The following is a 143,615-nucleotide window of genomic DNA, read 5'->3' on the forward strand; positions in this document are numbered from 1 at the left end:
TTCAGTGTGGCTGGATTTATGTTGAGGTCTTTGATCCATTTGAACCTAAGTTTTGTGCATGTAGATAGACATGTATCTACTTGCTGTCTTCTTCGTGCCTTAGAAGAGAAAGTAGGAGGAATCCTTGAACAAATTGGTACAGGAGACCGCTTCCTGAACATAACACCAGTAGCATAGACACTGAGATCGACAATTAACAAATGGGACCTCCTGAAACTGAAAAGCTTCTGTAAGGCCAAGGACACAGTCAGCAAGACAAAAAGGCAGTCCACAGAATGGGAAAAGATATTCACCAACCCCACATCTGACAGAGGGCTGATCTCCAAAATCTACAAAGAACTCAAGAAGCAAGTCTACAAAACACCAAAGGATCCAATCAAAAAGTGGGGTACAGAACTAAATAGAAAAGTCTCAATATTGGAGTCTAAAATGGCTGATAGACACGTAAGAAAGTGCTCAACATCCTTAGCCATCAGGGAAATGCAAATCAAAACAACTCTGAGATATCATCTCACTCCTGTCAGAATGGCTAAAATCAAAAACACCAATGACAATTCATGCTGGAGAGGATGTGGTGAAAGGGCAACATTCCTCCACTGCTGGTGGGAATGCCAACTTGTACAGCCACTTTGGAGATCAATATGGAGATTCCTCAGGAAAATGGGAATCAGTCTACCACAAGATCCAGCAATTCAACTCTTAGGGATATACCCAAAAGATGCACATTCATACAACAATGACATCTGTTCCACTATGTTCATAGCACCATTATTTGTAATAGCCAGAACCTGGAAGCAACCTAGATCCCCCTCAACTGAAGAGTGGATAGAGAAAATGTGGTACATTTATATAATGGAGTACTATTCAGCAGAAAACAACAATGGAATCTTGAAATTTGCAGGCAAATGGACGTCACTAGAAGAAACTGTCTTGAGTGAGGTAAACCCAGTCACAAAAAGACAAACATGAACCTTCATCCAGTGGCTGATGGAAGCAGAGGCAAACACCCACAGCTAAACACTGAACTGAACTCCTGGAACCCAGTGGCAGAGAGGGAGGTGTGATGAGCAAAGGGGTCAAGACCAGGCTGGTGAAACCCACAGAGACAGCTGACCTGAACAAGGGGGAGCTCTTGAACTCCAGACTGATGGCTGAGAGGCCAGCATGGGACTGATCCAGACCCCCTGAATGTGGGTGTCAGTGAGGAGGCCTAGGCAATCTATGGGGCCTTGGGTACTAGGTCATTATTTATCCCTGGCATCCAAATGGACTTTGGGAGCCCATTCCACATGTAGGGATGCTCTCTCAGCCTGGACACATGGGGGAGGGCTTAGGCATGGCCCTGGATGAAATGATAGACTCTGAGATCCCCCAGGGAGCAGAGTGGTAATTGGTTGGGGGGTTGGGGAGTTAGTGAGGGTGCGGGGGAGGAGGAGAGGGAGAGGGAGCTGGGATTGGCATGTGAAGCAAGCTTCTAATTTAAATAAGAAAGATTAAAAAATAATATGCTTCTATTGGCCTTTAGACCCCCCTTGTGGGACATTTTCTGACCCTGGAGGGCACAGCCCATTGTATATAAGGAGGCAGGCTGAGCAAGCCACAAAGAGCAAGCCAGTAAGCAGCACACCTCCATGGCCTCTATATCAGTTCCTGCCTTGACTTCCCTTCATGATGGACTGTAACAGTAAGCAGAAATAAACTGTATCCTCCTCTAGTGACTTCTGGTTATGGTGTTTATCACAGTAATAGAAACTCTAACTAGAATGGGGGGGTTATTCTTTCCAGCAGATATGTATTTACCATAGATAGAGCGGGGAGCAGTGGAGTAGGAAGGCAGTTCATACAGAGAACTATTATTGCTTTTGGAAAGCTTTTGGAATGGTAGCCTCAATAATTCCTGGATTCAATGGCTTTAATGGCCAGCTATGATGGGATGTAGGGCAAATATTCCAAATGGACAGTCTTTATGTTGATTCCACCTGTATGTATTAGATAGTAACTTCTCTCATTTTCCCCCATCCATCTTCATGTCCTTTTGTTCAAATTTAGGACATCTCTGGAACTGTTGTTTGTTTGCTTTGTCAAAATTGAGTTCTTTTATCTATCAACAGAGATGATTCCTACCTAAAGGACAATAATCTCTAAAGTGAGATGAAAGGGATATTGTAAAATATTTGCTTGTGGGGTGAAATTCTGTCTGGCATCAGGCTGATAGTATCACGAGAACATTTCATAACCTGCTCCAATTCTCAGTCATAGAATTCAGTCTTGTGAATGCAAAACAGGCATATCCATGGGCTCACCAGGTAAATAGGTGTGTCAGCACTGTCTCCATCAGCCTGAGGACTTCCCCACTTAGGGATTTCCACTCACATAAAGCTTGCTCCTCCACTATACCAGCTGAAAGAAAGCATGAGAGTGGAGGAATGCTTATGAAGGAGAGATAAGGGATAGCACCCATTTCACCTTTAGACGTGGTTTTTTAGAGATAGGGATGCCTTTTGAAGTTTTCAGAATGTTCCTTATGAGATTCTGTGGTTTTTCCAGTTACGTTTCTCAAAGGTTCTAGTTTATAAGGTTTAAAGATCAAGAAAAACTTAAAAGTCAAGTCAAGTTTAAAAACGAAAAAGCCAGTTATGGCAATATATAACTATAACCCTCACACTCAGGAGGCAGAGGCAGGCAGATGTCTGTGAGTTCAATGCCAGCCTGTTTACATACATAGTAAGGTACATGTCAGACAGGGCTATATGTAGACACCCTATCTTTAAAAAGTAGGGAGGAAATTAATAAAAAATAAACTAAAAAATGAGTCTGTTTACTTTCTTTTTAATCTTTTTTAATTTAAAACAATCTTCTCATTTTACATACCAATCCCAGTTCCCACTCCCTCCCTCCTCCAGGTCTCCCCACCTTCCCCCCACCCTAACCCCATCCACTCCTCAGAAAGGGTCAGACTTCTCGTGGGGAGTCAACGAAGTCTGGCACATACATCTCTTCGAGGTAGGACCAAGGCCCTCCCCCCTACATCTAGGCTGAGCAAGGTATTCCTCCAAAGAGAACGGACTCTGGAAAGACACAAACAGACAAAGCTACACAACTGTCACCCAGGTTCAGAGGGCCTAGTTCGGTCCTATGTAGGCTCCCCTGCTATCAGTCCAGAGTCAATGGGCTCCCACTAGCTCAGTCAGCAGCTTCTGTGGTTTTCCCAAACTGCTCTTGACACTTTTGTGTCTGAACCCCACCTCTCCAGCAGGGGTCAGCACAGATGCACACAGAATACACATGGCTGCAGTCCTCTGACAGAAGTTAGGTTTCTGAAAGCAGGGATGGGTACTGAGAAACAACAGCCAAGAGTTCTTGTGTTCTATTCAGTGATTCATTTATGAGACATTTACTTATACTCATCCCAGTACTGTTTTTAGCATAGTTCTACTTCCCTAAAGACAAAACTTGAAATCTGAGCTCAGCTCCTTGTACACAAGCCAGTCTGGTCTATTTAGTGAATTTCAGGATGAGCAGGTAAAAAATAATTTATGTGTATTGGTGTTTTGCCTGCATATATGTCTGTGTAACATGTGCATGCCTGGTGCCCACAGAGGCCAGAAGAGGGTGCCAGTTTCCCCTGGAACTGGAGTTACAGACAGATGTGAGTCGCTGCGTGGGTGCTGGGAGTAAAACCCTGGTCCTCTGGAGGAGCAGGCAGCGCTCTGAACTGCTCAGACATCTCTCCAGCCCTGTTGTGCTTTTTTCCCCAAAGTGATTTTTTTAAAGATTTATTTAATCTTGTACTTCAATGTAATTTGCATGTATGATCGCATGACAGAATATAGCATCAGAGAGAAGAGAAAATCAGATCCCACTATAGATGGTTGTGAGCCACGATATGGGTGCTGGGAATTGAACTCAGGACCTCTGGAAGAGCAGCCAGTGCTCTTAACCTCTGAGCCATCTCTCCAGTTCCCCAAAGTTATTTTTATTTATTTTTATGTATATGGGTGGGTTGCCTTCATGAGTGTATGTATATCATATACATGCCTGTGCCTGTGAGGGTCAGAAGAGGATTTCAGATCTACTAGAACTGGATGCTTGTGAGCTACCATGTGGTTTCTGAGAGTTGAATTCGGGTCCTGTGCAAGAACAGTAAGTGCTCTTAACCATTGAACCATCTCTCCAGCCCTTATAAAGAGGTTCAGGGTATTTGTTTGTTTTGAGAGGGAGTGTTGTAGTCCAAGTTGGCATCAAATTAACTGTATAACAAAGGATTACACACATCTACCACCATGACAGGTCTAGGCAGTGCTGGGGATGGAACCTAGGACTTCATGCATGCTAAGCAATAACTGTACCAACTAAGATGCATGCAAATCCTTTCTGTCTTTTTCTTTGAGACAGTATGTCACATAGCCCAACCTGGCCTTGAACTCACTGTGTAGCCTGAACTTCTGATCTTCCTGTCTCTACTTTCCTAATGATGGTAGTATAGCTAGCTGTGCACCACCATATCTGGTTTGTGTAATGCTAGCTTTTTATGTGCTAAACAAGCATTCTATTAACCTTGCTACATCCCCAGGGTGGTATAGGCTTAAATAAAGGATAAGAAGTATGCACAACTAATAGGACCAGGATCTATCCACGGTGCATGGACTAGCTTTTTGGAGCCCATTCTCTATGAGGAGATGTCATACTCAGCAGTGGGGAAGAACTTGGTCTTGCCTCAACTTAATGTGCCAGACTTTGTCAACTCCCCACGGGAGGCCTTACCGTTGATGAGGAGTGGATGAAGATGGGTTGGGAGGGGAGGGGAGGGAGGAGGGAGGGAGAACTTTGATTGGAATGTAAAAGGAAATTTTAAAAAAGGAAAAAAATGAAGAAAAAAGAAGTATGCATAACTAAGCAATTCCGATAAAAGTATGGTTCTACCTATCATGGACATATCACTGTTAACTGCTGGTCTGTCCTGAGAGCTGGTCTGATAAAGTGTGAACTCTCTTTCCTGGAAAATACCATACCTTTTTATCACTCCCCACCCTGGGTACCAGGTTCCCAGGCTTTTCCTTCTGGGGTAATTTCAATTTCTTGAGGTTCATTGACTCAGCTGTCTAATAGTCTCGGAGAGAGGCACAAGTGTGTGAAGTGAAGTCTGCGTTCCATTGGCTTCATCTCTCAAGGGTGGCAAATGCAGCTGAGGCAGCATGATTACAAGCTCGTGCAGTTTTCAATTGCTAGATGTGCTTTAGCAGCTCACTGCTGTTGTTTTTCTTAAAGATACTGAGATTGACAGGCATAACCCTTTCAAGTTCCTCAGTTTTTTTCTTTTCTGAGATGAGGGTCTCACTATGATGCTGTGATTTTTAAAAATTTACTTACAGTGTTCTGCCTGAATGTATGCCTGCACGCCAGAAGAGGGCGCCAGTTCTCATTACAGATGGTTGTGAACTACCACGTCGTTGCCAGGAATCTCAGTGCAGGTTTCACAGGTATGACCTTGCTGGAGGAAGTATGTCACTGATAGTGAGCTTTGAGCTTTCAGATTCACTATAGTCCTAGTTCTCCTTCACTGTTGCCTGTATATGATTTCATGCCTCAACAAATCACTTACATCTACTAAAACCATTTTTTAAATGACATGATTTTTTTCATTCCTATAAATGTGCTCTGTGCTTGAGATATATAATTCAGTGGTAGAGTATTTCCAAATAATTTGTAAGGCCATTATTGATTTGGTCCCTGTCACTACCAGAAAAAACAAACAAACAAACAAACTCCCTATTCAGAATGAATTTGTAGCCAAGTGTGTTGGCTCACACGTATAATCAATCTCAGCATTGCAGAGGATGAGGCAGGAGGACTGCCACAAATTTAAGGCGAGTGTAGGCATAATGAGTTCCAGTTCAGTCTGTGAGACTCTGTCTCAAAGACAACAACCCCGAAAAAAGCATCACAAAGTGGCTTCAATTTCAGTTGGCGTTGGGACACCTGCTTATAATCTCATCACACCGGAGGTGTTGCCTAAAGGATCAGCAACTCAAGACAAGTGCATACAGTGAGTTTGAGGCTAGCCTGGGATATATGTGACCATGTCTCAAAAATGTGTTCCTGGAGCTACTAATTACTACACACTTCCATTCTCGAGAGAATCGGTAGCAGCCATCACTCTGTGCTACAGGAGGGAAGTATTAGTGTCAGCAATGAGATTTGCTCTAGAGGCGTCAGCTGTTACTGATTTCTTTCTGTCCAGTGCCATCAAGGGTTGCTTTCATTTCCTTCAGTCTTTGCTAGCCACCGCTGAGGGTTTTCGTGTTTTTTTTTTTTTTTTTTTTTTTGCCTCTCCTTCCCAAATGCTTGAATTTTCCCTCAAGGCTTATCTATCTTCCTGTTGACATTTGCTTTGGGCTTTCTTTCCAGTTTTGTACCAGTAGGGTTAACCTGCAGGATGTAGATCTCCAGACCTCTTTATTTACTGCCTCTAACGGAATCAGCTTTCTTTGTCAAAATCTTGGTATTGTCCACAGTGGGGAAGGTGGGTTCTTAGGTACTTGTGGGTCTTCACAAAGTTCATCTATCGAGCTACATCCAATCCACACAATGCACAGTCTGAGCTACCGGGGACCTGAATTAAAAAAAATTGTCGTCTTGTCTATCATCTGTCTATCTTCCTATGTATGTATCTATCTATCATCTATTTATCAACCATCTATCTATCATCTATCTACCTATTTATCTATCTATCTACGTTCTACCAATCTTATGTCTTATATGTATGCAACCCCTCTTTTTTCTTAGATAAATAGTAGCATACTTATATTTTTCTCCATCTTGTATTTTTACCTAGCAATATATCAAAAGATCACTTCCATATATATGCCATGCATGATCTTCATTTTTATTGCTTCATAATACCTCATCTAATGAACATACTTCATTAGTCCAAACAGTCCTACTGATGGACATTTTGGTTTGTTTTTGTTTAAACCATCCTGGTATTGCATACAGAGTTGCAAAGAATGACCTCCTACATATGTCATGGTAGATTTTTGCCAGTGCTTCTTTGAAATGGATTTCAAGAAATAGGATTAGTAAGTGAAAGGGGAGCTGAGCAGGCTAGCAACCATCTCCCATCCAATGGGGTCGTGTAGTTTTATATTCCCACCGTCAAAATGACATGAGAGTGCTTGCCCATAGAGTTACCAGAACACTATTCAGACAAAACTTTGGATTTTTGCCAGTCTGATAAGTGAGAAATCATGTCATAGTTCACTTTTTTTGGTTTTATGGGGGTTTCTCTGTATTGTTTTGGAGGCTGTCGGTCCAGCCTGGCCTCGAACTCACAGAGATCCGCCTGCCTCTGCCTCCCGAGTGCTGGGATTAAAGCCGTGCGCCACCACCGTCCGGCTTCATAGTTTGCTTTTAATATATGTCCTTATGATAAATGTTTTTCATATGACTGAATAATTTTTCTGAGCATTGATTTCTTTTTAATTACTTAGAAAAAATTTATGTGTATGGATATCTTGCCAATATCTGTGTCTTTGCACCACACGTGTGCCTGGTGCTTGTAGAAGCCAGAAGTGAGGAGACCGGATCCCCTGGAACTGATGTTACAGATGGTTGTTTGCAACTACATAGGTGCTGGGAATGGAGTCTGGGTTTTCTCTAAGAATACTAATGTTGGTAACTGAGGTACCCCTCCAGCACCCACTGAGTACTGTCTTGACAGTTAAAATAAATATTTAATGTATTTCAGACTATTGTAGGTGTTTTAATTGTTCAATTATTATCTTTTGGAAATGGAGGATATTGCTTAACTGGTAGAGCGTTTGCCTAGCATGTGTGGAACCCTGGGTTTAGTTATCTTAAGTCTGTAATTCCAGTGCTCTGTAGATGGAGGCATGAGGATCAGAAGTTCAAAGTCAAATTCAAAGCTGACCTGGGATACAGGAGACACTTTATTAAAAAAGAAAAGTATTACACAGTCCCACCCTTACATTAAGAATTATAGGTGGTCGATGGCTGGTGAAAGAGAGAGAATACGTTTCCTTCAGGAAGTAGGTTACCCAGGCTCAAGTGGTCATCTCTGGACACATGTGCAGGCAAGCAATGCTAATGGAACTCAGTAGATTGACACGTGTGCATCTATATACGTATGTATACACACACACACACACACACACACCAATAATAACTAAGGACCAGATCATGAATTTTAGAGGAAAGGGTGGGACACAGGAGGATTTGGAGGGGAGGAGGTTGGGATAAGAGAGATGTAGAGAGATTCAGTGTTCATGTGTGAAGTTCACACACAATCAAAAAAAGAAAAGTACTGTCTTTGGTCAGTACAAGCATCTTTAAGTTTTAGTCATGCCCTTTTGCCATGACCTCGATATCCTTTAATTTTTCCTCCAAAGTAGTTTTTAGCAGCTTTTTAAGTAAATTGTGTAACAAGATATTTTAAATTTGTATTGTACAATAAATACCCGACAACTGGCATCAACCATTTTCCTAAAGTGTTGGTAGAACCCCCATATCTGCAGAACCTCATATCCACATTCATGTCTATAACACTTATCATAGTCTGACATTATGTTCATATGGCATTTCATCATTTATGATGCTTTCTCCTTTCATATTCTAAGATTGTAGGACCTTGGTGTATGAGGGGCGAGAACTTTGTTTTCTTTGTTCACATTTCCTCAACACAGAACAGGACTCGGCAAGCTGACAGGCTCAGAACCTGCTTCTTCCAAGTTATCAGCAATTGTGATTATAACTCCCAGCATAAGGGGCGTAGTGTTCCTCCAGAAACTGAGTCCTGGCCATTCACTTATTCATTCCATGTAGTGAGCGATTGGTCAGTTGCAGGTATCATTCTGGTCATATAACAATTAGACTGGGGCTCAGATAGACTAGGACTGCCCTAATCAGCAACCTGACTGGGGATTGTATAGATGACAATGATTCCTCTCCAGTGTCAAGCTATAGCTAACATGACAAGGTCAAGTGAGCCCTTGGAATAGAGGGAAACTGGAGCATTGTCTCCTTTCAGGGAGAAAATATTATGTAACTGTGTGTACATTTCATTTCTTACCTATATTTCCAGAAGCTACAGTTCCGATTACATGCAGTTAATGTCAAAGTCATGTATTTAACATTTTAAAATATATTTTTAGTGTGCACCTGTGTTTATGTGCGTACTCATTGTGCCTACGGAGGTCAGAGGAAAATGCTGCGGAGTGGGATTTCTCTTTCTATTTTCACGTGGGTTCCAGAGACTGAATTTGGGTTGCCAGGCTGCAACAATAGCCTTCCGTACTGAGCCATCTCACTGGCTCCTAGAAGTCACGTCTTTTATGTGTGACAGTAAGCAGGTTGGGTGAGGCGAGGAGTGGTTCATGTCCTGCTGCATGCTAGACGTTCTCTGAAGATTTGCTTTTTGTGATTTCCCCTTACCGCCATGCAGAAGATAAAGGAGGATAAGAGAGCACATCTTAGGAAGAGGAAATCAAACACAGAGTTTTCTATTCTTTCCCTGAAGCCTGGAAGTAATTAATCTCATAGCACTGCATTATCCCTAGATACCATCTGCCCAGGATTTCCTGTTTACTCCTTACACTGTTTCTACAACAGGCCTGTTTGGCTGCCTCACATCATATCAAGCACTCAGATGCTTTCTTTTTTCCAAAACAGAGTTCATAGGACATTCAAGGGTAGAAGAACAGACCTACACTTCTCAAATCTGCCTCGCCAAGGATATGGTCTGGGGACACTAGTGGGGAAAGGGATTGGGGTGATTTAAGGTGTGAGGGAAAATTAATCAGAAATGAAGTCATCAGTGGTCTGAACACTTATAATCGGTCTTCATGATGCTTCACAGAGCATATGTTCAGAAAATGACAGTGTGATCTGAGAGTGGAGTTTTGATGTTCTTGACACCAAAGGTCACCAGTCCAATGCCAGTGCAGGTCCAAGTGAAGTGCCAATAGTTTCTACAAAAGTGGCTTGAGAGGGAGGTAATCTAGGAAACTGTTTCTACCATAGTCAATACTTCAGATCTTCAGAATTAGTGCTATCCTAACATTGACTTAGTCTCTCTCTCTCTCTCTCTCTCTCTCTCTCTCTCTCTCTCTCTCTGTGTGTGTGTGTGTGTATGAGTTCTTTCCTTCTACTGTGTGGTTCTCAGGATCAAACTCAGGCTTGGCAGCAAGCTCCTTTACCAGATGAACCATCTTGCCTGACGGCCAGAATTAGTAATATTTTTCATAAGAAAGTTTTTGGTTTTTGGTTGTGAGCCTAGCTTTTAGTGGCTGAGCCATCTCCCCAGCCCAAGACAGTTTTTAAAGGTTTTATTTGACTTTTAAAAATATTTAATTTATTTTTTTATTCATTTTACATACCAACCACAGCTTCCCCTTCCTCCCCTCCTTCCCCTCTCCCCTGTCTCCCCCTCAACCCAGCCCATCCACCCCTCAGAAAGTGTAAGGCCTCCCATGGGGAGTCAACAAAGCCTGGCACATTCAGTTGAGGCAAGACCAAGCCCCCACCACCTCACCAAGGTTGAACAAGACATCCCACCATAGGGAATGGGGTTCAAAAAGCCAGCTCATATGCTAGGGATGGATCCTGAGCCTACAAACAGACCAGGCCACAAAACTGTGCCCATATGCACAGGGCCTGGTTCAGTCCCATGCAGGCTCCCCAGCTGTTGGTCTAGAGTCTGTGAGCTTCTGCTTAGTTGGGGTCATCTGTCTCTGTGGGTTTCCTAGTCATGTTCTTGACCCCTCCTTGCTCATATAATCCCTCCTTTCTCCCTTCGACTGGACTCCCAGGGTTCAGTCTAGTGTTTAGCTATGGATCTTTGCATCTGCTTTTATCAGCTACTGGATGAAAGTTCTAGCTTCTCTGGAGCTGTAGATTGTGAACTGGTTATCCTTTGTTTTACATCTAGTATCCACTTATGAGTGAGTACATATCGTGTTTGTCTTTTTGAGTCTGGGTTACCTCGCCCAGAAAGATTGTTTTCTAGTTACATCCATTTGCCTGCAAATTTCAAGATTTGATTGTTATTCCTCTGAGTAGTACGCCATTGTGTGAATGCACCACATTTTCTTTATCCACTCTTCAGTTGAGGGGCATCTAGGTTGCTTCCAAGTTCTGGCTATTACAAATAATGCTGCTATGAACATAGTAGACAGATGTCCTTGTATGAATTTGCATCTTTTGGGTATATGCCTAAGAGTGAAATTGCTGGATCTTGTGATAGATTGATTCCCATTTTCCAAAGTGGCTGTATGACTTTGCACTCCCACCAGCAGTGGAGGAGTGTTCCCCTTAACTTAAAAAAATGAGTGTGTTTTGCCTCTATGTTTATATGTGCACCACAGGCTTGAAGTGCCTAAGGAGGCCAGAAGCAGATGTGTGGGATTTCCTGGGTACTGGGGATCTAACTCAGGTCCACTGCAGGAGTAGCCTGTGCTTTTAAAGGCTGAGCCATCCCACCCCAGAATTAGTGATTCCTAAAATCAACAAAAAGCAATTAACTAAAAGAAAACAAAGCCAGAGAATTTATTTAGGTTTTCTCTTCATTTCAAGTCACTTTGGTGAAGAGGGGAGTTTGACAGTTCTACCAAGGAAACTCGAGCTCAGGAGAGTATAACATAGAAAACTCTACCAGTCATGAATGGACTCAATTGGAGGGCTAAAACTTCAGCATAAGTCATTTACAGACACAGAAACACCACTTGCTGGGTTTTATCCTTAGTGCTTCTGATTCAGACCATCCTGGCCAGACCCAAGGGAATGCATATATGTGCAGGACCACAGTTTAAAAATCACTAATGTGGGGGCTGAGGAGATGGCTCAGTGCTTAACACCATCAGCTACTCTTCTGGAGGATCTGAGTTTGACTCCCAGTACCCACATGGTGGCTTACAACCATCTATAACTTCAGTCCCAGGGGACCTCATGCCTTTTATGGGCACTGCATGGACATGGTGCGTAGAGACATACATGCAGGCAAAACATCCATATACATACAACAAAATAAGTAAAGACAATTTAAAAATCACTGACATGGATAATAAACAAACCATAGAAGCCAGGTTTGAATGAGACCCCCCATACACTCACAGATTTGCGTCCTTTGTCACCAGGGAGTGACACTATTAGGAGGTGTGGCCTTGTTGAAGTGTGTCAGTAGGGGTGGACTTTGAGGTTTCAGAAGCTCAAGCCAGGGCCAGTGTCTCTCTCTTCCTGCTGCCTGGCAATCCAGATGTAGAACTCTCAGCCTCTTTTCCAGCACCATGTCTGCTTGCATGCTGCTATGCTTCCCAACTTGATGATAATGGACTAAACCTCTGAAACTATAAGTCAGCCCAAGTTAAATGTTTTCCTTTATTTATCCCTAATTAAACATTGCCGTGGTCATGGTGTCTCATCACAATAATTGAAACCCTAATTACGACACCGAGAAAGTAGAAAGTGACCATTTAGGAGAACAAAAAGAGCTCCGAAGAAGAGGCTAGTAGAACACAAGTGCTATAGTAGGGAAAAAGGGGGAAAACTGGGAGGAGACAAGTAGGGAGGAGGATGACAGGGTTAGGCATAGAGAAAGTGGTGGGAGAAATAAATAACACTAAAGATTATTTAATTTGGAAGCCCACACACAGAGAGAGAATGCTTTCCCCAGAAGCCATTAAAGCCCAGCTCCAGGTGGGACATACTTCCCCTTGAGTTGATGACCAGGAGCTGTCAAGACACTCCCAAAATGATATAGGCTATTGTCAATGCTCTTGGTTGCCTGCCAGAACTTAAGGGCAATATTCTTTTGTGGAAGACACCATATAGTTGGGTCACAGGACTTGGGAAAATCAAGCTGTACTGACTAGGAAGCCTCCTCCTAGGAGGCTAGTTTTCATATTGTCAAAAGGTGCTATACAAGCTGCTTGGGGAGAAAGGTTATCAGCAATTCTACCCAGCTATAAATCCTGTGAACTACAATAATGACTTTCTCAGTGATATATATTCAGTGGTATAATAGTGGTGCTAATATCTTGGGGGTAACCAACAACTGTCTGGTTGGACTTAAGGACCACTCAATAGGAAGTAACTCATGGTGGATACTATAAACCTATCTGATGAGGGATGTCCTTCTGTATGCTGTGAATATATGTTTCTCTTATTGGTTTAATAAAATGCTGATTGGCCAGTAGTGAGGCAGGAAGTACAGATGGGGCTACCAGAGTAGGAGGATGCTGGGAAGAAGAACATGGAGAGGGAGCCGCCAGAGAGACACCATGTAGCTGCTGAGAAAGCAAGTGGCTCCAGCATTCTCCAGTAAGCCAAGACAACTTGGAGATACACAGATTAATAGAAATGGGTTAATAATTAAGAGAGAGCTAGCCAATAAGAATCCCGAGCCATAGGTCAAAAAGTTTATAATTAAACCTCTGTGTGTTAATATGGGACTAAAAGACTGCAGGACCTGGCTGGAAAGAAACTCCATTCTTCACCTATCTAAGAAACTGTGCCTGGAGAAATCATGGATCCTAAAGGAGAACCTACTACTACTTTTTTTGCTACCATTTTTGTTTCCAATCACCTTCCAAATACTTATCCTTAAGGATAAGTGAAGTTCTCGACCATCATCAAAGAAGATTCTTACCATTTCAAATCACAAGGAAGGGAGCACAGTGAAGAAATACTGCACCAAAGCAAGACAGAAAACCAGCTAGGTAAACTCAAACTCTGCATCTCTATTTCTGATGTCTAAATGCTCTTCAGATCTCCAACTCCTTTCAGCTTTGGTGACTGCATCACACGTCTTTCTCTTTAGCTGGTTCCACTCTCCCTGTTAGCAGGCTATGGCTCTGGCATCTCCTACATTTTGGGGTCTCCAAGACAGTTCAGGCTTCACCTTCACAGCTTCCCACAAAGGCCTCTCTAGCTCCATGTAGGGACATCCCTAGACACATTCCTGGCCTTAGTGGCCATGGAGGGAGAATCCATAAACCATTTCTTTTATCCTTGACTCTAAAGGACAGAAACTTCCAAATTCTGTTGCTTCTTGGGGCTGGAACATGCCCCCCCTCATTCAATTACATCTTCACCAGCTTTCTGGTTTTTTTAAATAAAGATTTATTTATTTATTTATTTATTATGTATACAGTGTTCTGCCTATATGTATGCCTGCTGGCCAGGTCTCATTTTTTTTTTACAGTAGTCAATTTCTTTTTCTTTTTTTCCCTCAATATATGTTTTTATTTAAATTAGAAATGTGAATGTTTCACATGTCAGTCCCAGCTCCTTCTCCCATCCCTTCTCCCTTGTCCCTCCAACAGCCCCCAGCCCCCCACCCAATCCACACATCATTCCCCATGGAGGGTTGAGACCCTCCTTGGGGGGGGATCTCTAAAGTTTGTCATTTCATCCTGGGCAGGACCTAGGCCCTTCCCCATGTGTCCAGGCTGAGAGAGCATTCCTCTATTTGGAATGGGCTCCCAAAGCTCATTCATAAACCAGGGTGAACATTCATAAACCAGTGATTTCTGTGGCCTCCTCCCTGGCACCACATTCATGGAGTCTGGATCAGTCCCCTGTTGGCCTCTCAGCCATCAGTCTGGAATTAAAGAGCTCCCCCTTATCTGGTCAGCTGTCTTTGTGGGTTTCATCATCATGGTCTTGACCCCTTTGCTCATCACTCCTCCATCTCTGTCACTAGGTTCCAGGAGTTCAGTTCAGTGCTTAGCTGTGGGTATCTGTCTCTGCTTCCATCAGTCCCTGGATGAAGGTTCTAGGATGGCATATAGGATAGTCATCAACCCTATCATCAAGAAGGGGCTATTAGTGTAGTCTCTCTGCTATTGTTTAGTTTTCCAGTTGGTGTTATCCTTGTAGATCTCTGGAGATCTCACTAGTGTCAGCTCTCTCCTCAAATCTATAATGAATTGATCTATTATGGTATCTCTCATCCTTCTCTCCTCTATTCTTACCTCGACCCAACCTTCCTGATCCCCCATGCCTTCTTCTCCCCTCCTCTTCTCCCCCTCTCTTTTTCTTGGTTCCCTCTCCCCTCCCCCGATGTTCCCAATCTGCTCAAGAGATCTTGCCTCATTCCACTTCTCTGGGGTATCATGCATCTCTCTTGGGAACCTCCTTGTTTCCCAGACTCACTGGCACTGGGATTGTAGGCTGACACTCCCCTGATCCATGTCTAAAGTCCATGTATGAGTGAGTGCATATCATGTTTGTCTTTTTGTGACTGGGTTACCTCACTCAGGATGGTTTCTTCTAGTGTCATCCATTTACCTGCGAATTTCAAAATTCCATTGCTTTTTTTCCACTGAGTAATAATACTCTATTGTGTAAATGTACCACATTTTCTCTATCCAGTCTTCAGTTGTGGGGCATCTAGGTTGCTTCCAGGATCTAGCTATTACATACAATGCTGCTATGAACATAGTGGAACAGACATCCGTGTTGTGTGAATGTGCATCTTTTGGGTATATGCCTAAGAGTTGAATTGCTGGGTCTTGTGGTAGACTCAGACCCATTTCCTGAGGAATCTCCATACTGATTTCCATAGAGGCTATACTAGTTGGCACTCCCACCAGAAATGGAGGAGTGTTCCCCTTTCTCCACATCCTCTCCAGCACAAACTGTCATTGGGCACCAGGTCTCATTACAGATGGTTGTGAGCCACCATGTGGTTGTTGGGAATTGAACTCAGGACCTTTGGAAGAGCAGTCAGTGCTCTTAACCTCTGAGCCATCTCTCCAGCCTCCAGCTTTCTGTTTTTGATGGTTTCCTTCACTGCCTAAGCTTGGCTGTTCTGGAACTCGATCTGTAGACCAGGCTGGCCTCAAACTCAGAGATCTGCCTGCCTCTGCATCTGAAGTGCTGGAATTAAAGTCGTGCACCACCACACCTGGCTTTCAGCTTTTCTTTAATTCCTTTTCACAAGTTGGAAGCTTAGCTGTGTAGGAGGATCTCATTTTGAAATTACCACTCTCTTTATTCCATTTAACATCAGGATTTTCTTTAATTTCTTTATCACCTTGAATATAGGATTTAACTCCATTTCATTTTCTGGTGCCCCTTTCCTATTTGAACTGTACATTTTGTATTTTTATTTCCTTAGCTTACTCCTTTTCATTATAGATCTTCATAAGCGTGAGCACTGATAACTGTACAACAGAGTTAATATTAGGCTGTTTTGAGATTTCCTCTGCCAACTCAATTTAGCCTCAGGCAGATTTTTTTAAGAAAAGGGCAACATGCAGCCACATTCTTAGCCAAAATATCACAAGAACAGTCTCTAGGCCACATACTAAAATTCTCCTCTGAAACCTCTTGATCTGGGGGTTAGGCAGGGGCAGAGTTCAATCACTCTCTGCACCATTGCCTTCGATGCTCTTACTAGGATGGCCAATTAAGCCCCACTTAAAGCATTCAACTGATTTTCTAATCCAAAAATCTAAAGTCCACATCCTTCAAACAAAAGCATGGTCAGGCCTATAATAGCAATATTCGAGTCCTGGTACCAACTTCTGGCTTAGGGTTTTATTGCTGTGAAGAGACACCATGACCACAGCAACTCTTATAAAGGAAAACATTTAATTGGGGTTGACTTACAAGTTTCAGAGGTTTAGTCCATTATCTTCATGGTGGGAAGCATGGCAGTCTGCAAGCATATATATTGCTAGAGAAGGAGCTGAGAGTTCTATATCTTGACTGACAGGCAGCAGGAAGTGAACTAACTTGAGCTTCTCAAAAGCCCAAAGCCCAGCCCCTAGAGACACACTTTCTCCAACAAAGCCACAGTGCTACAACAGGGCCACACCTCCTAATTGTGGCATTTTCTATGTGCCAAGCATTCAAATACATAAATCTCTGGTGCACATTCCTGTTCAAACCACCACACATACTGAAATCTGAGAGTGGACTTTTTAATGACCTGGTAACCTTTTTGTTATCTGTGGAGGCAGATCTCATCCACTTTTTGCTATAGAAGCAGACCTCACTGAAATTCCCCAGAATGATTATCCTAAACTCTTCTCTCCCTAGATCATTACCCATCATTAGAGATGTACGTGTACTTTATGGCCTTCTGACCTCTATGCTATTGGTCAGAAACCAACTAGATTCTAGGCCTTTTAGCTACAGAACACACCCTCATGGTTACATGCACTGTGTAAAAATTTTGATGTAGCCACAGCTTAAGCTTCGTTGCGCACCTGGAATTGGACTGGTTGTTGCCTGGAAACCTTTACCCAAGTTGTACTGTGTTTTAAATGTGCTGACAATGAACCGTCTGGCATTAGACTCCCCGAAGTCTGACCCAGGCTGAGGAAGTCAATCTGCACTGGGTTTTCAACCTATTTATAGATCACCGCCTGTATTGACACCTTGTCTTAGTTAGGGTTTCCTTTGATGTGAAGAGACACCATGACCACACTAATAAAGGAAAACATTTAATTGGGGCTGGCTTACAGCTTCAGAGGTTTAGTCCATTATCATCATGGCGGAGAACATGCGGATGTGCAGGCAGACATGGTGTTGGCTACGTCTTGATATGCAGGAAAAAGGAAATAGACTTAGTGTCACGCTGAGTGAAGATGGAACAAAAGAGACTTTAAGCCCACTCCCCACAGTGACACACTTCCTTCAGCAAGGCCACACCTCCTAATAGTGTCACCCCCATTGGGAGCCATCATTCAAGCTACCACACCAAATGATTTGCCTTGTAGACTGTCCTTCATATGATTGAACAAGCTGTTCTACTGTAATTAAAGTAGAACTAATTGCTATCCTTTTAACAACCTGAGTAGGACCATAATTCCAAGGCATTTAATCCAGACAAGATCAGGGCTTAAACTCTGACCTTGCTAGTTTCTGGCTATACTACCTTTTAAACCTGTTGGGAATAAAATGGGAATTGCCACTCTAACTATACAGGGTTATTGCTCAGAGAGTGACATTTGTTAGATATGACACAAAGCATTTATCATGTTGCTTGATTTATACACAGCATTCATATAAGGGGGTGGCTGTTACCAGTATGGCCACATCGAGAAACAGTGTTTCATTCAATTAACTACAGGGTTTTTATTGTCAGTGTCTTCCCAGTAATTGTCTTATACTCTTTTGGATTTCGTGTGTTTATATGACTGTGCACAAAGAAAGATCTGATTTATTGAAGTCAGAAAAAACATCACTGACATAATGCTGTGGATAATAAACAAACAAAACAACGCTTCCCTTTATAGAGTCCCTGGAAGATCACACTAGCAGGACTGGTGGAAGTACCTAGCATGAGGCCAAAGCAAAGGCTCTGTGGTATTCCCACTCAAGAGGACACAGAGAGCAAGCAGGAGGTGCCTCCCCAGGGCTGGGATTAAAGGTGTATGCCGCCGCCACCTGACTAAATTCTTAAACACATTTTATTTATTATTTTCTATTTTACGTTTCGGGAGGTTATATTTGCATGTACACTACATGCATACATCGTGTGTAGAGGCCAGAAGAGGGCATCAGATTCCCTGGGACTGAAGTGTAGGTGGGTTTTTCTTTGGGCTGCCAGCTCTCAAAAGCATGGCATGGAGACTGCTAATTAATTATGAAAGTTTAGCCTATAGCTTAGGCTTATCCCACTAACTCTTACAACTTAAATCAACCCATTTATATTCATCTATGTTTTGCCTCGTGGCTTTTTACCTCTCTTCCATCTTGTACCTCCTGTTTCCTCTCTACGTTTCCTGGCATCTCCTGTGTACCTAGATTCCTCCTCCTCTTCCTTTCTCTCCCCAGAAATCTGCCTATACCTCGTGCCTAGCTATTTGCTGTTCAGCTTTTTATCACACCAATCACAGAAAAACACCTTCACACAGTGTACAGATACTCCACAACATTGAAGTTAAATTACACAGCTAACAGTCATATAGGTGCTGGAAATAGAAATTGGGTTCTTTGGAAGAGCAGCCCACTTAGTGCTCTTAACTTCAGAGCCATCTAGAGACTAGAGAGAGAGCTCAGTGGTTGGGAGCAGTGGCTGCTCTTCCAGAGGACCTGGGTTCAAGTCCCAGCACCCCCACATGGCAGTTCACAACTGTCACAACATGGGATGCTTCAGTTCCAGGGAAAAAAGACTGCTGAGCCATCTTTCCAGTTCACTTGTTACTAAATTCACAGTGTAGATCAGGGTATAGGAAAGTTAAGGAAATTAGGGAAGCCACTTTGTATGGAGGCTGCTTAGTAGAAAAGTCTGCAATTAATCTAAGCTTTCCCTTTTATGTCAGGAAGTTTCCAGGGTTCTAACTGCTTAACCTCAATGAATAATTGATGCTGGACAGGACATTGCATAATTAAAATCTGCATGTATTATTTTTAATATTTATATTATTGAAAAAATTAAAAGTGGATGTGGTGATACACACCTGTATTCTCAGCACTTGTGAGTTCAAGGCCAGTTTGGTCTACATGAGACACTGTGAAAAAGATACAATAAAATTTAGACATACAGAGTTATAGTCCTGAAAACAGCTTGGTATTGACACAAAAATAGACCAATGGAATCGAACTGAAAACATGATTTTAAACCACACACCTATGAACACTTGATTTTTGACAAAGAAGCTAAAACTATACAATGGAAAAAAGAAAGCATCTTCAACAAATGGTGCTGGCATAACTGGATATTGGCATGTAGAAGACTGCAGATAGACCCATGTCTATTGCCTTGCACAAAACTTAATTCCAAATGGATCAAAGACCTCAACATAAATCCAGCCACACTGAAACTCTTAGAAGAGAAAGTGGGAGATACTCTTCATCAAATTGATTGGTACAGGAGACCATTTCCTGAACATAACACCAGTAGCACAGACACTGAGACCGACAATTAACAAATGGGACCACCTGAAACTAAGAAGCTTCTGTAAGGCAAAGGACACAGTCAACAAGACAAAATGGCAGCCCACAGAATGGGAAAAGATATTCACTAACCCCACATCTGACAGAGGGCTAATCTCCAAAATTTACAAAGAACTCAAGAAGCAAGTGTCCAAAACACCAAAGGATGCAATTAAAAAGTGGGGTACAGAACTAAATAGAGGATTCTCAATAGTGGAGTCTAAAATGGCTGAGAGACACTTGAGAAAATGTCCAATATTAGCCATCAGGGAAATGCAAATCAAAACAACTCTAAATTACCATCTTACTCCTGTCAGAACGTCTAAAATCAAAACCACCAATAACATTTATGTTGGAGAGGATGTGGACAGAGGGGAACACTCCTCCACTGCTGGTGGAAGTGCCAACTCCTACAGCCACTTTGGAAAGCAATATGGAGATTCCTCAGGAAAATGGGAATCAATCTACCACAAGACCCAGCAATTCTATTCTTAGGCATGTATCCAAAAGATGCAAATTCATATAACAAGGACATCTGTTCCACTATGTTCATAGCAGCATTATTTGTAGTAGCCAGAACTTGGAAGCAACCTAGATGCCCCTCAACTGAAGAGTGGATAGACAAAATGTGGTACATTTACACAATGGAGTACTACTCAGTGGAAAAAAACAATGGAATCTTGAAGTTTGTAGGCAAATGGATAGCACTAGAAGAAAACATCCTGAGTGAGGTAACCCAGTCTCAAAAAGACAAACATGGTATGTACTCACTCATATATGGATTTTAGACATGGATCAGGGGAATGCCAGTCTGCAAGTTCCCTGACAGAGAGTCTGGGAAACAGGAAAGAACTTAAGAGAGATATGCATGGTACCACAGAGAAGAGGAATGAAGCAAGATCTCCTGAGCAGATTGGGAACTTGGCAGGGAGTGGGGGGGGATAGTGGGAGCTGGGAAGAGGGGGGAGAAGAGGAAGAGAGAGTAGGTCATGGGGGAACAGGAAAGTTGAGTTGGGGGTCAAATATGGGGAGAACAGGATGAGAAATACCATAATAGAGGGAGTCATAGGTTTGAAGAGAGATCTGGCACCAGTGAGACCTCTAGCCATCTAAAAGGATGACACCAACTGACAAGCTAAGCAATAGTGGAGAGACTACCTTAAATGCCCATTCCTGATAATGAACTTGACGATTACCTTAAATGCCATCCTAGAACCTTCATCCAGTGACTGATGGAAGCAGAGGCAAACACCCACAACTAAACACTGAAATGAACTCCTGGAACCCAGTGACAGAGAGAGTGGAGTGATGAGCAAATGGGCAAAGAATGGGCTGGCAAAGCCAGCAGGTATGACTGACCTGAACAAGAGGGAGCTCTTGGACCCCAGACTGTCTCTGACTCTCTGTCCATGCATTTGTGATGTCCCCATCCTTGAATGTGAGCTGGGAGCAAAAGGAAGCTATGGACAGTCATTGAAGCTGGAATCACTCAACTTTTCCTTTGTGCCTGCTCCCAGGCGAAAGATCAAGTTCTGATACTATGATCAATTTTATTGATTTGTTATTTATGTACTCTAAATACCTTAGAAGTTGGCATTTTACTCATTTCCAGGAGTACCCTTCAATGCCATTGAATGCATTCACGTTTCAATCCACAATATCTCTACATAAATAAGCACATTCACATTGCTGTAAAACTGTCATCTCCATTTTTCTCCAGTGCATACCTTGCATCACTGTAATTCTATACTCATTAAAATAATTTTCTCTTTCCTTCCCACAGACTCTGAAATCCATCATTCTACTTTCCATTTCGTATGAATTTGGCTAAAGAATACATAATAGAAGTGGAATCATAGTGAGTTTGTCTGTTGCTGTCTTTATTCTTTTAGCATGTTTGCAAGGACTTTCCCTGTGTATTGTAGCCTTTAGCAGACATTATTTCATTTTGAAGACCAAATAACAGTCCATTCTGTGGACACACCATATCTTTCATGTCTGTGCATGATCATGGTTGTTTCTATCCTTTGGTTATTATGGATAATACCACTATGATCATGAATGGAAAACTACCCCATTTGGGTCTCTGCTCCCATTTCTTTTCAGCATATGCCTAGAAGGTGAATTACTGGATCATGTGTTAGTTCTATGTCTGATTTTTGAAGGGCTGCTGTGCTGTTTTCTAAAGCAGGGCTGTGCCATTTGTGTTCACATCAACAATACAAGACTGTCCCACTTTCTTCGTATCTCCATCAACCACATTATGTTCTTTTTTTAATAATAGTTGTCTTAATGAATGCTATCCATTATGCATCTTGAAATAGAATTTGTTAGTTATCTTACATATAAAAGTTTAATATTATTGAAAAATTAAAACTAGACATGTTATAGTATGCATGTCTTTTCAGCACTTGTTAGATAGAGGCTGCAGGACCAGGAGTTCAGGGTGGTTCTTGGCTCTGTAGTGAGTTCAAGATCAGTTTGGTCTATATGAGACACTGTGAAAAAGTAGTAATTTTAATTAAAATGTAGAAAATAGTTAAGTAAGTATAATGGGTGGCAGGGAAACAGTCAAAGTTGGGTGAAAAATAGAATATTTGTAAACTATATGGAGTTTCTATCTGCAGTATGTTAGACAAACTGGCTTGCTAAGAGATACTTGAGTTAAAGCAATATTTGGAGCTGGACACAGAGATGCATATTTGTTATCTCAGTACTCAAGACGTGGGGGTAGAAGGATTCTGATTTCAAGGCCATCCTTAACATAATAGCCAGTTCAAAGCCATTCTGGGTTACAAGAGATCCTATATTTAAAACAGAAAGTGATATTTTGTGTCTACTAAGAACTAGTGGCGGTGCAAGCCTTTAATCCCAGCACTTGGGAGGCAGAGGCAGAGGCAGGCAGATCTCTGTGACTTTGAGACCAGCCTGATCTACAAGAGCTAGTTCCTGGACAGCCTCCAAAGCCACAGAGAAACCCTGTGTAGAATCGCCCCCCCCCAAGGAATAGTTATTTAATGTCAGTGAAAATCAGAGCTTTAATGGTTAGCAAAATGGGCAGAATGTAAAAGAGCAAGTATGTATTGATTATGGTTTTGGATAATATATATTTTAGGTAAGTACTTTCCTTTGTAATTCACCTATACTCAGAGAGACACATCTGGAGTGTACACATCTATTTTCAGCGAATATTTTTGAGTCAGGGAGTGAGGGTCAGGCAGATGAGACAGACCCACAGGGTTCAGTTTACATATATATATATATATATATATATATATATATATATATATACATACATACATACATATCCCCTTTGGTCTTTTTGGAAAACTTGTAATTAGGAAAATAGATTAAAATAGAAATGCAGTGCTACGGAGATGGCTAAGCAGGAAAGGAACTTGCTGCCAGGCAGGGTGACATAAGTTTGATCTCTGGAACCTTGAGGTGCGGGTGTTGGGATGTGGGGTAGGGGTGGGGCTATCTCTGAGACCACCACAGCTAGCAGAGTAACAATCTGAGGGAGGCAAGAAGTTGGTTCGGTTCAACACGACGAAGTAGCCAGTGTTGATTCACAAAATAGGTTCTATGGATCGGCTGAGAAAAACAAATTTACAATCAGGGTCTGGGGGAGGATTATGTTCAGTCTTGGCCATACAGACAGTGTAAAGGTCATCAGGCTATTAGCTAAGTCCATTCCCAGCCTTCTGGGCAGGTAACAGGTCAACACCGGGTGGTTAACATTTCAGATTTCCCCAGTGCTTCTCTGTGAGCACACAGACCCCAAGGCGTCCTACAGAACCCATAGGATGAAAGGAGGGAAATGACTCATGCAAATTGTTCTCTGGCCTCTACACTCATACACTGAGGCAAGGCACATCACCATCTACCTACCTACCTACCTGCACACACACACACACACACACACACACACACACACACACACACACACAGAGTAAATAAATAATAAATGTAAAAATGATTTGAAAATGTAAAAACAAAAATGTAACCCAACTGACAAAATTTATGTACATCTATTATATTAGAAGGGTGTACAAACTATATTGACTTGTTGAGCAGAGTATATTTAGATTAAAACAATTATTTTGGTTTTCTGTCTCAAATTTCTTCCAAATTAATCATGCAGTTTTATCTTCAGTTCAGGCAGGAAGTGAATATCTAGTTTGGGGCTTAGAGACTGTAGAAAATCTTGTGTTTAGAGAATCGCTGCCAGTGGGTTGTAAATTCTAGAAAGATCTGGCTTCAGTCAGCAGTCTAAACCCCGCCTTTCCCCTCTTGTATTCCATTTGAAAAGCTTCAGGATCTGAGCCTTTCAGAACTGCAATTTTGTTTTTGACCACCAGGTGGCAGATGTCGGCATTGTCCCTAATTAAACAACATAAGATTGCTTGTGTGTGTGTGTGTGTGTGTGTGTGTGTGTGTGTGTGTGTGTGTGTGTGGTGTGTGTGTGTATGTGTGTTTGATTCAAAAGCAAATGCTTTTTAAAAAAAATCTAATCACATTAGAAAGCATATGGTCAAAACAAACAAAAAACCTCAACACTCCTCCCTAATTAAAAACAAAACAAAAAATGCCTCAAACATATACACATCTTTTGGTAATAGACGATGATACAACAATGAATGCAAGGGAAACAGAAACCCAGTGCTTAGTTTCTAATGTAGGGAGCCGCCGGTGTTTGCGGCTGCAGCGCTACAATGCTTTACAACGATCCGAAGCGAAGGGCTAAGGATGTGAATGAAGACAAAGACAGTGGCTCATTCTTACAAGGAGAATGGCGTTTATTATTACAAGGGTGGAGCCTTATATACCAAAGGCAGGCATGCTGGAAAATCACCAAAGTCAGAAGCCTACGTTCCAAGGGCCCTCCAGCAAAGGGTGGACCAAAAAAGGAATTAGCATTTAGACAATAAGTATGGACTGGACAGAAAACAGGAACTTGCATGCAGGCCTTACTGGGAGGAGGGCACGAGAAGTGTTTTGCTAGAAGGTCCTAGACACAAGCGGTCAACAGACCCCCATGGGGGAAGGGTGCAACAAATCCCCCTTTTTTATATAATTAAAAAAATGAGCATCTGGCTTAGGTTGCCTGGGACGTTAACATCTATCTTACCCGTCAATGAAAAGTCTGTCCAGGACTCACAGACCCTTTGTCTTAGGTTGATATATTCTAACTTCTAAACAAGTACGCCTCACACTTATTTAAAAATATTTTGATAATAAGATGTATTGACAGGATAAATGCTTTACTGTAAATAAAAACTACAAGATTCCAACGACAGCCTTATAGCTAGTTAACGGTGTTCTCAAATATGAACAGTTAGCTATTGTTCTCTAAACATGTATATATGTTACCTTAAAAGATGCCTGCTAAAAACTGAGTGTACTTAAACGGGTCTTAATGAAGAAGGACTTTCATGATATGAACAATATTTTAGTTCATAGTATGTATGATAGGACTATGACGCAATATGGCCATTAACAAAAGTCACAGAAGAGCTTATTGCTCTACCTTCTATGTACAACAAACAGCTGCATTACAGGAAACACGACCATGTGATCCACTGACCTTCACTCACATCTGTAACACTTTTACTCAGCAGAGAATACGTCATGAATCTTTTCTGCAAGAATTCAAGTATTGGATGTGCAGCTTCCCATTATATCACTATGTTTTGCCTTAGTTTCCAAGGACACAGAACAATGTAGTGAAATATGAGGTCCACATTGAAAATAAAGCCCACAGAGAAGTTCCGGAGCTAGAAAAGATTATTCATATAGCACATGGTGATCTCCAGAGTCCAAAATATTGAAACAAAGTCTATGTATGCGTCTTGTTTGTTTTTCAATGCATGCTAACTTGACTGAGGTGAAATCACAATTTTAGTTCTTCAGTCAGTAAGTGGACACAAATGTCTTCCTGCCCAGTTAGTAAAACACAGGAGGCCAGCTGGGCAGTGGTGGCTCACACCTTTAATATCATCACTAGGGAGGCAGAGGCAGTCAGATCTCTGTGCGTTTGAGGCCAGTCTGGTCTCCTGAGTGAGTTCCAGGATAGCCAGGGCTGTTACACTGAGAAACTCTGTCTTGAAAAACCAAATCAAACAAACAAACGAAACAAACAAACACTGTTCCCCAAAAGACAGGAGATGAAGTTGAACATGCCAAAATGGCGTCTCCAGTCGGATATTTTAGCATCTTGAAAATATCAGAGAAGGGATTTCCTTGGTTGGTTTCCATAGCTTGATAAGCAAAAAAAAACAAAAAACAAAACAACAACAACAACAACAACAACAAAAAAACAACAACAAAAAAACAAAAACCAAACAAAAAAACTAAACCAAACAAAACCAAACCAAAAACCACTTCTTCAAACAACAAACAGCAACACTTTAATCTACATGGGAATGGAGTGTCCCTTCTCTGTCTTCTCTGACCGGTTATCTGCCAAGGGAACAGGCTTAGGGACATATTTAGATGAGAATGATCCCCCCATCCTGAAATCATCTGAGTTCTAGTGACTGGCCTGCAGCCTCTTTGGTTGGTCTGCAGTAACTAGCATTAATTCCTGTTGGCACAGATGCTCCATGGGGGAGCAGCTCCCTAAGAATATTCCTTTTTACTCTTCTTTCCTGTTTTGCTTTCTCTCACATCTGCTCTTCTCAATGGTTTCTTTGGTTTTCTTCTGGCTGTCTATGAGAATTCGGGGATTGGCAGAATAGGAGTGCTTGCTCGAAATGTCCTGTTACCCTCCTGACCACTGAGGCTATGTTGCTTGAAGTCAGTATAGATAGTTTCAGTGACGGGAGCGCTCTCTGGAATCACTGCACCATTTACAGGGAAGGGTTAGGAGGTTTCCATCCTTTCCCTTGCAGTTCTTCTGGACCCTCCTGTAGATTCCTTAGGGAGTGTCTGCAGAGGTCCGCCTTTTGAATATCCATTTGTCCATTCAGTATCTACTATGCCAGCCTGAGAATAGCTCTGACCGTGCTCAGTTCTTCTTTGCTCGAAAGTTATCCAAGTCTGCTCTGCCCTTTTGTGGTTCTATCTTCGCAAACTTGGGCTCTATCTTAGAGTCTTTGTTATTGTCACGATACCTATCTGGGTCATAACTTCAGTTCTGCCTCGTAATTTTTGCTTAAGAGGAAAGTTGGTAGAGGATGAGAAGATCTTCATCTTGTTCCTTCAGTTTCAACAACTTTTTGTTTTTCATATAGCTTCCTAGTCATTTTCCATATTAAGACCAGTATTCACCCTGTATTTCACAAGCTAATCCAGAAGGGTTTCATGCAGATCTTTCTGAGTTCAAGGCCTCATAGTAAGTTCTGAAACAGTCAGCGCTCAACAGTGAAAATTCGCCTCAAAATTTTTAAAAAAGGAATGCATAATAAATTTGTATATCATCTTTGCATGGGGGCCTTGCTAATCTTCTGTGTAGTGGTCCAAGTTTAGTACATGTGATGCCAAAGCGAGGACAGGACATAGATCTCTCCCTCTCTCTTTTTTTCAAGATAGGGTTTCTCTGTGTAACAGTTACAGCTGTCCTGGAACTCACTTTACGGATTAGGCTGGCCTCGAACTTAACTGAGATCCATCTGCCTCTGCCTCCCAAGTGCTGGGATTAAAGGCATGTGCCACCACTGCCCAGCTCACTGATCTCTTTTTTAAAGGAACCTAATGCTCTATTTCAAGTTGCTATGATTTTCTTCCTGTTCGGGCCTTCAACAGGTAAAGGTAACTGGTACTTGAGACTAAGATGAAGGGAGAAGTCTTGTAATTTGTAATCAAGATATTCTGCTGGAAAAGCTTGATAGCAGCCTGGCGGTGGTGGCACACGCCTTTAATCCCAGCACTCGGGAGGCAGAGGCAGGCGGATCTCTGTGAGTTTGAGGCCAGGCTGGACTGACAGCCTCCAAAACAATACAGAGAAACCCTGTCTCGTAAAAACCAAAAAAAAAAAAAAAAAAAGCTTGACAGCATTTCAATGAGTAGGAAAAATGTGTAGATTTTATGATTTCATTGAATACTTATTTTTCTGTGTTCATTTGAAATGCATGTCAATTTTGCCACTCTCAGTGTTACTAGTCTTCCATGATTTGTTCCTGGCATTTAATTAAAGACACAGAAGAACACTTATTAAATATGATACATAGATGTCATGCTGAGAACTAAGGCATGCTGCGCTCAGTGTTTTGTATAATATTATGAATATAGACAACTTCAATAAGCAGGAAAGGGAGCCTGGAGAGATGGCTTAGCATTTGAGAGCACATACTGCTCTCCCACAAGATCAGAGTTCAATTCCCCACACCCACACTGGCTGGCTGGTCCTCTGGCCTCCACAGACACCTATAGGCACATATGCACAGACCTACACAAGCACCCCATGTGATTTCAAAACAAAGAAACAAAAATTTGATTATGAATAAAATCACATGTAAGCTGATAAGTATATACAACATAATTTTGTCTGGCTATAAATAAAAATAAAGTTATGATGTTTTTCAGCACAATGAATGGAACTGGAATTCATTATGTCTGGGCTGGGCAAAGTGGCATACACCTTTAATCCCAGCACTTTAGAGGCAAAGACAGGAGAATCTCTGTGAATTCAAGGCCAGTCTGATCTACATAGTAAGTTCCAGGACACCCAGGGCTACATGGAGAAACCCTGTGTCCCTTTCCCCACCAAAAAGACTCAGGACAAACCCACATTTTCTCTAATATGTAGAGTTTAGATTTTAATTTTTATGTGTGTGTGTGTGTGTCTGTCTGTCTGTCGTGAAAGAAGAAAGGGGGTGTGCAAAGAGTAAAGGGGGCCTAAGGAGGACTGAGGAGGAGAGAGAGCCCAAGAATGCATGCAACCAAAAAGCAGAAGTGGGGTCACTGGGGACTGGAGTTGCAGGAGGAGAGCAAGGTTGGGTATGGAGGCTATGCTCGATGCAGTCTGGGGATATTGCTCAGCAGTAGGGTACTTGCCTAGCATGCATGAATCAGTGCATAGGACCAAAATGAAAATCAGAAGATGATACAACGTACATTTATTTATTTGAAATGATGGGAATCCTTTCAGGCACCACCCAGCCACATCCTTAACTACAAATAGTATTTTTGTTTGAATCAGAGTCTCATTAAGTAGCCCTGGCTAGTGGGGAACTTGCTCTGTAGACTAGGCTGGACTCAAACTCACAGAATTCTGTTTGCCTCTGCCTCTCAAGTACTGGGACTAAAGGCATTCGTCACCGTGCCTGGCTGATTGTTTTTGAGACAGATCCCCATTATGTACTCCCGGCTTGCCTGGAACTCCTATCTGCCTCTGCTTCCCGAATGCTGGCAACTCCTACCTGTTCTTCTCAGACAAGGTTGGTTGGACCTGTCCATACTGTAGAGAAGGTTCTCAGGGAGGAAAACACAGTTTGAGCTGCTCCTGTGCCATAACCATTCTTAAACTTTTGTTTACCTCTTAATGAGAGAAGACTGCTGTAACATCCCATGTAAAATAAGTTGCAAGGTTGAGATTGGACCCTGGAAGAAAAAATGTTTTTAAAAAGATCATTTTAACTCGAAGCTTCAAGCTGGGTCATCGAAGTAAAGAAAAAGAAAAAATTAGCTGATCTACATTCCTTTCTTGCTGAGGGTTAATGAAGGTCACATCACGGTCTGGCTTTAGAACAAAGCAACCATGAAGTAGCAGAACTGTCTTTATGGACTAGCCTTCTGTCCTAGGTCACTGCCAGCTTCTCCATGGCCTGATCCTCTGTATACAGCCAAGGCAGATTCACTGTAAACAGTGTTCACCCTTCCCAAATTTTATTATACAGCTTTCTAGACCCCTTAGGATCAGTGGACACTATTTTTAAATTGCTAACTGGTCATGATACTAGTGGCTAAAGAAATCCATTCCAAGAGCTAGGCCTCCACATTTTGCCTGCAATCTGTACAGCTCAGTAATCTTTCTATTTGCAGGGACATCTTTGTATTATTGTTTTGACTTATCTCTGCTGCCCTTTCCTCCCTCTGCTTCTGCTTCTTCCTCTTGTCCTCCTCCTCTCCCTCCCCAGTCTCTTTCTTGTTGTTTTAGTCACAGTGGAGAATAGATTTTCCAGGAGAGAATGTGTGATCCCAACTGTTATCTCCCAAGTACCCTTATCTCTCTGTAAGGCTTTCTATTTCATAACTTCCCAGAGCAGTTTCTTTGAAGTTAGCTCTGCCATCATTATATAAACACCCCCAGAGGAAATCTACTACCTAACAAAGCACTCCGAATTTTCCCAGTGTGCATTCAAGGCACTTGAACACATGGATCCAGGTTATGTTTGGAGCCCTATCTCCCAAGTGCCCTGTGCTTTTGGAAAGCTGCATATTGCCCTGCTTCCTTAAGGAACCCCTGCATTACTTGTATGCCTCTTTAGCAGGCTGGGGATTAAATGGTCAGATTTTTGCCCTTTGAACATATGTGATAACAGTATGCATTTGATGAACTCTTTGAAGGGGTATTAGAACCATCTCTTTAAAGATGTAGAAACTGAGTCTCAGGAAGTCTATGCATCAGTTTTTGTCTTTGGGGAAGACCCCAGGCTTACAGAGTAAGGAGACTTGATGATGACTTGGTAGTGACCATGAGTGGTATTATTTTGCTCTATGACACTGAGAAATGGATAAGGAGCTCTCTTACATTGTGTAGTATTATTTCATTTTTCATAGATATTTAAATGACACAGGTTCTTTGTAGAACTCTTGGAACATACATGAAAACAGAAAGATGCAGGAATGAACACCCCACCAGGAAACCCACAATTAAAATAGTCTACCCCTTTCTGGGATTTGCTGACACCTAGTGGTGGGTGGATACATTAGGTCCGGCTAGGGAGAAAAAAAATTCTGGTTCCCTTTTACTCTGGCCCCAGCCTAAACCTCCTGTGCTGGGATTACAGGCATGAGCTACCATGTCTGGATTGATTTTCAAAATTCCATTCAAAGTACACAGATTATAAATAGACACCTTGATAACTCTCCCAAAACAAACATATTTGTCTGGCTAGAAACCAAATTAGGAAAGAGACCATTTCTAGCATCCTATACATCACATAGATGTCCTCTTCCCCAGTCAGGTGCAGTCATTGTTTGAACTTAAGAAACCATAGATCAGTTTTGTCTTTTTTTTGAACTTTATTTAAATGGAATGATCCAGAAAGTACTCTTTTGTGTCGGCCCTTTTCACATTCATCATTATCAGTTCATTAATCATCCATCTGGTTGCATGAGAATATAATTTATTCACTATTATTGCTGTATAGTGATTTATTGCCTGAATATTATGAGGAATAAAAAATTCGCCATTGGTAAAATAATAAGACAAAATTAGTGAGAATATAAGATTCTTGACTAGCATAATTCATTATGTTAATATAACTAATGAATACACAAATCTACACTCTAAAATTAGATAGTATACTTTCTCTTTAGAAATGAAAATTCTACAAAATTGACAAAGAATGTAAAGCATGTCTTGACAAGGTGCAAAACTTGAAATAGCATAGATCATATTCTCTGACCATTATGACATAAAGTTAGAAACTAAGCACAAACCTAGAAGTCACTGTGTGCTTTGAAATTGAGATGTATATTTCTTTTGTTTTTTATGTGCATAAGTGTTTTGCCTCTGTTGTATGTTTGTGTACCACGTGCAAACCTGGTACACAGGGATGGCAGAAATGTGCATCGGATCCTGTGAGACTGGAGTTATAGACAGTTGGGAGCCTCCATGTGGGTACTGGGAACTGAACCTGGCTCTTCTGGAAGAGCAGTATGTGTTCTTAACCTCTGAGCTCCAAGAAATATATTTCTAAATAAGTTATTGTTCACAAAAGAAATAAAATAGATATTTGAAAACATTTTTAGCTGAGTGATAAATGAAATCATGACATATGAAAATTTGTGGTATATGAAATCCAGGCAGGCCTTTTTTGTGGGGTAGAAATTGGCAGGTTGATTCTAAAATAGCCTTGAATAGTCAAAAGCATTTAGGGAAAGAACAAAATTGAACTACTCACAGTATCTGATTTTGAAGCTTTCTGATAAGCACAGATATCAAGAATGTGGTTTGGAGGACTAGATAGGCATACAGATCAATGAGCCAGAATGAAGAGTACAGAATTAGATCCACACATTTGGTCAACTGATTTTAAATAAAGGCATCAAGATAACTCAGCAGAGAAAGAGAAAAATCTTTTCAAAAGTTGTGGTGGAACAAATAATTTGACAGAGATATGGAGATGAATAAACCTTGATTCAATAGCTTATATGAATGTGTCACCAACCTAAATGTAAAAGCTTAAATGACAAAGTGTATAGAAATAATAAAAATCTTTTTTTATCTTTTGTTAAGACACAGAGAACCAAAACCATGCATATCCAATAAACTGGATTTATCAAAATTAAAATCTTCTTCTCAAGACGCTGTGAAGAAAATGAAAAGCAAAACCACAGGCGTGGGGGAGGCACTTGTAAAGCAACAAAGCTCATGAAGGGCCTATGTTCACAATATCTAAATGAATTGGGACTGCGGGTGGAGTTGAGCTGCTATAGCACTCGCCTAGCATATACAATAGCCCTGTTTCAGTCCCCAGCACTGCATAAACTAGGTGTGCTGGTTTATGCTCTAAATCCAGGACAATGAGGTGCAGGTAGGGAGATCAGAAATTTAAGGTTATCCTCATATACATGAGGAGATTGAGGCCAGCTTGGGGTACTTGAAATCCAGTTTCAACAACAATGACAAAAGCAAGTGCAAAAATAATATTGGACAAAGCAAAACTCTCACATAATTCTGATGGGAATGTAAGATGGGACAGACTTGTGAAAAACAGCTATCAAAATAGGATTAAATAAATCTTTTTCATTGCCTAACAATGCAAATTTTAAGTAATTTACACAGTAGAAATGAAAACAGAGGTTAACACAAAGACTTGTATGTAAATATTCATAACAGCTTTGTTGTTAATTAGCTAAAGCTGGAAAATATCCAAGTGTCCATCACCTAATGAATGAATTGGCAAATTTTGCTGTCTACACATATGTAATGAAGATGAACTAATCTATTCAATTAATCCATAATGTGAATGAAACTCAAAAGCACAAAATTGAGTGAAGCATGGGTTCTCAAAGACTGACATCATTTACATGACATTTGAAAACAGCAAAATTCGTATCAGTAATTTCCAGGTTGAGGAGAGAGGATTGGCTACCTGCGGCATGAGGGAACTTTGTGGGGATGATGAAACTATTATGTATCATGGTTATGGTAGGAATTACATGACTGTATACAGTTGTCAATATTTGTAGAATTTAGGCATGGAGGTGAATGCCTGTAATCCCGGAATTTAGGAGGCTGTGGTTGGAATATCAGCAGCTGTGCCCATGAACTACTGTGTCTTAAAAACAAAAACCAAAGGCCCCAGACTATAAATCATATACACAAAACAAAAGCTCATAGAACTGCTATACATCAATAAACCCAATTTGAAGACAAGACTAGCTGGGGATAAGCTTTCAATGCATGTGTCTCAAGGAGCTGTAAAGAGACTGGAGAGATGGCTCAGCACTTGTTACTTGTTTATGATCTAATAAAGCCACTGAAGATGAGAATAAAAAGCTAGCCACACTAGTTAGCCAGAGAAGCTTGGCAGTGGTGGCACACACCTTCAATCCCAGGACTCAGGAGACAGAGGCAGATGTATGTCTGTGAGTCCACCATCACCCTGGGCTGCACAAGAGTGATTCAGTCTAAAAGAGTAACAGAGCTCATGCCTTTAATCCCAGCACTAGAGAGGTATATAAGGAAGAAGCAAAGGGTCTCATGTGAGATTCAGTTTCCAAACAGTTTCTGCCTTGTTAGAGGGAAGAGCTATTGGCTGGCTGCTTTGCTTTTCTGATCTTCAGCTTGAACCCCAATATCTGTCTCTGGGTTTCTATTATTCATGCTACAAATTGGCGCCCATGGGAGATTCAGTTTCCAGTAACAGGGAAGACAGGATCTCCATTTCAGCCTCGGTAGAGATAAGAGTCAATGGCCGGCTGCTTTGCTTTCCTGATCTCCCATTGGAACCCCAATATCTGTCTCTGGGTTTCTATCACTCATGCCACACTTGCTCTTGCAGAGGACACCTGGGTTCTGTTCCCAGCCCTCACATAGTAACTCTCTTGCGACCTCTATGACACCTCCTATGCATGTGGTGCATACGCATACTTTCAGGCAAAACTTTACCAAACACAAAATAAATGAATCTAAAATTTCAAAGAAACTAGAAAACGACCTGCTAAACTACAGTGTGAGAACTTGTTGGTGGTTATTATGGCTCCTCTTGGTTGTGAACTGTTACATCTGGAATTAACTAAAACCTAAATGACTTGGTGGGTCCCCCCAGCCTGGATCAGCACCAGGGGTCCCAGGATGCAGAGGAACTGGGTAGCATTTGTGACCTGGGAGACTGCTTTGGAGGATATCCTGTAAACTGAAATGGTAGGGCTAGATTATGTAGTCAGGAGGGAGGACAGGAAAGAGGTTAATGGAGGCAGTGCTGTAGTGTGGGCAGCGGCTCTTCAAACATGCCAGTGAGATTAGCAGACTGCTGGTTCATGATTTCTGAGAAGCCTGTTCCCTAGGTGGGAGGGCAGAAAGAAGCTTGACTGACTTTATCGTGATGTACTCGGCCTTTGTCTCTATGGAGTTGAGTAGACCCAAGCCTGATTTGGGTAGGGGGCAGCACCACTCCTGCTGTTCTCCCAGAAATGTCCTATGTATGGGCAACACTCTATTGTCCCTCATCTGGCTTAGGAACCCACAACTTTGCAAGTGTATTTGGTTTATAAACTTTGTCCGTGTGTGAGAACACCCTCATTCTACAATGAAACTCTCCAATTTCTAAAAAAAACCCAATAATATGGAAAGTCACATTCATTGTTTATAATTTATTTATTCAAGAATGATTTATTGAGTGACTACCATCCCAGACCCTGCTTTAGGTACTGAAAATGTGATGGTGAATAGGAGATGATGCCCCTGTTTCCAAGAACCTAATAACCTAGAGAAAGGAATTAAGTGAAGCATAGATAACTAGGTGATAAATCTTATAATTAAAATGAAATTGAATGATGTCATAAACACTGGAGGGCTTTATTTTGTTAAGGTCATACTATGTTTGTCCAGGCTGGCCTTGAGCTTCAGCTCTTTATACAACCCAAGTTGACCTACAGCTTGAAATACTTCTATCTCTGTTCATTGCATAATTAAATCTTTGAGGGGATGATGACATAATACAATGAGATAAAATTAGACATTAGTACTCATATAAAAAAACCCTGCTCAGGTCAGTTGACCTGAACAAGGGGGAGCTCATGGATCCCAGACTGATGGCTGAGAGGCCAGCATTGGACTGATCCAGACCCCCTGAATGTGGGTGTCAGTGAGGAGGCCTCGGCATTCTTTGGGGCCTCGAGCAATATATCAATATTTATCCCTGGCATCCAAATGGACTTTGGGAGCCCATTCCACATGGAGAGATGCTCTCCCAGCCTGGACACCTGGGGGAAAGCATAGGACCTGCCCTGGATGATATGACAGACTTTGGAGATCCCCCATGAAGGGTCTCATCCTCCCTGGGGAGCAGAGTGGGGATTTGGTGGGGGGTTGGGGAGACTGGTGGGGGCAGGGGAGGAGGCGAGGGAAAGGGAGCTGGGATTGACATGTGAAGCAAGCTTGTTTCTAATTTAAATTAAAAATATATAAAAACTTTCATTTATATAAAAAACCCTATTCAATAAGAAAGGCAGCTGTTAATACCTGTAAGATGAAGTTATAGTTATTAAAAGTCATTTCTATACTCACATACATATTTGAAAACAAGGAAAATTTAAGATAAATGAGTATAATAAGCACTTAACTCATGAATATAGCAGAAAAACAATAAAGGGAATTTCAAGGAAACAGAAAGAAGGACATAATAAAGATAAAGTGAAAATAAAAAGAAACAAAATAAAATAGTTACTACTGACTAATACAGACTGAGATTATTTGAGCAATTTTGGCAATTGGGACTAAGGAAAGAAAGGAAACAATGAACAACAATAGAGACTATAATTATATATGTGGAAGACAATTGAAAAAAAGAAGGAAGTACAAATCACAATTTGAATTTTGAGACATGGTCTCTGTGCTGGTTAAAAGAATATGGGTCCCAAAGGGAGTGGCACTATTGGGAGGTGTGACCTTTTTGGAGGAAGTGTGTCACTGTGGGGGCCGGCTTTGAGGTCTCTTTATCTCAAGAAGCTTTCTTCAGTGTGACAGTCAGTCGACTTCCTGCTGCCTTCTGGTCAAGATGTAGCCAGCACAGACTCTGCCTGCACATTGCCATGCTCCCTGTCATGGTGATAATAATGGATTTCAAGTCTGAAACTGTAAGCCATCACCTCAATGAAATGTTTTCTTTGTAAGATTTACCATGGTCATAGAGTCTCTTTGCAGCAAAAAACAAAAAAACAAACAAACAAACAACAACAACAAAGACACAATCTCCCAATTTAACCCTGGCTGTCCTAGAACTCATTATGTAGACCAGGCTGGTGTCAAACTCACAGAGACCTGCCTCGACTTCAAGAGTGGTGGAATTTAAAGGTGTACCCAATCACACTTGGCTAAAAATTCACACATTTTTACAAACTTGAAATTTCAGACAAAAATAAACCATATATTATGCAAAGATTATAATAAAATGTTGGCTTAAATAATTAAAAAAAACATGGGGCTTGAGAAATGGCTCAGTGGTTAAGAGCACCTGCTGCTGATCTTGTGAAAGAATGGAGTTCAGTTCCTAGCAATCATATTGGTGATTCACCATTACCTGCAACTACAGCTCCAGGAGATTCAAGCCCACTTTTGGTCTCCTCAGGCACGTGCATGTACATGCAAATACACACACACACACAAACACACACACACAAACACACACAGGTAAACAATAAAAATAGATTTTAAAAAAGCATTAAAATCTGAACAGAAAAATAAAAGGAATGTTCTATGAAAACGAAGATTTGACGTGTAAAAGGAGGATGTTGTGAAGAATGAGTTCTTAGCCCTACCTGCCTCATGAGCACATGGCCCCATGGCTCCGTGGAGGTTTACCAGATGGTGCTGCTGCTTCTGCTTCCCAGCCTTGTCCCTTCATAAATGTCATTGTCAATAGGCAGCTCACAGCAGCATAGAGGGCAAGAATTTGCAGTTGGAATGCAAAAAGTGACAGCAGGGCATCTCAGTGACAGTCTCCTCTTCCTTGCAGTTCAAAAGACATGTGGGATACTTGGGCTCATCTTGGGAGCTGTGGATGACTCCAAATTTTTCTTTAGGAAAGCCTTTCCAACTTGCAAGGAGTCAAGAAGTTTTATTTATTTTATTTTATTTTTTGTTTTTAGACAGGGTTTCTCCGTGTTGCCTTGATGTCCTGGAACTCTCTTTGTAGACCAGACAAACCTTGAATTCACAGAGATCTGCCTGTCTCTACCTCCCAAGTGCATGCGCCACCACCACCACCTGGTAGAAAATTTTTTATTATTATTTAAACAATTTATAGACCACAGAATAAAATTCTAACTAATTTATTGTAGATGATACCCATGTTGAAAAAGTACAGTATGTTAAAAAGAATATGTTAAAAAAGGGAATACCTGATAAAATATGATATCAAGTATTAGCAAATTAAAATACAATAGGGTGTTAAGACTTATCATTACCATGTGAGGTTTAAATAGGTAATTCAAGTGTGATAAAGTTATAATGCACAATATTAAAGTCATTTAAAAATATGGCCACCACAATATGTACCACAAAATTATTTCTTGAAATTAGGCATGCATTCTTTAAAAATATTACATTCATTTATTTTTTATTTGTGCTTATGCGTGTCTATGCATTTGGAAGTCAGAGGGCAAATGGGCCAAGTCATTTCTATTCTTCCACCATAGAGATCCCAGGTCTTAAACTCAGATCATCAGGTTTGGCAGCAAGCATTTTTACCCTCTAAATTATCTCACCAGCCCTAAGTATCCATTATCGAGAACAATCTCTTAGCATTCCTGGAACAGAGAAAATTTCTTTAACTTGGCAAATGATTTGCATAAGAGATGTGCAGAAGCATGAGGATGAGCCATTCAAGGCACTCCCATTATAATCAGGATTCAGATTTATTATGAGGATGTCTACAATAGCATTACTATTCAACAATTTTTCTGGAGCTTTTATTCTATATGCAATAAGACAAAAGTAATAAATGGTCAATATGAAGTATGTAAAAGGCTATGTCTGACCCTATGACTATGAGCAAAATAAAACAAAATATCAAAAGAAAAAGAACTAGAGTATCATTGACACATAATATAGTCTGTTAACAAATTTAGAGAGTCAGTTGATACACTTTTAATTTTGATATTTTGAGACAGGGTCTCTTGTATCCCAGAATACAACTCACTATGTAGGTGAGGAAGACTTTGAACATTTGATCTTTATACCGCCACTCTCAAATGCTGGGATTAAACACATGCGTCATCATGCCTGAAAAATTCTTAGAACTAATAATCACGATTTGTTTGTATGGCTTGATAAAGCATCATAAATTAGAAAGCATAGCACATACCAGCAATAAACAACTAGAAAATACACTTAAAGAAGCTTTTGTGGTAAAAGAGTGGGAAAAGGCGGCCTCAGAGAACCTCTCTTGTTTTCTTTTACTTTTTTTAATCAGGGGAAAAAACAACAGCAATGAAGCCCTAAGACAAATAAAAATACCCCGGGAGTGGAGTGGAGTTCAATAGCAACAAAGAAACAAAGACAGCAGCACATTCCACAGCATCTTCATAAAGGCCCAGCATGGAAACAGAAAGAATCCAGAGTGGAAGGTCTGAACTTTGCTCTCACCTTTCAGAAGCTCTGAATTGGATTTAACAGGTGAAATACAACGGATCTAAGGAAGGAGAAAATACCCTAGAGAGCAGATAGAAATGTCTAAGCAAGTGCTATGAGCTATAGAACAACTGAAATGAAAACAGGCTTAAAACAAGAGTACAAAGATGAAATGTGAAAATCACAAAATTTTGTGAACAGAAAGATGGTGGGCTAAAACTGAAAAAGACCTCTATAGAAGTAAACAAATGTCCCAGCATTGGTAAAACACAGGAAAAAGCCTCAGAAATGAGAAATCCGAAACAGCACGCAATACAAATGTGTGACTAGAAATTGAATTATGGACTGAAGACAATCACATTGACTGGACTTGAAAATATGAAAGAAATGAAAAGAAGCAATTATATGTATGTCATATACACATGAACACATGTGTGCATTTACAGTCCATAGGGTCACCAAAGCTCCAGGATGCTCCCACAAATATTCAAATCTGTGAGTCCTTATGTACCTTATATAGGAATAAGTTGCATACAGCCTTTACACATCAGGTGGGGGTCTCTTTGATTTTGAAGCCAACCAGCCAGGGCTGTATGCTGAGGCCCTGTCTCAAAAAACCCAAACCAAACAGAACACATATGTTTCCTGAGCAGCTTGACGCACACTTGAGAGTTTAGACATTTAGCATTGTTGGATTCCAAGGGATGTTGTCTCTTTCATCCTGGCACTGCATTGCTGTTTCACAATAAGCAAGCATCATTTCTCTAAAAACAATAAAATGATTTTCCTAAAGAACAGAAGGAGAAGATAGCATACAAAAAGCCACATTTCACAAGCTTAACAAAAACAATAAAATATCTGGGGTTATAACTAAAAAAGAAATGTGTCAAATCAATATGAAGAAGACCTATCCAATTTCCCTGAAGGAAACAAAAGAGGCTGTGAATAAATTTTAGGGAAACACTCTATTGCTGAGACACGTCTCCAGTTTCATGAATAAATTTCAGGAATACTGCATGACCGTGGATCAAAATAGCTTGTTACTAAGATTTCAAGTATTCCCTAAGCTAATCATCAAATTCAATGAGATCACTTTGGTTATTAGTAGTTTGAATTCCTCATGAATTCTGAATATTAACCCTTTGTTTGATGTATAATTTGAAGATATTTTCTGCCATCCTACCCACACATATTATCTTTTCACTGTTGATATTTCTTTGTGATATAGCTTTTTAGGAAGCACAATCCCATTTGACTATGTTTGCTTTTCTTTCTTGTGATGTTGCAGATTTTGTCTAAAAGTGTCCTTGACCAGAATGATGTCATATAATATCCTTCATGGCTTTTTTCCTTAACAATTTTATAATTTCAGGATTTACACTCAACTATTTAATCCATTTTGGTTTTTTAATGGTAAGTAAGAATCATTTAATTTTTCTTTGTATGGATTCCACTTCCCATTTAATAGTTGTTTTCCTTGTCCTGCAATCTTTACATTTTTTGTTCAGACGTTCATTGGCTGTAAATATATAGGCTGTTTTCCAGCTCTCCAGCCTAATCCATCAATCCACCTTTCTATTTTAATGAGATTTTTGTACTAATTTGCTTAATATAGCTATGTACAGCATTATTTTGAATTTAGTGTGATGTTACCAGCTTTGTTCTTTTTGCTCAGAATCATTTCAGCTATTAAGAATCTTTGATGGCTGTTCTTGGTTGTCAAGTACGTCTGGAATTAACTAAAACCCAAGTGGCTGGGTACACGGGTGAGGGAGTTTGTCTTAATTAAATTATTTGTGGTGGGGGAGACACACTTTTTATTTGGATCTTTTGAAGTGTGAAGGTACACATTTTATCCAGATCTTTTGACATGGGAAGCTCCACCTTTAATCTGGACCACACCTGCCGGCAGCCTATGTAAGGGACATGGAAGAAGAAAGCTTTTTCTCTTTGCTTGCTCTCAAGTTTGCTAGCAAGTCCATTACTTCACTGGCTTAGAGCCTGCTTCTTTGGGATTCTGGTGTATACTGAAGAGTAGCTCAGACATCCAGTCTCATGAACTGAGCAACTACTGAATTCTTAGACCTTCCTTGGTAGACAGCCACTGTTGTTATAGCTGAACCACAGCCTGTAAGCCATTCAAATAAATTCATTCTACACATTCTTTTCCTCTATGGAGTCTTTTGTGGTTCTAATGGACAAAGAGCCTGAGTAGAATTCCCCTTCCTCCCTCCCTCTCTCCCTCCCTCCCTCCTCTCTTTCTCTTTCCTTTTTGGTTTTGTTTGTTTATTGAGACAGAGTTTCTCTGTATAAATGCTCTGACTGTCCTGGAACTCACTTTGTAGACCAGATTGGCCACAAACTCACAGAAATCTATCTGTCTCTTCCTCCTGAGTGCTGGGATTAAAGACGTGTGCCACCATCTCTTTATTCGAGTAGAATTTCTTTTTTTCTGTCTGCCTTTCTTTTTTTATTTTTTGAGAAAGGTTTCTCTGTGTAGCCCTGGTTTTCCTGGAACTCGTCCTATAGATCAGGCTGGCCTTGAACTCACAGAGATCTGCCTCCCAAGTGCTAGGATTAAAGGCGTGTGACACTGCTGCTCAGCTGAGTAGAATTTATTTAGAGAAGATATACTAGTAGCCAACAGGCATATGAAAAAATGTTTAGATTTTGTTAGCCATCAGAGAAATGCAAATTAAAGGCCAAATCTCAATTAAATATTACCCAATTGCAGGTAGAGTAGTATGATGGTTAATATTGTTTTTCAACTTGACTATGTCTGGGATCAATTTAAACCCAACTTGGACAATTCTATGAGGGCTTATATTGATTGGACAATTTGGCTCACCCCAAATTTGGTCAAACCTGATGACAGCCCATATAAAAGGACACGGAAGGAGGAAACTTTTGCTTTTTGTCTGCTCTCTGTCACTCTCGCTGGCAACTTCATCTAGCCTGTTGCTGAGGCATTCCTTCTCTTCTGTTAGAACCTACTTCTTTAGGGTTCCAATGTAGACTGCACCCAGAAGTTCTCTACCATCAGATTGGGAATCCTAAGATGAGGTGGTTTCAATGAGAATGGCCCCTATAGGGTCATATGCTTGCATGTTTAGTTTCCAGTTTTGGTGCACTGTGTGGGGAGGATTAAGAGGTATGGCCTGGTTAGAGGAGGTGTATCACTGGGGATGGGCTTTGAGGTTTCAAAAGCTTACTCCAGGTCCACTCTATCTCTGACTGCTCCCTGTGAATCAGGATGTAAAGATCTCTGCTACTGCTCCAGCACCTTCCTGCTTGCTTCCATGCTCTCTACTGAGATAATAAAGAAGCTGTTTAATAAGGGATTTGCTTAAAGTTTCAGTAAGTGGTATAACTTGTATATTATTTTTGAAAACTGTATGCATGGTCCCTCAATAAACTGAAAATATGATATCTATCAATCATTAATACAAGGCAAGGTATTATGGGATATTTTTGTCTTTCTGTTTAAAAAGATATCAGCAAGTATAATTTGATAGTACTGTAACAATTTATGCCCTAAACATCGAAATACATGAAATACAGAAGAGAGCTAAAACATCTGCCTGCCAGTATTTTAAAAGTTACATCTATTTACTTTATTTTTTAGATTTATTTATTTTATGTGTGTGTGTGTGTGTGAGAGAGAGTATTCTGTTTGTAAGTGTGTGTATGTACCATGTGCATGCCAGACACCTAGAACTCAGTTGACATGTGGTTGCTAGCTGTCATGTGGGTTCTGGGAACTGAACCCGGGTCCCCTGCATCACTAAGCCATCTCTCTAGCCCTATATTTCTGTTTTTCTTTTAAAAGACTCTTTTCTCACTTTACATACCAATCCAAGTTCCCACTCCCTCCCCTCCTCCTGCTCTGCTCTCCCCACCTTCACCCCCCACCCCACCCACTCTTCAGGGAGGGTAAGTCTTCCCATGGGGACACACTATATTTATTTTTTTATGTGGATGTATGTGTTGGTGTGCGGATTCCATGCCATATCTGTGGAGGCCAGACAATGGCTTGCAGTAGTTGCTTTTCTTCTTCTATCAGTCAGGTTCCAACAATGGAGCACAAGTCAGCAGGTATGGCAGCAAGAGCTTTACCTAAGCCATCTCACAGGCCCATCTTACCCTGTTTTGAAAGGTAAGAAACAGAATATGGGTTGAGACTGCATAAAAATCTGACTCTCTGGGCAGGTGACGGTGGTGCACAATTTTAATCCCAGCACTCAGGAGACAGAGGCAGGTGAATCTCTCTGAGTTCAAGGCCAGCCAGGGTGGTTACACAGAGAAACCCTGTCTCTAAAAACCAAAAAATAAAAATAAAAATAAATAAATAATGGACTCCCTGAAGTAATGATGTACAATCAAGATTCTACTTGTAGGACTGGAGAGATGGCTCAGTGGTTAAAGTGTGACTGTTCTACCAGGAGGACCTGAGTTCAATTCCCAGCAACGATCTGGCAGCTGTCAACTGTCTGTAATCCAGTTCCAAGTGATTTGGCAGCCTTACACAGAAATACATACAGGTTAAAACACCAATGCACATAAAATAAAAATAAATGAATCAATTTTTTAAAAAGATGCTACTTCTATCATTTTGTCCATTAGTTGTAAATAATTTTATGCATGGTATACTAAATGTTTTAATACAAATTTTCTTAAAGAAGGGGGCCTGGAAAGATGGTTCAGCAGTAAGGAGCACTGTTCTAGAGGATCAGGGCTCAATTCCCAAAACCTCATGGTGATTCAAAACCACACTTAACTCCAGTCTCAGGGGTCTGACACCCTCTTCTGGCTTCCAACAGGACCAGGCATGCACATGGAGCACAGTCATACATGCAAACAAAACACCCACACACAGAAAACAAACAAACAAACAAAATTTAAGGTAAAAAAGTGAAACTGGGAAAAAACAACCAAACTAAAAATAGAACTACCTTATGATCTAAAATTTCAAAGATTGGATATATATTCTCCCCAAATGAAATCAGTATCTAAAAGAGGCTACATCCATGTTTGTTGCAGAACTACTCATACTAGTGGTTACAATTTAAAAAAGAAATGGCAGGAAGGAGTCACGCTATACAATAGTGTTTACATGAGATGTTTATTGGAAGAGAAGAGAGAAGGAGCAGAGAATGGGGAAGAGAGGGAGCAGAGACCAGTCCAGTGACTGGGGCCAAGAGTGGTAGAAGAGAAACAGAGAGAGGGGGAGGGAGGGAGGGAGAGAGACAGAGAGAGAGAGAAAGAGAGAGAGAGAGAGAGAGAGAGAGAGAGAGAGAGAGAGAGAGAGAGAGAGAGAGAGAGAGAGAGGAGGTGGGCAAGGCCCACCTCTTTTTTAAAGATTTTTTAATTTAAATTATAAACAAGCTTGTCAACTCCAGCTCCCTCCCCTCTTTCCCAGGCCCCCACCAACCTCCCACACCCCCACTCCATCCCCCCTCTGCTTCCCAGGGAGGGTGAGGTCTTCTATGGTGGAATCTTCAAAGTCTGTCAAATCATCCCAGGCAGGGTCTAGGCCCTCCTGTATGCGTCCAGGCTGAGAGAGCATACCTCCATGTGGAATGGGCTCCCAAATTACATTTGTATGCCAGGGATAAATACTGATCTACTACCCGAGACCCCATAGACTACCAGGGCCTCCTCACTGACACCCAATTTCAGTGGGTCTGGATCAGTCCCATAATAGCCTTTAGTCACCAGTCTGGGGTTCATGAGCTCCCCTTGTTCAGCTCAGTATTTAGCTGTGGGTGTCTGCCTCTGCTTCCATCAGCCACTGGATGAAGGCTCTAGGATGGCATATGAGGTAGTCGTCAATCTCATTATTGGAGGAGGGCATTTAAGGTAGCCTCTCCACTATTGCTTAGATTGTAGATCTCTCTCACTAGTGCCAGATTTCTCCTCAAATCTATAATGGCTCCCTTTATTATGGTATCTCTCATCCTGCTCTCCTCTATTCTTCCCCTGCGTCCCCATGTCCTCCTCTCCCCTCCTCTTCTCCCCCTCTCTTTCTCCCAACTCCCTCTCCCACCCTCTGCTTCTAATCCCCCCAGGAGATCCCATCCCATTTGCCTTCTCCAGGGTACCATGCACATCTCTCTTAGGGTCCCCCCTGTTTCCCAGACTCTCTGGCAGTGGGATTGTAGGCTGACAGTTCCCTGCTTCATGTCTAAAATCCATATATGAGTGAGTACATACCATGTGTGTCTTTTTGTGATGGAGTTACATCACTCAAGATGGTTTCTTCTAGTGTCGTCCATTTTCCTGCAAATTTCAAGATTCCATTGTTTTTTTTTCTGCTGAACAGTACTCCATTGTGTAAATGTACCACATTTTCTCTATCCACTCTTCAGTTGAGGGGCATCTAGGTTGCTTCCAAGTTCTGGCTATTACAAATAATACTGCTATGAACATAGTGGCACAGATGTCCTTTTTTTATGAATGTGCATTTTTTGGGTATATGCTTAAGAGTGGAATTGCTGGGTCTTGTGGTAGACCGATTCCCATTTTCCTGAAGAATCTCCACATTGATCTCCAAAGTGGCTATACAAGTTGGCACTCCCACCAGTAGTGGAGGAGTGTTCCCCTCTCTCTACATTCTCTCCAGCATAAACACTCCTTGGTGTTTTTGATTTTAGCCATTCTGACAGGAGTGAGATGGTATCTCAGAGTTGTTTTGATTTGCATTTCCCTGATGGCTAAGGATGCTGAGCATTTTCTTATGTGCCTATCAGCCATTTTAGACTCCTCTATTGAGAATTCTCTATCTAGCTCTGCACCTCTCTTTTTAATTGTATTATGTGGTGTTTTGGAGACTAACTTCTTGAGTTCTTTGTAAATTTTGGAGATCAGTCCTCTGTCAGATGTGGGGTTGGTGAACATCTCCCATTCTGTGGGCTGCCATTTTGTTTTGTTGACTGTGTCCTTTGCCTTACAGAAGCTTCTCAGTTTCAGGAGGTCCCACTTATTAATTGTCAATCTCACTGTCTGTGCTACTGGTGTTATGTTCAGGAAGCTGTCTCCTGTACCAATTCGTTTAAGGGTACCACCCACTTTCTCTTCTAAAGGTTCAGTGTGGCTGCATTTATGTTGAGGTCTTTGATCCATTTGGACTTAAGTTTTAAGCATGGTGATAGATATGAATTTATCTGCAATCTTTTACATGCCAGCATCCAGTTATGCCAGCACCATTTGTTGAAGATGCTTTTTTCCCCATTGTATAGTTTTAGCTTCTTTGTCAAAGATCAGGTGTTCATAGGTGTGTGGGTTAATATCAGGGTCCAAGAACTTTGACTCTTAAAGAAAGAAATTAAAGAAGATACCAGAAAATGGAAAGGTCTCCCATGCTCTTGGATAGGTAGGATCAGCATAGTAAAAATGGCAATCTTGCCAAAAGCAATCTACAGACTCAATGCAATCCCTATCAAGATCCCAGCACAATTCTTCACAGACCTTGAAAGGACAGTTCTCAACTTTATATGGAAAAACAAAAGACCCAGGATAGTCAAAACAACCCTGTACAATAAAGGAACTCCAGGAGGCATCACCATCCCTGACTTTAAGCTCTACTATAGAGCTATATTTATGAAAATAGCTTGGTATTGGCACAAAAATAGACAGGTAGACTAATGGAATCGAATTGAAAACCCTGATATTGTTTAAGCTTTTTTTAAAAGTTTGTTTATTTGTTATGTATACAGTGTTCTGACTGCATACCAGAAGGGGACACTAGATCTCATTATTGATCGTTGTGAGTCATCATGTGGTTGCTGGGAATTGGAATCGGGACCTCTGGAAGAGCAGCCTGTGGTCTTAACTGCTGAGCCATGCCTTCAGCCCAAGACCCACCATTTGAAAGTGAGTAGACAGGAGGTGCTTTTAGTGGCTGCAACTGTCAGGACCCCTGTCAGGACCCCAAGTGCAGGCCAGTACAGGTGCCTAAATACTAACAATAGCAAAGATACAAAATCAAGCTAAATACCTGTCAATGGACATATGAGTAAAAATGTGATAAATCTGTGCCAAGCATTACTATTCAAAGATTAAAAAGGATCTTGTTGGGACAGGCATGGTGGAACACACCTTTAATCCCAACACTCAGAAGACTGAGGCATGTGGATCTTTATGAGTTTCAGGGCAGCCAGGGCTACACAGAGAAATCCTGTCTTGAAAAACAAGACAAATCAAAAAAGAAGGATTTTGTCAGTTGTAATGATATGGATGAGCCTAAAAACCAGTGTTGTAAGTAAAATAAGCCAGACATAAAAAGTAAAATACTATATCTTTTCATCTGTAAAGCTGAATTCATAGAAATTGAGAGTAAATGTTTACTAGATACTGAGGAACAAATATTTAGGACAGGGTTGATCAAGATAGAAGTTGACCAAGTGGTACAATGTTGCATAGATAGAAGAAATAATCCCTGGTATACATGTTGCACAGTAGAGGTATTGTAAGTTATTTTAAAATGCTGTGAAGAAAAGTCACGCCTTGCAACAAGGCTCACATAGGAGGTTTATTTAAAGATGAGAGAGAAGGGTCAGAGAAGGAGGCAGAGAGGAGACAGAGACAGGGGCCTGGGGACAAAAGTGGTAGGAGGGAGGGAGGGAGAGAGGGAGGGAAAGAGGGAGGGAGGGAGAGAGGGAGAGAGAGAGAGAGAGAGAGAGAGGGAGGGAGGGAGGGAGGGAGGGAGGGAGGGAGGGAGAGAGAGAGAAGGTGGCAGGGCTTGCCTTTTAAGAGGGAACAAAGCAAACATGCACAGGTGGTGCTCTTAGTGGCTGCAGCTGAGGGAGTATCCTGTCAGGACCCAAAGGGCAGTCCAGTACAGATGCCTGAATACTAACAAGAGGGACTGAAGGTAACAATAATGCATTGTGTATTTCAAATAGCTGGAAGAGAAGACTGTAGCTCATTTCTTTGACAAATGTTTGAGAAGGTAACTATACTAACTATGCTGAGCATGGTAGTGCAGGCCTTTAGTCTCAGCACTTGTGAGGTAGAGGAGGGCAGATCTCTGTGAGTTTAAGGCCAACCAAAGGTATACGATAAGACTCGGTCTCAAAAATAGCATATCATTTGAGGATTTTTCCAGATCCCAATACTTGCTAGTAATCTGCACTAATTATAAGGTGGTAAGAGATTCATGTATCAGTGGAACACAAAATCCAGTAAAACAGATCTGACTTACAACCAAAAACATGAGACTTGCAAAATTTTAAAAAATCCACAATGTGAAAATCTATAAGTTACTTAATCTCTCCTCTATTTGTATTTTCAAAATTATTTATTTATTTTTGTTTTTATGAGAATTTATTGTTTTGCCTGCATGCATGTCTCTGTGAGGACATCAGATCCCCTGGAACTGGAGTTACACACATTTGTGAGCCACCATGTGGGTGCTGGGAATTGAACCCTGGTCCTCTGAAAGGACAGTCAGTGCTTTTTTGTTTTGTTTTGTTTTGTTTTGTTTTGTTTTGTTTTTGAGGCAGGGTTTCTCTGTGTAAACACCCCCTGGCTATCCTGGAACGCTTTTTGTATAGACCAGGCTGGCCTCGGAACTCACAGAGTTCCACCTGCCTCTGCCTCCCAAGTGCTGGGACTAAAGGCGCATGACACCATGCCTAGCTGAGTCAGTGCTCTTAACTACTGAGCCATCTCTCTAGCCTGTGGTACCTTAAAACTTATGTGTTTGTGTGCTTGTGTGTGTGTGTGTGTGTGTGTGTGTGTGTCTGTCTGTCTGTCTGTCTGTCTACGTGGGGCATTCCATGTGTGTGCTCATGTCTTTGGAGGCCAGAAAAGGGCGGTGAGTCCTCTGGAGCGGTGAGCCACATGACGTGGGTGCTGGAAAACAAACACAGGTACTCTGAGAAAGCCATTGCTCCAGTCTGCCACAGCATGTTTTACTCCTTTAATAATAGTACTGCAAGAAATATCATAGTTGGGTGTGGCAGTATATTATCTATGTCATTCTGTAAGGATATGTGTAACTAAATACCAGAGAATAGAATTACCTCAGGAAAGAACTGTAGGCTGTTATATTTATTGTTTAATAGATTTTGCCAAATTGCCCTCTATAACAAGATTGAATTAAAATATCTCCCTCCAATAGAGTATAGGACCCTCCATATTCAGACAAAATAGTCAATAATATTATTGAATTTCTAAACTTTGACATCATATTGGAGAAAACAGTAAGTCACGGCTGTTTTGATTTGCATGTGTTTGCAACTAAATATCTTTATATATGTTGATTGGACATTTGGACCTTCTGTATTTCTCCTCTGTGAACAAATCTGTTTAAGTCTTTGGCACTTTTTTCTATTTGAGTTATTTTATTAATAATTTGTAAGGATATTTAAATTACAACCAGTCTTCTGGCATCCGATGCTTATGCTCCTTTTTAAACATGAACAAACACTTCAATTTTTATGTTAATCGATTGATGAATTCTTTTCTTTGGGAGAGAAAGTAAATTTTGAGTTCTGAAAATACTGTTAGTAATGTTTTAAGGCACTATGAGCTCTCTGGCTCACCTCCTGAAAGGGCCTCCTCCAAACAGGGGCCCCTCACCAGGGAGGGCCTCAAGCTGGGGTGTCCTATTTCAACATTCTAAGGAGGCTGCTTGGACATTTATATTTGGAGTGTGATTCTCCAGTGGAAACAGGTGGGCGCCTGGGGACTCTCCTGCATATTTTGTTCCTGGGTTTTGTGAGGGTGGTGCACTAAAGTTATTTAGGAGGGCAGGGAGTAAAAAGAACTCTCTTGGGGGACCGCTTGGAATCCTGGACTTTGTTCTCGCATTTGTGAGGGGAAAAGAACACTCATGGCAATGGTGTTCTAACAATACAGTCATCCACAGACCTTCAAGCCTATTGCCTCTGGAAATTGTTCAACAATCGCCACCAACACGGTGGCAGAACAGAAATGGCCGAACCTGAGGAGACCTCGCCAGTGCCATGATAGGATGAAAATTCCACCTGTTAAGCCTTCTTTCTATCTGTGTGGTAGCAGTTGCTCCTTTTGAGGTGTGGTGATGTAAAAATCCAAAAAAAGGCCATCATACGATACAAAACAGGTTACGCTGGGTTCATCTGAATTTGGTCTTTGAGTATCCAGGGTCCTCTGTGAAGAAGTACTCAGGCACCTGATAGGCAGAGGTAAGTGCCGCAAAAACCTCAAAAGCTTTCAGTTATTTCTGTAAAACTATCAGGTTTTGAAACCCGAACATCTTTCCAAAGATTAATTTGCTGATTGCATTGAAAAACGGGCTGGCATTGTTTAGGAAAAATTTGTATTTAAAATGTCAGTAATTACATCTGTTTTCAAAGCTCAGAAGTAGTTTATAGCAACTAGAAAACATTTTTTAAGTGTCATAAAATTGTGTAAACAGACGAATCTTTAAAATTTTTACAACCTGAATATTTTCATGGCGAATGTAAATGTCTTTCCTGCATTTTCCCAACACTGGGCGGGCGGCGAGTGGGGGGGGGGGGATGATGCTAACAGAAAAGGGAATACAGACAAAGAGAGTGAAGGCTCTGCTTGCACGGTTTTCCTCTGTCTCTAGGCGATTTGGTGATGGAGTTGTTACTAAGGGGAGGCAGGTTGTCTAGAGAGTCGGTGGGGAGCGTTGCTATTGTAGCCTGAGAGGAAAAGAAAGGATTCTTCAAAGATGCAGAAAAGGCTACAGCCAAGGCCTGGGAGTGGGTGGGGGTACAGACCCTTCCTAGTAACCAGGGACCGGTAAACTCCAACCGCTACATGGTGATGACACTTGTGGGCGCTCAGATTGGAGAGCGCGGAGATGAGTGACAAGGCGGGGCGCGCTGGGGCTCCATGCATGGGCGCAAGGAGGGGGGTGCCTGTGCAAGCTGAAGGGGGTCCTGTTGACTGCCTTCCGACCAGTGGGGGGTTGTGAGGAGGAGGGCGAGCGATGACGCGCGGCCCTCACGTGACCTGGAGCTGCAGAGCGACGCAGCCTTGGGTGCAGTCGTCACTCGAGTCTGGCCACCAGCTTCCCGCTGCCCTGCGCGCGGCGGGCTGGCATCGGGCCCGGGGTGAGCTGATCAGGTAAGGGCCCCGGGGCCACCGCGCCATGGCCCCGCTAGCCGCAGCCTCTGGATTCGGCGGCGCTACGGAGATGGATTGAGGAGGGGGGTATCCATGCTGCATCAAGTTCAAGGAGCCTTCCCTTCCTATTCTCCCGCGTCTCCCAGCCCCTGGCTGAATCTGCGCAAGGGAACCTTGTGCTTTGACAGGGCTGCTGGTGGAGAGAGTCTCTAGAGGGAAATACAGAGGGAGATGTCCATCCTCTTTAATTAACTGCATCGATGGGCGCCCGCACATGTCCGCGGGCTTCCTGCTCCTTTCAGAGGAGGGACGCGCGCCACCGTGGCATTTGCTGAGAAAATGGTGGGCCTTAATGCCTGGACGGCGGGCTCGGTAGGGGTGGTGTCTCAGAATGAGGGGAGGGACCTTTGACAACCGGATTCCAAAAAGGAGAATGTTGGGATGTGTGGCCTTGGTGCTGGCCTAAGCACTCAGTGCCTTTACTCTCCTTTTGGACAATAGTTCGGTGTGGCACTGTTTGTCGTGAGGCGAGGAAAAAACGGAGACTGAGACAAGAGAACTGCACAGGATCTATGGAGGTTAGTGTGAGCATCAACACTGAATCATTGAAGTTCTGTATGGATTCTATGCAGCCACGTAGGCACTGTTACGTGTGTGTGTGTGTATTTGAATTTATATTTGTATTATTGAATTTATATTTGTATTTATATATATGTATATAAATATATATGATTAGGATGTGGGGTGGGGCTAGCCTGGGGAACTTTACCTAAGCTTTGTTTCCTTATCAGGCTTCGGACGTTTTACTTAAATTCTATGGTGAATATCAATAAAGACAGAACTTCATTACAGATTATTTTGATATGTGTCAGATGATATTGAAAAATACAAATTTTGTATAAAAGAATGGTACTATTGTTTGATATAGCCTTTGGGGGATGGGATAATGATTTTGCAGAAGCAAAAGCCCTCCTCCACACCTTGTATCTTGTGCTGAGACTCCCAGAGATGTCTTTCAGGGAAGCAGATGGCAGGCTATGATTGAAGAATCATGGGAGCTAGGGCCTCCATCTCTTCCGCCATCAACCAATTTCCAGACAGTCATGTCTACCTGGCCATCTTGATAAAGGAAATGGTGGACTTTGGGGGGGGGAGGGAAAGACCTAGAATCCTACAGGTGGTTTAAAGATAAAATTTCTCCTTTTTCTCTCGTTTACTTTTCCTCTCTCCATCACTGTGCTATTCATTTAGTGTAGGTGAAACCCTAGGTTCTGCCTGAGGCTCTAAATCCCTGAAAGGCAGGGCCGGGGGACACAGATGTTTTGTGCTAGGCTATCAGAAGCACTCAGCACTTACCCTCTCCCTTTTCTTTGTCTGTTCCCAGGGCTTTTCATGGTTGAAGTAGGGCTTTTTACTCCTGGAAGCAAAGGAAGGAGGGGGACACTGTTTGGGAACTATGGAGATTGGTACGAAGGTGGGTAGTGGCTGGGGATGACAAAAGAGGGTGGGCTGAGCTTGAAAGGGCTTCAGTGGATGGCACTTCTGCCTTGTCTACACATGGCTGCTTTCCACAATGCTGCAATACAACCTGTTAATTGCAGTGCAGGAAACGGTGGAGATATTTGCGGGAGGGTGGACTGGGCTGCAACAAAGAAGGCTAGAGATGGGGGGTCACAAGATAAGATACATTGTTAAAATGGACCAGAACCCAGACAGACATCACAACCAAGAATTAGGGTGCTTGTCTGTTCTGCTAAGGACGCGGTCTCCATTATCTCCTGTTTGTCTACTTGCCTATAGATCCTCCTGCATGTCTGCTTCAGAGTCTGAGATCACTGGAAGCAAGGAAGCAAAGAGGAAATTATCTCTGATCAGTATAACTGGTAAGAGGGTGGGAGCTGTCTAGGTATGCCTCGAATGTGGGTTAGTGGAGACCAGCGTGCATCCCATTAAGGGACAGTCTGGTGGAGCTTTTTATTCTTTTTCACAGCCGTTTTTCTCGTCATCCCTGATATTTACTCTGAACCTTTACCTTAATTCTGGTATATGGAAAAAGAGTCTGATAGCACCTAAGGACATTGGGTAAACTGAGTGAGTAAATTGCTAATAATACAACAGCTCTCTCTCCCTTTGTCCTTCTCTAGGTCTAAAGGTCTTGTGACTCTCTATACTTTAGGGTGTTTCACCAAGCAAAAGAAGGATAGAAGAGGGACCTTCCTTCATGCATTCCAGGTTCGTATGAGTGGGGACTTGTAATGATGGCAACCAGAGTAGATCCCTTAAAAATCTAGTTCTGGGAGTTTCTGTTCCTCATCCGTTCTTCATTTGCCCTCCTGCCATCCTTGACACAATTCATGTTGCATAGGAAAATGGCTGGGCATTGGGGAGGGTAGGAGAAACGAAATAAGTGATGAAAATGTTGTTGATCTTCACAAGTACATTGCTTCTATGCTTTCCTGTTCTCCAGACGGTTAAATTCATTTCCTTCTTCCGCTTTTAGGTCTACTTCCAGTGGCAGCTCTCCTGACCTTTAAGTGGTTAAACACCATTGTCCAGTCACACCACCCTCTTTCCCAGCCTGAGTGAGCCCTCCTATACAGTGTTCCTGCCTTCAGCAGGGGTGATTACATGGGTCGTGTTCAGGACGTGGGCTGGGCCACCGCAGGACTGGTAATCTGGGCTGGTACCTGTTACTGCATTTACAGATTAACCAAGGGAAGATCTCAGAGTGTGAGCAGATTTTCCAGAAATGGGTCCAGAATTGAGATGGATACTGTGGTTGGGGAAGAGAACCAGACCATGGCCACAGGCGAAGCCATGGCTGGCGCAGAGACTGAGACCAGAGCCGTGACTGAACCAAAAACTGGAGAAGGAGGTGAGCCTGTGGCTGAAGTAGACACCGAGGTCTCTTTTCTAGTTAGATCCCATATCAACAACCAGGCCGAGACAATGCTTGAGGAAAAGCTAGAGACTCATTCTGAGAACAGTTTACTGGTGGAAACAATGGTCATGACAGATGCAGAGACTTTCACTGAAGCCACAGCACAAGCCAAGGAAGTAACGATGAAAGAGGCAGTTACACAAACTGACGTTGAGGCTGAGGAAGTAGGCAAGAAAGAGGCAGTGACTCAGACCAAGTCTAAAGCTTGGGCAATGGCTGACAGGGCAGAGGTCAAGAAAGAAGCAATGACCCAGACCAAAGCAGAAGCTCCTACACTGGCTGAAAAAGAGACAGAGATTAACAGAGTAACAGTGACGCAGAGTGAGGTCTTGGCAGTGACCAAGGAAGTAGTCAAGATTGGAACCATGAATGAGACTGGAATTGTGGCGGAAGCCATGATGCCAGCACTGGAACAGACTGTGTGTGTGACTAGGACTCAGTCTGAGACTAGGCTTGATGTCACAATTGATACTAGTGAAAATCCCAATGATATGCCCCTCATAGTGGCTGGAGTGGACGTGAAATCCTATGCACAGTCTCAGGCTGTGACCATAATCCAAAATGATGACGTGATCGACGATGAGGCTGATGACCAGGGGAATCTCAAAAACACATCTAAGGCAGGGTCTGCAGTAGATAGAGACACCTCTGCTCACCCTCATGCTGTTGCCAACATTCTTACTGAAGCCAAGCCAGGGGCAAAGGATGATGCTTGTGATAACATAAGTGACATTTGTGAAGCAGAGGCAGATATGAGAACTTGTATAATACAACCTGAGACTGTGGCCACGACACAGGCTGAGGCAAGGTCTGGTGCCACGACTGATGATGGGGAAGATGCCAGTGATGTATTTAAGACAGTGACTGGTGCTGACATAACTGATACAGATCCTCAAGCTGTTACCAGTGATCAGACCGAAGCCATGCCTGATGACAATGTTAAGGGTAAAGGTAATGCCAGTGGCACGGCTAAAGCAGGGGCCAAAGCAAACACAAAAACCAATTTGCAGACTGATGCCTTGCCTGACCCTGAGGATAAAAACAGAAGTGACACCAATGGCGAGTCTAAGGCGGAGGCTAGTGTAGACGTGGCTTTCTGTACCCAGCCCGAGCCCGTGGCCAATGTTCAGGGTGACGACCTGCCTGATGGCAAAATCAAGGCTAAGGACAATGCCAACACCATATCTAAGGAAGGAACTCAGACTGTGGCCCAGAGCCAGGGTGAAGCCTTACCTAATACTAAAGGTAAGGCGAGAGGCAAAGCCAAAGCCAAGTGTAAGGCAGGAGCTGCGACAGATGTGAAAACATGTGCACAGCCTCAAGGCGGAATCAAAAGCCAAGCTGAGGCCTTGTCTGATTCCAAGGTTGATAGCAAGAGTGACTCTAATGCCGTTTCTAAAGCAGGAGCAAAGGCAGACCAGAAAGCCTGTGCTCAGCCGCAGTCTGTGGTGAACTGCCAGAACGAGGCCTTGCCTGCTACTAAGACTAAGGTCAAGGGCAATTCAAATCCTATGCCTAAGGCAGAGACTGGGACAGCTACAGCAGGCTCTGCGCAGACCACTGTTGTCACCAGTTCCCAAGGGGAGACCACACCTGGTGCCAAGAATAAGGTCAAGGGTAATCGGAATTCTGTGCCTAAAGCAGGAGCTGGGCCAGATACTACGGGTTCTACCCAGACCCAGACTGTAGCCAACTCCCACAGTGAAGCCTTACCTGGTGCCAAGAATAAGGTTAAGAGCAATCCCAATATTGTGCCTAAGGCAGAGGCTGGGGTGGGTGCCAGTCCCCAGCCTGTGGCCGTTTCCCAGGGTACTGCCTTGACTGGTACCAAGACTAAGGTCAAGGGCAATTCTAATGCTGTGTCTAAACCAGATGCTGGGGCAGGTACAACAGGCTCTGCCAAGACGATGGCCAATTCCCAGGGCGAGACCTTCCCTGGTTCCAAGAGTAAGGTTAAGGGTAATTCCAGTTCTGTGCCTAAGGCAGAGTCTGGGGCAAGTACAATACTGGCTTTGGCTTCTTCCCAGGCTGAGGCCTTGCTTGGTGCCAGAAATAAGGTCAGGGGCAATTCTAACACTGTGCCTAAAGCAGAGTCTGGGTCAGGGGCAAGGGGCTCTGCTCAGTCCCAGGCTGTGGTCAGTTCCCAGAATGACACTTTGCTTGGGGCCAGGAATAAGATTAGGGCCAATGCTAGTACTAAGTCAGGAGCCAAAACAGGTACAAGGGGCTCTGCTCAGTCCCAGGCTGTGGTCAGTTCCCAGAACGAAGCCTTACTTGGGGCAAGGGATAAGGGTCTGTCCAGCTCACAGGTGGGAGCCACTGCAGACAATAAGACCTATGCGAGGCCAGTGGCAGGTGCCGTGCCCGCTTCGGAAGTTGTGAGTGCAGCAGGTGCTCAGCCTAACATGCACGATTATTACTGGAATGGAATTGGTGTTGAGGACTGGATTGCTGCGGAGCGGTGGATCAAATTTAGGTTTCAGACCATAGATGGAGACTGGGAGAACAGTGTATCCTGGGCCGAGGATGAGAGTGGAGCCAGTGTGGGGCCCTGGAGTGGGGCCAGTGATAAGCCTGGCATGGTGAGTTCCTGGGCTGTGGCTTGTGATGAAAGTAGCATTAAGTCCTGGACTGGGGCTAGGCCTGAGAATGAGGTTGCTCTTGGGTCCTGGGTAAGTGCTGGTGACCAGGCCAGTGGAGGACTCTGGGCAGGAGCTCAGGCTAGTGACGGGACTTGGACTGGGGCTGAGAACCAGATCAGTGCAGGTTCTTGGGTTGTCTCTGGAAACCAGGCCATTGCAGGGCCTTGGGCTGTGAGTCAGGTCACTGATGGGACATGGCCAGCAGTCCAGGCCAGTGGAGTGTCCTGGGTTGTGGACCAGGCTACTGGGACCTGGACTGTGGCTGATAACCAGGCTGGTGCAATGTCCTGGGCTGGAGCTGGTAACATAGTTAGTATTGGATACTGGACTGGGGCTGTAGACCAGACCAACGCAGTGGCCTGGACAGGCACTGCTGATCAGACTGTTGGTGAGGTCAAGCCAAGGTTTGAAGATCAGGCCAGTGAAAAGGGGACCTGGGCTGGAGCTGCTGTCCAGACCAGTGGAGAGTCCAGGTTGGGACCTGAGGATCAGTCCGGTGGAAGGGCTTGGGCTGAGACTGCAGACCAAGCCAGTGCAGCATCCAGGCTTGGGACTGTAGATCCATCTGCTGGTGCATCCTGGCCTGGCACTGGGGCCCAGGTTGTTGGAGTATCTACATCGGGCTCTGCAGATCAGGCCAGTAGTGGGTCTTGGGCCGCCACTAGGAATCTGGCTGGTGAAAGATCCTGGACTGGGACTGGTCAGCAGTCTGATGGTGGATCCAAAGCTGGTTTTGAGAATCAGACAGGTAATGAGGGGACTTGGACCGGCACTGTTAGCCAGGCTAGTGGAGGGCCCAAGTCAGTGCCTGAGGATCAGTCTGCTGGAAGATCCTGGACAGATTCTGGAGACCAACTCAGTGGAGGGTACTTGGTTGGGCCTTTGAACCAGGCCAATGGAGAGTCTCAGCCTGGTTCTGGAAACCTGGCTGCTAGTGGAGTAAATCAGTCCAGTGGAGGAGGATGCTGGCCTGGTTCTGGGGACCAGTCTGGTGGAGAGTCTAGGATGGGGCCTAGGGAGCAGTCTAATGCAGAGTCTTGGCCTGGCCCTGGAGATCAGACCGGTGGATGGTACTGTACATACACGCCCAGCCAGGACATTGGAGGAGCCTCTTGGGGTGTGGCCAGTGTTCAGGATGTTGGAGGGTCGAAGCCAGTACAGGTGAACCAGTCTAGTAGTGGTCCCTGGCTTGGAACTGGAACTCAGGTCGGTGGTGTGTCCTGGACTGGTGATCAGGTTGGTGGCTGTCCCAAACCTGGATTTGAGGATCAGGCCATTGGAGGAGGGTTCTGGGCTGGTGCTGGGGACCAGAGCACTGGAGGATCCAGGCCAGCTGTGTCTGAGGGTCAGTCTAGTGGAGGAGTGTCTTGGGGTGGAGCTGGTGCTCATGTCATTGGAGGCTCTAGAACTGATCAGGCCAGTGGTGGGTCCTGGACTGCCATTGGGAGTCAGGTCAGTGGAGGGTCTTGGGTTGGGTCTGTGGATCAGACTAGTGGCTGTTCTAAATCTGGATTTGAAGAGCAGGCACGTGGAGGAAGCTCTTGGCCTGGTGCTGTGGACCAGACTGGTGGAGAATCCTGGCCTGGGTCTAGGGCTAGTAACGAAGCCAGTGGAGGGTCTAAGCTGGATACCCAAGAGCAGGCCAGTGGGAGATTCCTTGTAAGTGCTGAGGTGGAGGCCAATGAAGGATTTTGGTTTGGGCCTGGGAGTGAGGCCTTTATAGGGTCTTGGTGCTGGACAGAAGAGGCTACTGTTTTGCCTATAGCTGATATGAAGGATGAGGCCAGTGTTGAATCCACATCAGGCACTAGGGAAGAAACCAGCACTAGTTCTGGATTGGGAGATGAAAAGAAGACCAGTACTGAATCCTGGACCGGAGCGGAGGAGACAGCTTTTGCAGGCACCTGTGTTGGAGGTGAGCCTGAGAGCGTGGCTGGAGCTGAGGCTGGAGCTGAGGCTGGAGCTGAGGCTAAAGCTGAGGCTGAAGTTGAGGCTGAAGTTGAGGCTGAAGTTGAGGCTGAAGTTGAGGCTAAAGTTGAGGCTGAAGTTGAGGCTAAAGTTGAGGCTGAAGTTGAGGCTGAAGTTGAGGCTAAAGCTGAGGCTGAAGTTGAGGCTGAAGTTGAGGCTAAAGTTGAGGCTGAAGTTGAGGCTGAAGTTGAGGCTGAAGTTGAGGCTAAAGTTGAGGCTGAAGTTGAGGCTGAAGTTGAGGCTAAAGTTGAGGCTAAAGTTGAGGCTGAAGTTGAGGCTGAAGTTGAGGCTAAAGTTGAGACAGAGGCTAAGGTTACAGTTGAAACTGACGCTGGAGCTGGGCCTGAGGCTGGAGTCGAGGTAGAGGTTGAGGCTGCGGTGGGTGTGGAGACTAGGGAGGAGGCTGGGGCAGCAGCTGCAACTGCAGCTGATTCTGAGACTAGGGCTGAGGCTGAGGCTGAGGCTGGTCCTAGAGTTGAGGCAGGGGCTGGGGCTGGGGCTGGGGCTGGGGCTGCAGCTGAAGCTGGAGTGGGGTTTTGGTCCTGGGATGGAGATGCAGCCACTAAAGGGTCTAGGCTTGGGGCTGAGGCTGAGGCTGGAGCTGGGGGAGGGGCCGAGGCTGAAGCTGAGACTGAGAGTAGTGTGGGCTTTTGGTTCTGGGATGGAGATGCAGCCACTAAAGGGTCTAAGCTTGGAGCTGAAGCCGGGGCCGAGACTGGAGCTGGGACAGGATCAGGAGCAGAGGCTGAAGCTGTGACTGAGACCAGCATGGGGTTTTGGTTTTGGGACGGAGATGGAGCCGCTAAAGGGTCGAGGCTTGGGACTGAGTCTGAGGCTGGAGGTGGAGCAGGGGCTGAGGCTGTGACTGAGACTGTGGCAGAGACCAGCTTGGAACTTTGGTCCTGGGATGGAGATGCAGCCACTAAAGGGTCTAGGCTTGGAGCCGAGGCTGAGGCTGGGGCTGGAGTTGTGGCCGAGGCTGGGGCTGAGACCAGAGTGGGGTTTTGGATTTGGAATGAAGACTCAACAACTAAAGGGTCTGGGCTTGGGGCTGAGGCTGGGGCAGGAGTTGTTGCAGAGGGTGGGGCTGCAGCCAGAATGGAGCTTTGGTCCTGGGATGGAGATGCAGCCTCTAAAGGGTCTAGGCTTGGGGCTGAGACCGAGGCTGGCTTAGGGTCTTGGACTTTTTCTACGGATGTAAATGATGATGATGATGAGGAGGAGCTAAGTAGAGAATCCAGCCCTGGTATTGAAGAGATCAGTCTAAGGAACTTGTTTGGTGCTGAGAGTGAGGACAATAATGACCTCAGATCTACTAATGAAAAAGATGCCAATTCTGAATCTGGGACTGGGGATAAGGACAGCACTAAAGATAAGTTTGATGCTGCTGATGGAGTTGACATCCGGTCTTGGTTCTGTACTGGTAATGAAAACAGATGTGAGGATGAATCTACATCTCAGGTGAAAGTCAAAAAGTCGACTGAACCAAGAGGCATATACCCATCCATGGTCCCTGGGGCAGGAATGGGTGTATGGGATGGAACCATAATTTGTTCAGAGAGCAAGTTGTTACACCAAACCAGCTTTCCAGGTGAAGATGGTTTCAGAAGGCAAGTCAATACTGGAGACAAGGTGCATTCCTGCAACTGCCGCTGTAAACGTGACGTCAATCTGGATCCGCAAGATCTTGAGAAGCTCATTTGCATGATTGAAATGACTGAAGATCCTTCTGTTCACGAAATAGCCACGAATGCTCTATATAACAGTGCTGATTATCCTTATCCCCAGGAAATTGATCGGAATATAGGTGGGATTTCAGTTATCCAAAGCTTATTGAGTAATCCCCACCCTACTGTCCGGCAGAAGGCTTTAAATGCATTGAATAACATCTCAGTTGCCGCTGAAAACCATAGAAAGGTTAAGACATATTTAAGTCAAGTGTGTGAAGATACTGTCACCTATCCCTTAAATTCAAATGTACAAGTGGCTGGACTAAGACTGATAAGACACCTGACGATTACTAGCGAGTATCAACATATGGTGACCAATTATATTTCAGAATTTCTCCGTTTGTTGGCTATGGGAAGTGGAGAAACTAAAGACCATGTTTTGGGAATGCTTGTGAATTTCTCTAAAAATCCATCCATGACAAAAGACTTGCTCATTGCCAATGCACCAACAGCACTGATTAACATTTTCAGCAAGAAAGAGACAAAAGAGAATATCCTTAATGCCCTTTTACTTTTTGAAAATATAAATCATCATTTTAAAAAGAGAGCAAAAACATATCCCCAAGACAGGTTCAGTAAAAGTTCCCTTTATTTCCTGTTTCAACGACCTAAAGCCTGTGCCAAGAAACTTAGAGCCTTAGCAGCAGATTGTAGTGACCCAGAGGTGAAAGAAAGGGTTGAGGTATTAATAAATAAACTCTGATTGGCTATCTGTTCCCCCCAAAGTTTGAGTAACATTTTGGTTTTACACCCTTGACATGATGTACATTGTAAATTGTATTAGAACTGTGAAACTAATGTTGCCTATGAGGGTCTATAGCTGAACAATTTTATGAACACCAAATGAATTCAAACTTGTTCTGGAAATACATGTGTCAATTTTTATCTTGTCTGGATTGAGATATTTTAGTATGCTTCATGAGCAGAAACCAAACTGATTCTTCATAAGTAAGGTAATCTTTGGTCCTTTGTGTGGACTTATGTTTATACATTTGAGACTTTATTTTTATGTCATCAATAAAGTTGTGTGTTTTAAGAAGCAAAAAAGAGATAATCGTCTTCATCCTTTTGGTTATGATTTGTTTAGAAAGATAAGATATGCGGAAACAAAATCATAAGTCTCCGGGTCACAGCTGCTTCCTGTCACTGCTTGGAGGAAGCAGAAAAGGCTGCACTATGTATCAGTGCCAGGGAATGCTTTATGGAAAGAGGGTATTTTTAAGCAAATTGTGCTTGAAGAATATGATACAAAATGTCAAAATGGCCATTTGAGGAGGGAGAATTGGTGGAAGAAAGACAAGGAAGTGGGGGATGATTCAGGACGTCCATAAGAGGAAACGGAAGAATGAGGAAGTTAGTGTGAGTTCTGTCTATGGAACACCTCTGATTGCTAGAGTGTCTGAATATTCTATTTATCCCTAGAAACAGCAAGGACTTTCACAATCAGAGGATGAAAGGAAAACATTGTGATTGATTTGTGTTCAGGATGAGTTCAAGTTGGAGTGAGGACAGGAATGGTGACTAGAGATAGGAAAACAAGCTGGAAAGCTACCATCAGAGCACACGTATGAGAAGATAAAACATCTGAAATGTCATTAGACAAATGTCATTCCTGTGGGGATCATAAAGACAGGGCAAAAGTGAGAATTCTCTCCTTTGTGACTTACTATGTAGTCAAGGCTGGACTTGAACTCCTGGCAATCCTCTAGCCTTAGTTTTCCAAGTGTAGGCCTGAGTCACTCCCTGTGCCTGGGATCAGAAACCCCTGTAATGAGTAAGTGCTCCAGCCTATTCTGGGGACATATAAAGAGGATCAGTTTTATTTTAAGGTTGTGGAGTCCATGGGAACATGTCCTCTTTCATAGCCAACTCTGGTATCTATATAGGTGTGTAAGAAAATTGTTTTGAATTAATAAGAAAATACAATTGAAAGAAAAATAAAATTTAGTGCTTTAACCAGGATTTCTTTACTAAGATTGGTTGGAGTGGATTTTCAAGGTACCATCAAGAATGGTGTTGAGATCCACAAGGGTGAAGAACCTTGTACCTTTACATGTGTGTGAGCATTCAGACTGCGTGGCTGGCAGCATACAGAGTAAGTTACTGAACATGTCCATCCTTATCTACTGACTTAGTTTCCTTATATTAAAAAGAAACTAGGAAAAGGAAATTAGTAAGAAAAAATAGTTATGTTTTCAGTTTTGCCTAGTTTGAGGGTGAAGGATATATATAGGATTCTTACAGTTTATAGAAAGCTGCAATATCTTTAAGCACAGAAAAAATACACATATTTACATGCACAAACACATAATTAGTCCTTTCCTCAGGTGACTGGGCCTGAGTTTGTCTCTGTCTGCTGTCACTGTTCTCAGCGAGCAGTCTCTATTTTCAGCACAGAGGAACACACACACCTCTCTTTAGAGCACTAGCCCATTCTCTCTTCACTTGGAGTCTTGGTTACAGGTACACGGTCCATTGGAACATTTCAAAGCTTTTAAGGTATGTATGTCTTTTCTTTCTTTTCCCCTTTTTATATTTCCTTTTATTTTGTGGTGTGTGTGTGTGTGTGTGTGTGTGTGTGTGTGTGTGTGTGTGTGTGTGTGTTTTGGTGGAAGGGGCTTGCCGTGGCACAAGGGACCTCTTGTAGGAGTTAGTTCTTTCCTTCCACCGTATGGGCTCTGGGGCTTGAACTCAGGTTGTCAGGCTTAGCAGCAAATGCCTTTAACCAATGAGCCATCTCACTAGCCCTATGTGTGCCCTTTCACCCAATAATGCTATTTGTAGAAATATATCTTTAGGAGCAAATAAAATAATCAGTTTGCAGTGAGTTGCCCACCTTCAATTTTTTTGAAGGGTGAAAAAGTATAAGGTTATTTAAAATAGACATCTACATTTATGGCAGAGAATTCGGCATGCAATCTTCAGTTGGAAAACATTGTAAAAGCATATATAATTTCTATGAAGAAAAAATGTGCATTTAAATGATCCGTAATGGATTCACTCAGTGATGTGCTTGCTGTGAAAGATGTGGGGACCTACCTGACTTTGTATCCCCAGTACTCACATAAAAAGCACTGTCAGAGCTTGCCTGTAATCCCTCTACTGAGGGCTCAGGAACAAGAGGATCCCTGGTGTTTGCTGCTCAACCAATCTAGACAATGAGCAGGCTCCACATTCAGTGAATGACAGTGTCTGAAAACAACAACAATAACCAAGGTGGAGGACTGGTGAGATGGCTTAGCTCTAAGAGCACTTGCTGTTCCTGCAAAGAACCTTACAGCATTTCTCAGCATCCATGTAGGGCAGTTCACAACCATCTGAAACCCCAGCTTCTGGCACCCATGGGAACCCACACACCTATGGTTTACATTCAGATATACACATGCACATGAATTTTAAGAAAGAAAATTAATCTTTAAAAAAGTAAACCGAGGGCTGGAGATATGGCTAAGAGGTTAAGAGCACTGGCTGCTCTTCCAAAGGTCCTGAGTTCAATTTCCAGCAACCATATGGTGGCTCACAACCATCTGTAATGAGATCTGGTGCCCTCTTCTGTATACATAATAAATAAATCTTTAAAAAGCATTAGAAAGTAAACCAAAAAGGAAGAGAACCAGTCCAATCGGAAGATACCCAAGTTGACCTCTGGCCTCATACCACACATGTGCACACACATATAAACATGTACAGACACAACAAAATGGCCTCTAAAACGAACTGTTATACATTATGAGAACATTTATATTTTATGGGTATTAGTTAGACTGATGGGAGATTTTTATCAGTTCTTCTAAAGATAAAAATATTTGCTTACCTTTTAAATTTATTTTTTGAGACAAGATCTCACGGTATAGACCTGGCTATCCTGGAACTCACTATGTAGACAAGGCTGGTCTTGAGCTCACAGAGATCCACCTACTTGCGCCTCTTGAGTGCTGGGATTAAAGACATTTGCCACCACAGCTTCCTTTATGTTTACATGTATGAGTGTTTACCTGCATGTATATATGCTCACCATGTGTATGTCTAATGCTCTTAGAAGTCAGAAAATGGTCTTGGATCCCCTAGAACTTGAGTTACAGATTGTTGTGAGCCACAATGTAGGTGCTAGGAATCAAACCAAAGTTCTCTGCAAGAGCAGCAACTACTCTTAACTGATGAGGCATCTCTCCAGCCCCATCTTTTCTATATAGTAAATAGAAGTTTCTTGGCTAGTTTAGCCCAAGATCAAATAATGTATTTCGGATGTCAGTCATTTTTGAAAGCCTTAGAGCAAAAGTTTAAATAAAGGTTTACATAACTTACGGGGTTAAATGGGCGCTCAAATAAAATTTCTATTCTCTTAAACTATTCTGTAAAATGAAAGTATTATTGCTTCATGTTCAATGGCATACACTTATTGTCCTAGATAGTCAGGGGGCGAATTAGAAAGGATGGTCAAAATAGTGAGACGACATCAAAACAAAACAAAATAGTCTTAAGAGTACTGTTTGAGAACCATAGATATTTCGTTGTTAATAGATGGTATGGTGGCCCACACCTTTAATGCTAGCACTCAGAAGCTGAAGCAGGAGGGTTTGAGGCCAGCCTGGTTTTCATAATAAGTACCATGCCAACCAGGCCTATGTAGAGAGACCCTGTCTAAAAAAAATGGTATCATATTGTAATGGATTCTACCACCTGCTTGCTGCCTGATCCCCCTACAGGAATAAATTGCTTATTTCATTTGTTAGGAGTGATATTATTAGATAGCTCTCAGCTGTCATCACACTTCCAGAAATGCATCAATTGAAGACAGCTATCTCCCCAAGATCATACCTTCTTCCTGGGGACATTTTGTGTCCAATAACTGATGGACATGGCTTGAGACAGCATATTAGCTCTCTCTGTCCATCCCTGCTTCCCTCTTTTCCCTTCAGTGCCTTTGTTTGCTCCCTGGAGAACAAACTTTCAAAAATCAATACAAGGAGCTGTTCAAGAAAGCAATCACTGGGATGAAATACTCTAAACAGATTTCTTGCTGACCAGTTGTCAATGTGAACCCCATCCCTGGTGGAAGGTTGCATAGGTACAAATATGGAATGAGATGGCACAAGAACAGCTAGAGAGAATTTGCTGATGACAGGGAAAGCATTGTCTGGAACCATATGTCAAAACTTGAAAAATGAGGCTGGAGGCACGACTCATTAAGAGCACTTGTTCTTACAGAGGATCTAAATTTGATTTTCAGCACCGATGTGGTAGTTTATAACTATCCGTAAGTCCCATTTCTGGGGATTCATTGCCCTCTTCTGACCTCTTTGGGCACCAGGCATGTGCAAGGCGCACATAAACCATTCAGACAAAACACTTAAACACATAAATAAAATCTATAAATCTAAAATAATTTAAATACTTTAACAAACATGGTATACATTTTATATATAGGGATGGTATTAAGTTTGATTGACATTTAACCTAAAAGCTGTATTCAAAAGTAAGAGAGCTTCCTTCACAAATTATATAGAGCTTTAATGTACAGGAAGAGAGATCCGAAGAGTACTCACAGGAATTATTGAAAAAAGTAAAGCTTCAAATAATGTTAAAATCATAATCAAATCTTCTATGTTAGATCTAAGCCCTGGTTAGAAAGAGATGCAACCATGTGACCCGTAAGATGAAACCCCTTGATGGTTGTCCATAAATATTTTGTATCTCCTACATCTCTCTGAATCCTTTAATTATTAAAAACTGTCTCACCTTTGACTATTGAAGGCTAAAACTCCACCTTTCTTGAAGATTCAAGCATGCCTTTAGTCTTTAAGATAATGTACATTGAACCTGGAATCTGCTCTGACTTCTCATCTTGATTACTGGTCCTGTAACTAGGTCTAAACCACAGTATTAAGATATCTGGGGTGTATTGAATGTAATAAGGAAAGGGAATATAGAAGTCAGTAGCTGAAAGATCTAAACAGCCATCAGCACCAGTAGGTACTGAGAGAGTATGGACAAAAAGTGAAATTTCACGAGCAGCGTTAGTGGGTCTAGAGTACAAAATGGAATATAGGAGAATAAATCCATTTGAGAATGTTTCCAAGATTTAAAGCCCTAGCAAAGATCCAGGAAGTGATATGAATTAATGGTTCAGATGGTTCCTTAAAGTATGGGAAAACAGAAGCTCATATTGAGACATGAATGCCACCTGGAAGAAGGGGTTAAAGACCCAGATAAGAGGCTGCAGAGATGGTTCTGTGGTTATGAGAATTGGCTGCTCTTCCAGGGGACCCAGGTCCAATTACTAGCACCTACATGGTGGCTCCAGTTCCAGGGGATCTGAGACCCTTTTGTGACCTCCCCCAGTACTACATGCACATGGTATACAGGCATACATGTAGACAAATCACCTATGCATATACATAAAATAAATGTTTTAAAGTAATCAACTAAGTTAGAGTGATAGAATCGATGTATTATATAATGTATGAAAAATTTCTCAAGGACTATATTCCACTGGAAAACTCTAATAGTTAGCAAAGCTATATGAATTATGCTGGCAAAAGGGGTACCATTGTCACTCATTTTGGTTGTATTCCCCTTTGGAGGTCTGAGCTCAGAGTAGAAGAGTGTGCTATGGGTGGAAGAATAAGAATAGAAATGGTGATGACTCTGAGACAATGGATCCTTCAGGGATATCCTTAACTATTAGAGGTCAGGTGGATGCAAATACTGTCATGCTTTATAAGATCAGAGAAAGGGATCAAGTACCATATTTTTCAGAGACCCATGGGGATGATTAACAATGCTACAGATGGATAACAGGTTAAGGCATGGTTAATGAGACATAGACAGTCAATAGGCAGCCTCATAAACCGCTTAAAAGAAATCAAAGGTGGTTGGAAGTCTGAAGGAAGTTGCCTCAATAAAAAGTTAGTCCCTGTCAGCTTGTGATTGAGATATTTTGCTCTAGATTATACTATTTGAAAGACTATCTCTTGATGCCCTTCATAGAAATTCATAGGAATATTTCCTTATTCTTTCCAATGACCCACATAACTATATGCTAAGGAAAGACGAATGACCGATTCTGAGGACAAACATTGATTTTCAATTGCCATGGATACTCAGAGACCTTAAATGTCATTGCAGCTCCCAAACTCCCATGAGACTATGAAAGCTAGGAATTAAATAAGATCAAGTTTCAGGTCTAGCTCACAGTAGGTTCACTTAGTTTAAAACTTGACCCAGTGGTTATTTTCATGATCTCTGAAGACTGAATTGGTCCCAGGCCCATTGTTCTTTGGCCTGTTGAAGCAGTGCTATTAGTAGAGGAAAAGGCCAAGTGACTGCTTCTGAAATTGTGCATGCATTCCCTAGTCAACTTAGTATTTACAGCATCCTGGAGGGGTCGGTGGCACAAATAAGTGCTTCTTTTAAAGATGTACAAAATATAAAGACATGGTCTCCATTATATTTTCTTCTAATTAGCCAGTTTTGTGGTCTGCAAAATGTGGACAGTGGCTGGAAGATGACAGGAAATTATTGTCAACCAAGTAGTAAGGCAATTCCAACCCCATGTCAGGTATACGTAGTATTTTTATTAGTAGAGATTACCATGGCCTTTGCACATAGTATTCAGCTCTTGTGATAAATATGCTTATCCTCCTATCCTTATTAGACTGAACATCAAAAAGTGTACTTACATAGAGTGGCCAACACCCCATTTCTCATTTTTCTTCAAGGTCCTACTAACTCTCCTATCTTCCCTTTTAATGTAGTCTAAAGGAGTATGAACAATGCTTCAGAAAAAGTAGCATGTTAGCTGCTTTGGCAAGACACATGCACTGCAGAAGGTAAGAGCCAAACTCTAGAAAGGACCAGAGGCTGGCCATATTAAGTATAACTTTTAGTGGCTGAATGATCTGAGGAATGTCAGGAGATCCTTCTACATAAGAATCTTTCTACATTAGGGCATTTTAGAATTCTTTGCAAAGAAAGAAGATTGACTTCTTAGGTTCTGGAATTTGTACATTTTGCCCTGTTTCAGTCTGTATTTTGAGGAACAAAGAAACTTCCAACCTTAAGTGGGGCCTGTAGTGGAAGATGGTTCTATGGTCCCAAATAAAGTTTCAAGTGGCCCATACAAAAGACAGACCTTGTGGTATTAGTGTCATTTGTGTTCATAAAATAAGCCTCTGTGGGGGAAGTCACAATATAGCTGAGTTTCTGGAGCAGATCCCTCTCACATACAGGGGAGTATAGCAGACCTTTTAAAAACAGTGCCTGACATGCTCCTGTATGCTGGTGGAGATGGAATGCACAAATGGTTATAGGAAATCAAATGCTGATGTTAACAATAACCCATCATGAGCTGGGCTATATCAGACCCATGAACATAGAAGGTTGAATAGGTTCAGGTCTTCCATGGCATCTATTACTGTTGTTCTAATACCTTTCCTTCATTTCATTGGGTATGGCATCATTGTGATCTCTTTCCGAGAAAGGGGAAAAAACAAGTGTTGGTCATGTATTGGTAAGCTTATTATATAGGTACTGAACAACGTAAGAACTTTAACTTGAGAGAGCTATGTGTTCAGAAGTGAGAATCTGGTCACATAAGCAAGAGTCTAGGAATAATGCTCCTCTATAATTGATAGCGGAAAATAGAAATAGCTATTTGTAGTTTTGAGATAATGTGGAGATGAGGGATGTACTTTGTCCTTAGTTTCAACCTTATGCTTGAGAAACTGTTCCAGAAATTACATGAAGTGAATCTAGAATGTGCAAGGTGAGTGTGGTACCGCTTGAAATTCCCTTTAGCAATACATGACATTGCTTCATTGATTGGGAATGTTGCCACCAAAGAGAACTTAGCTGTCAGCACTCTTCTGGGATTTCCTCAGCTGAAGAATGTTTCCTTATTTACAATTAGATCCTATTTACTAGGTGGCACATATTCAGTGACTCACTGATGTTGTCATAAAGGCCCCAGGATTCTTGCTTCAATTTGGAACATTTCGGAAGTTTCATTCCATTCTTCAGAATTCTTGACAGGGTATGCTGAGAAATTCCACTACCTGTGCACTGAAATTTTATTCCTGTTTCCTTGTGTTCCCCCAGAATGTCATCTCACAATCTTCTTCCTGGGGAATACAATTTGACAAAGTTTTACCATTGTTATCTATTTGTCTAGCTGTCTCTCTGTCAACTTATGTATCTATCCTAAAATAGGGAGTGACATGGATTGTTTAATATTGAAAAATATTCTTCGGCCTTCCTCCATATGCATATGCTGCAAATATTGCACTAATTTTGATTGTGCAACAAAAATCTGGAAATGCAGAGAAGCAATGAAATGGATACTGTGTACTACTAGGGAAGTATAGTTTATTAAAAAATACATTGCGTTATGTATTTGATACTTTGGCAAGTTAGTTAGTATTTTCTCTTCCTTAAATCTTTTACTTTTTGAAATTTTCTTTTCTTGCAGTATGAAATAATGCTTGTCTTTAATATGAGGGGTGACATAATTAACAAATCTTCATGTCATTTGAACACAGTTGCCTTTTGTTTAGATATGAAGAGCATTTCCCTAGAGCCTGAACAGTGTGTCAAAGTGTAAATGTTTAAAGTTACAAGCTGCACTGTGCCAGCAATGAGCATAGGAGTCCATGTGGCACAGGCATCCATGTGTTCCTTAATAACTGTGTGTGTGTGTGTGTGTGAGAGAGAGAGAGAGAGAGAGAGAGAGAGAGAGAGAGAGAGAGAGAGAGAGAGGTGGGGGAGAGACAGACAGACAGACAGACACAGACAGATACAGGGAGTACAAAGCATGAGACTTATTAAGGCTTCCCTGATCAATTCTAAGGGCTTTCAGTGTAGCACTGAGGGACTTGGACATTAGTGGGTAACATTACATAATAGTTAAGAGGTCTTGTAGCCAATTTTGTATTCAACACTGGTCTCAGATCCCCAGGTTTTTGCTTTAATGTTGTCTCGGTAATAGACTCGGGTTCAGGGGTTAGTTTAAGGTTTGGTTTATTGGCATTTGCTGGATTATGCACACGTGAGGAAACATCACTTATGAAAATGAAAATGCAATCCTTCCTGGACAAAAAGCTCCCTTTAAGGGGACCACGTGAGCTGATTTTTCCCTCTAGGGAAGTCTAGTGCATTGGGAAGGGCTGGATTCTCCAGAGTTGTAAATGAAGGGGAAGGATACGAACATTTCTCTTTTCTATTTTTTTTCTGTTTCTACGAACTTCACTACCCTAGAAAATTTCTATAATTTGTATAAGTGGAGTCATACATTTGTTCTGTAATTAACTTAATTCACCTAGCATAGTGCTTTTTTTAATTTATCTGCTCAGGTTACTATAACAAAATATAATGAACCGGTGGTTTAAACAAGAGAAATGAATATGCCAGCACTTTCTAGTGAGGGCTTTCTTCAAGGCTGCCTTCTCACTCCCTGTCCTCACATGACCTTTCCTTGCTGCATTGGAGAAAGGCAAGGACAAAAGGGAGGGAGGGAGATAGAGAAGGAGAGGAGCTCTTTTGTGTCTCCTCTTAGAAGAACACAAGGGCCACTGTCTTGTGCTTAAAAGACATCTTACAGTAAAGACAAACTAGGCTCATTCCTATTTATGATTAAACCTGATTATGCCTTAACTACAAATAGTTCGTTTTTTATTTTTCTTTAATTTTTAAAATTTAAATTAGCAACAAGCTTGCTTCACATATCAATCCCAGCTCCCTCTCCCTCCTCTCCTCCTCACCCCTCACCTGCCCCAGTCCCCCACTCAATCCCCACTCTGCTCCCCAGGGAGGGTGAGGTCCTCCATGGGGGGTATCCAGAGTCTGTCATTTCTTTTAGGGCAGGACCTAGGCCCTCCCCCAAGAGTCCAGGCTGAGATAGCATCCCTCATTGTGGGAGAGGCACCCAAAGTCCATTTGTATGCCAGGGATAAATACTGATCTACTGCCCAAGGCACCATAGAATTTTCAGGCCTCCTCGCTGACACCCACATTCAGGGGGTCTGGATCAGTCTCATGCTGGATTCCCAGCCATCAGTCTGGGGTTCAAGAGGTCCCCCTTGTTCAGGTCAGCTGTTTCTGGGGTTTCACCAGCCTGGTCTTGCTCATCACTCCCCCGTTTCTACCACTGGGTTCCAGTTCTATTTTGCTTGTTCCAGGAATGGTAATCATGTCTTTGTTTCAAAAGTTGTTGATAACCATCTTGCAATAACCATTTACAATTCCTTTGTTATGACTTGCTTGTTATGCTCACTTTGCAACCATGTCTTTGTTTCAGGAGGTCGTTAGGCCTAATGTTTTGCTCCTGCAACCCTGCCTATTTTGCCTGCCAAGTCTGCCATTTGGAAACTATCTACTCCTGAGCTATGAAAGTCTTATTTTCCTCACATCCAATGCTGACATTGAACACCACCTTAGGGTGAGGTGGCAGTGTACACAAATAAAGAAATCTTGCTTTAATTAAGTTGGCCATGATGATTTGAGTTGTTGGTCATTCTCCTCCCTTCCTTGGGATTAGCACCATCTGTGTTCAGTCCCTGGAAACCATGTTAAGGTGGAAGGAGAGGACTGACTCCACAAAACTTGTCTTATGATTTCCACACAGATAGTGTGGTGTGCACAACTCCCTCAGCTCACAGCTAAATAGAGACAGAGAGAGAGACAGAGACAGACAGACACACACACACAGAGAGAGAGAGAGAGAGAGAGAGAGAGAGAGAGAGAGAGAGAGAGAGAGAGAGAGAGAGAGAGAGGTAGAGGGAAAGGGAAATGAATCACACTATGGATGCCGGGAAAAGGTAGTTGGATATTTATTAAGATAGAGAGAAGTGACTTACATGAGAAGCTGAGAACTAGGTCAGTGCTCTTATGGTCTCCAAACCTCGCCTGGTATCGAAGAGAGAGCTTTCCCTTTCTTTTTCCCCTTTCATCCCTCGCCGTTCCCATATTCCTCTGTCCACACCCCAATCAGGTGTAGTCAGTACCTCAGGTACGTGAGATCTCCCCTACAATTTCCCTTTTGGCCTAAATAAAAGATTTAGACTTGATACAAAACTCAAACATATACAGCATATATACATAGAAGATGATAAGCAAATTATAATCTATTTATATCCTATCCTAAGTATATCTATCCCATCTAAACCCTAAACTTATCTGAAAGAGATGCCCAAGTCTGAACACCTCCTTCCAATCCCAACCCTAAATGATTGAAAACTAACCACATCAGCTGTAAACTAGGGAGCTTTTCCTTTCTTTTCCCCCTTTTATCCTTCACCTTTCCCACGTGCCTCTGTCCACACCCCAAACAGGCCATGTCAGTACCTCAGGTACGTGAGATCTCTCCTACACACACAGAGAGAATGTAAAGTTAAAACAGGAACACTAGTTTTGGTGGGAAAATGTAGGGAGGATGGTGGTGGAAGAGAATGTGAAACTTGCTTATGAAAATACCACCACAAACCCATTACCTTTTATGCTAATCTAAAAAGGTCATTTGAAAATGTTATGTATCTCAAAAAAAGATTGCTAAGTGGCTTTTAGCTTTAAAATGTTAGCATTTCAATGAAAAAATTATTTAATTCTTACCAGGCATTCAAAAATACAAATTTTAGAAATGTGTGTGTATCTTTCTCTCTCTCTCTCTCTCTCTCTCTCTCTCTCTCTCTGTGTGTGTGTGTGTGTGTGTGTGTGTGTGTGTGTGTGTGATGGCATGCATGTGGAGGTCAGAGGACAACTTGTGGGAACTGGTTCTCTCCTTCCATCATGTGGGTCTAAGGATCTAACTCAAGTCAACAGGCTTAGTGGCTTTAATCCCAGCACTCGGGAGGCAGAGGTAAGCATATCTCTGTGAGTTCGAGGCCACCCTGGTTTACAGAGCACATTCCAGGATAGGCTCCAAAGCAATACAGAGAAACCCTGTCTCGAAAAAAAAACTAACAAAGAACAGGCTTGGTGGCAAGTACCTCCACTTGCTGAGTCATTTCTCTGGTCCTGAAACATGCAAGTTTTAACACTGAGGTATTATACGTCTAGGACTGTCATAAATGACTCAGTACAGTATACACTCCATTAGTGCCTAGGTTCTCTGGAGTTGTGACCTGTGGCCTTGTTGTCCTTTGCTTTATGTCTAATATCTTCTTATGAGTGAGTATATATTATATTCGTCTTTCTGGGTCTGGGTTTCCTCACTCAGGATCGCTTTTTCTAGTTCTGTCTTTTTGCCAGCAAATTTCAAGATTCCATTGTTTTTTCCAGTAATACTCCATTGTATAAATGTACCACATTTTTCTTATCCATTCTTCAGTTGAGGGGCATCTAGGTTGTTTCCAGGTTCTGGAAAGGGGAAAGTGACAAGAGCTCCTGAGCAAATTGGAGCACTGGAGTGGGGAGGGGAGAGGAGAGAAGAGGTAGGAGAAACAGAAGGGGAGAAAGGGAATGAGGAGCAGAACATGAGGGATCAGAAAGACTCAGTCGGGGGAAGAATAGGGGAGAGCAAGATAAGAGATACCATAATAGAGGGAGCCACTATAGGTTTAATGAGAAACCTGGCACTAGAGAAATGTCCAGAGATCCACAAGGGTGACCCCATCTAGGAATCTAAGCAATAGTGGAGAGGCTACCTTAAATGCCTTTCCCCTATAATGAAATTAATGACTACCTTATATGACATCCTAGAGCCTTCATCCAGTAGCTGATGGAAACAGAAACAGAGACCCACAGCTAAGCACTGAGCCAAACTCCTGGAATCCAGTTGTAGAGAGGGAGGAAGGGTGAGGAAATGGGTCAAGACCAGGCTGGAGAAACCCACAGAAACAGCTGACCTGAGCAATTGGGAGCTCATGGACCCAGTCTGACAGCTGGGGAACCAGCACAGGACCTAACCAAGTCCTCTGAATGTGGGTGTCACTTAGGAGGCCTGGGCAGTCTATGCGGCTTCTGGCAGTGGAATCAGGATTTTCCCTAGTGCACAAATGGACTTTGGGGACCCCATCCCCCATGGAGGGATACTCTCTCAGTCTAGATACGATATGATATGACAGACTGATGATCCTCCATGGAAGGCCTCATCCTCCCTGGGGAGTGGCTGAGGGTGGAATGGGGGGGTTGGTGTGGGGCATGGGAGGATGTGAGGGGGAGGGAACTGGGATTCATCTATAAAATAAGATTGTTTCTAGATAAAAAATGATAGAAAAATAGCAGGTAGATTGTAATTGGGTTTCTTATGTGAAAAAGTGTATTCTGGAATGTAACAGATCAATTTCTCTTACAGTTCTAAAGAAAAAAATAGTGAACCAACAATACTGTAGCAGCCAATCATGTTTATTACCAACTGTCCTAGTTAGGGTTCTATTTCTGTGATGAAATACCATGACCAAAACCAAGCTGGGGAAGAAAGGGTTTGTCTCACTCACAGTTCCATGTAATCGTTCGTCACCAAAAGTAGTGAGGGCAAGAACCTGGGGGCAGTAGCTGATGCAGAAGCCAAGGAGGGGTGCCGCTTACTGATTTGCTCCCCACGGATTTCTCAGGAACCCAGGACCACCAGCCCAGGGATGGCATCGCCCACAATGGGCAGCCCCCCTCCCATTGAGCACAACTGAGAAAATGCCTTGCAGCTCACGGAGGCATTTGATATAGTACTTTTAATAAACCATTTTGATTTGAGAACTGACATCTTTTTACAATGGAGCCTTTCTGTAAGAGATTAATACCAAAAAACATAAGGAACTTTTTGAACAATTCAGCAATAGGGGAACTTTAAATAATTCAGTTGTTTAAATTGACAAAGGATCTGAACAGACATTTTTATTTTAAAAAGATTGAAATATCCAACAGATTATAAGAAAAATGCTCAATATCAAACTGAGATATCGACTCATTTTAAGTATGAATGGCTATTATCACAAGGACAAAAACAACTGTTGGCAAGAATGTTCTCAGCTACTGATAGCAGCAGGATCCGGAGCACCATGAACAAGGACAGAGAGGTAGGTTAAAACAGGAAGCTCTTCTATGCAATACAGAGATACTTCTTGGGAATTTGGGGAATGCATGAAGGAACCAAAGATATTTACTTACGTTTGTTATCTGAATAAAGGTGGTATATATTATTTTGGTTACCCATACGTGTATGTGTGTGTATGTGTGTTTGGACTGAGCGACAAACAGCTGCTTGGATACAGGGAATGAGAGGCTCTGGAATGCAGGGCAGCGCATTCCTTGCTTCTTGGTAGGGCACAGAGAATGGGACCATCCCGTCTCCATTCACCCTCAGCTGTCTCAGTTTTAGTAGACTCGAATCTAATCCGGGGGCAGGTGTTTAGAGCCATCAAATCTTTCCTCTAGCAATCAGTAAAGACTCTGGGTTCTTAAATACATGTTTTACCTTAATTAAATAAGTTAGGATTAATAATGTTGCTTTTATTTTACCATATTGCAAGTTGAGGCAAAGTAGGAAAAAAAGAGCAATATAAAATGGTCCAAATCAGGCAATTGGCTGTCTTTTCTTACAGTATTCATAAATCATGCAAAAAATCCAGTTTTCAATTTTAAAAACAAATTAATTAGTGCATTTTGAAAACTATATTTCCACAATCAGTATAATTTTTGTGTGATAAATGCATATATATTGCAATTAGTAAGGTCTGCTGGGTTTTCTTCTTCTATTTAGATTTTTCTACAATTATGCATGTTATAAAACATAAATTTTATGTCCTTAATGTAAAAGTAAAGCTGATTGTTAACAAGTGGGCAGAAAAATTTAAAGAAACCCATTTTACTCTGTGTCTCTTTTTTCTAAAATCGTGTTTGGTATAGGAGTGTAGGGGAAATGCTGGACTTTCCCAACTGAAAGGGAAAGGGGAGAAGGGAAGAGCATCTAGGGGTGGAATAAAGAAAAGCCAGGATTACTCCTAGAAGAGGAAGAAAAAGCCAACTCAGTCTCTGCATTAACCATAGAAAGGCAAATCCCAACCACAAAAGAAGCTCCTTCTGGTTTGGGGACTAACAAAGAGAAAATGAATAGCAGAATCTGGTGTGGCCAGGAAGGAAGGGGAAAGGCTGCCTCCTGTCGCAGTGTTGGCGGGAGTGTAGTGGGAGTCCTGATCTCACTGGTGACGTGACCCTCACGTGAGCCGAAGCAGACGTGTGCAGACGTTGTTCTAATTCTGGTCTACAATCGGTGTTTGCTCTCTCTGTTATTGCCTGACAGCGAGCAGGCCTGCTACGGAAGGAGGAGGAGAAGGTAATTGCCTGGATGCCAGCAGGTCTGTGTTGTGGACAGGGTTGCGGGGGGGGGGGGGGAAGAAGCCTGGGGATCGCTGTCTTGTGGGTAGCGGTTAGCAGAGATGCCAGCCTGCTCTCCTCACGCACTTACAATGTCTTCGGACCCTCTTAGAACAACAACAACAAAAACAAGAAAAAAAATCCCGGTGGACATTGGAGGGAGAGATTCCAGGGGAGACCCCTGACTAGGTTTGGGGGGCGGGGAGTCGGCTTTGGCATGTCAGGACCTAGAGTCCGGAAGGGCAGGTATTATGGATTGGTGCATGGATCCACCTACAGAGACAGGATTTTGAGGCAGTGAGACTCTTATCCTCTGTCATTCAGTAGAGTGCAGTACCTTTTGGAGCAAAGGAATAATCGACATCGAATTTCTGCATGTCAGTCTAAAGCTGAGATTGCCTAAGGTACGCAAATGGGTGGTGATGGCTTAGGGCTTTATCATAACGCTAGACCATTATTGAATCTTTAGCTATCTATGTGTCTGTTCTCCCCTGTCCCCGCCCCAGGAAAAAGGACAGTTCTCACAGAAGAAAATGGCTATCTTTGGGGGTGGGCTGGGGTGGGGAGAACAGAAGAGATCTGTCATCTTCCACAGCTCGAGTTTTCCCGACTTGCTGGGCCCGCCTCCAGCCCTGCGCTTCCAAAGGGGTGTGGTTTTTGCTGGGAAAATGGCCGACCACGGCAGAAAGGAGTGCCAGGATGTAGAAATATAGCGCCCGGCGGTGTCAGCAGAGTCCAGAGAACTGGGGGTAGGGTGAGAAATAAAATCATGAAATCCGTCTGACCAACCAGGTTCCCAGATTTGAGGAAGCTGGCATTTAGACGGTCTAAGTTTTGTGTTTTGTCTCTTCTTAGGCGTCTGTTTCTGTGGGTCTTGCCCCTGAAGACCAGTCCAAACGGAGGAGCAGGGGAAGGAGGAAAAATTTCCTGAATCAAGTAGGTCAGAGGGGGCATGATGACACTCTTTGGGAGGGGAGTCCTTGGGGTAAAAGATAACGGTGACAATGAACTTGAGTGGACTCAGACTTTCTCTGCAACCCTGTTTCCCTTTTTTTGTTGTTGTTGTTTACTTTGTTTCTCTGCATCCTCATTGTACTTTGGTCCTGAGCTTACAAAAGGAAGTGCTTTGCAGATCAGAAACCCAGAAGGAGATGGTTAGGTGGGGATATCTGTAAAGAATGCTGGGTTTGCAGATGGGGATGACATTATTCTAAAATCCTGTATGGTCCTTGGTTAGTCTAATAGGCACCCAGTCTGTTAGTCCTTAAGTTTGTGAAGTGAGGGAGGAAAGAAATTTCGCAGGGCAGTGAAAATTGATACAATTGTTCAATAGAGTGAGAGGCTGCATTGAAGACAGTTGTGGCAGAAGCAAGTGTGGATGCACATAAAGTCCGATTTCTAGGTACTGCTGTCCATTGCTTCACAAGTTAGGGTATGTAGTATCACCTTTGGAAGAAGTGACACACAGGGTAGCGGGGCAGGGCAGGAGACTGATCTTCCAAGGAGGAGGGGAAGGGAGATAATGCCGCATCCCTGGGCAGAGAGGACGGTAATAGAAGGTAAGAAACACTGCAGTGAAGGGCAAGACCTGGAAATTCAGAAGATATATATATATCCATCCATCCTTTTGGGGTGTAATTTATCTGACTCTTGAATTCTCCGATCCTACCTCTGTATTCTTTTGTTTGCAGATCTGCAAGAGTCTGGAAAAGCGGAAGGGACTACTTGGATGTAAGGGTGACCCTGTGACCCTGACTCAGGACGTCTGGAAGGGTAAAGATCATAGGTAACATATAAATCTATTCAATTTAACATTCTTGGAATGGGTGGAAGAACATAAAGTTGGAGAATCTGGGTGTTTAGAAAACTTCCAAAATTGCTTTCAGATAAAGGAAAGGAATAATGATGAGAATAGCTAGTCTCAAATGCTAGCCAATATCTCTGTACATTTGTATGTTTGTAAGCAAGTGACTCAGTCTATATATGTACAAAGGCACAACCTGGGAAGTTGAAAGTCTGAAAGCCTTTCCTTCCTCTAGGTCTCCCTGTATCTGCTGTGTTAGCTGCTCCTACCTACAAGAGCTGAAGACTTTGCCCTGACTTGAGAGTACTCTGGACCAGAGCAAGCCAGCTTTGTGTCCAGGTTAAGGGATTCACTCCGGCTGTACCATGGGCCGCACTCGCGAAGCTGGATGTGTGGCTGCCGGCATGGTCATCGGGGCTGGTGCCTGCTACTGTGTATACAGACTGACCTGGGGAAAAGATGAGAATGATAAACTGTGGGACGAGGAAGAAGATGAGGAAGAGGAGGAGGAAGAGGAGGGAGAGTCTTGTAGTGACAAACCAGAGACTGGGGGCAAAACTGAGAAAGGAGTTAAGACTAGTGCTGGGGTGGGGGCAGGAGTCAAACCTCAGGATGACTCAACGGCCAAGGCTGATGATGTAAAGGAGAGCGGTCCGGGTGTAAAGATCGAAGCACACCCAGAATCCCAGGGTGGAGGTGGCCTAGAAGCTAAGGCTAAGGCCCTTTTCAAGATCCTAAAGGAACAGGCGAGTGCAAAGGCAGGCAGAGGGATCAGGTTTGCTAACATCTCTGGGACCAGGACCCTAGCATCGAGTTTGCCTTGCCCTGGAGGCAGGGGTGGAGGCTGCCACCCAGGCAGAAGTGGAGCTAGGGCTAGGAACAGGACAAGTGGAAAAGCCAAGAGAAAGAATCGCAGTAAGAGCAACAAGGCTCCAGCCACAGCGTGGCCTGTACGCAGGGGCAAGTTCAACTTCCCCTATAAAATTGATGATATTCTGAGTGCCCCTGACCTCCAAAAGGTCCTTAACATCTTGGAGAGAACAAATGACCCTTTTACTCAGGAGGTGGCCTTGGTCACACTGGGTAACAATGCGGCATATTCATTTAATCAAAATGCCATACGGGAATTGGGTGGTGTCCCAATTATTGCAAAACTGATAAAAACGAGAGATCCCATTATTAGGGAAAAGACTTACAATGCCCTTAATAACTTGAGTGTTAATTCTGAAAATCAGGGCAAGATTAAAACTTACATCAGTCAAGTGTGTGACGATACCATGATCTGTCGCTTGGACTCAGCTGTGCAGATGGCTGGATTAAGACTGTTAACCAACATGACTGTGACGAATCATTACCAACATTTGCTTTCCTATTCCTTTCCAGACTTTTTTGCTTTGTTATTCCTGGGAAATCACTTCACCAAGATACAAACTATGAAACTGATTATAAACTTCACTGAAAATCCAGCCATGACAAGAGAGCTGGTCAGTTGTAAAGTCCCATCAGAGTTGATTTCCCTCTTTAATAAAGAGTGGGATAGAGAAATTCTTCTTAACATTCTTACCCTTTTTGAAAATATAAATGACAACATCAAAAGTGAAGGACTTGCATCATCCAGGAAAGAATTCAGCAGGAGCTCACTGTTTTTTCTATTCAAAGAATCTGGAGTATGTGTTAAAAAAATCAAAGCGTTAGCAAATCATAAGGATCTGGTGGTCAAGGTGAAAGTTCTGAAAGTCTTAACCAAACTGTAATGTACAATCTGTTCCAAGCAACACTGAAGCAATTAAGTTTGTACGTGGGAACAATGTGTTTCATAAATTCTTTAGTTTCCATTACACTTGTGTGGCAAAGAGATCCCTTGAGCTGCTATTTAGGAATAATGAACATCACAGATTATCAATAGCCGTTGATGCTGGCTTTAGACTGAGTCATTTTAAATATGCCAAATATTAGAGCTTGCACAAAGACAGCATTTATCAATTCAACTTTGCTACCTAGGATGAGATATTTTTATTGCTTACCTAAACCCACAGTGAAGTAACTATATGTCTTAAATAAGCTATACTTTTCTATTGATTTGAATTTGTCCATTTAACAGTTGTACTTTATCAATAAAGTTAAGTTTAAGCAGTAGAAAGAAGACATTGTCTTTGTCCTTGGGTTCAAGATCTGATTGTGTGTGTGTGTGTGTGTGTGTGTGAGAGAGAGAGAGAGAGAGAGAGAGACAGAGAGAGACAGAGACAGAGAGAGAGAGAGACAGAGAGAGAGAATAAAGACTATGTGCTTTATGTGTGTTTATATATAAAATCTGGAGGAGCTTCTAGTCGTGGGCAAATGCTTCCTATCAGTGCTTAGAGGCAACAGAAGCCACTGTATACAATGTTGCAGGGGAATGTTTTATGGGGAGGGGGACTTAAGAAGGCTGAGCTTGAAAAATAAATTACAAAAGATCTGCAGATTATTCAGGGCAGATTGGGGGAAGAAAAGCCCGGAGGTCTGGATCCAGCTTCAAAGAGCATGCTGGTGAGCTTGTGTGAGAATGAAAGAAGAATTCCTTCTATAAAAGTTCGTAAAATGTCAACGGTGCTGACAGCTTATTGGGAAAGGATTCTTACAGTCAATTGTCCGAGAGTAACTGTCATGGAAGATTAGCAGAACCACAAGCATGTACGGATGCTGCTGAACCGACACAAAAGTACACTAAGAAGGCTTTCTGCCCAGGAGCCAGCTGTTCAACAATCGATTGATAACATGCATCTTAGCAGTCATTGTGACCAAGAATCATTGTTTGAAAACATCAGAAAGGACCTTCCTTGGTTTGTCTTTACAACTTTCCCCTTGCCTCAGACTCTTTGAGTATGCCCACGGCTTACTATGTTATGTGGATTTGAATAGTAATGCACCCATTTACTCTCGAATAAGAATCAGTAGTCTTTGGTTAATCTCTCTCTGATGTTTTGTTTTTATTTTTTTATCTGGATTGATGATAGGATAAGCTGGATCCAACAAGTGCTGGGTGAGACTAGTGTGGGCATGGCTGGGCCATTTCCTGATGTCCAGTGTTTCCCTGGAAGGTTGCAGCTCCCAACCATTTTAGGAAGAGCAGAGTCCTGGCCTGGGACTGTCTGCAGAGCTCATGGGGCAGGTCAGGGACAAGTTACTTTCTTCTCTTTTGGGGATGGTGTTAAGAGACCCAGCGGATAACCTGCTATTTTGATTTTCTCCTCCAACAGTTTTAGGATCTGTGTCAATGTAAATGTGTTCAAAGATAATTTTCTAATAATGGGGCTCAGTGGTTTAAATCGTCGACCCCCCAAAGAATAACTTTTCAAGGCTCAGGAAACAGGCTTTCTTTCTTTAATTCACATTTCATGGGCGTTATTTTAAAAGAAACTCCAGAATGGGGTAGGCAATTGATGTAACCACCATACATTTCATATGCTTGAATGTCTGGTTTTGCTAGGTTCTCTTGAGAGTGGCTTTGAACACCACAATAACATAAGACTGTTTTTCCATGTCGGCTGTTTACACCACACCCCTGGCTGAAGCTTGTCCCTGGTTTGTCTGTTTAAGTTGTGGCTCTTCCTTGATTTTAACTCAGAGCAGTCTCAGCTCTTCTGTTAGGTCTCCAGTGTGCTCAGGCTGAGGGCAAGGTGGGGGCAGGGGAGGGGTATTTACTACTGACAGAGCTGCACCCTCTCCACTGGGGCCTTGTGAGGCCTGTGTTGAGAGCTTGGGCAGTGTGTGTTCCTGAAGAGGGGTGTGGGAAGATTGGGAGGGAAGGCAAGGGATAGAAGCCCTAGTGGAGGGGTAAGTTTGTCTGCCTAGGTTCATGCAAAGGTAATTTGATCCCCTATTGAGAGTGGGCTGGCCATTAACATCCTGGAAGGTGAAAGAGGAGCTCTAAAAAGGGCAGCTTTGTTTGAGCTTGCAGCCTCCTGGTTTACTGAGCCTTGCTTAGCTTGCAGAGGACATGACATGCTTTCAAATAAAGCGGGACTTCCTATTGAAAATAAAATTCAGAATGGTAATTTATTACTGTGAGAAATAGAGTTAATAAGCACAGCAGATTCTTAATGTTTCCTGCTTAGAACATTTTCTCCCTAAGATCAATGTAGATTGCAATCAATGTCTTCATAGAGGGTTGTTTATTTAACAATCTGGAATTAAGACAATTTAGATAGATATTGCTCCCATCAAAGTAAGATTAGCTTTACTTAGCTTTGTTTATGAAAATGTGATTAGTGATTGACATTTCCTTTTTTTTCTCTTTATGGCTTCTAGGCTTTGGTCATACTACAGAACCCTGTAAATTGTATTATTATTTTTATAAATGTATTTAATATTTTTATTTAAAATATTGGTTGTGAGGCCAGAGAGATGGCTCAATGGTTAGCATTACTGGCTGTTCTTCCAGAGGGCATGTTTGATTCCCAGAACTCATATGGTGGCTCACAACCATCTGTAACTACAGTCCCAGGGGACCCAACACCCTCTTCTAGCCTCCATGGACACCAGGCATGCATGTGGTGCACAGACAAACACACAGGTAAAATATTCATACACATAAAGTAAAATAAATAAATCTAAAAAAAACCTTGATTGTACCCAAACATGCGTATTTTAAAGTAAGCATCTGTTTTCAAGACAATTTCCCAGACAAAGGGCTTATGTTATGGAGGGGCTTTTTATATTTCATCAGGGTTTGGCTATTTATACATGTTACTCCATTCCATAATAGAAACATTTTGTTTATGTTTGCTACTTTTGGGGCACAGCAAAATTCTATCTTTTACCACAGAGCTCATTTCATTAAAAGTTAAAAGTCTGGTGGTTTCTTAGCTCAGAAACAGAACCTTATCTGTTGACAACTTAGTGGGATATACAATGTATGGAGACATGAGTGAAGAAAAAGGGGGAATTAAGGCAAAGATAGATGAAAAACAAGCGCAAGAGTTAGTCACCATCTAGACATAATCTCTCAAAGCATAGTGGATTAAATTATGGTTTCCAAGAACAGTGTCAGTAGAAGGAATGTAAAACTGGTGTGAGTTTATTATATATGGTGCTAGAGATCGAACCCAGGGCTTTGATATGGCAGGCAAGCACTCTGCCATTGAACCACGTTCCCTCCATCAGCATTCCCAAGCAGTTGGTCTCTTGCGTCTCCATTACCTGGTAGGTGACACTATGTCATGTGACTACTCAAGCTGTAGCTCGAAGCAGGCTGGCAATGACTTGAACTCTAGGAATGTACAAGCAGGGCGAATCTTTGTTTTCTTTCTTCTGGACAGGAAATAAAGCAGTTAATCAAGCCTTAGGATTAAACATGGAGTCCAATGGGTCTAGGATGGCACATAAATTCAAGTAGGTAGGAGACACTCACAATCTTGCTGCTGCTGTAGGAAGAGACATCCAAGCTGTGTTCTGGGAAACAGTTTTATTTATGCATATAACAAGACCCAGGGGATATTAGTTCCAAAATACTGAACCCTTCAGTGTCTGAAGGATTGGGACATGTTATCAATTTTTTGTTTCTTTGACTTCTAATTAAATGCACTGTGATTTGGGTATTTTAGACTCGGAGGGAGGGGCTGCTAGAATGAGAAGGGAGGGCAAAGGGAAGAGCTGCAGGGGAGACGGATGGTTAGTCGAGTATGTGACGCCTGGCGCATATGTCTGTCCTGGCCATTGAGCAGACCACATGGCTGCTTCCTGTTTTTCTTTCTCGAATCCCTCGAGGGACCGCTCCTTCTACCACATCATGAGTCCATCATGAAGGGTTCTATAAGGACCACAGGATTCTATGCACTATACTTTGGGTTTTGAAAACTATTTGGTTTGTAAAAGTGGTCTGAACCAAAATTTTGAAGTCAGCAATTGAAATACTCATATATATCATTTTCCCCTCAGGAAGCATTACAAAAAATGTGCTAATCAGCACATTTGAGTATTATAAAATCTGCTGGTCACTTCTCTTATCCAAGATATAATGCATATGTTGTCAATCTGTGCATTACAAACAAAGAATAGACACTATAATATAATAACTATAAAGCATAGTTTAATCCTGAAGATATGAGTAGTTTTATCCCATTTTTATCAAATATTGATATTAGGTCATGCTCGATTTTCATGTGCATAATGATATCTCTATCTCAATATAGAAAGCTTCCTCATTTAAAAATATTTTGTGCATATATGTACATGGATGTTTTGCTTGCATGTGTGTCTCTGCACCACGACTGCATTGTGCCCACAGACACCAGAAGAGTGCATCACCTGATGGCTGTGAGCCACCATGTGGCAGAAAAGTGTATCAGCTGATGGTTTCGAGCGACCATGTCTATTCTGGCTATTCAAACCTAGGTCATCTTTAAAAACAACCAGTGCTCTTAATCACTTAGCATCTCTCCAACACCTCTCTTCCATTCCATTTGAGACAGTTTCACTATGTAGCCCAAACTGGCCTGGAACTCAAACTTGGTATCTTCTTGCCTCAGCCTCCTGAGTGCTGGAATTCCATGTGCACAAAATCATTATTAGCCAAGAAATATCTCTCAATAGAGAGAAATTTTATCGATGTTTTTCCTCATTTTATTCTATTCTCTTAAAAACTTTCCCATTTTATAGTATCATGAAGATTATATACATTGTATCCTAGAAGCTTCTTTGTTTTGTCATCCGTATCTGGATTTATAATTCACTTGCAGTTTACTTTGTACAGGATTTTTATTATGTTTTTCTCTCGAATGGCTATCTACTTGATCCAGCACTGTTTTTGGAGGAGATCTTTCTTTTTCCACTTTACCAGGTCACCTCTGTGTTGATCATGCTGGTGTATGTGTGTATTTTAGACTTCCTATTCATTTACCATTTCACCAATGTGCTTGAATCTTGTCACAATTAAGGTAGTTTTATAATACAATATAACATTTGATACTATAGATTATCTTTATTGTTAGTTTCCAAGGTTGTCTTGGTTATTCTTAGACTTTTCCATTTCCACATAAGGTTTTTGCTTTCAAAACTGAGGATTGAATGCAAGAGCTATACCACTCTGATCCTTCTATATAGGTTTTTTTTAAATGTTTGTTAAACACACACATTTTAAGATTTTTTTGTTGGGATTGCATTGAATCCACAGACCAATGTGGTGAAAATTAATGTATTTATGATACTGAGTTTACCAGTCCTGTATCATGGTCTACCTTTTCAATTATTTTGGTCTTCTTAAATTTCTCTGAATAGTGTCTTTTAGTTTTCAGGCTTAAAATGTCATGGTTTGGAGAATTTTCCAAATAATGGAGAACATTTATTTATTTGTACAGGGTATAGAAACTAGGGCCTCATGCATGTGAAGCAAAAGATGGGACTATATATACTCAGGTCTCTTTTGTACTTTTTAGTTTGAGATAGATCTCACTATTTCTTTTCTCTCTGCTCCTTCTGGGTTTCCCATATGCACATTTTTGCCTATTTGATGGTGGTCCATGGATTACTTGGGCTGTGTTCAGGTTCCTTTCTTCTTTTTGCTTTCTATTACTCAGAGTTAACAATTCCAATTTTCCCATCCTTATGTTCACTGACTTTTTTAACCTAATTAGATGTATTGTTGTCCCTCTTGTGACTTTTTAGTTGTAATTATTGAAATTTTCAATTCCAGAGTTACTTTCCAGCCCCCTCTGTTTCCCCTCTGTCCTTTCCTATCATCACTCCCCTGCCCCTACGCGTCTTCCTTTCTATCTCCGTTTAATTTCTGGGTTTGCTGAGAAAGCAACGTTAGTGTTCCTTCCCTTCTGAGAGCATATTAAATTAGTGGATTTGCAGTCTTTGTTTAACAAGTGCAATCACAGGCTTCCTTCAGAATGCCTGTGTTAGTTTATTGTTTTCCTGTGTGTTGGCCAGATTGTCTTGTGTTTTCATGCCTTTCAATACAATTTTTCTTAAAAAGTGGAGACAAAGCCTCAAACAGACATTATGATTATTTTGGCAACTGGAAATGAGCCTCTGCTTCTTTCTCAGGCTCTGTTTTGCTGAGAAGTATGGTGGTTTGTTGTTGTCATCCTTTAGTCATTTTACTAACCCTGCCTGAAAAGACTATATTCTTTTTTGTCTGTGGTCACTTTAATGCACGGTTCATTAGTTTAGCATTCAGCTACTGAGTCAATAGAGATTTTCTTTAACACTTGCATCTAGATCGAATCAAATCAACAAAATGTCCCATTGTTTTCTCATGGACCGTGTGTGTTGCAGGCATAATTTAAAGACTTGTTTGCATAATTTAGAACTTTTCCTTCTCTTTCACTTCTGCATATGTTTCACATTCTACCCTTAAGGTTTGGTCAGAAGTGAGATCTTAGGGTCATCTTTGTCTTTCTTATTTATATTTACATTTTCATTCTAGTTAGGGTCTCGCTAGGTATCCCTGTCTGGCTAACAATTTCCTATGTAGAGCAGGTTGGCTTCAAACTCACAGAGATACACCAGCTTCTGCTTGGAGGGGCGAGACTAAACATTTGTGCCACGGTGCTTAGTAATGTCCTCAGATCTGTGCATGCATTATGGCTTTCAGAAACTGGCTGAAGCTTTACCAGGGCCTTCTTCCTCAGAACATCTTATTCTGTAGGATTTCCTCTCAGTTGATACAATCTATTTTTTAAGACTTAATCAATGTTCCACACCCCAGGCATTAGTAGATAAAAACATTTGCCTTCACACATTTTCAATGAATGTCCCTAAAGTGGGCATTTCATCTTTGGAAATGCTCTGAATTAGGGAAAATAAATGCAAGCCCTTTGAGCTAGTTCTTCAGAGTCATCGGAAGCGTAGAAATCAAGAATCGTAGATCCCTAATAATCTAGTCTGTTCCGCTATTTTGAGGTCTAGGAACATCATTAGGCTGCTTTCTTCAAGGTTACCTCAGAGGCGGGGGTGGGCCTGTGGTTAGATGAAACATCCCCCAGTTCTTGTTACTAAAGTTCAGCTCTTCATTCTCTTTTGTTTTTTTCTGACTCATGTGAAGCTTTGAGTTGTTTCTGCAATTCCAATAAGCCTGTTTCTGACAGTGTTACTTACCTTTCACTGCTTTTCTATAGGAATGGGATTTTGGAGATTTTCTTTTACACTGCAATTTCATTTCAATATTTTCTTGATTGAACAGCTGTGTTTTCTCATAAAAGAATTTTTGCACCTGAGACATCTGTGCTTTTGTCATGGATGAGGCATCTGCACAGGGACAGCCCTCTGTGTTTTTGGACAATAGGTTCCAAGCTGTGAGCCTTTTCAATAACTCAGGTTTTGCTTAAGAAAACAACTGCTGGAGCTGGCCCATTGCTCCAGGTCCGGTGACATCATGGCCAACCTTTTGCTATAGAGAACCACCATTCAGGCAACACTTTATAACTGCTATTTTTGTCTCACCTTGCCAAAAAACATGAATGGATTTCTTTTTATCCTCTTATCTTCAAGGAGAAAACCTATTTCATTTTTGAGGTAAAATCAATTACAGTGTAACTTTAACATCCTCCTTTATAAGGGAAGGGCAGAAGCAGGGGGGGAGGGAGAGGGAGAGGAGAGAGGAGAGATTCTGTGTCAGCATGCCCCTCTTCTATGCTTCTCTAAGAGGGGTTGCCTAGGAGTTTTTACTCTCCAGCTAGTTCATACCTAGAATCTGTCAATTGGTCAAAATTATTGTTGAATTGCTCTGGAACCTTCCTTCTGCAAGCTACTTGTGACTGATTTTATCTGTACCTCCAAACTGAGGAGAGGGACATGATTTTACCTAGTGTTCCGGTTTCATTTCTACTGCTATAATGAAATACTCTGACGAAAAGCAACATAGGGCAGGGTGTGGCGTGGTGGCCTTGCCCTTAATCCCAGTACCGGAGACACAAAAGCTGCGGGACTGGAAACTGGAAACTATAAGTCAGTGTCGGTGTGGATCTTAGCTGACCAAGAACTGTGGAGGAAAAGCTCTTTTGATCCAGCTATCAGCTCTTATTGACCTCAGCAGATGCTATCTATAGCCACATAAAAGGAAAAAGGAACCACTCAGGTTATGAACAATTTGGTAAGAAAATGAAGATTACCTGGGAACCTGGGGTCAAATCTGGGTCACAGACTCCTACACCCATACTAAACTCATTTTAGTTCTGTAAATGATCCATGAAGTTGAGGGGGTGGATCTGGTTTGGGGAACACAGGGTTGATATGTGGGAAATGTTCTACAGAGTCCTAAATTAGTAGAAGGTAGGAGGATCTGTAGCTTATCATCCAGCACTAAACAATGATGGACTTTACACATAGCTGTTAGTTCGTTTATCTGTCTATAGAGGGCAGCACAAACCAAAAGAAGGGAAGAGGAAGGACCTCTCAGCATGTTTGTTACTCATGAAGTTTGTATTCTTTTAAGGAAACAGCAGGCTTGAGCCAATCAAATGACCTTGGCTGAAGTGAACCCGAGTATCAGAAAACCTTAATTCCTGTTCCCTTTGGTTCTGTGAAGAAAGTACCAGCATATAGTGCAGAAAGGAGGGTTGAGAAGCTACAGAGCAAACTAGCCCGGCAGTTGTGGAGGAGCACACAGGTCAGAAACTGACTAGAAGACAAGGTGGCTAGGGTGCTGGAAACCTAAACGGTGGACAATGTTTCCATTGTATTTAGTTAATGTACAAGTTAATGGGTCTCCTTGCGATATTTTCACATATATCACTGTACCTTGCTCAGATTTGCCTTCCATTCATTTTTAAGAACATACTTCAGTTGTATCCAGTAACGGGTTTCACAGTTAGTTAATCTTCCTTCAGGTATCTAACATACTGGGCTTACATGGCCAACTTCCAAAGCTGGAATCTCGAGGGGAGATACCTGAGACTTACGTGTCAGCGTACAGGCCGAACTTGACTCTTTTTTTGTCTGTTTTCCTGTAGATAATCTGGAAAGGGAGGAAGGACATTCCTCCATGTTGTGGAGAAGGTGTGGGAATCTAGGATCCAGAAACACGGCAGTTTCTGTCTCTCTCAGACTTTGTTTCCCGTTGCCCAGTACCCCATTGTATTGAAGTACCATTAAAAGGCGGGTGTTACACCTGAGGAGAAATTGCAGAGAGAAACATTTGGAAATTCGAATTCTGAAATGAGGGAGGAAGCAAGGGAGAGCTGGAGGCAGCAAAGGAGAAAGGCGGAGAGGGGAGAGATTAAGCGTTGCAATGCCATTCTTGAAAGACTGTATTGCTCTTAGGACATTAAGAGACTGTCTTCACGAGAAATGCCTAATAATATGGGACCGAGGATACTATCACTGAAGAACTTTGTTAGTGAGATCAATTAGTAAGTTTCGATGGGTCTGAGATATGCTTGGAGGAAGAATGACAGAAACCTGGTTTGTAGGCCAGGTCTTAAAGCGGCTAGCATGGTCACCCGCAACTGCAACAAAGGAGTGATCAGTGAAGAAAGGACCAAAGGAGTGGATTGCTTCAGGCAATGCCGATAAAAGGTGTTAGTCTCAACTCAAGGATCAGGGAAAGCCGAGTCCCAAGGATGATGAAGAATTCAATCATGTGGGAAAAGGATTCACAAAGTCACAAAGGCAGTTATATCACTAAACAAGAATCACCCTTTGACCCACTGAAACATTGATATTTGAAAATCTGAAGACAAGAAACTTTTATTTAAGCTCTTGCTCTGACCAAGTATGCTTCATTCAAGGGGGAAAATGTCCACTGAGCCCACAAATGCTGGCTATTCCCTTAGCCACAATGTCAGTAGGCATTTGGCCAGCCTCTCAGTGGTTGGAAACAGGATCCCCACCCCCCAGCCAACTGTGAGGGAAAAGGCTTTGTGTGTCCCTGAAAACCCAAACACCAGTATTGGAAATCAGGACCAGATTAAGATGTACATCGGTGAAGTGTGTCGAGAGACGGTGTTTCATTGCTGCAAGTCATTTCTGCAGCAGGCCGGATTAAGTCTGCTAATGAGCATGACAGTTATTAATAACATGCTTGCCAAGTCGGTTGCAGACCTGCGGCTTTCTTGGATACCTGAGGGACGTGGATGTGCGAAGGTTCAGGCTTTGGAACCGCTGATGGGTTTGTCTGAAAAGCCCGTGCGGGTGGGGGACGCGGTGGCTGCCCAAACGCTATTCTCTTTCATGCTCCTGTACATCAGAAATGGGAGCAGAGAGATGCTTGTGGAAGCCCTCTCTCCATAAAGGGCCGGCTGGAGCAGAAGGAGACTGAATCCGCCCAGAGCCCGAGCAGTCCACTGAGGGCAAACAAACTGCACTGGGTGCAAGCAAGGATGCGGCTTTAGCGGGGCAGCAGCTCCTCCTCGGCCAAAAGTTCCAATCCCTAACTGGAGGGCCACAGTCTTCTTGGCCCGGCTGGGCTCCCCAGAGCTGTGGGCAACTTCTGGGCTTGTAGTCTGCAGGGCATTGTAAGCTGCCCCCTTGTGGCCTTCCTCCTGCTGCAAACGGTAAGGGATCACTCCCCATTGGCTGCCAGGTGCAGATAAAAGGGCATCAAGCCACAGCATCACCAATGCGGTGTGGCCTGTGGTGATCTCCCTGTCTGAGCAGGACCACTTAGCAGAAGTCACACCCACGTGGGAGCTTGTGCCCAACTTGCTTCTGCTGCCTCGGTTTGGGTGGAAGCGTTTCCCCTTCCTCTTTTCTACACTAGCTGATGGATGGCTAGCATGTTAATTAAAAACAATGCACTCCCCTCCTGTCCATTGTACTGACTGACCCTCTCCCACCCAAGCCCCCACCTGTGTGTATCATCAATAAACTTGTGTGCTTTGATTTGATTGACAAGACAATGAAAAGGGGCGGAGCCTCGTCTTTCAGTTTGCTCACTGTCTGCACAAACAGGGAGACCAAATGCATCACAGAGTGCAGCTGTGTGGGCCCCCTGCTCCCTGACAGGTGCACTCACCAGACCTCACAGGAGGCAGGGGCAGAAAGAGGCTGCTGTACTCAGGATAGATAAGCTTCAAGAGAAGGGCCGCGGGGAGCGGTGAGGGCGGGGTAGATTTAAGGTGTGTATAGACACGCAGAGGAGACCAGAGTCTTGAAGCAGGCACCCCGGGGCCCTGAGTACAGGAACCCCTAAAGCAAGTGGTCTCGTTGACTGGCCTGCTTGGGCTGAAGATCCCAGCCCTCGGCATTTCTCTGTGCATCCCTCAGTGACAGTGTCACCCACCTGTGCCCATCTGGTTGAGGACCCTCCCAGGAGGGATTGCCACTTGGCTGGCCCCGCATCTATGTGTCCCCTGAAGATGCTGTCAAAACCACTTCCGGGCATGCCCCCTTCCTTCCTCAGGAAGGATCCCAAGCACTGCCTCCTGGCTGTGCTCCTCTGTTGGGGAACCTCCCTTCTTTCCTGGCCCTTCCTAGAGGTGGAGCATCCAGGAACTCCCCACAAGGATAGTGAGGAAGATGCTGTCAGTGCTGTTCACGACTGGCCTCCAGATAGCCATGCTGTGCCTCTGAGATCCACATAGCCCTGCAAGGAAGAGGAGCAGCCTATGCACTGAGCCATGCGTCCAAGCCTGCCCAACTCATTCTCCCTCTCCCTCTGTCTCCCTCTTCCCCTCTTCCTCCCCCTCTCCCTCTTTCCCTCTCCCTCCCCCTTCCTCCCTCCCTCCCTCCCTTCCTCTCTCCCTCCCTTCCTCTCTCTCTCTCTCTCTCTCTCTCTCTCTCTCTCTCTCTCTCTCTCTCTGTCTCTCTCTCTCTCTCTCTCTCACACACACACACACACATCCTGCACATTTCCAAGCCTCTGGAAACTCCCCTTAGCTCCTGCTTCACCAAGGCTAGCTTTCCCTCATGCTCGCCATGTATGAGGCAGCAGACACCTTCCCAAAGCCATGACAAAGCAAGAGACACAGTGCCTGCTTCCCTTGTGAGGCCACGCTGTTGCTGCTTCGGGACAGGTGTGATGGGCTGGTAGATGTCCCTGGGGTGCTGTTCTGGGTCACTGTGCCCTGTGCACCAGTGGTCTGTGTGCCCAGTGGCCTGCATCTCTCCATGGCTGTCATTCCCTCTTCTGCCTCCATACAGCATTTGAGTACCAAGTCTCCTGTCTGGACCCTGTTCCCGGCAGCATTCCATGGTGGCCAGTAAGCTGGGGTGCCTGCCAGGCCCCTGGACCAACTCTGGGAGGTTGTCCAACCAGGAGTCGATACTGGCCATCTCCAAGGTCCCGGGAAACTGGATGAGGACAGTGGCCTGTGATTATTGCCACACCACAAGCCATCACAGTTTGTGCCTCGGGCAGCCTTGGCTGACTGAGGGGCCCTGTCTTGTTTCCCAACAGCTTTGGTGCAGTCCACCCCGGCAGGCGGCCCCCTTGCCACCCCACCCCACCACCACCCGCAGCCCCCTTCTGCCTAGCGGTCCACGTTTTGGCTGGGTGATAGCAGTGGAGGAGGATTTTGTGCACACACCTGCCTCCTCTTGTCCTGGTCCAGTCTGCCTCGCCAGTGCTGTATTCAGTAACAGCCCACTGCTAGGCCTTTTAACCTCAGCACAGAGGCAAGGCAGAGAGAGGCTCCTGTCCTTGCTGAAGCTTCTGGCCCAAATTAGCATGTGCCTCCCTACTCCTCTGCACATCTCAGAACTCCTGGTTCTGAACGATGCCATGGCCCAGCATCTCTCAGGCACTTGAGGCTTGAACACCGCTGCTGTCTCCTGGCTCCTGGAGGGCCTTAGAGGCTTCTAGCACACCTCCTGGGCAGCTGTGCCTTGGAAAGCCACCTGGCACCAAAGCTGCTCCACTACATTCATGATCCTGGCCCAGGTCGCCCCCTGCTGTCCATTTGGTGGTATTGCCCTCCTGAAAGCATTGCTTGGGTGTGGAAGCAGAGCTTTCTTGTCTGCCCCCTCATCCCTTGACTGGTCATGGTGGTGTGCATCCTAAGGTAGGAGGCCAGCCTAAGGTAGGGGGCCTTCTGATTCAGCGGTCATAGGAAGGGGGTTTTGATACAACACCCGGGGCTCCCATCCTGCTGGGCACAGACAAAGCGAGATCTACACAGCCCTGGGTCACAAAATGTTCCTGTCTGTTGCAGGGCTTTCCCATGCTTCCTTGCCGCACCCCCCCCCACTCCCCGGTCTACAGAGCTGTACCCTGCCTGGCCTGAGCTGTCTGCTGTCATGTGAGCCTGCTGCAGACTGCCTTCCAGCTCCTGAGAGAGCCCTGGATTTACTGCTGCTTCTTATGTGTACCTTTGTGTGTGGTACCCGAGGGCACTGTTTCCCCACACTCACGCTGGAGCCCTCCCCTGCCACCTGTTGTTCCTGGGGACTGTGTGCTTTCAGGTCCCCGCACTCCACTCCCTGGAAACCGGGACTGGATTTGAGACATGCAGTTGTAACAGGAATAAGTCATTCGGGGGGTTTATCTATGTCATAATCTTGAATAAAAATAACTTCCCTGCTAGAAGAAAGAGACCAGTGCCATTAATTACATATTTTTAATGTTGACATGTTCTTTCATGTGTTCTATAATGCTATGCTATTTCGTTGCTTTCTCTACTGTTATTGATGTGAACAGCAAGTGAGAATTCGAGTTGACCTAATATTTCAACATGTCTACTCTCAAAGTGGAAAGAAGGGGTAACAGAGGTTCATTTGCTTCAGTTATTCTGCAAGTATTCTTTTCCCTAAAGACCATAGTATGGCATCAGCCTTGTCTCTCAGCTTGCACTCTCCCATATTGAGCTTAGTAGTTTTCAGTTTGTGTCCCTGGCCATTGAAAAACTTACCATGATGCTCTTCAATTTTCAGCAACATGTATGTGCATATGTAATACCCACATTCACCGAGGTTTCCATTCGGGAAGCGATTTGAGGCAGAAGACATGATGTTGGCTGTTTTTCCTTTTGTCCCCTATCCCCTGTTCATAAGGCTCCTCTCTGATAGTAATTTACTTCACGTGCCTTATTCTTAATATATGTAACTTGGTGAAAATGAAGATAAGTATTCTTATTATAGAATAAGAGATGACCAAGGCCAGTTCCAGATATGGCAGGTTTTATAAATTGTGAAAACTCCCAAATGGATGGCTTGTGGATTTTAAAGATGACTTTTAAGTACTCAAAAGTTCTCAAAGATGTACAGGCAATGTCCTGCTTTTGTTTATGCAAGAATAGTTTTCTATTTGCTTAACCTTGATGATAAATAATGAAAATGAGGAGGGGTAAAGGGGGCCAAGTTGTCAATCAGGATGTTGTCCTTGTGTTTATCTCAGCCCTAAAGATGAGAAATGTATATGGAGTAAACAAAATACAAAACATGATCAGGCGTTGCACATAACCTGTTGTGAACAAGGCTGGGCAGAAACAGACCAAGCAGCTTCTTTCCTTGCATTTGAGATTCCAAGGTGATTTTTGATGCCTGCACTAGGGCCAGAGCCTCTTCTGGGGCAGCCCTAACACACTAGGCCTGCCCACCTATCCTAAATAAGCCAATTAAAAGAGCCACATTAATAATCATTACTAATGAACGGCAGAAACAGGAGTGAGCACATTGGGAAGAGTGACAAAGAGACCTACAGGACATGATGGTAACGTTTAAATAGAAGGCAAGTGAGGTGTATAATTGAGCAGTCCCAGTCAAGTTATGATTCCAACTCTCATTGGAACACCATTGTCTGGGTTCCACTCTCTCTTGTAAGGTGGTCTGACAAGTTGTGTGCTTTGTGTGAAACCCCTTTCCTCCCTCTCTGGCTGGCACCAGACTTCATTCAGCCTTTTCCTTCTCCCAGTTTGAGATTGCTGAGGAAGTCTAGTCTAGTTTTCTGGGGTGCCTTGTTTCAATGGTCCAGATCACCAAAGCAAGGGACTCTTTAGAGTATCTTCATTTTCTCTAACCATGACAATTACACATCCATCCTAATGGCTCAAAACTACCCAAATAATGTGTTATACATCAAAATATCCCATTTCCTTTCTCTCAGCAATACTCAGTTCTTCCCCACAAGAGGCAATGCTATTGTGCAATGTCTTGTGTATTATTCCAAAGACACAATATATGTACATACGCATTCTAGACACACATAAACAAATGCATACACTTACCAGTATGTGAACAACCTTGCATTTCCTCATCCCACTACACAAATATCTCGATTTTAATACCTGAATGGTATTTTATTGCATTAATATTTCTTAATTATTTAATGACTCAATTATTTGTGGATTTTTTGTGTGTGAGACAGGGTTTCTCTGTGTAGCTCTGGCTGTCCTGGAACTCACTGTAGACCAGGCTGTCCTTAAACTCAAAGAGATCTGCCTGCTTCTGCATCCCGGGTGTGGGATTAAAAGTATGCACCACCACCACCCAGCTTATCTGTGAGAATTTAAAGATTCCCTTCCCTACATTGTTTCCTATTAAAATTCTGTTTTAATAATTGACATCATATGTTTCTTTCTTTCTATTCTCTTTTCATTCATTCAGTTTTAACTGATTAAAGTCTATTTCTTGGGCTGGTGATCATTTATCTCTCTTGCATTCCCAGAATACATGTGGTGACTCAACCATCTGTAACTCCAGTTGCAGATGATCTGATACCTGGAGCACCAGGCACATATATGGTGCACACACATGCATTCTGGTAAAAAACTCATACACATAAAATAGCAAAATAAGTCTAAATTTAAATTTTTTTTGTTTCTTGCCTGGAGGTGGTGGTGTACACCTTTAATCCCAGCACTTGGGAGGTGGAATCCGGCAGATCTATGAGTTAGAGGCTAGCCTATTCTACAGAGCAAGTTCCATGATAGCAAAGGCTACACAAAGAAACACTGTCTCTGAAGAACAACAACAACAAAAATCTATTTCTTAGTGTTTATCCTTGGAATATTCAGTATATTTCCATCTGTATTTTTATGTTTGTTTGCTATATGTGGCATCACTTGAACCCAATTATAAAGATAAAATCAGTATATTGGAATTCTCATCTTTTTCTATCAGTTATTTTTAGGTATGTTATTTATACTTCATCGAGCTTGTCATCACTTCATTTGGTCTGTAGTTATAATCACGACATTTGCTTGACCTTCATTCTATATTAACAAAAATTTACACTAATTGGTATTTTTTACATTATAAGTACTCTATTTCCCCCTTCCCTTCCTCTAAGCCCCTCCATGTACATACACACACACACACACACACACACACACACACACACACACAGTCACTATAATGTTCCTTGTGTGTAATACGTTCGTTTCATAGCTAATTGGCGTTTTTTTTCTGTAGTTCTTTCTTCCCTGTGCTTCTGCCATTCTGGCCTTCATTTCCATGATTATTGTTTCTTTTTTCACGGTTTCCTCCAAGACCTGACAGTGAAGATTTCATCTTAATCTTACCTTACCATCTTTCTTGAGCTCTTGCTTAATTAAGTCACGAGTTGCGACAGTTTTCAACTGCTTTGTGGTAACCCTTTTCAGGTAAATGTTCATCTGCCATCCATTTCCTGTGTCCTCTCTCCTTTGTTCATGCAGTGCCTCTGCTTACTTCGCATGCATTCCATTCTCATTCTTGCTTTGAAGAAGGCTCATCAAGGACAAAGGCCCTGATACTAAGTATCTTTGAGAGGTAGCTGTGGGGTTGTGGGAAATGTAGTCTCTTTAATCCTGCTAGTCTGAAGTTATATCAGGCTGACAAATTACTTTCTGCAAATAAGACCTGTCTCTCTGATGTCTTATTTAGCCTAATTTATTTCTGTTTCTTGTAACCCAGCAGAACCCATCCGGATTCTGTAGTTAACTTTGTGCATGCCCTTTTTTTTAATTAATGAAAGGTACAAAATCCTTTCATTTTTCATGCCCCTGTAGCTGTCTAGTGGCTGACTCAGAGAATGCAGCTTGAGAATTTCTGGAAAATTAACTGAATAGTCTATCAAGCGTAAAACCAATTTACAAACCTACGGAGACACTGTGTGATGAAGTCAGAGCCCAATATAGTGAGAGGCCTGGTTCGGGAAGAACCTCTATTTAGATTCAGAAAGGCAAACATCTCCATATTTTCTGCCAGTCTTCCTGAGATTTCTTGTCACAAGGTACAGGAACAAAGGTAATGACAACACCTTCTTCCTGTGTGTGCAACTGAGTTTCTGCCAACTAAAAGCAATGGGGATGACATCAAACGTGCTTCAACCACCTACTGCAATTTTATTTGAACTATTTTCCTATTTTAATTTCCATAGCATTTATCATACTCCATTATATTTCCTGTTTCTTTTCACTATATTGCCTGCTATATATTAAACTCTATAAACATAGGGATAGAGCTTATCTTGTTTCCTATTCAATTTCCCTCTTCCTGGCAGCCCAGAATCACAAGTATACTGTCTTCGTACTGTTCAATCTGAAATTCTGACTTGGGATGGGATAGTTAGCAGAATAGAAATAGTTTCAATAAATGTACATTGTTTTTGCAAAGACGAAAGTGTAAAATATACTAATACTTGAAAGTATGGAACTGACTTGATATCACTTTCTGGAGTGTCAACTTTCTGAACTTAATTAGGTCTTTCTGATGCAATAGCTCTCAGTTGTTGGTGACTTTGACCCCCTCAGGGAGACATTTGTCTTTTGTTTTTTTAGTTGTCACAAAATGAGGAAAAGGTATTACTGACTTCTTGTGAGTCTAAACTAGAGATGCTTTTATACATAGGACAGTCACTGGTGCTAAAAGCTAATAGGTGTGTGTGTGTGTGTGTGTGTGTGTGTGTGTGTACATATGTGGGTGTTCAATGCATGTACATGTGCAGGCCTGATGTTGGTTATCTTATTCGATTATCCTTCACTTTATCGACTGAGGAAGGGTCTCTTGCTGAACTCACAGATTACCAATGCTGGCTAGTCTATCTAGCTGGAAATCCCATCCCTGATTCTTGAAAGCTGGGATTATTGGTGGCCACCATTAGCTTTAACATGGAACCTGGGATCAGAGCTCCAGCACTTCTGCTTGTGTGGCAAGTGCTTTATCCACTGAGCCATCTCCCTATACGCACAAGTGTTAACAGTTTTGAAGTTAAGTAACCATGTTATTAAGGTTACCCTTAACAATGTCAAAAGCAGCAGGGCAGTGGTGGCACATGCCTTTAATCCCAGCATTTGAGAGGCAGAGGCAGGCGAATCTCTGTGAGGTCAAGGCCAGCCTGGTCTACAGCGTGAGTTCCAGGACAGTAAGGCTACACCCTGTCCCCCCCCCCAAATAAAACGCAAAACAAACAAAAATGCCAAAACCCCACTTATTTTTCTTTTTAAAACAATCATATTTTACATAGCAATCCCAGTTCCTTCTCCCTCCTGTCCTCCCATCCCCCACCATCTTCTCACCCCCCCCCATCCACTCCTCAGAGTGTGTAAGGCCTCCCTTGGCAGTGGAACCAGTAATTATCCCTAATACATGAACTGACTTTTTGGATCCCATTCCCTATGGAAGCATACCTTGCTCAGTCTGCCCCAAAATCAATAATGACCTAATATAAAAGTGAGACATACTCTTTTCATTTGTCCTATCACCATTCATCCTGTCTCCTATCCTTGATGGTTGTGTTATTTTTGTTTAATCATACAGTTGATGAGTATTTTTAACCATTTAATTTAAGTTTTAAGTTAGCATGCAAAGTGATGTATTTCACTATGGCATTTTCACACAAGGATGCTTACTTTCATGCCCTCTTCCCCCTCAGGCTGGTCTCCTACTCCCTCAATATATTCTCCCCTTTTGTTTTCATGACATATATATTCCATTATCTTCTTTTGCCCCTTCCCACTTAAGGTTACCTACTCCCTTCTTGTGGTCTCCTTTCAGTTTTCATAAGTAAACACCAACATATATAGACAGACACAAATACACATGTAAATATACATTTTGCATGTGAGAAAAACTATATGGTATCTGTTGTCTGGCTTATTTTGTTTAGCACAATTTCCATCAATTTTACTGCAAATGTCATGATTTTATTTTCCTTTATGGCTGAATGTCTTAGGGTTTCTGCAATTTCTGTTTGCTATAATAAAAAACCCTATGATCAAAAGTAATTTCAAGAGGAAGGGTTTATTTCAGCTTACAGTTCCAAATCACACCTCCACCACTGAGGGAGTCAGAGCAGGAACTCAAGCAGGGCAGGAACCTGGAGGCAGGAGCTGACGCAGAGGCCATAGAGGAGTGTTCTTAGGCCATGGAGGAGTGTTCTTAGGCCATGGAGTGGTGCTCTTAGGCCATGGAGGAGTGCTCTTAGGCCATGGAGGAGTGCTCTTAGGCCATGGAGGAGTGCTCTTAGGCCCTGGAGGAGTGCTCTTAGGCCATGGAGGAGTGTTCTTAGGCCATGGAGTGGTGCTCTTAGGCCATGGAGGAGTGCTCTTAGGCCATGGAGGAGTGCTCTTAGGCCATGGAGGAGTGCTCTTAGGCCCTGGAGGAGTGCTCTTAGGCCATGGAGGAGTGTTCTTAGGCCATGGAGGAGTATTCTTCATGCTGGCTCAGCCCGCTTTCTTACAACATTACCCAGAGTGAGCTGGACCCTCCCACACCAGTCATCAGTCAATAAAATGCACCACAGTCTTGCCCACAGACCAATCTGGTGGGGGAATTTTCTTAGTTGAGGTTACATCTTCCCAAATGACTCCAATCTGTGTCAAGTTGACCTAAACACAAGTCAGCACACTGAATAAATTCAGTTTTATATATGCACCACATTTTCTTTATTCATTCAACTGTTGATGGAAATTTAGGACAGTTCCATGTAAAAAATTTTAAGGGAAATATTTGTGTGTATGTGTGTGCTACACCATTCTTTTTTCAGTCAGAGAACAACTTGTAGGAGTTGATTCTGTCCTTCTACCTCATGAGTCCTGCAAATTGAATTAAGGCAGTCACGCTTGGTAGCAAGTGTCTTTACCCACTGAGCCATCTTACCATCCCTGGGTGAATAGATAGTGCAATAAATATGGATGGACAAGCATGTCCACATGCAAAATTCCTGCCTGATACATGGTTGGCATTTTTTCCTATTCTGCAGGCTATTTTTCATTATGGTGCAGTTAAGAGTTTCAAAATTTGATGCGTATATATTTCTATTATTAGAACATTTTTAACCACTAGTCATTTTTATTTATTTTTTATTTAAATTACAAACAAGCTTGTTTTACATGTCAATCCCAGTTCTCTCTCCCTCCCCTCCTCCCCTGCCCCCCACCAAACCCCTATCCCATTCCCTTTCTGCTCCCCAGGAGGGTGAGGTCATCCATGGAGGAATCTTCAATGTCTGTCATATCATTTGGAGCAGGGCCTAGGTCCTTCCCATGTGTCTAGGCTGAGAGAGCATCCCTCTATGTGGAGTGGGCTCCCAAAGTCCATTTGTATGCCAGGGATAAATACTGATCCACTACCAGAGGCCCCTGATAGCTGGGAAACCAGCATGGGACTGATGCAGACGCCCTGAACGTGGGTGTCAGTTAGGAGGCCTGGGAAATCTATGACAAAGACATGATCTACTATTACTATTTTAGTTGAATTTCACTCATAAAACCCAACAAATAGAACCTAAGTCTTTCCTGAGTTTGAGGGGGTTATCTTTATGTCCACTCAATCACTTCAGACTGTCCTGGGAGCCATGTAGCAGGGTTCTGTTTGTCAAACCAAATCCAATGGATAAGTCAGGCACAGAGAATTATGAATGCATTTTACCCTAGGGGTATTTACCTGCATCTCTCTGGGTAACTTGTGAGTTTTTCAAGCCTGCCCCATCCTACGAGACATAGTCAAGTCCTAGGGACACCTGAGGTTAGTCCACAGTAGATGCTTGGAAATATTCTAAGCTTCAAAGTCAAGGATATTATGATACTTAGAAAAAATGCTCTCACACTCCAGACTCAATAGATTATTTTCCTTTGTGTTCCATCAAATACTCTGCTGCACTTTGGGAGCAAACACAATTTTGCTTGGTGTATCTGTTATTCATTGGTACATAAGAACCACTCCAAAACTCAGTAGCTTTGAACAGTCACCCTAATTGCCTTTTAGTTTATGGATCAGTAATTTCTGCTAGGCTTACCTTGTTAGTTCTGCTGTTGTTTCCTGAAGTCACTTAACATGGCTAGAGTCAGCTGGCAGGTCAGATGGGCACTGGTTTCCTGTAGGTAGGATTGCAATAGTTATCAAGTGGAAATAAAGAAAGTTTAGTTAAAATTCATTTCCAGATGAGCAATTAATATTTTAAGTTAAAGTGTATTCCATACATCTGTGATACACACAGACGGATAAAGCACACACACACACACACACACACTAAAATGTATCTGATGTTCAACTGAAAATTTAATTTAACTGGAAATCCCTTATTTTATCTGACAACTCTGTCTTTGTGTCTTCAGTTAGAATAGTTCATGTCTGTTCTGCATTGCTCCATCAGTCACGGACTACCATGGGCAGCTCCGCACCTGACGGTTTCAGAGGCCTAAAAATGTACTATTCAAGCTGCTTCTTGGGATATGTTTGCCAAAGTTTAAAGTGATGAACATAAACACACAGTTCAGCTCAAGTCCACATGGGAGCAAACTAAGCAGTGACAAGGACAGAGGCATGTGTCACTGGGAGCCATTACTGTGCAATATTCCAAAGGCTCTTCTCAGTGTTCTGTTTCCTATATTTGCCTTCTTGTGATTTTAAGTTTTTACTTATTTTATTTGTTCTTTGAAAACTTCATACATGTATATGACATTATATTTTGTCATATTTCACTCCATCACCCACTCTTATCCCTTTCTAGACCCTCTCTTCTTCCCAGTAAGCCCCCTTCCTGCTTTCATGCCTTTTTTAATGGCCTGCTAAGTTGCTTGCATAAGCATAGAAGTGGGCTTATTTACTGGAAAATGGGTAACTTTCCAGTGGCTGCAACTCTGAAAAAAAGTGACTCTTCTCTCCCCCACCGGCCATTAACTACCAATAACTCCTCAGACAGAAGTGGGACCTCATAAGTCCCACTTCCATGATCAAATGTTAGTGGGTTTAATATTGTGCAGCCAACCACAGGTTCAATGAGTTCATGAGTGCACCATCCATGTCATAGCCAGAAGATAGCTTTCACAGCATTCATCCTCATTCTCTGCCCCTCACATTCTTCTGGGATGTTCCCTGAACTTGGGGAGGAGTGCAATCAAGATGGCTTGTTTAGGGCTCAGCACTCAACAGTTCAGTTATTCTCCGCACTTCTGCCAGTTATGAGTCCCTGCATTAACCACTGCACACTGCCCAATGAAGCTTCGTCAGCAAGGCTGACATCAGCACTTGCCTATGGGTACAAACTCAAAGAGTTAGAAAGCAGTTTGAAAACATGTCCATTCAACGAAACAAGAATAAGAGGTTTTTGCCCTAGGACCTAGGACCTCCCTAACCATGGTAATTTTTCCAAATTTATAGTTTTGGGCATGACCTCATTGTTCTTTATTTAATCTAGCTTTTTATTCTCTAAGTCATTTCAATTCCTCAACTGTTAAAGTTTCTCAACTGCTACTTCATTCTTTCCTTCTTTTGTCATCCTGCCCCACTTTGGCCTGGTTAAAACAACCATTGCTATCTCAGTTGTCGTCAAAGTTCCTGCATTCTCTCTTTATCTTAGATCTGATTAATACTTCACTTTCTGGGAGTACGTGTTCAGATATTTCCGAAGTAAAGATCCATAAGATGTCAATTTTCTGTGTACCTCCATTCTTGACTTTCCCCTTGAGGTAGGAGATTGTAGAGGTCTCGTGAATGCCAAGAATGTGCTCCACCATTCAGCCTCTTGAAAAGATGTTGGTTGTCATGAAGTGACATGATCAATAGCATTTTTAGGGATAGAATACTAGAAGAAAGAGTATTCTTTTTAAATTTAACTTTATTTTATGTGTATTGGTTTAAAGGTGTCAGATCTCCTGGAACCGGAGTTACAGACAGTTGTGAGCTGCCATGTGGGTGCTGGGAATTGAACCCGGGTCCTCTGGAAGAACAGCCAGTGTTCTTAACTGGTGAGCCATCTCTCCAGCCACCGAAAGAGTGTTCTTAAGATTTTGTAGGTATTCATGTGTTAACATTTCACAATCTTATAAATGAGTCTAATGTCAATCTGATTTTTAAGAGAAGGTTTTAGGGTCATTTTTCAATGACAATTTTTCTAAAATTTCTTGAGGAAGTGTTTAGGCAAGGACACTCTTCTTTTGTTGTATTACATACACAATGTATTTTTCTTCTTAATGAAAAAAGAGTACAGAGTAAAGTGATGATCTAAGCATAAATCAAACATAATTAACAACAAACATTAATACACTGTAATGTTTCATTATAATTTGTAGGAACAATTAATAAAATTGAGCTGCTTGCAATGTTAGAGTCACATTTAACCCCAGACATAAATGCTATTGCAAAATTGATGCACACCTTTCAGTAGGCCATTTTAAATTTTTCTAGAAATATATGTATCCAAAATAATATGTAGCATTATTTCAGATATTTAAAATGTTATAAATGGCATTTTGTTGCATCTTTCTGCAAACTGAGTATTTCACCCAACATTGCATACTGGAGAATTGTCTAGACTGATATACAGAGATCCAGTCCACTTATTTTTTGCTGTTTTATAAATTCGATTATATAAATACATGACATTTTACTTATTCAAAAATCTCCAGTAGACATCATCATTTCACTGAAGCACAGTCCATTAAGACAAGAAAGAAGATAAATACGCACTGTAGTGCCATTGTTCTGAGGTCCTTGACTGTGCAAAGAGATAAGTAAAGGGAATGAACTATGTATGAACTATTGGATAGCAAGAGATAAAACTGCCATAAGTTGTAAACTATGTTTATCTACATAAGAATTCAGAGAGAATAAACAGTAAAAATGAGGAGGTTATCAAAATAACCTGACTATAGAATAATGTTACATGAATAACTTTGATATCAACCAAGAATAATCGTTGCTTAGTAAATTTATTTTTGAATGGGGAGGGAATGGATAAGTATTCCTTTAAATTTAAAAGGAAAGGGTCTTGGTAAAATTTACCTTGCTGTTTCAATATACCTGGTCACATAAACAATTCTATGACCTATTTTGGGGCATATTTATAGATATTTGAAACTACATTAGAAAATATATAATTGCATAGGGTAGAATAAATATAGCAATGTGACGTTCATTATGGCAGTACAGTACAGTATTCTGAAACGCAGAAAGTCTTGAAGACATAAGACTTTGACAGAGGACACGAGACTTGGGTGGCCTGATTCCCCAGGATGTTAAAGTCAGCAGAATGAGGCTTCCTAAGCTTCCCAAGGCAGCAACATACCTGAGACAGTAGCTAGGTGGAGGCCTGTTCACAAGCACTTTAAGAAACCCTCCTCACCAAAACACACACCACCTGCATTGGGCCACCCAGGAAGCTGAGGCTCGTCAAGTCAATTAGAGTAGCCTAGGAGAAAGGAGTATGTCTCAGAGGGATTCAGTGTCAGCAAGCCACAGACAAAATGCTGGGTTTGGTGGATAAAGGCGCTATACTAGGCTATGAATGGGCTACTCGACCAGTGATGGCAGAACCCTCAACTGTCCATGCAGGAGAAGACATCACATTACTACAGCCTATCTTGCTGAACAGTATACTTCTTTTTTGGTTTTGTTTGCTTGTTTTCTCTTGCCTTTTGAACCAGAGTCTCTCCACATAGCCCTGGCTGTCCTAGAACTCACAGAGATCTGCCTGCCTCTACCTCCTGGGATTAAAGACTTGTGTCACAATCAGCCAGTCTAACAGTGTACTTCTTAGCGCGTCTGTAAGTCAAAACTTGAAATAAGAATGCACAAGACAGCAGACAAAACTATTACAGGGACGCATTCTATAATTAAAGAGTGTCTAAAGAGATCCACTACTACCATCATTTTGCCAAAAACGAAAAACAAAACAAAATTCTCAAAACAGAATCTATCAAGAAAAACAAAACTCCAAGCCCAGAGCAAGGATATCTGGAGAATGGCAGACTGGAAAGGGCAAATGTCACATCTGACACAGCAGGGGAAGTGTCATGTTCTGCAGGGCTGTGTGGGACTCTGGTTCAGTGTGCTTCTGAACCTCAGACCTACCAGCCCAATATGATACATTGCTAAACTCATTGACATTAGGGTTCTCAATAAGCTTTGCAGAGGCTAGAGTAGCTCCTGAGAGGCTTCAGGGAAGAAGTTTGTTCACATTCATAGAAGAAAACCTCCCGACCAACACAACAAAACCAGAAGCAAAACAGGAGCAAGCACCCCCGGCTGTCTGTTGCAGAACATAGCAGTGTCTTTAATCATACAGTGTTCATAGACAGAGATGGACTTGGTGATGGCAGTACTTGTCCATAAAAAGCATTTAAACGTCAGTGCTGGGGACAGAAAATTGTTCTGATTGTGACACAGAGGGGTCAAGTAAGGCTGAATGGTTCCAGCATGGAATAACCAACAGAGAAGACGTAATCCTGTCCCGGTTTCCAGGGAGTGGAGTGCGGGGACCTGAAAGCACACAGTCCCCAGGAACAACAGGTGGCAGGGGAGGGCTCCAGCGTGAGTGTGGGGAAACAGTGCCCTCGGGTACCACACACAAAGGTACACATAAGAAGCAGCAGTAAATCCAGGGCTCTCTCAGGAGCTGGAAGGCAGTCTGCAGCAGGCTCACATGACAGCAGACAGCTCAGGCCAGGCAGGGTACAGCTCTGTAGACCGGGGAGTGGGGGGGGGTGCGGCAAGGAAGCATGGGAAAGCCCTGCAACAGACAGGAACATTTTGTGACCCAGGGCTGTGTAGATCTCGCTTTGTCTGTGCCCAGCAGGATGGGAGCCCCGGGTGTTGTATCAAAACCCCCTTCCTATGACCGCTGAATCAGAAGGCCCCCTACCTTAGGCTGGCCTCCTACCTTAGGATGCACACCACCATGACCAGTCAAGGGATGAGGGGGCAGACAAGAAAGCTCTGCTTCCACACCCAAGCAATGCTTTCAGGAGGGCAATACCACCAAATGGACAGCAGGGGGCGACCTGGGCCAGGATCATGAATGTAGTGGAGCAGCTTTGGTGCCAGGTGGCTTTCCAAGGCACAGCTGCCCAGGAGGTGTGCTAGAAGCCTCTAAGGCCCTCCAGGAGCCAGGAGACAGCAGCGGTGTTCAAGCCTCAAGTGCCTGAGAGATGCTGGGCCATGGCATCGTTCAGAACCAGGAGTTCTGAGATGTGCAGAGGAGTAGGGAGGCACATGCTAATTTGGGCCAGAAGCTTCAGCAAGGACAGGAGCCTCTCTCTGCCTTGCCTCTGTGCTGAGGTTAAAAAGGCCTAGCAGTGGGCTGTTACTGAATACAGCACTGGCGAGGCAGACTGGACCAGGACAAGAGGAGGCAGGTGTGTGCACAAAATCCTCCTCCACTGCTATCACCCAGCCAAAACGTGGACCGCTAGGCAGAAGGGGGCTGCGGGTGGTGGTGGGGTGGGGTGGCAAGGGGGCCGCCTGCCGGGGTGGACTGCACCAAAGCTGTTGGGAAACAAGACAGGGCCCCTCAGTCAGCCAAGGCTGCCCGAGGCACAAACTGTGATGGCTTGTGGTGTGGCAATAATCACAGGCCACTGTCCTCATCCAGTTTCCCGGGACCTTGGAGATGGCCAGTATCGACTCCTGGTTGGACAACCTCCCAGAGTTGGTCCAGGGGCCTGGCAGGCACCCCAGCTTACTGGCCACCATGGAATGCTGCCGGGAACAGGGTCCAGACAGGAGACTTGGTACTCAAATGCTGTATGGAGGCAGAAGAGGGAATGACAGCCATGGAGAGATGCAGGCCACTGGGCACACAGACCACTGGTGCACAGGGCACAGTGACCCAGAACAGCACCCCAGGGACATCTACCAGCCCATCACACCTGTCCCGAAGCAGCAACAGCGTGGCCTCACAAGGGAAGCAGGCACTGTGTCTCTTGCTTTGTCATGGCTTTGGGAAGGTGTCTGCTGCCTCATACATGGCGAGCATGAGGGAAAGCTAGCCTTGGTGAAGCAGGAGCTAAGGGGAGTTTCCAGAGGCTTGGAAATGTGCAGGATGTGTGTGTGTGTGTGTGTGAGAGAGAGAGAGAGACAGAGAGAGAGAGAGAGAGAGAGAGAGAGAGAGAGAGAGAGAGAGAGAGAGAGAGAGAGAGGAAGGGAGGGAGAGAGGAAGGGAGGGAGGGAGGGAGGAAGGGGGAGGGAGAGGGAAAGAGGGAGAGGGGGAGGAAGAGGGGAAGAGGGAGACAGAGGGAGAGGGAGAATGAGTTGGGCAGGCTTGGACGCATGGCTCAGTGCATAGGCTGCTCCTCTTCCTTGCAGGGCTATGTGGATCTCAGAGGCACAGCATGGCTATCTGGAGGCCAGTCGTGAACAGCACTGACAGCATCTTCCTCACTATCCTTGTGGGGAGTTCCTGGATGCTCCACCTCTAGGAAGGGCCAGGAAAGAAGGGAGGTTCCCCAACAGAGGAGCACAGCCAGGAGGCAGTGCTTGGGATCCTTCCTGAGGAAGGAAGGGGGCATGCCCGGAAGTGGTTTTGACAGCATCTTCAGGGGACACATAGATGCGGGGCCAGCCAAGTGGCAATCCCTCCTGGGAGGGTCCTCAACCAGATGGGCACAGGTGGGTGACACTGTCACTGAGGGATGCACAGAGAAATGCCGAGGGCTGGGATCTTCAGCCCAAGCAGGCCAGTCAACGAGACCACTTGCTTTAGGGGTTCCTGTACTCAGGGCCCCGGGGTGCCTGCTTCAAGACTCTGGTCTCCTCTGCGTGTCTATACACACCTTAAATCTACCCCGCCCTCACCGCTCCCCGCGGCCCTTCTCTTGAAGCTTATCTATCCTGAGTACAGCAGCCTCTTTCTGCCCCTGCCTCCTGTGAGGTCTGGTGAGTGCACCTGTCAGGGAGCAGGGGCCCACACAGCTGCACTCTGTGATGCATTTGGTCTCCCTGTTTGTGCAGACAGTGAGCAAACTGAAAGACGAGGCTCCGCCCCTTTTCATTGTCTTGTCAATCAAATCAAAGCACACAAGTTTATTGATGATACACACAGGTGGGGGCTTGGGTGGGAGAGGGTCAGTCAGTACAATGGACAGGAGGGGAGTGCATTGTTTTTAATTAACATGCTAGCCATCCATCAGCTAGTGTAGAAAAGAGGAAGGGGAAACGCTTCCACCCAAACCGAGGCAGCAGAAGCAAGTTGGGCACAAGCTCCCACGTGGGTGTGACTTCTGCTAAGTGGTCCTGCTCAGACAGGGAGATCACCACAGGCCACACCGCATTGGTGATGCTGTGGCTTGATGCCCTTTTATCTGCACCTGGCAGCCAATGGGGAGTGATCCCTTACCGTTTGCAGCAGGAGGAAGGCCACAAGGGGGCAGCTTACAATGCCCTGCAGACTACAAGCCCAGAAGTTGCCCACAGCTCTGGGGAGCCCAGCCGGGCCAAGAAGACTGTGGCCCTCCAGTTAGGGATTGGAACTTTTGGCCGAGGAGGAGCTGCTGCCCCGCTAAAGCCGCATCCTTGCTTGCACCCAGTGCAGTTTGTTTGCCCTCAGTGGACTGCTCGGGCTCTGGGCGGATTCAGTCTCCTTCTGCTCCAGCCGGCCCTTTATGGAGAGAGGGCTTCCACAAGCATCTCTCTGCTCCCATTTCTGATGTACAGGAGCATGAAAGAGAATAGCGTTTGGGCAGCCACCGCGTCCCCCACCCGCACGGGCTTTTCAGACAAACCCATCAGCGGTTCCAAAGCCTGAACCTTCGCACATCCACGTCCCTCAGGTATCCAAGAAAGCCGCAGGTCTGCAACCGACTTGGCAAGCATGTTATTAATAACTGTCATGCTCATTAGCAGACTTAATCCGGCCTGCTGCAGAAATGACTTGCAGCAATGAAACACCGTCTCTCGACACACTTCACCGATGTACATCTTAATCTGGTCCTGATTTCCAATACTGGTGTTCGGGTTTTCAGGGACACACAAAGCCTTTTCCCTCACAGTGGGCTGGGGGGTGGGGATCCTGTTTCCAACCACTGAGAGGCTGGCCAAATGCCTACTGACATTGTGGCTAAGGGAATAGCCAGCATTTGTGGGCTCAGTGGACAGTTTTTCCCCTTGAATGGAATCACTCTCGGTCAGGACAAGAGAACAGTTGAAGGATTTAAAGCTCTGAGCGGCCCACGTATTTTTATGTTCATACGGGAATGGTCGTTGTTTTATTGGGTGTGCTCTGTTTGCCTTCCCACCACCTGAATGTCTGTCCTCAGTCCCACCTGGGGCCCCAGGTTCATCCCAGTGCCCATTCTCACTCCAGGGTCGTGGCATTGTTGTGAAATCAAACCAAAGGTCTGCCTCCTCTTCATCGAGATCCTGCTCCTCATCCCATTCATTGTCCTCCTCTTCCTCTGGTTCGTTACTGGAATTTCTTCCCATGGTCAGTTTGTACATGCAGTAGCAGGCACCAGCCCCAATCATCAGCCCTGCTGCCATCCAACCCATTTCCCGGGCCCGACCCATCCTTGTGTGTGTGCTTGTGTGTGTGTCTTTTGGCCAAACAGGAGAGGGACTTTGTTCACCTGACTGAAGAAAACTCTCGGCGATTTGTGAATAATGGTGCGGTCTAGTACTCTTCAGCCTCTCCTAAGCTTCTTGTGATGACTCTAAGAGCGAAAGAAATAACATTAGGGGTCTAAACTGTGACTGGGTTCGTTTCTGCTCAGACAGATAGGAGTTTGAATTCTTGTTGGGAAAGTTGGTTTGTTAGGTCATGATTTCATTGTTCTTCTCTGCCTTCCCATATCTACCCTCGGGATCTACTTTTCTGCTTTCAGGATTCTCAGAGATAGACAGGAGAGGAGACTGTGTTATGATAGTAGGCAGGTGACAGGGACAGCTAATCCTCATGCAGTCTCCTTTAACACCCACCTACTTTTTCTCCTCCTCTTCCCCACCCAAAGAAACATAGTATGTTTTCTAACCAACCTTTCAAATGTCAAGTGAATTCCTTGTTCTTCTCGTGTCTTCTGCTGTATTCCTTCCAGGGTGATAGACTGAGCTTGGCAAAAGGACAATCGAAAAGCGATGTAGACAGCAATGGAGAACTGAAAGTGTAGTTGGACAGATCTAACTACACCGATAGGTGCTTTTCGGCATTTGGGATTTTTGAGTCAAAATAATTTCTCACACTCTCCCGACTTTGCTAACGAGGACCTCCCCGCCCCCTCCCTGTCCGCCATTTCCCCAGCAAAGGCCGCCACACCCCTTTCCCTGCACCGAAATGGGAGGGGGTTTGGAGAGAGAAGGGGCCAGGAGAGGGCGACTAGGACCTGGCCCGCAACGATCCCAGCCCCCCTCTTTTTCCACCGCCTTCTTAGGTTCTGCATGAATCCCACCTTCAAACCTGCAGCAAGGTTCCAATCAAAGCGGTTTTCTCCCTCTCTAGCCAAGGCTTGAGCCGAGACCTAAAGACCTGCAAACGGACCGGGGACCGGGTGCGGGGCGGATGGAGTGCTTGGTGGACTGACCAGCAAGCACCCAGGACACGGTGACCGGATTGTGGATCTTTCTTCGCTTGGATTTTGTGCAACCGCTGTTCACCCCTCTCACCCCAACCTGGAGCCCGCCACTTCGCTCTATTAAAAGAACCGAGGGTGGGATGCGGGTCGGGGATAGATATTTTAAAAGTAGGTGAGAAAAGGACATAGCCCCTCTCTGCGGAACTTGAATGCGTGATGCTCTTGGACCTCTCCCACCCCCATCACCTTCCAAGCAGCATCCACCGACCTGTAAGGTCTCAGCGAGTTTCCTTCTCCTTCAGGCGCCTGCAGAGTAATAGGGGGTTGGTACCCAGTCGAAGGCGACTAACAGGACTTCGGCTCTAGGCGGCTCTCGGTCACGTGACAGCCACGTCACCAGCGAGCTCTAGCCCCCAATTTCCACTCCCACAAGCAGTGCGGCAGGCGCCAGTAGGCGCCGTGCCTCCCCCAATACTTGAGGCCCTGTTAGTCTTTTTCTCTATGACAATACTAGCAAACAGAAGTTACCGTTTGTCTTGTTTGAGTTTGACTTCCTCGAATTGCCGTGCATTCACACTTTCTTCTTGGGAAAATTGCCTGAGCCTTTCGTTGGTTTTCAAACTTCTGCATCCTTTTCTTTAATTTCTATCCGTCTCTATTTTCAGTCTCTGTATCACAGTTGGGGAGAGTGAGCAGCAAAGGAATCCCAGATGTGAATGGAAACTGTATTAACACTTTTGATCCAGTTATGCTTTATTTCATTTCTCCTATATTTTGTAATCATAAGAAAAAATGAAGCCGTTTCCACTTTGATAGATAAAAATTCCAATCTTTTAAAATTGTATGCAAAAAAGAAATTAAGATTTTTCCGTTAATAGCAAGATCTCATTGATTTGGCAAAGTTAATTAGTACAACATCAGAAATATTTTCTTCTAAATAACAGGGTTAAAACAGCGTTTGACAGTTTTAAAATATATCCTTACAAACAAACCCAGCATGCTTTCAGTAGGATCAATGAAACATAAATGGATTAGTAGTGAGGTCAATGTTGAAGTTGTGACCATTTTAGATGTGTGAACCATTTATTTGCCCCCCCCCCTTTTTTTATCCTGAGTGAACTCACAGGTTTCAGCTGACTGAGATCTTGTACAGGTTCAACAATGGTTTTCAGTCTCACCCAAAATATAGATTTTATGCAGACACCAACTTAGGTGTTAGGTAAACTTTACAAATTAGTAACATCACAGGCTACCTGCTTTTCATTCAAAGGAATTTAAATTCTGGACTGTAGTTTCATGATGCAAAAACCACGAACCACTCTGGAATTAGGGAACTCTCTGCTATCTATCCCATTGATGGCAGTTTATACTTGACAGGGGAGATTTCATGCCACCATAAGACCTCCTCAGGCCTGCCATTTATGCACTATATCACCATATCAACGGTGAGTCTTCAGCATGAAGACTTCATTTCCAGTGACAATGAGGATGAGGGTCTGTGAATGACTGTAGACTGTTAAAACACTGGTGACATCGATTTCTTTTCCCTTTCATAGATAGAAGACCAAAATACAGTATCCCAAGTTGTCTCTGGGAGAAAGAGTCCTTTTTACTCCCTGCCTTCCCTAAAAACTTTACTGCACCACCCTCACAAACCCCTCAGAACTCAGGGACAAGATACGGAGAGTGAGTCCTCAGGGCACCACCTGTTCACTGCTGGGAGTCATACTCTAAATATAGACCCCCCAGGCTGCTTCTTTCTTAGCATATTGAAATTTGACTCCTGCCAGAGGCCTTCCCTGTGAAGGGCCCTGTGTGGAGGAGGCCCTTGCAGGAGGTGAGCCAGGGAATCTATGATGCCTTGTTGGCAAATATAAGAACTCCGGAACAAACATATCATCACTCTCTGGTCTTCCCAATATCAGGTCTCATTTTCTCTAGTTCTCTGTTTCATTTGTTTTGCTACTGTGCTCTTATGCTGTCTTTCTATGATTTTCTTAGTTAAGTGAATTCTGTTTCTGAAAATATAGGAAGGAAACACTCAGATTAAACTTTGCTTTTAGCGTTTGCCTACCATGAACTTACACAAGAGACCCCTGTTCATTTGAATATAAACATGGGGAAGAACTAAGAAATATGCAGAGCTTAATAACGGCAGGTGATTGGTTCTGCAATATGAACTCATTTTCACATTGTGTCAAGTTTCAAGGACAAAAGCTTCACGCCTACTTCTCTTCATTGCTACAAAATTTCTCTCCCTTTTGCTATATCATCCAGTCATTTCAGCACAAAAGACAGAAGAAACCACCAATCTCTCAATTTGTCAGGCCCTTCAAGTTTGAATCCACTCCCTGTCTAAAACTTCTTAAAAACCAGGAGCATGAACCTTCTCAATTAGTTTACCTCTTTGTCACTTTAATTCATAGTTCCTACCAACAAGCACAGGGGCTATGATTTAAAACCACTCTGTTCTCCATTGTATGCACACACAAATACTTTTTAAAGGACATAGTAGACATCTGATACACCATCTTAAAAGTGAAAAGAGAAAATGCTTAAGTACCCAGGCAAGTCTGTTTAATGTTTTAGGAGCCTGTGGAAACAAACAAACAAAAGCGTGTAAAGTCACTTCCCAAGGAAACCTTTTGGTGGCTACACATAATACATGACTTATAAAGTATCTGAAAATAAAAAAGGATCAATGGTTTGTAACACTATGGACTATGGAGGGAGACAAAACGGAAGGTTGGCATTTGAAAAGCTGTAGTCCTTCGGATACTGCGTTACCTGATGTGGTATTGTAGCTTAGTTAGGGTTGTCTCATTGCAAGCAGCTTATCCAAGTCTGGTTAACACAGAGAACAAATGTTAAGGAGCAAGGTCAGGGATCTAGGTAGGAGAAACTGACAGAGGATGGTTTCACCTACACTTCCCTGGTTTCAGGTTGTTATCTCCTTGCTTAAGATTAAAATTTTAGCCGGATAGTTTCTGGTTGGTGTGTTTTGGCCATAATACCCATCTCTTTTGCTAGGGAAATACAGAGTATGTTAAATGTGAAATGCACTCACTCCTTTTCTTTAGTATAAACTGTAAATTGTTTAAAATGATTTATTTTGAAACTTTTGACTTTACTTTTTGTGTGATGTGTGTGTTCCTGTTTGTCTATAGCACCACATGCAATGAAGGTAAGAGAGAAGGGGTCAGATCCCTGGAACTGAAGTTATAGGCAATTGTGAGCCAGCCCCACAATGGGGGTGATAGGAACTGCACTTGGGTTCTCTGCAAGAGCAGTAAGTGTTATTGGACATTTAATCCACATTTCCAGTCCAAGTGCATATCGTCCTTTAATTATTTTGCACAGTAAGCCTTTGTGTAGCTGTCACTGAGAAGCTAGAAACCTGTCTGCCATCACATGTCTGAGTCGTACTTTCTACATTACCTGATCATTAGAAAGATGCAATATGAAATGATAATGCATAATGTGGCCCTTGGAACCAAAGCCACCTGGCTTCCCTGACAGGATTCCATAGGGTTGCATATATAGTTCAGGGTGTTGTCTTGAGCGTTGTACCATCTACCCCAGCTTGTGTCTGGAAACAGAGAGCAGATGCTTCTGCCAGTGATAGACTCTCATTCAAAGATGCACATATAAACTGAGATCTGAATGTCACACTCACCAGTCTCTGTCTTCTCCTCCTGTTAAATGGGCTACAATGAAAGTTACGTTTCAACAGGAGTAGCAACTGAATAAATTACCTTGAGAAGTACAAGTGTCAGGGGGCAGAAGAGGTTTCTGTCTGTCTCACCTCTCCATGCTCTCCTGCGTGTCTTACCTGTCCATACTCTCCTGCAGACAAGTTCCAACTTGGGAAGTCAGCTTCAGCAGATTGCTTGATGAACCTAGAATCAGAGCGAGGGCATTCATTCATCTTAAGAAGTGACTTTTAGCCTAGGAAGTTTGAAGTATTCTTATACATCATGGAGATTGTTTTGCCAAGGATGAAATGCCCCCTTTACCTTAGCCAGAACTTCCTCTCTTCTAGACAGTACTTGATGGGAACTATTAACATTTTCCTCAGAAGCCCTTTTTGTGAGTGAATGAGTCTGTTTGTTGCACTTGAACTTTCTCTAAATACAGAGCCATACAGTTGATTTGGCTCAGTTTACTAAATTCAAAATAGCGTCTCAGTTCTGCTTTCTAGAAGCTACAGTGATACAAATTTTCCTAAACTCTTTGTACTCTAGATTTACTCCCATGTTTCCTGTGGATTTGGAAACTTCTATCCAGATACCAAACTTGTATCTAAACTACTAGGGAATTTTTCACAGAAGAGCTCATATTTAGGAAAGCTCCATCACACTATGTATGGTGTTATTTGGTTTTTGTACTATGTATTAAGTTAGCCTTGTTGGGCAGCCAGCAACCGAAACCAAACCTGGTTAACTTAAACAATGAGAGACCGTAATTACTTTATTCCCTCTTCTGCCTCTGAAAGTTAAAATTGCAAGAGAATTCTTGTGCTTACCAAACTAATCAGTGCAATGACTTCACACTAATTGCTAGATGCCAAGTTCAGTCAACTTTGCCTTGCTCTTTGTGTCCCTGTAATACTTTTTCATCTGCAGAAGTTGTTCTGTATTTATTTGTATCCCAGTATATTTCACAATGTTCTTTGAATATCACTTGCCTATCAGTGTGTGTACCTTTTTATCTAACAGACTTGATTTCTCCTCAATCTTTTCTGTTCCAGGTTCCAGAGAGCCCAAGCCTCCTCCTGGTTAACTTGTGACCTTCAAAGCCTGTTGCTTAGTCAGAAGATTTACATATTCTCAGGCAGGCTGATTAGTTCATTCACGTTATGTTATGTTCATTCAGCTGTGTTATGTGACAGGCCCCAGAAGACATTAAAATTCCTTTGAGTAAGTGGGTAACACTTTCCACTAATTGACAAATGTGGGACTTTTAGAGGCCATCACCCAGCATTGATCTCCCGCCTCTACTCCTAGTTTTCCCCTATGGAAATACTTTTTTGTATTTCCCCCCTATAAATAGAATGCAGGATGTGAACAGGGGAAACGCCAAGGTGAAAATAACCAAAAAAGTATGAAGAAAGTAAAAGATACACTCTCATTCCAGGTTTCCTTTTCTGGTGGCTTATTCATTTTAGGTCTAGGACTACATTTCAGAGGAAATGGTAGAGATTCTTAGCCCGGAGGAGGGGAGGTAGAGGGAGAAGCTGCTGTCCCAGGAGTCTAGGGAAGGAAGAGTCAATTTAAAAAAGTACAAGTGGCCAGTAGCCCCAGGGGAGGATGCTGTCCTGTTTTGGTAAGTGGAGGAAGGGAAACACAACTAGAGGAAAACGGGATTAGTCGCAAAGAAGAAAGAGTAACAAGGCCTAGTATGGGGGAGGGAATGAAGGGGGGCGGGTCCTCTTCTGCCGCACTGCTGGTGGGAGGGGAAAGTGGGGATCCGAGTTGGTGGATGACGTCGCTCTCACGTGACCAAGAGCTGACGTGTGCAGAAGTCCTTCTTGTCCTGGTCGTTGTTCCCGTCTGAGTACCAGCTCCCTATTACCCTGAGGGCGGGCGGGCCTGCAGCCGAGGCAAGGAGGAGGCGGAAAAGAAATTGTCCCGGATCCCTGCAGGTCAGTGCCTGGGATATTTCATAAAGTGCGGGTGGTGGAGGGTGGAGGGCGGAGGCCGTCGCAGGTCCGGGGGCGCTGCCGTCGTCTCTCCCACTTGCCTTCCTCTTCCCAAGATATGTGTCCCGCCCGCAGCCCATTCGATGCTGCAAACAGTGAGTAGGGGGTGTTTGGGCAAGCGCTCAGAAAGCAGGAGATGGGAATCTGCTGCCAGCTGAGGCCGGCAATCCGGAAAGGGAGCTGTGGCTTGGGTGTTGGCCCCTGGTCCACCAGGACTGTGCCAGCGGGGAAAAACTGGACATGGGGTCCGGCGAAGTGGGGTGCAATGTGATGTGTCAGCTGAACCCTGAGCCGACTATTGGGCGGGAAACCTTTAAAAACCAGGCCTCCGAATTAGGAAAGAGTTTCGTTCTCTGGGGACTGGTCCGTCCACCAAGCACTCTGTAGCGGCTGTTTCCCGTCTTTCTGCCTGTGGCCGTGTCTTCCTTACCATGGCTCTGTGTCTAGTGGGTCCAAGCCTCTCCCGGGTGGACAGTCTTTCCGTAGGTTGTGGTACCACGCCAGGCAAGAAAAGAGGAAGGAAATTAACCAGATCGGTGAAGGTCGATTTGAGGGTAAGACCATCTGGGGACCCTAGTAGCCGCGGGGGTAAAAAAGGGGGAAAACCAGAAAAGGTAATCTAGGTTTGTCTAAATGTGTTTCTCACACTCCCCGAACTGTGGAGAAATGGCGTGCTCTCTCTCTCTCTCTCTCTCTCTCTCTCTCTCTCTCTCTCTCTCTCTCTCTCTCTCTCTCTCTCTCTCTCTCTCTCTCTCTCTCTCTCTGTCTGTCTGTGTGTGTGTGTGTGTATGTGAATGTGCTCACAGAGGTGGGGGCGGGGGGCGGGATGACAGCAGGAAAACCTATCAGATAGTTTGTTCATAATCCTTCTCTCTCAGCAGCACTTAGTGTCCATGTTTTCGATCTGTCATCCTGCAGGTCTGCTGTAGCAGGTGGCACCGCTTGAAGCTAAGGGAGGAACTTTCCCCGGATCAGCAGAGGTCGGTGTGGGTGTGGGGGCAGCCTGGAATGGGGGAGGGGCTAGAAATCAGACTGGGTTTGGCCAGGCTCACTTAATCCTACTTTGTTTCCTTACATCCACCTATTTCAGACTAGGGAGGGAGCTCATCCTGTGCATGTTTTGGATGGATGGCACAGTGAGGTTTAACAAAAATCTGACAACCTGAATGGTAAATTAGGAAAGCATAAAATATACAGTCCATGCAACAAGCCCTCGTTTTTTTCTGTTTCTGGTATCGCTGCAGATCAGAAAGATTGGGCGTGGCAATACCTCACAGGAAAGGAAGAAGGGGGCAAACTGCTTGCTTGCAGGAGGTTAGTGTATGGGCACTTATCCCATGGGAGTACCTCAGGAGCTGTGACAGATGAGAGCTCAGCAAAATTTGTGGATGCCGTTGACTTCATGCTTAGAGGCAAGAGTGACTGGGGGTGGGGGGAGGGGGGAGGGGGAGGAAGAGGCATGCAAGGAGAGAGGGAAATGAGGGAGGTAGACAAGGAGCTTGTAACAGATGAGAGCCCATAAAAATTGTGGATGCCGTTGGCTTTATGCTTAGAGGCAAGAGTGACTGGGGGTGGGGGAAGGGGGGAGGTATTTGGGAGAGAGGGAAATGAGGGAGATTGAGGTTTTTGTCAACAATATGTATTCCCTAGTGAGAATTCAATTACTACTTTCTGGCCCCTCTTTGCGATTGTCTGCATGGAGCAGCACAGAGAAGAGAAAGCCAAACCCTCTTTCCTTCTTCCATTTCTAGATTTGTCTCCAGAACCAGTTACACTGGCCTTGAAGTGACTGAAGAAGACCGTTCTCCACAGGCCTGCACTTAGGCCTGAAGCCCTCTTCCCCTATTTTGAGTGACTACTCTATTTCTTTGTCCCTGCTGTCGGTCAGGGACGATTGCATGGGCTACGCCAGGAAAGTAGGCTGGGTGACTGCGGGCCTGGTGATTGGGGCTGGAGCCTGCTATTGCATTTACAGATTGGCCCGAGGAAGAAAGCAGAGCAAGGAGAAAATGGCTGAGGGTGGCTCTGCTGATGTGGATGATGCTGGGGACTGTTCTGGGGCCAGGTATAATGACTGCTCTTCTGATGACGATGACAGTAATGAGAGCAAGAGTATAGTTTGGTACCCACCTTGGGCCCGGATTGGCACTGAAGCAGGAACCAGAGCTAGAGCCAGGGCCAGAGCCAGGGCTACCAGGGCTCGGAGAGCTGTCCAGAAAAGGGCTTCTCCTAATTCAGATGATACTGTTTTGTCCCCTCAAGAGTTACAGAAAGTGCTCTGTTTGGTTGAGATGTCTGAAAAGCCTTATATTCTTGAAGCAGCTTTAATTGCTCTAGGTAATAATGCTGCTTACGCGTTTAACAGAGATATTATTCGTGATTTGGGTGGTCTCCCAATTGTGGCAAAGATTCTCAATACTCGGGATCCCATTGTTAAGGAAAAGGCTTTAATTGTCCTAAATAACCTGAGTGTGAATGCTGAAAATCAGCGCAGGCTTAAGATATACATGAATCAAGTGTGTGATGACACACTCACGTCTCGATTGAACTCGTCTGTGCAGCTGGCTGGCCTCCGATTGCTTACGAATATGACTGTTACTAATGAGTATCAGCACATACTTGCTAATTCCATTTCAGACTTTTTTCGCTTATTTTCAGCAGGAAATGAAGAAACCAAACTTCAGGTTTTGAAACTCCTTTTGAATCTGGCTGAAAACCCAGCCATGACTAGAGAACTGCTCCGGGCTCAGGTGCCCCCTGCACTGGGCTCCCTCTTTAATAAGAAGGAGAACAAAGAGGTTATTCTTAAACTTGTGATTGTTCTTGAAAACATCAATGACAATTTCACATGGGAAGAAAACGAGCCTTCTCAGAATCACTTTAGTGAGGGCTCGCTTTTTTTCTTTTTAAAAGAATTTCAAGTGTGTGCTGATAAGGTTCTGGGAATGGAAAGCTACCATGACTTTCTAGTGAAAGTAAAAGTTGGGAAATTCGCAGCCAAACTGACTGAGCGAATGTTCCCCAAAAGTCAGGAATAACTTGGTGACTTTGTAGTAGAGCAGCAACACATCTTGTAAACTATTCCTTTTCTCCACCTTGTTTATACGGCAAAGGAATCCTTTCAGCTGCCAGTTTTGAATAATGAACATTGTACTGTGTCATTGAGACTGATATATTTAACCGAGTTTGTCTTCAGGTTTAAGTTGGATGAATGACTATCACTACTTGTCCTGAAAATATGTTTGTTGCTTTTCATTTCGCTGCCTAGATTGAAATATTTTTACTGTTTCCTCCGCATTAGTGATGGTGAACCAGTTCAACTGAAGTAGGCTCTTTTTTGTCATTTGCATCCATTTTATTTGTGCATCATCAATAAAGATTTATGTTAATGCTGGAAAGAAACAACAGAAGAAGAAACTATCCCATCCTTTGGTTTATAATCTAGTTGTAGAGATAAGAAACATACAAACAAACAAACAAGAACCCCAAAACCAAACCCCAAGATTATTTGGAGCATGCATTCTGTCAGATGTGTGCCTTCCGAGCATGGAGGAGGCAAAGGCTTTGGCGGCTGGCTACAGGAGTTAGCTAAAACTTTAGGGAAGACAGAGCCATTGAAAGGGAATCCTGAATGGAGTAGGGAAGTTAGTGCATTCCATGAGACCGGAGTTGAGGGTAGATGATGTGAGAAAGGCATTACTTTAGGAAATCTTATGGTAGTCAATACAGCCTTCTTAGAGTGGAGAGTGTGGAGAGTAGGGTTAAATCAGTAAAACAGTGTGAAGTCCATTGCAGAAGGCTTGTTGAATGTAGTTTTTAACTAGGAAAGAATTGGGGTCAATATAAATGTCCTCCCCACACTGTGTCATAAAGGATGGTGTAGCAAAATGGATCCTTTCTAACTCTGGTGGTGGGCATTTGGCAATACATATCATTAAGCCTTAAAATATGTAACCCTTTTGTCCTAAGGAGATAACTGAATCACTGGCCAAAGACTCTGTGCAAGGCTGTTCCTGTCAGCACTGTCTTAAGGACATTGGGAAGAACTTCGGTGCTCAACACACTGAAATGACTAACTAGATTAAAGAATGTCCATGGTGTGTGGTAAATGTACTGATGGAACTCAGTATTGCTAGGAAAAGATTTTCATCATACATTGTTAAGTGAGCAAGGGAAGTTAAAGAGCAGTATTCAGAGTATGATTACATATGGGGGGTTAAATCATGGTTACAAAAGACACTAAAATCTATGGAATTATATACACCCAGTAGTACTAAGAGTTATATTTGGATAAAAGATAATGAGTGATGCTTACTTTTTGTACTTATTATTCATCTGTGTTTTCTTATTTATAGAAAATTAATATTGATTTTTAAGAAAGGTTTGGAAAGAGAAAAGTTCAGGGAATGCAGCAGGTGATTAATTTGAACGTGTACTGAGTGGCAAATATTTAGGCCCCAAATGAGGTGGTCCGACGCTTCCACTTTAGAGTGAGAGATGATGGTGAATATAAGGCTGGCTGTGAGATCTGAAGAAGAGAATTTATGCAAAGTAGCTACACTATTCTTGCATATAGCAGCAGTTAATTAAGAAATGTGAGTACCTTTAAGTACCCAGAATAGAGTATCGATGGGTTTTTGTTACCTTTTGTTTTGCTGGGGCATTCTTCTATGTTTCAGTGTCATTTAATAAAAAAAAATAATAATAATAAAGGTTAACATTTATTAAGTGATTACTGTGTAGAGTTCTATCATTCCTGCAAGGAACCTGTGGTAATTATTTCTCAAGTGTTCCAGGAGTAAAAGTATCACCTCAGTCATGATCTCTCCTGCCTTCATGACATTTTCCTCATTGGTGTGAGGATGCTATTCTGCTTTCTATGTGACCAGGAAATAGTGCTGTCTTCTGTCTAGTTATGATTTAGGTTGTACACCAGGTTTTCACATATGTTCCCTAACGTCTGTAGTAGGACCAGGGACTGGTTGGCTTCAAGTTGTTGGATATGGTTACCTTAAGTCATTCATGTACAGGAACTCATTTGAGATGATAGGAAATGAAGTGAAAGATTTTCTTGCCCCTGTTAAGTAAGATAAAAAGGATTGTTATGATGGGGCAGGAGCAGATCTATTTCCAATAAACAGAATTTGAAGTGTTTGTGTGATATTCAGATACCTCATTGTCATTTGAATGAATTACTCCTGCTCTCAGTGAAGATGTCTAAGCTGCAAATAAGAAATGGAGAGCGCTGTCAGAAGTCAGATGGAATTGAGAATAGGGGCCTGGCTGCAATCTGTGGAGACTGCCTAAAGCAGCTAGATAAGAAACTAGCAGCTGGGGAGAGAAAGATCGAATTTAGTCGGCCTGTTTTATATTTTCTTATAAAAAATAACTGCTTCGAAATGTTTGAGAAGATAGAGGCAATGAGCAGAAAGTTGTTCCTTAAATCAGTTATAGAATGAACACATACACGGGCACTCAGATCAAGCCATGCTGAGCTTGAGACACCGGGTGACGCGTGACTTGTTTATTCCCAGGCTGCAAAGGAGAGTAAATGAAGTAACGGGAAGGCCCGGTGTGGTAGGCACACTCCTGCCTGGCACCATCTGCTGCTTTTGTCCCTGTTACTCCTTGTTCCTTTCCCTCCTTTTCTCCCTCCCTTCCTCCCTCCCTCTCTCCCTCCTTCACACTTCTGTCTTTATTTCCTCCTGGGAGTTAATTGGTGGTAGCCCCTCTGTGCTGTTCTTTCGGGGGTGCCTTTAATTTCGACAATACAATGCCATCCATGGGGGCATTTTATATACAGTAATAATTGTCATTGATGTGGCCATAAGGTACTTTTTTGTGGTACCCTTCTTGAACAGAACAGACACAGAAGGGAATACTCTTGGCTTCTCGTTGCCCTGTGTGCTCTGCATGTGTTTTTATGTCCTCCGCACGTATTTTTATGTCCCCATGCCTAGTACAATTTAAGTTGAGTAGCACACTTTTTGGGCAAGTGCTGGGTGAGACTAGTGTGGGCATGGCTGGGCCATTTCCTGATGTCCAGTGTTTCCCTGGAAGGTTGCAGCTCCCAACCATTTTAGGAAGAGCAGAGTCCTGGCCTGGGACTGTCTGCAGAGCTCATGGGGCAGGTCAAGGACAAGTTACTTTCTTCTCTTTTGGGGATGATGTTAAGAGACCCAGCGGATAACCTGCTATTTTGATTTTCTCCTCCAACAATTTTAGGATCTGTGTCAATGTAAATGTGTTCAAAGATAATTTTCTAATAATGGGGCTCAGTGGTTTAAATCGTCGACCCCCCAAAGAATAACTTTTCAAGGCTCAGGAAACAGGCTTTCTTTCTTTAATTCACATTTCATGGGCGTTATTTTAAAAGAAACTCCAGAATGGGGTAGGCAATTGATGTAACCACCATACATTTCATATGCTTGAATGTCTGGTTTTGCTAGGTTCTCTTGAGAATGGCTTTGAACACCACAATAACATAAGACTGTTTTTCCATGTCGGCTGTTTACACCACACCCCTGGCTGAAGCTTGTCCCTGGTTTGTCTGTTTAAGTTGTGGCTCTTCCTTGATTTTAACTCAGAGCAGTCTCAGCTCTTCTGTTAGGTCTCCAGTGTGCTCAGGCTGAGGGCAAGGTGGGGGCAGGGGAGGGGTATTTACTACTGACAGAGCTGCACCCTCTCCACTGGGGCCTTGTGAGGCCTGTGTTGAGAGCTTGGGCAGTGTGTGTTCCTGAAGAGGGGTGTGGGAAGATTGGGAGGGAAGGCAAGGGATAGAAGCCCTAGTGGAGGGGTAAGTTTGTCTGCCTAGGTTCATGCAAAGGTAATTTGATCCCCTATTGAGAGTGGGCTGGCCATTAACATCCTGGAAGGTGAAAGAGGAGCTCTAAAAAGGGCAGCTTTGTTTGAGCTTGCAGCCTCCTGGTTTACTGAGCCTTGCTTAGCTTGCAGAGGACATGACATGCTTTCAAATAAAGCGGGACTTCCTATTGAAAATAAAATTCAGAATGGTAATTTATTACTGTGAGAAATAGAGTTAAACGTATCAGATTCATTCATAGACTCTGCTGTTCTGAACATTCTTTCCCTAAGATAATAAGATCTAGACCAGAATTGAAATTATTGCAGAAATGTATTGTTTATTTAGTATTCAGGGAACTTACCCAACTTAGATGAATACCAGTGCTGTCTAGGTAAGCCAGCCTGGCACATCATGCTTGCAATGGACATTACCTGGTTGCTAGAATCCAGTAACTAAGCAAATGCTAAAGTACAATTCTCCCCGAACATAATCATAACTTTTGTGTGCCTACATGCTTCTGCAGAGAGGGGGAAACATGTTTAGTTTTATGACAAAATAATTGAAAATCATTGGCCATTAGAAATTGAGGATAGATATTGTCTTTTACCAATGCATCACAGGTAGGTAGAACTCTTTGTTGCTTCCCTTCCTTGGAAGCTAGCATGCGACATCTTCTGATACAAGGAAAAATAGTCCACAGGGAAGAGACTTTCAGAACAATTTCAGCTTAGGGGCCTCTGGCTGAATGAAATGCATAGTGTCTTCAGCAACACCTCTGGAAGGCCACCGAGGGCAGTAGCCATAGCCTGTAATGTTGGGAGAGGTTCTTGGACAGCATGGCCCAACAACTCAGAAGGGCTTTTCAAGCCTCATATTGAGTTTTTTGTTAGGTGGTCTTTGGCTCATGGGAGGTAGTATTGTCAGGCCAGATGGAAAAATTTCATTTAAACTATGTGTTTGTACACATTAACATGTACTATAGGTATCTTTAGGTAGTTAATAGTGTGGTTCCTTATGATATTTCCGGGCATTCGTATAGATATTTTTGCCTACTTCCCTCCTTCTGCTGTATCTGTTTGTCTCTCCCTCCCCATTGAAGTCCACTGTTTTTTCCACTTTTACTTCAGATCACTTGTACCTTGCTGTTCCCCTCTCTATTGCGCCTCCTCTGTCTCCCCACAGTGGTCCCTTTTAACTTTGCTGGTTTCTGCAGTTATTCCAGGTTATATATTCACATCTGAGGATTTGGATGGAGCTAGGAGCCTCATGTGAGAAAACACGCAATGTTAGTCTTTCTGGGCCTGGGTTACTTTGCTCAATATCATTCTTCTAGTTCCATTCACCTGCAACTTTAATTTTTATAGCTAAATAGAATCCCATGTTGTATATGTGTCACATTTTCATTATTCATTTGTCAGCTGAAGGACATTTAGGTTGCATCTGTTTATTAAATATGGTGCACAGAGCAACAATGAACATGGCTGAGCAAGTATCTGTGGAGTCGAACACTGAGTACTTTGGACATATTATAGTGGTGTGACTGAGTTATATGATAGTTTATATTTATATTTAGCTTTTGATCATTCTCTACACTGATTTCCACGGTGGCTGCACCAGTTTGCAAAGCCACCAACAATAAATGAAGGTTCTTCAGCCCCCCCACATCCCCTCCAGCATTTGTTGTAGGTTGTTTTGTTGATTTTTTGCCCCATTCTGACTTGGGTATGATGAAACATCGAAGTAGTTTTAGTTCTCATTTCCCTGACTTCTAGGGATGATCAGCATGTTTTGAGATATTCTCTAGACATTTTTATTTCTTATTTTGAGAACCCTCTGTTTGGATCCCAAGTCCATTTTTGAACAGATTGTTTTTTTTGACTGTTTTTGTTTTTGAGTTCTTTATTTACTCTGGATATTAATCCTCAGTCAGATGTGTGGCTGGCAATGATTCTCTCCCATTCCAAAGACTTCACCAGTTAGCTGTACAGAAGTTTTTAAGTCTTAAGAAGTCCTATTTGTAAATTGTTGGCCTTAATTCTTAGGCAAATGGAGTTCCAGCCAAGAAGTCCTTTCCTATCTCTATATCATGCATGGTGCTGCTTATATTTTATTGTACTAGCTTCAGTGTTTTGGGTTTCACGTTTAGGTCTCTGTTCCATTTGGAGTTAGGTTTTGGACAAGGTGATGCAGATCTAATTTCACTCTTTTGTGTGTGGATATCCAGTTTCCCCCGCATCTTTTGTTGAAGATACTTTCCATATGTTTTTGGCACCTTTGTGGAATATGAGGGCTGATGTGTTTGTGTCTTTTTGTTTGCTTGCTTTTTTTTTGTTTTTCGAGACAAGATTCCTCTGTGTAACAGCACTGGCTGTCTTGGAACTTGCTCTGTAGACCACGCTGTCTTTGAACTCAGAGATCCGTCTGCCTCTGCCTCTGCCTCCTGAGTGCTGGGATTAAAGGTGTGTGCCATCAGGGCCTGGTTGTGTTTGTGTCTTTGACTTTGTTCCTTTGTTCTACATGTCTGTTTTTTGTTAATACCATATTGTTTTTCATTACTATGACTCTATAACTTATCTCAAGATCTAGAATGGAGATGCCTCCAGCATTGTTCTTTTAGCTCAGGACCGTTTTTGTCAATCCAGACTCTTCTCTAGTTCCATATGAAGTTTAGAATAGTTTTTTTCTTTCTTTAAGAAATATGACAGGAAATTTGATTGATATTTCACTGAATCTGTAAATTCGTTTTGGTAGAATGTTAATTCTACCAATCCATGAACATGTGCTACCTTTTCATTTTCTATTGTCTTTCTCTGTCTCTTTCTCTAGAGGTTTAAAGCTTTTCTTATAGAGGTCTTTCACTACCTTGGTTAGGTCTATTCACAGATATTTTATTGTCTTTGATATTACTGTGAATGGGATTGTGTCCATGACCTATTTCTCTGTGTGTTTGTTCTTTGTGTATAAAAGAGCATTGTTTTATGCAAGTTGATTCTGTGTTTTTCCACATTGCTGAATTTGTTTATTGTTTCTAGAAGTTTTCTGGTAGAATTTTTAGGAATGCTAATGTATAGTATCATATCATCTACAGATAAGGATAGTTTGACTTCTTTCCCTATTTGTATTCCCTTAATTTTATTCTCTTGCTTTCCTGTTCCAGTGAGTACTTTGAGTACAATATTGAAAAGGGGATAGCGGATACCCCTCTCTCTTTCTTGACTTCATGAGGTTGTGTCAAGTTTTTCTTCATTTAGGATGATGTTGGCTGTGGGTTTCCCATATATAGTTTTTATTGTGGTGAGGTATTTTCCCTCTAGCCATACATTCTCTAGGACTTTTATCACGAAGGGATGTTAGATTTTGCCAAAGGCTTTTTTCTTCAACTATTGAGATGATCATGTGATTTTTGTCTTTAAGTTCATTTATATGGTTTATTATATTTATTGACCTGCATATGTTAAACAGTCTCTGTATTTCAGGAGTAAAGCCAGCTTGGTTATGATGCATAATCCTTTTGATGTAGGTCTATTTGGTTTGCAAATATTTTATTCAGCATTTTTGAATCTATGTCCATTAGGTGTATTGGAAAACATTTTTACATGATTGTTGGGTTTGGGGGGATACTGCTTTAATCTTTCACATTGTATGTATTTTCATGATGAGATCTGGGCATGGGGACTTCTTTTGTTAGTTATGCGTTTAATATGGACTAAGTAGGTTGGGGCAGAAGATAGGATATGCAGACTGACTTGGGCCTAGAGGTTGGATATGGCTTAGACTGAATGAAGTCTGGTGGACATGAGGAACTTGCCTGTTATATATGATGTACATCCTGGTCCAAGGATAAAGTTTGGAGGTAGATCTGGGTCTTGGGGCTGGTATGTTGAGGGAGAATCAGGTGGACATACCCTGGTAGACTCTAGAAAAGGATGTGCAGGATTTGTCTGGGTGGAGAGGTTAGCTATGGAGTGGGAAGGGCCTGTGTGTGGGGCAGTCAGGGCCCTATGTGATTTTTTTATCCTGCTAATATTTGTTTTGTGAATTTTTGAGCTCCAACATTTGTGCATACACATTTATAATTGTAACAGTCAATTGTCGAAGTGTTCCCTTTATTGGTATGTAGTGTCCTTGGCTATAATTTCTGACCAATTTTCTCTTGAAAACTACTTTATCAGATGGCAGATTAGCTACTTCATCTTCCTGTTTAGAAACCATCTTCTTGACAGATAGGCTTCTATCCTTTGACTCTTAGTCTCTGGTCTCTTTGTCTGGGAAGTGTGCATTCTAGAGACAACATATGGTTGGCTTTTTCCCCCGTTGTAGTCTATAAGTGATTTGAGGCTTTATCTATTTTTAAGGGAATTATTATCCCTTCCTGTTCAGGCTTTTTCAAAAATTAGAAAAAAATGAATGTGTATCTCTGTGCATTTAACATATATTCAGGTGCTTGCAGAGGCCAGAGGAGGGTATCAGACAGACCCCTTGGAGCTGGAGTTACAAGTGGTTATGAGCCGTTCAACTTGGGTGCTGATAACTGAACTCAGATCCTCTGGAAGAGCAGCGTGTGCTCTGTACTGTGTTCTCTTCAGTCCCACTATTTCCAATCATAACTTTTTTGATAATGAGATGTGATTCTATTTTGTATCACTTATCTTTGAAGGTAAGGTAGTTTTTTCCCCTTAAGGCTATTAATATTTTTATCTTACTTTATATTTTTGACATACGGACTATAATGCATCATGGTGAGGTTTCTTTGGTCATGATATTTAGGTTTCTAAGTGCCTCTGGAATTTTGATGCTCCCTGTTCTCAGGTACCCATGGCAATTTATAAACAGTAGATTCCTTCCCAAGATGGCAGTTTGCGCTGCCCTCTAAGTCATGTAATGAGGAAATGGGGCCCCTCTCTACTTATGACCTATCCACCAAAGAAATCACTGTCTGGTTGAAACAGGCATTTAGGTTTGAGGCTTACGAGAGCCATGGGCTTGTCCTGGAGGTACAACTGACTGTTGTTTTCCTTTCCTTGGGCTACTTAGCATACCTTCCTGATGAGGCTTCTGGTTCTCTTTCCCCTGGAGCTGTGTTTGGCCTGGCTTCTTTCCCTCTACCCCTATTCCTCCCCCTTCCATTGCCTCCCTCTCCCCCTCATTTTCTCCTCCCACCCTCTTTCCTCCATGATCTCATGTACCCCAGGCTGGTCTCTGAGTCACCATGCCATTGGGACTAGCCTTGAACTCTTAATCTTCCTACCTCAGCCTTCCAGCTCCAGCTGCTGAGGTTATATGACTATACCACCACACCTGGTGTATTCATCTTTTTCTTTGTACATTTTAGCTAGTCTATCATTACCTTTGTGAATTTCTTCTTTCTTTCTTCGGAACAGAACCTACTATTTCTTTTATTGATTGATTCTTTTCCTTCACCAGATGACACAGTAGCAGTTCCTATTCCTCTGTCTTATCTGAAGCTTCACACTCACAGTTTCAGTAGAAAACAAGCTCATTTAATGTATTGTTCTTTTCTCAGATTTTACCCCTACATCAACACGTCATACATCTCTACCTATTCATTTTTCTTCACTTTGTTCATAATGTCTTTCTCTGTAGATGTATAACATTTTTCTGGCCTTGCTAGTACTTATCTTCCCCTATGTTTTCTTGATTTTTCATGTGTGGGCTAGTATTTTTCACTTAAGAGTTTAAAAGAATTTTAAAATGTTTCACAGCCATCTATAATGAGATCTTTTGCCCTCCTTTGGTATGTTGGCATATGTGGAGGCGGAATGGTGTATACATAAGAAATAAATCTTCAAAATATTCTTTCTGTTATGTATATTTGTGAATGACACAAATTAGAGATGCAATTTTATTTCCTAACTCTAACCCCAAGCTTCTACTGTGCCACCTTTCCATTTTTTGACAGGACTTTTCACATGTTATTGGTCATCTGTGATTCCTAAAATGTTGTTCTTATTGCACTGCTTTTGATAGAGCTGTAATGCACTGCACGCTACTGGTTCTGCATCAATCAAATATAAAGGATGGGTTTAATAGCAGTGGGTCGTGATTCCCGTGATTCATTGTTCCATGTGTATATTACAAAAATATTTAAAACCAAGAAGATAAGCAAAATGAACTTTGAACTATGAAGATGCCCTGATTTCTAAAAGATGACCTAAGAGGTGACCTAAGAGAGTATAGGTTGCCTCACTAAAAACAAGCTTGAACATATGAAAAGGAGGAATCTAAGAAGTATATTTGAGAGTTTGGAAGTCTGGGTCTGATAAAGATTTAAATTTGTTTGTTTGCTTATCTATTTATTTATTTTTGAGACAGTGTTTCTCTGTGTAGCTTTGGAGCCTCTCCTAGAACTCCCTCTGTAGATCAGGCTGCCCTCAAACTCAGAGATCTGCTTGCCTTTGCCTACAAGTGGTAAGATTAAAGGCAAGACTTAAATTTATAAAATTCATTTGCGTTTGTACCTAAACAGAGAAATCAACATAATGAAAAAAGTAAATATTAAATAGACATTGATAATGACATGATTGAATTAGTGACTAGTGTACTTTTTCCATTGTGACACCGTGACCCCCGCATGGATCAGTAATTTACGTCCTTCTAAGCAAATCTTAGAAAAAATAGTATAAATATTAGCACAGGAGCTCTCGGTGTGTCAGTTTTCAAAACTTGCTATAATAGAGGGAAATTAATAACCTTTTGTTTTTATCTTATGTATGATCACTTCTAATTGTTTATTTACTTTCTAATTTGTAAGATATTTCCTTATATTTCATAACATAATCATATTAACCATAAATGTAAATATTTTTATCTTTTCTCAATTCCTACTAATCATTTTCTTATACTACTACAAGTATAATCTCTAAAAATACCCTCTTTTGGGGGGGCAGGGAAGTTTGAGACCGGGTTTCTCTGTGTAGTCCTGGCTGTCCTGGAAATCACTCTGTAGACCAGGTTGGCTTTGAACTCATAGAGATCTGCCTCTGGAGTGCTGGGATTAAAGGCAACACCATCACTGTCCAGCTGAAAATATTCCTGAGTGTAAGGGAAAGTTATAGGTGATGACACTGGTTTGTTTCTGGTTTTATCAGAAGTGTCTTTGGCATTTTTGTGGTTAGAATGAGGATTGCTCATTGACTTTTGTTAAAAGATCTTTTCAATACTTGCTAGTCCCTTTTACCTCTATTGGTGCCTGTTAGGATAAACTTCTGATCCCCCCCCTTAAATCTTTTCAACATATTGACAGAATTATCTGCTGTTTTTCTCTTTTATTATTTCTTTATTTTTAAATAGTATTCTTCACTCTTTGAGAATTTCACATGGGTCATGTTTTAATTTATTTTATTACATTTTTATTCCTTTTCTATATGTTCGTCTATGTATGTATACACGTGGATTGTGCATACCATGGTGTTCGTGTGGTGATCAGAGGACTACTTGGGGTAGTTAGTTCTTTCTTCCTATGATGTGTACCCTGGGGACCAACATCATGTCAGCAGGCTTGGTGTCAAGTGCCTTTACCTGCTGAGTCATCTCACTGGTTCTCTTCTTTATTCTAATGCAGTTAATTATACTGATAAGATTCCTGGTTAGATTGTTTTGCCTTTGTTTGTGGTGGTTTGAATGAGAATGTACCTCATAGACTTAGATGCTTGAATACTGTGTCCCCAATTATTGGAGCTCTTTGGGAAGGATTAGCCTTGCTGGAGGAAGCTTGTCACTCATTGAGTTTCAGAAGCCTCTCCACCCTTCCCAGTGCACACTGCTTTTTCTTGGCAATTCTGTAGAGAAAAGTGAGCTCTCACATGCTGCTCCAATTACCATGTCTGCCTGCTGCCCTGCTTCCTTGCTGAGATGGTGATAGACTCATTTGTCTGAATCCATAAACCTCAAATAAGCCCTTCATTCTCAGAGTTGCCTTGGTCATGTTGTGTTATCACAGCAATAGAAAAGTAATTAGTAGTTGGGAGGTGGTGGTGACACACACCTTTAATCCCAGCACTCGGGAGGCAGATGCAAGTGGATCTCTGTGAGTTCAAGACCAGCCTGGTCTACAAGAGCTAGTTCCAGGACAGCCTCCAAAGCCACAGAGAAACCCTGTCTTGAAAAAACCAAAAAAAGTAATTAATATGTGGAGTTCTATTAGGTCACAGCATAGCTTGTTCTTGCCACATGTTGGATTGTATTTGTTTTTGTGTTTTATAGTTTTCTTTTGGTTTTTAGAGTTAAAGTTATTAGAGACATTTGTTTATGGTTATTGTCTTAGTTACTTTTTTATTGCTGTGATAATATACCAAGGGGGTGTTAGAATCCTCAAAACCCACCCCAGTTGCACACCCTCCAATGTATCCACATATCCTAATCATTCTCGAATAATCCCCAACTGGGGACCAAATATTCAAACATATGAAGCTATGGGGGCCATTCTCTTTTAAACCATCACAGTTATAGTTTTTGCTTTATTTTAAAATTAATTTGTTACCGTACAAAACAATGGATTTGATTGTAATTTCATTGTACCTTGTTGAAATCCCCCCATACCCCTCCCGCAATCCACCATCCTTACCTTTTTCTTAGCTTCTTCCTCCCTGCACATGGTTCATATGGTTTTTTTTTACATTTTTCTTTTATTGGAAATAAAGTCTTTTCTCATTCAACATATCCCCTCCTTCTATTTCTCCCAGTTCCTCCCTACCTCCCTTCCCCTCTGGATCCACTCCCTGTCTGTCTCTCATTAGAAAAGAACAGGCTTCTAAGAGATAACAACCAAACATAACAAAATAAAATATAATGAGATGAAGCAAATGTATGACATCCAAGTTGGACATGGCAACCCAACAGGAAGAGTCTCAAGAGCAGGCACAAAAGTCAGAGACCCACTTGTTTTCACAGTCATGATTCCCATAAAACACTAAGCTAATAGCCATACCAGAGTGTCTGCTATAGACCCATGTAGGTCCTGTGTTGCTGCTTCAGTCTCTATGCTCTCATGTACCTTGTTTAGTTGATTTAGAGGGCTGTGTACGCCTGGTGGCCTCCATACCCTCTGGCTCTTAAAATCTTTCACCACCTTTTCCTCTGGATTCCTTGAGCTCTGAGGGGAGGGATTTTGTGGAAAACTTCCATTTCTCTCTCTCTCTCTCTCTCTCTCTCTCTCTCTCTCTCTCTCTCTCTCTCTCTGTCTCCCTCTCATTTCTGGCTGTGGGTCTTTGCATCTGTTAACATCTGCTATAGGAGGAAGCCTCTCTGATGATGACTAGATAAGGCATTGGTCTATGAGTATAGCAAAATATCATCGGGAATTATTTTATTGATTTATTGGTTTTACACTAGGTCTCTGGGCCACCCAGTCTCTGGTTCTTGGTTACTTAAGCAATGTGTTTGGTGTGTTCCTTCTCACGGAGTGGGCCTTAGGTCAAAGTAGACATAGGTTGGCTATTTTCACAGATTTTATGCCCCTACTGCCCTAGCATGTTATGCAGGTCAAAGGATTTTGATTGAGTTGGTGTTCACTTTTCTCTTTCTGTAACCTGCAGAGTACCTTCCCACACCATGTGGGCACCAGCTGACTTCTCCATACTCAAAAAGTTGTGTGGATGTTTCCTCAGCAATAGAACTCTGTTATTTTTTTTGAAGAGCAATCTTTTGTTTTATCAACAGCTTGGGTTGTTTAGGGATTTTTCTGGAACCCTCTATGCCAACAACTCAATGAATGCAACCTAGTCTTCATACTGGAAGCCTCACCTGGCTATAAGAGGTGGGCAGTGGAGATTCTGTATTCTCTATCACTAGGAGTCCTCATTAGGATCATCTTCATAGATTCCAGGAAATTTCCATTGCACTAGCTTTCCACACCATCTTTAAGTGCCACTCCAATTCTAGCCTCTCCCCCCACCCCATCTCCCCACACCTGATCCCTAGCTTTCATCTTTGACCATCCCCAGTTTGTCAAAAAAGTCTATTCTATTTCTCCCTCAGAGCAAGATCATTATAACCCCCTAGGCTCTTCCTCTCTACCTAATTTATCTGGGTCTACAGATTGTAGCTTGGTTATCATTTACTTAATGGCTAATATCACCTTATAAGTGAATACATACCATATTTATCTTTTTTATCTTGGTTACCTCACTCAGAATGATTTTTTCTAGTTCTGTCCATTTGCCTGCACATTTGATAATGCACCATTGTGTAAATTTGCAACATTTTCTTTGTCCATTATTCTGTAGAGAGACATCTACAATGTTTCCAGTTTCTGGCTTTGTGAATAAAGCATTATAGAACATGATTAGCAAGTGTCTCTGTGGTTGGATGGAGCATCTTTTGGGTATATGACCAAGAGTGGTATAGCTGGGTCTTGAGGTAGATTGAGTCCCAACCTTCTAAGGAACTACCATATTGATTTAGATAGGGGCTTACAAGTTTGCACTTCCATCAGCAATGGAGGGGTGTTCCCCTTGCTCCACATTCTTGCCATCTTGGGTTGCCACTTGTTTTATTAATGTTAGTCATTTTGACAGGTGTAAAATAGAATCTCAGAGTCATTTTAATTTGCATTTCCCTGATGGCTAAGGTTGTTGAACATTTCTTTAAGTGTTTCTTAGCCATTTGTGTTCCCACTATTGAGAATTCTTTGTTTAGATCTGTGTCTCATTTTTTTCTGTCTCATTTTAAAATAGGATTATTTTGGTTTTTGATATCTTATTTCTTGGATTTTTTATATATTTTAGATATTAACCCTCTGTGAGACGTAGAGTCAGTGAAAAGTGAAAATCTACTCCCATCCTCTGGACTGCCACTTTGTTCAATTGACTGTGTCCTTTGCTTTACAGAAACTTCTAAGTTTCATGAGGTCCCATTTATTAATTGTTGATCTTAGTGCCTGCATTACCAGTGTTCTGTTCAGAAAGTCTTCTCCTGTGTCAATGCATTCAAGACTGTTTCCTACTTTCTCTTCTAAAAGGTTCAGGGTTTATATTGAGGTTTTTTGATCCACTTGGACTTGAGTTTTGTTCAGGGTGATAGATATAGATCTATTTGCATTCTTCTGCATTCAGTCATCCAGTCTGATCAGCACCCATTTGTTGAAGATGCTGTTTTGCTTTTTTGTTCCAGTGTACATTTCTGGCTTCTTTATCAAAATTCATGTTACAGTTGTATAGCTTGTCCTTTTTGTGGGACTCCTAACAATGGGAGCAGGGACTGTCTTTGACACTTGTGCTGGCTTTTGGGACCCTATTCCTCATACTGGGTTGCCTTGTCCAGCCTTAATACAGGGGGAGGTGATTGGTCTCACTGCAACTTGATATATCATAGCTGGTTGATATCCATGAGAGGCCTGCCCTTTTCTGAAGAGAGAAGGAGGAGAAGAAGTAGATGAGGGGAAGAGTGGATGTGGGAGGAGGGACTTGGGAGAGAGGAGGGAGGTGAAACTGTAGTCAGGATGTAAAAGCATGCATAAATAAATAAATAAACAAAACCAAAAATTCTGATGTTCATATGTGTGTGGGTTTGTGTTTGGGTCTGCAAATAATATTTTGACTTCTTCCTTTCCTATTTGTATCTGCTAGATCTCCTTCAGTTGTTTTATTGCTTTAGCTAAACTTCAAGTACTATATTGAATAGAAATGGAAAGAGTGGACAACCTTGTCTTGTTCCTGATTTTAGTGGAATTGCTTTGAATTTCTTTCCATTTAATTTGATGTTGACTGCAGATTTGATGTAAATTGACATCATTATATTAAGGTATGTCCCTATTATCTCTAATCTATTTTGGACTTTTATTACAAAGAGGTGTTGTATTTTGTCAAAGGCCTTTCTGCATCTAATGAGATAGTCATGTGGTTCATGTCTTTCAACCTGTTTATTTGGTGAATTACATTGATTGATTTTCATGTAATGAACCATCCCTGCATCTCTGGTATGAAGTCTCCTTGATCATGGTGGACAATCTTTTCATGTGTTTTGGATTCAGTTTGCCAGTATTTTATTGAGTATTTTTGCATCTATATTCCTAATGGAAATTTGTCTGTAATTATCTTCTCTGTTGAGTTTTTATGTAGTTTGGGGGTCAGGATAACTATGGCTTCATAGGGCAATGTTTCTTCTGTTTCTGTTTTGTGGAATAATTTGAGGAGTATTGGTATTAACTCTTATTTTAAATACTGGTAGAATTTTGTGCCAAAACCATCTGGCCCTGGTCTTTTATTGGTTTGGAGACTTTTAATGACTGTATCTATTTCACTAGGTATTATAGATGTAATTGTTTAAATAGTTTATCTAATCTTAATTTAACTCTGGTGAGTGCTACATATTGAGAATATTATCCATTTCTTTTAGATTTTCCAATTTTGTGGAGTATAGATTTTTCAAGTATGTCCTTGCAGTTCTCTCAATTTCCTCTGTGTCTGATTTTATATCCCCCTTTTGGTTATTTAGCTAATTTGGATTCTCTCTCTCTGCCTTTTAGTTAGTTTGGATAAGGGTTTGTCTATCTTGTTGATTTTCTCAAAGAACCAACTTTTTGTTTCATTGACTCTTTGTCTTGTTGTCTTTGTTTTTATTTTATTGGTTTCAGCCCTCAGTTTGATTATTTCCTGCATTGTACTCCTCTTGGGCATGTTTGCTTCTTTTTGCTCCAGGGATTTCAAGTATGCAGTTAAGTTGCTTGTATGGGATTTCTTCACTTTTTAATGTAGGCATTTGGTACTATGAACTTTCCTCTTAGCACTGCCTTCATTGTGTCCTACAGGTTTGGGTGTGTTGGGCATTCATTTTCATTGAATTCTAGAAAGTCTTTAATTTCTGTCTTTATTTCTAACGACATATTTTTCATTCAGTAGAGAGTTGTTCAGTTTCCATGAATTTGTAAGCTTTCTGTTGTTTCTGATACCCAGTTTTAATCTGTGATGGTCTGATAGGATGCAGGGAGTTATTTTAGTTTTCTTGTATTTATTGAGAATTGTTTTGTGTCCAAGTAAGTGCTCAGTTTTGAAGAAAGTTCCATGAGGTGCAGAGTACAAGGTGTATTCTTTTCATTTGGGTAAAATGTTCTGATAATATCTGTTAGGTCCATTTGGTATATAATGTCTATTAGCTTCAATAGTTCTCTGTTAAGTTTTTGTCTGGATGACTTGTCTATTGGTGAGAGTGGGGTATTGAAGTCTTCCACAGTCAATGTATGAGGATCAATGTGTGATTTAAGTTGTAGTAGTATTTCTTTTATAAACTTGATTGCTCTTGTGTTTGGGGCATAGATGTTAAGAGTTTAAATGTCATCATGGTGGATTTTTCTTTTCATGAGTATGTAGTGTCCTTCTATAACTCTTTTGATTAGTTTTGGTTTAAAGCCTACTTTGTTAGATTTTAAAATGACTATACCAAATTGCTTCTTAGGTCTATTTACTTGGAATATCTTTTCCAATCCTGAGGTCTATATTTGATTTTGAGGTGTGTTTCTTGAATGCAGCAGAAAGATGGATCCTTTTTTCACATTCATTATGTTAGTCTGTGTCTTTTTATTGGGGAATTGAGACCAATGACGTTGAGAGGTATCAGTGAGAACTGATTGTTCATTCCTCTTATTTTGTTGTTATTGTTGTTGTTGTTGTTGGTGGTGGTGGTGGTGTGTGTGTGTGTGTGTGTGTGTGTGTGTGTGTGTGTGTCCTCTTTTGATTTGCTGATCTGGGATTATTTGTTCTTTGTGTTTTCTTGAGTGTGGTTAACCTCTCTAGGTTGGAGTTTTCCTTCTATTATCTTCTGTAGGGCTGGATTTGTAGATAGATATTATTTAAATGTGGTTTTGTCATGGCATGTCTTATTTTATCCATCTATTGTGATTGAAGGTTTTGCTGGTTATAGTAGTCTGGCCTGGTGTCTGTGGTATCTTAGAGTCTGTAGTACATTTGTCCAGGATCTTCTGGTTTTAAAGCCTCCATTGAAAAGTCAGGTGTAATTCTAATGGGTCTGCCTTTGTATGTTATTTTGTCTTTTCTACTTGCAGCTTTTAATATTCTTTCTTTGTTCTGCATATTTAACATTTTGATTATTATTTCTTTTCTGGTCCAGTCTATTTGGTCTTCTGCATACTTCTTGTACCTTGATAGACATCTCCTTCTTTAGGTTAGGAAATTTTCTTCTATGATTTTGTTGAAAATATTTTCTGTGCCTTTGACATGGGTTTCTTTTTCTTCTTCTTATGTTCCTATTATTCTTATATTTGGTCTTTTCATAGTGTCCCAGATTTGCTGGGTATTTTGTCCTAGGATCTTTTTTCTTCAGATTTAACATTTTCTTTGACCGACATATCTATTTCTTCTATTGTATCTTCAATGCCCAAGATACTATCTTCTGTTTCTTGTATTCTGTTGATGAAGCTTGTCTCTGTAGTTTCTGCTTGAATTTCTCAATTTTTAATTTCCAGAATTCTCTCAGTTTGCATTTTCTTTATTGATTCTATTTCCATGTTCAGGTCTTGAACAGTTTTATTTTTTTCCTTCAACTGGTTGTTGGTGTTTTCTTGGCTTTCTTTAAGGGATATATTCATTTCCTCTAATTTGTGTTTTCCTGGCTTTGTTTAAGGGATTTATTCATTTCCTTCAATTATTTTTTGGTGTTTTCCCATATTTCTTTAAGGGTTTTATTTATCCATTTCCTCTTAAAGGACAGCTATCATCTTCATATAGTTGGTTTTAAGGGTTTTTTTCTTGTGCTTTAGCTGTGTTGGAATATTCAGAGCCTGCTGTGGTAGGATAGCTGGGCATTGGGGGACACACATTGCCTTGGCTGTTGTTGATTGTGTTTCTACATTGGTGTCTCAGCATCTGGGTTTGTTGATTAAAGTCTAGGTGCTGATTTCTGGATTTGTCTTTGTTGAGCGGGTGTTTTGTTCCTTTCTGTTTCTTCTCTGGATTTCAGAGAGTGTGATGGCTGTTTCCCTGGCCTGCTCAGCTGGTTCATTCACAGGGAATGCCTGCTGGTGTTACAGTCTGGGTAACTGGGATGGGTTGTGGGAAGGAAGGTTGGAGGAGAAGGTCTTTGTGTTCCCTTAGGGATTGGGTTAGAGAGGAAAGAGAGACCACAGCAGGTTTCTAGCTATAGAGTTGAGAGTGGGATTGGGGGGATTGGATGTCAGAAGCAGTAGGAGTGGTGTGGGTCTGCCTTGAGCCCACTTGTTACCATAAGAGGAGCTGCCCTTGCCTTAGCTGGGGGTGTCTGATGGAGGTGGGGTCTGAGACAAAGCAACAAGTCTGGGGAAGGAGGTTAGGAGGGGTTGGTTTGTGGAATCCACAGGAGATGTGGGCAGGGGTGAGGGAATGCTGCAGCTGATGTTCTGCTGTAGTGCTAGGGATGAGACAGGCTATTTGGGTCTGGGAGAACAGGGGTGGGGGAGGAGAAGGTCTGCAGGCAGTCTACCTAGTTTTCTGGCAGGTGTTGCCTGTCTGTTATTTTCTTTTCTTTTCTATTTTTGTTGCTAATGTTTTATTATTGGATAGCAGACTGAAAAAATCCTTATCTTCAAAAATACACATTGTGGTTGCAAAACTCAGACTTATGGGCTTTGGTTTTAAGTTTTCTAGATCTCTCTTCCATCAGCAATTAACTGCATATAAACCCTCAGGGATGAGTTAAGACCCATAATAAGTGTGTGTGTGTGCGTGCGTGTGTGTGTGTGTGTGTGTGTGTGTGTGTGCTGAGAGAGAGAGAAAGAGAGAGGGGGGAAGAGAAAGGGAGAGAGAGGGAGGGGGGCTGATGGAGTTCTAGTACTGGTAATCACAGATGCTGTGAATTCAAGAGTACAACAGTCATAACATGATCTGAAGCCAGCATTCCATATCACAGAATTCTACTCCCTTTCTCTGGCTTGTGCATTCTTTTGTTTTCCCAGCTGATGTAGCACACAGACTAAATATTAATTACTCAGAATGAAGTCTCTGTGGAAGTGGGCAATGGTCTATGCCATTCTCTGGGGGACTGTGGGCATTTAATCAGCCTTGTGGTTTATGCATTTTATCCTCTTACGCTGCTCAGTTTTTTCTGCAGATACCCAATCTTCTTCTCATGGTGTTTGATTTCATCTGCATGACGTTTCTTCAAGGCAGCCAGTAATTCTCTAGTCATCTCCCAAAAGTACAGACCCTCTTCAGCCTTCTCTCTTTTTTTTCTGAAGTCTCCATGGGCTTTTGGGATGGAGCTGCACTATTGTCCAGGCAATCTGAGAAGTGTGAGCCAAAGCATCAGGTTTGCATGACTCCCACTCCCGAGAACAGTGCCAAACCTTCAACACTCAGCTTACTGTTATCTCCAGTGCTGCACCTCTTACATAATTCCCACATTTCTTGAGACTTGTAGGGAGTGATATAGATATAGACATCTCATTTATGACTGGGTGTTTTAACCGTCGTTTATTGTCACCAGTTTGATGAGATTGAGTATCTGCAGTTACTGATACCCACTGCAAGAAGATTCCCTGACCAAACTTGACCTGAGCCTTAATCTATGAGCATAAGCACAGTTATTTAGAAAGTAATTTAATGATATACTAGTGGCTTCATCTTGCCTGGCTGCTCAGTAATGCTGAACACAGAGGTCTATAGCTGAGTAAGATTGTTGATGACAATTCTTCCCCGGAAACCTGCACAATTTCTTCTTGAATTCTAGCTCTAACCAGAAGGGAGCAAGATTCCAGCCCAGTTCTAGCGTGATGGGACTATATCACGCAACCAAAGTATGTGGGATCTTCAGCAATGGAGTCTTACCTTCTAGTTCTGGTAGGCAAACAGCAACCATGGCAATTGCCTGCATTGTTTTGGAGGCCTCAGCTTGTAATGAAGAAGTCTGCCCCTGGCACTGGACTTTTCATTTGATAGCCTATTGATTCTGGGAGTAGCTTTATTCACCCATACCAAGTATCTACATCCAAATTATTAAAAATAAATTTGTTTTTTATTGACTTATTAAATATCAGATTTCTTTATGGGTTTCTTCATACATCATTGATTTTAGTTCATACACCTCATCCACCCCAGCTTCATTCCCCCTCATGTTCCAAGTCTCTACTTTTTAAAAATTTAATGTTTTAAGATAAGTGACACTACATAGCCCTGTCTGGTCTGGAGATCACAAAGATCTGTCTGCCTCTACCTTCTGAGTACTGGGATTAAAGCTGTGCAATACCATACATGGCCTATAGGTGACTGCATTTTAAATGGATGGCCTATAATCGCATTTCTTTTTTCTTTTATTCTTTTCTCTTTTTGTTTGTTTGTTTGAGACAGGGTTTCTCTGTGTGGCCCTAGCTGTCCTGGAACTTGCTCTGTAGACCAGGCTGGCCTCAAACTCAGAGATCCATTTGCCTCTGCCTCCTGAGTGCTGGGATTAAAAGCGTGTGCCACCCACTGCCAAGAAACACATTTCTAATTTTATTTATAGTAATTGGTCTAGTTAATTTTTCTATTTCTTGCCTTTAAACTCATTAGGAAGTAATGGAACTCATTAGATTTTCAAATTTGATATAATAGATTTATATGTAAAATTTTATTTATTTTAATTACATCTATTTCTGTGTTTCTACCCATCTATGTGTGCTTTTTTCTTTTTAAAAAGTTATTTTATCTTTTGAAATTGTAATATAAATATATCATTTTCATTTCCAAACACTCACATATAATCCTCCATACTCTTTCAAATTCATGTTCCTTTTTTCAATAATTGTTGTTACGTACATATAGGTATAATGTATATGTGTATGAACATGTATATGTATATATGCCTGATTACATAAGTACAACCTGCTCAGTCTGTATAATGTGCCTTGTATGCGTGTTTTCAGGGTTGACAATTTGGTATTGGATGACAAATTGGTATGCTTTTCTCTGGGAAAGACTATTTCTCCCACTCTTAGCATTCCTTAGTTGCCTGTAGTTCTTTGTGTAGGGTTGAAACAACAAGAAATTTGCTGTGAGATTGAGTCTCCTAAGAATGTTATAAAGTCTCACCAGCATGACTGCCTAAACATGACCTGAGCAAGGACAATAATAGACATGCTAGCATGGACAGGGGCTCTAACTTTTATTATATTATTCATAATTTGTGCTTTTTTGTTTCCTTGCTAGTTTTACTTAATCATACTTACAGTCCATTTCTTTTACTAGTCTACTCAATGAGCCAGCTTTTTACTTATCATATCTACAACTGTTTCACTTAGTTAACCCCCTTTTCTGAGAGGGAAATAAGACTTCCTGCAGACCAGGATGGCTTCGTTGCATAATAGTGAGTGACTTTGAATTTCCGAGCCTCTTGACTCTACCTCTGGAGTGCTGGGATTACACGTGTGCAACTCCACACTTCATTTATGCTTTTAACCTAGATCTTCCTTCCTTTTTGGATTTGCCTTGCTACCTTTTTATATGTAGCACTGAATTTGAACTCAGTGCCTTGTGCATTGGAAGCAAATGATAGATCATGGAGGTCTAACACCATCTCGTATTGTGTATTCATAAATAATTCTTCAAAAAGGTGCTTTTCTCTCTTATACAGGATATTTGGAATAACAATGGTCATGAAGAATGTATATTTACCTAGGTATAGTGGTAATCGCATCTGTAATCCCCGCATTTAGGAGATGCAGAAGGGAAGAGCTGGAATTCAATGCAATCCTCAACTACATAGTGAGTTTGAGGTTATCCTGAGCTGTATTGTAATACCATATGTCAAGAAACCCAAAATAAAGAAAATATATTCATTGAGTATAGCTTTAGTCATGCCCATAGGTTTTGATATGGTGCATTATACTTTTCTTTGATTTCCAGGTAGCTTCTGATTTTGTTTTGAATTTATTTTAGGGATCACTGTTATGTTATCAGGTAGTCCAATTTTATAATCCTCTTTTATTACTTATTTCTAATTTTAGTTTCTTTTAAAAACATTTATTTCTTTATTTTATGTGTATGAGTGCTCTATCTGCATCCATGCTTGCATGCCAGAAGAGGCTATCAGATCCCATTATAAAGGGTTGTGAGCTACCATGTGAGTATTGAGAATTGAACCCAGGTCCTCTTTAAAGAGCAGTGTGTTCTCTTAACCACTGAGCCATCTCTCCAGGCCTAAATTTTAGTTAGTTAGTTTGTTTCTTTTTTGTTTTTCGAGACAGGGTTTCTCTGTATAGCTTTGTAGCCTGTCCTGGAACTAGCTCTTGTAGACCAGGCTGGTCTCGAACTCACAGAGATCTACCTGCCTCTGCCTCCCAAGTGCTGCGATTAAAGGCGTGCACCAGCAATGGTAGCTCACAATCTCCTGAGTGCATGGGATTAAAGTCATGTACCACCACCGCCTGGCAAGTGCACCACTACTGTCCAGCAAATTTTAGTTTCTTAATAAGATATGACTATACATGCTTTCATTCATTTTTAGACTGTGTTAATGTATTTTTATGCAACTGACACCAAGATCAAAGTATAAGTAGCTATATGGTAATTAAATTTGTGGCCTTGGAATGACAATGATGACTGAGTTAAAATTATTTATTTGAATGCCATATGTTCTTTTGTGAGTTGTTAAACACTGTGGATCTTAATTTCTACATGTGTAGCATGAGGCAATGAATAATGTCAATCTTATAAGGTTGTTTAGAGGCTTAAATAAGATATGTGATGTGCTTAGAGCAATACCTTGTAGGCAGCAAGAGAGATCCTCTTCTTCCTGAATCTTTGCCTGTTTGAATATTTCTTATTACACCTTAGCTTCTGAAGAGTACCCTGCTTAGATATACTGTTTGGGGGCTACTGCCATCCCATTGTGGTCTTCTTGCCTCCAGGATGATCAGTAACTGATTGCTCCTTTGTGTGTATCTTTTATAACATTGCTATTGAACTTATTAATTTAGTAATGACAATTGAAAACAGTTAAAGGTTTCTCTGTCTTGCTTTGGAGATTGTCCTGGAACTCACTCTGTAGATCAGGCTGGCCTCGAACTCACAGAGATCGGCCTGCCTCTGCCTCCCGAGTGCATGGATTAAAGGCATGTGCCACCAACGCCTGGCTCAGTTAAACTTCTTATAAGAATCTTTTCTAGAACTTTATATGATCTTCACTCTTCAGCCACATGACTATATTTAGAGTCGGTGAAATTTAATTACTTCTTTATCTGTTTCTTCTGAATCTTTTACTTAGTGTAGGAATTCATCAATTTAT

At 42.5% G+C, this 143,615-nt stretch overlaps 4 protein-coding genes, 1 non-coding gene and 2 pseudogenes across 36 annotated transcripts; 4 read left to right on the forward strand and 3 right to left on the reverse strand.

Annotated features, from left to right (window-relative positions):
* Positions 1–24,615: 24,615 nt before the first annotated feature.
* Positions 24,616–50,728, reverse strand: LOC101842790 (annotated as a pseudogene).
* Positions 27,293–27,399, reverse strand: LOC121140083. The gene has a single exon (XR_005876920.1). It is a non-coding gene; the product is annotated as a U6 spliceosomal RNA (small nuclear RNA).
* On the forward strand, positions 49,943–61,284 carry Armcx4 (armadillo repeat containing X-linked 4). 2 transcript variants are annotated; one of them, XM_040744387.1, is made up of 6 exons: positions 49,943–50,043; positions 51,458–51,534; positions 52,341–52,430; positions 52,757–52,839; positions 53,101–53,188; positions 53,457–61,284. In XM_040744387.1, exon 6 carries the CDS (start codon positions 53,585–53,587, stop codon positions 60,938–60,940), a length of 7,356 nt encoding a protein of 2,451 aa, XP_040600321.1. In that variant the 5' UTR covers positions 49,943–50,043; positions 51,458–51,534; positions 52,341–52,430; positions 52,757–52,839; positions 53,101–53,188; positions 53,457–53,584; the 3' UTR covers positions 60,941–61,284. The 2 variants fall into 2 exon arrangements, with proteins under 2 accessions (XP_040600321.1, XP_040600320.1); XM_040744386.1 differs by lacking the exon at positions 49,943–50,043 and adding an exon at positions 50,841–50,956.
* A 15,104-nt stretch (positions 61,285–76,388) lies between these two features.
* Armcx1 (armadillo repeat containing X-linked 1) lies at positions 76,389–80,479 on the forward strand. 22 transcript variants are annotated; one of them, XM_013115161.3, is made up of 6 exons: positions 76,389–76,520; positions 76,864–76,943; positions 77,135–77,288; positions 77,395–77,475; positions 78,231–78,325; positions 78,579–80,479. In XM_013115161.3, the coding sequence occupies exon 6, from the start codon at positions 78,709–78,711 to the stop codon at positions 80,095–80,097; it is 1,389 nt and encodes a 462-aa protein (XP_012970615.1). In that variant the 5' UTR covers positions 76,389–76,520; positions 76,864–76,943; positions 77,135–77,288; positions 77,395–77,475; positions 78,231–78,325; positions 78,579–78,708; the 3' UTR covers positions 80,098–80,479. The 22 variants fall into 22 exon arrangements, 21 of the variants coding, with proteins under 21 accessions (XP_012970615.1, XP_012970617.1, XP_012970616.1 ...); XM_013115163.3 differs by having other exon boundaries at positions 76,867–76,943; XM_013115162.3 differs by having other exon boundaries at positions 76,389–76,498.
* A 9,279-nt stretch (positions 80,480–89,758) lies between these two features.
* On the forward strand, positions 89,759–91,147 carry LOC121139778 (annotated as a pseudogene).
* Positions 91,148–108,409: 17,262 nt separating this feature from the next.
* On the reverse strand, positions 108,410–111,275 carry LOC101842251 (armadillo repeat containing X-linked 6). 7 transcript variants are annotated; one of them, XR_005876820.1, is made up of 5 exons: positions 111,173–111,275; positions 110,782–111,021; positions 110,372–110,490; positions 109,966–110,049; positions 109,587–109,805 (listed from the first exon to the last, which is right to left on the reverse strand). XR_005876820.1 is itself a non-coding variant. In XM_040744403.1 (4 exons), the coding sequence occupies exon 4, from the start codon at positions 109,904–109,906 to the stop codon at positions 109,001–109,003; it is 906 nt and encodes a 301-aa protein (XP_040600337.1). In that variant the 5' UTR covers positions 109,907–110,049; positions 110,372–110,490; positions 110,782–110,858; positions 111,173–111,275; the 3' UTR covers positions 108,410–109,000. The 7 variants fall into 7 exon arrangements, 6 of the variants coding, with proteins under 6 accessions (XP_040600337.1, XP_040600335.1, XP_021084298.1 ...); XM_040744403.1 differs by having other exon boundaries at positions 108,410–110,049; positions 110,782–110,858; XM_040744401.1 differs by having other exon boundaries at positions 108,410–110,049; positions 110,914–111,021.
* A 5,118-nt stretch (positions 111,276–116,393) lies between these two features.
* Positions 116,394–121,337, forward strand: Armcx3 (armadillo repeat containing X-linked 3). Of its 4 annotated transcripts, XM_013115243.3 has the most exons (5): positions 116,394–116,548; positions 117,081–117,159; positions 117,524–117,585; positions 117,850–117,919; positions 118,357–121,337. In XM_013115243.3, exon 5 carries the CDS (start codon positions 118,504–118,506, stop codon positions 119,641–119,643), a length of 1,140 nt encoding a protein of 379 aa, XP_012970697.1. In that variant the 5' UTR covers positions 116,394–116,548; positions 117,081–117,159; positions 117,524–117,585; positions 117,850–117,919; positions 118,357–118,503; the 3' UTR covers positions 119,644–121,337. The 4 variants fall into 4 exon arrangements, with proteins under 4 accessions (XP_012970697.1, XP_021084296.1, XP_012970700.1 ...); XM_021228637.2 differs by lacking the exon at positions 117,850–117,919; XM_013115246.3 differs by lacking the exon at positions 117,081–117,159 and having other exon boundaries at positions 116,397–116,548.
* The last annotated feature ends 22,278 nt before the right edge of the window (positions 121,338–143,615 follow it).

Source organism: Mesocricetus auratus, unplaced genomic scaffold (assembly GCF_017639785.1).
Source record: "Mesocricetus auratus isolate SY011 unplaced genomic scaffold, BCM_Maur_2.0 Super-Scaffold_100003, whole genome shotgun sequence".
Lineage (NCBI taxonomy): Eukaryota > Metazoa > Chordata > Mammalia > Rodentia > Cricetidae > Mesocricetus > Mesocricetus auratus.

Coding starts and splice junctions, on each gene's coding strand:
- Armcx4 (XM_040744387.1), top strand. CDS start 53,585: ATGGGTCGTGTTCAGGACGTGGGCTGGGCCACCGCAGGACTGGTAATC.
- Armcx1 (XM_013115161.3), top strand. CDS start 78,709: ATGGGCCGCACTCGCGAAGCTGGATGTGTGGCTGCCGGCATGGTCATC.
- LOC101842251 (XM_040744404.1), bottom strand. CDS start 109,906: ATGGGTCGGGCCCGGGAAATGGGTTGGATGGCAGCAGGGCTGATGATT.
- Armcx3 (XM_013115243.3), top strand. CDS start 118,504: ATGGGCTACGCCAGGAAAGTAGGCTGGGTGACTGCGGGCCTGGTGATT.